Raw genomic sequence first — 142,352 nt, 5'->3', positions numbered from 1 at the left:
TATCTATCTATCTATCTCATCATTCTATCATCTGTCTGGCTACTTATATCTATCAAACTTATATGGCTTCTCATCTCACAGAAAGTCACTCTGGGTGATGTACAACAATCCAGTAAAACAGTAAATAAATAAGACAATCATTAGTGAAACCCATTATATATTATTATTTTCAAAAATTAGAAATGATAAAAGCAAAGTTACAATAGGGAGAGATTATAATCGATGGATGTTAATAATAAGGGAACCACTTCATGAGTTCTCCCATCCACTGGGGTTCCCAGGACTGCCGGCGTAGCAATATCAATAGCACTTAGACTTATATACCACTTTACAGTGCTTTACAGCCTCTCTAGGCGGTTTACAATGTCCGCATATTGCCCCCAACAACCTGGGTCCTCATTTTATCCACCTCAAAATAATGAAAGGCTGAGTCAACCTAGAGCCCGGTAAGATTTGAACTGCTAAATTGCAGACAGACAGCAGTCAGCAGAAGTAGCCTGCAGTACTGCACTCTAACCACTGCACCACCATAGCTCATAACCAGGTTTTGAGGGACCTTCACAAGTTAGGGAGTGATGAAGTCAACCTCAGAAGTTTCCACTATACCAGTCCCCACAGCGGAAAAAAACTGCAAGTTACCAAGTACTAGCAGCTAATATACCATTCTACTAGACTGGAAAGTTTTAAAAAGCATCTTAGAAGAAACTAATACATACAGTAGTATTAGTAATCAAGTAATCAGCAGAAGTTGGACCTGACTTTTCTTGTCATGTCTGAACTGGGGAACATGCTCCTATGTCGGTCCCATTAAGAGGATGTACCACAGTCAGGGTATGAAGGAGGGCATTGTCCCCACTACAGGGATCTCCAACCTTTCTGACTCCACAGACCAGTAGTAGAGTAAGCAGCAGCGGCAGCAGTGAAGAGGGTGGAGTGGATGGTTTCACAAGTGCAACCTAGTTCATGTGCATGTGCAAATGAAGCTTTGCACACTTACCTACTACTTGCACATCCCAGTTTCCAACACTCACAGACTGGTATTGGGCCATGGGGGTGGGGGACCCCTGCTTTTGTGAGTTAAATATTTATATTGGTTTGGGTACTGGTAAATACATCTATATATCATTTTTGTTGTTTTTGTTCAGCCGTGTCCTATTCTTAGAGACTTCCCAGGATACGTCCCTATAGTTTTCTTCACAGGGTTTTTCAAAAGTGGTTTGCTATGGCCTCTTTAGGGCTGAAAGAAAGTGAGTGGCTCAAAGTCACCCTGCTCCCAGTTTCTAGCCTGATGCCTTAACCACTGCACCACACTTTCCCATCCTACAAAACACAGTGTTGAATCTGAATCTGTGGAGAATTGGCACATTTGCAGTACGTGTGCCTCAAATTACCGTTGTTGATTCCTGTTAGTGAAGCCCTTCGAATGACGAAAGAATCTAACTTGTTTCTACCCCTCATCTGAAGGGTAAGCTCAGTGGATGAATATCACGTTGTCTCTAGCGCAGTTAAAGAAACACGTGGATTATAATGGAGTGATGCTTTTGAACGCAGAATCACGGTTGTTTCTCTGAAGTGTGTTTATATCCGTATCTCTGCAGCTGAATGCGCAAGAGAGAATGAGGGTGCCCATGAGGAAAACAGAAGGAGTGGGAAATGGGAAGAGGTCAGAGTTTCTGCATTTCATTAATGCTCAGCCCGGCCCCAGCTCACTCATTCAAGATGTCCACTTCCAAAAGCTATTGATTCATCAGAAATCTTCAACGGCCTTGGCATCGGGGAAAGAAACCCAGCTTTCTCTTACTCCCTCCTGGCCAAGAACCCAGGCATCCTGGCACTCTGCTGTGTTTCTCTTCCTGGCTTGGGTGGTGTTTATGAGCTAATCATGTGCAGTCAGGGCTTTAAGCTGTTCCTGGCAGGTCTGAAGTTGCCGGTAAAGGCACCGGTTTTCCTGAGCCATGATTGGGGGGCGGGGAGGCAGAGAGTGAGTGCGTGATGGAATGCTAAACAGCTAATAGCCACATGGAGAAGCAGCCACAATCCTTGGGGCTTTGGAAAAAGCCTGGCAGACTGTGTGTGTGTGTGTGTGTGTGTGCGCGCGCACACACACACAAGAGGAGGGGTAGTAAGCATAAAGCGGAGAACTCAAAACAGGCAGAATTTTCCGACCCATACCTATCTGGAGACTGAATCTGGATTAATTCAGACCCCAAAGTTCCTGAGATGTTGGAATGTATAATACCAGATCACAAAAGGATGTGCAACATACTTTGCTCTTGAGCAGATGTGTCATGTCACAGCTCCCCTCATCTTGAGTGGCCTCTAACCAAATTTCATGCATCTAAGAGGGTAGCCCTTTGGGGCACTCTTCCTCTCATGCTGATGTTACCTAATGTCAACAGATGGCTTTGTCTGGAGGCCTAGTGAAGGTGTGTGTGCATGTGTGTGTGTGTGTGTGAGTGAGTGAGTGAGAGCCTGAGGCATCCCATAGAGCAGAGGTCCCCAAGCCTTGAGAAACTGGTTACGACCGGGCTGGGACCCATTCGGAATTGGGCCGTGTGAGCGGCAGGCACCCATAAGCACAGCTCCATTTGCACAAACGGCAGGTGCATACATACCCGCTTCTGGCACATATGGAATTGTGCTCGCTCACACACCTGCCACTCGCATAGCACTATCCATTCACCCCTCCCCACCCCCGCCAGTCCACCAAGCCAGAAAAGTTGGGCACTGATGCCATAGAGCAAAGGTCAAAGAGTAGATCTCTCTCTCTCTCTCTCTTTCTCTCTCTCTCTCTCTCTCTCTCTCTTTCTCTCTCTCTCTCTCTCTCTCTCTCTCTCTCTCTCTCTCTCTCTCCCCCCCGCCCTCCTATCAATACAGCTGAAATGGTCCTGAAGAAAATCACCACAGCAGCCACGTGCCTCTCATTCCCAACCCTCTGAGGTAATTCAGAAGGACATCATCTTTGATGGCTTTAAAGCTGCCAAGAAATCCAAATAGGAATCGGGATGGATGCACCATCTTGGTCCTGCCATAGGTCACTCATAAGACTGATCTCTCTTACTTCAGCATTGTAGTTGGGCTTGAAATCCAGCAGGAAGGGATTTAAATAGTCAATTTTCTCCAGAGCCTTCTGAAGTTGCAGCCAAGGTATCAGAAATTGTCCAACTTTACTTCCTCTAGTGTAGCCAGAACCAACCCATGGGATGAATTCATCATTGCTTGAACCCAGCCACCTGGCAAGTCCTACCTGCCTGATTCAACCAAGAAGGATATGTCTCCGGTGAATACCTGGCCAAAGTCACAGATCTGAGAATCTTAATCATTTCCTCAAAACTAACAGCTTAAACTCTTCCCAGGGACAATACCAGATTTACCAATTCTAGCTGTACAGATTTACCGTACAGCTAGAATTCCGATTAAAACAAATCAAAGTGATGCTATCTGTGAACAATCCTCATTGTCTCCTTTCAGGTGAACTTCTGACTCACTTTTCCCTAAAAGACACTGATTTACCTTAAACGGGACCCCAGGATGGCAATATATGGACTTAATAATAGTTAAAAAGAACTATGTTATGTTACTCTTATTGCATCAATTTACAACCATTCATTTAGTGACCACATGAAGTTACAGTGGCACTGAAGAAAGTGAACTGCAATGGCTCCTCACACTTCTAACCATCACGTGGGGGAAGCCAGATTCATTTAACAACCATGTGATTCACTTAACAACCAAAATTATCCGCTTGACTGTGTCAAAAAGGCTTGTAAAATCAGCTGCCGTGCATTTAACAGAAGATCTGGCCCCAGTTGTAGTTGTAAGTAGAGCCTTAGTAAGTAGTTGAGATCTGTGTCCCCTCAGATTTTATTTCATCTTTCTCCACCACGCCTCTGTGCATCACTTCTGCTACTTCATCTCCAGGACTTCCTCCAGGGACCAGGGCACCCTGTGGAAACCCTGCGCTGAAAGAGGCAGCCCATTTGATCCAAAGCCTGTGCCTGCTTTTCACTCTAAGAGGAGATTAAGGCTTCTGTGGCATTGTGACCAAGTTCCCCGGGGTTTTCTCAGTGCCCTCCAAAACCCAAGAGCAACCCTAACATGTCATCCCAGATATGTAAATGAAATGGGTTCTGCTGTAAAGGAATACCACATTGGCTTGAAGAAGATACACCGCAACCATTTGGAAAAGTATGGACTCAGGAAGGTATGAGAAAGAAACTCAAGATTTCCTCTTCTTCATTCTCTCTTGTATAAGAGGGAAAGAAGGGGAAATGTCATATTTTTAATATTTTGTTATTTTTGTTGTTCAGTCACGAAGTCATGCTAGATTCTTCCCGAGCTCATGGACCATAGCACGCCATGCTCCCTTGTCCTCCCCTCTCTTGGAGTTTGCCCAAACTCATTTTCGTTGCATTGAGGACAATATTTAATCATCTCATTGTCTGATATCCCCTCCTCTTCTTCTTTTATCTCCAATCTTTCCCAATATCGGGGTCTTTTCTAATGAAACAGGCGTGGAGAGATTGAAAGCAATTAAAAACCGATCTGTCCGTGATAAGGGACAAATACGAGTAGTCCTCATTTAGTGATGTCTTGGTTAGCTACTATTCGCAGGTATAACAGTGATAAAAAAAAAAATAACATTACCACCAATTCTTCCATTTAAGACTTTCGCAGGGCTGTAAAACGAAGGAAAACTGATGCGTTCATAAGCACAGTCACGGTTTCACTTAGTGAGTGGTTTGCTTAACAACTGAGTTTCTGGCCCCAATAGGAGTTGCTGAATGAGGAACTACCTGTAGTAGCACCCCCTTATTCAGTGGTGGGATTCAAATTTTTTACTACTGTGGGTTCTTTGGACATGGCTTGGTGGGCATGGCAGGGGAAGGATACTATAAAATCTCCAGTCAGAAGTAATATTTGCTGGTTCTCAAAACTACACAAAATTTTTGCTACCGGTTCTCCAGAACTGGTCAGAACCTGCTGAATATAACCTTTGCCCTTATTCCAAATCACATTGCTGCTGTCCCAAGGCCAAAATCAGATTCAATTTATGACCTGTGCTTTGTCTGTGGTCCTTGATCTGGCCCACATCTACGGTATGTTTGCCGTGAAAAACCATTTTAGCTCCAGATAGAGATGGCACCTCGAAATTTCCCTGTACAGGTAATCCTCAATTTGACAACTGTTCGGAGTTACAGCGGCAATGAAAAAAGTAACACGACCGTTTTCCCCATTTATGACCTTTGTAGCGTTCCCATGGTCAAAATTGTGATCAAAATTTGTCTGCTTGGCAACAGACTCATATTTATGATGGTTTGCAGTGTTCCACAGTTATGTGACCACCTTTAGTGATCTTCTGACAAGCAAAATCAATGGGGAAGCCAAAATCACTTAACTATCATATTGCTGACTCAGCAACTGCAGTGATCGCTTAACAGCTGTGGCAAGAAAGGTCGCAAAATGGGGCAAGCTTCACTTAACAACTGTCTTGCTTAGCAACAGACATTTCGGGCTCCATTATAGTCATAAGTCAAGGACTACCTGTGTCACAGATTTGGGGAACTCCACTTTTGACCCCTAGAACAGGCCACAGGGAGGCCTAAGCCATAGCCATCATTCCTTGCAGCTCAGCTTCACAAGTGAAATCTCAAATCTAATTATCTGTGGAGCAGCATTTCTGAAAGCCACAAGAACTACAGGCCGTCTCTAAAACACAACTGGTGACAACAGCCGTTCCTCTGTCCCTGCCTGGGGGTCACTATTGGTGTCGTGTGAAAATCAGGTGGGCACATTTCTGAGAGGGAAATCTCCTATGCCATCCAGGTGTCAGTAATACATGCCAGGTCAGACCTCTAACTGATAATAAGTTATTGGATAAGCAATGCTTTGTTACAGGCTGACCTGGCATTAAGTAGCAGCAGCAGCATTAGCCCACGGGCCTTGAGCATCTGATGACCAGGTTGCAAGGTGGAATTGGTGCAAGATAGCACCTATATCTTCCTCAAGACCAATCTGCCTATTGTCTCCTACCATAACACCCCGTCATGCCCCTGGTGGAGGCTGACTCTGAGGGAGAGGAGGAACAGCCGACAGGGAGTAGAAGTGTGGCTCCGGAGGTTGTGGAGGAGGCTGGGGAAGGGCAGAGGCTGGCTGGGCAGTCAGAGGAGGACCCAAGCCCTATCCATCCTAGGGCACGCAGGGAGGAGAGGATAAGGGAGAGATACTCGGGAGGAGAGGGCCTTGATCCTCTTCATGGGCTGCAGGTGTGACAACTGAATAAGAGTTTGGACCTGTGTACTGGCAAACTCTGGAAACAAATCGTGTAAATATCTCTAGTTTATAGTTCCTCTCTGAGTTTGGCGTCCTTCCCAGTGTGTGTTATCTGTGGACATCCTCCAGCCCTTATCTTGCCTGGTTTGTGTTGCTTTTTTTCTTCTTCGTGTAACTGTGGGAATTTTTTTTGTCTTCCGTCAAAGATATTCTGAGCTTGGGAGCAAACTGAAGGAATAAAAGGGGCTTCACCTGTTTTTTTGTGACTGTTTGTTTTGTATCCCACCTTGGGTCATCACACACCCCCAGCCCAGTGAGATGTTATTGCCTGCCTTTTTTCACCCCATCGAACCAACTTCTCCAAAGCATCTGAGGGCACGACAAGAAGCAACGGATGGAAACTAATCATGGAGAGGAAGCAACCGAGAACTAAGGAGAAATTACCTGACAGTGAGAACAATTAATCAATGGAATAATTGCTTGCTTTCAGAAATTGTTGTCAGGGTTGTGACTGATGAAACCAACCAACCAAGCCAGCACTTTGCTATGCATGAAAACAAAACCAACCCTTAACTATTTCCCTGCGGTTTTCATATCATTAAAGAATAGGTATTCCCCTCCCTCCTTGTCACAGGTCACATTGTCCATTCTCCCAGCCAGGTTAACTCCTTCAAGTCTCTGGCCAGCACCTGTTGAGGGGTCACTTCTCTTAGATTTTACGTCATTCCAAAGCAGAAAAGAATGCTTTAGGCGCTGTAAGTCATCCAAATCTTTCTTCCATGAATAGTGGCTAGAGTAACTGTCCTCCAAAATTCCATTTCCAAATTTGAGAAAAGAATTAAAAGGGGCAAGGTTGGTTTAAGCACGCTGAAATCCGTTTTAGAGATAGGGTTACCCAAAACAGTATTTTATCAAAGTTGTTTGCCTCTTTAGAAAACAAAATTAAAGTAAATCAACACATAAGTAATAAAAAGAACTTATAGAAGAGGAGTGTAGAGGGAAAACAAGTCTTTAGTTGTATAGCCCAGGGATCTCCAACCTTGACAACTTTAAGACTTGTGGACTTCAACTCCCAGAATTCTTCAGCCAGCAAAGCTTCTGACAAGCAAATTGGCTGAGGAATTCTGGGTGTTGAAGTCCACAAGTCGTAAAGTTGCCAAGGTTGGAGACCCCGGGTATAGGCCGCTGGTCTCCAAAATCAAATCTTGATGTATGTGTGCATGAGAGAGTTCTCTATAGTGGTGTTTCTCAACCAGGACAACTTTAAGAATTGTATCTCATTGTTCCCTTTCCTTCTTGAATATGTCACGAACAATCTTTCCTAAAGTCATTTAATTAGGTCTAAAAACAATATCAGGCAAAAAGATGCACATTCCAATGTAGGAGTATCTATATTACAAGACTTATGAATGTTGATGCTGCTGCTATCAATCCTTATACAGGGAATAGACCTTGAAGCACAGGAAGAAAAGATGCTATCATAGCCACAGTGGCAGATAAGAGGAGCTTGAGCCCAGGCCAAGAAAACAACTCAAGGAAACGTCTGGGATAATTCCCTCCCAGTTCACTCCAAGGTAAAAGGGAGGGAGGGGGAGGCACATTCAGATTTGCAAAATTTTGTTACTGTAATGGTTACAAGAAAGGTAGTCCTGACCTATATGGCATTGGTTTCTTAGCCTGCCCTGGTGTGTTGGGCTGACAATCACAGCTGCATCTCCTTGGACAGCTAATGCTGCTTTGATGGAAAGCAAGATGTCCAACCGCCAAAACCATGAGAACCAATCAGACCAGTTAGGGAAATCACTGCACCTGAAGAAGGAAAAGGTGCTACCTTCTTCATGGGTTCCCTCTTGAGTCCCTGAGGCCTAGTCATGGGTGGCAGCAGACAGAGGTAGATAAGGTACAGGTAGTCCTGTACCTTAGGTATAGTATAGGTATAGTTCATTTATTGACCATTCCAAGTTACAAACAGCATTGAAAAAATGAGTTATGACCATTTATTTTTTTACATGACTGTTGCAGCACTCCCCCAGGGTCACATGATCAAAATTCAGGTGCTTGGCAACTGACTAATATTTATGACAATTGCAGTGTCCCAGAGTCATCTGATCCCCTTTTGTGACCTGACAAATCAAGTCAATGGGAAAGCCAGATTCACTTAACAACTGTGTTAGTATTTAGTATTTATTTGATTTGTCAATCGCTTACAAGATACAGGTATAAGGATAGTTTTGAATACATGAGATGGATACATATAAGAAGAATAAAAGAAACAATAGGACAGGGACAGTAGGCACGATTGGTGCGCTATGTATGCCCCCTACAGGCCTCTTAGGAAGGGGGTGAGGTCAATAGTAGACAGTCTAAGGTTAAAGTTTTTGGGGTTTGGGGAAGAAACCACAGAGTCAGGAAGAGTATTCCAGACATTGACCACTCTGTTGCTGAAGTCGTATTTCCTGCAATCAAGTTCGGTGCGGTTAACCTTGAGTTTGTATCTATTGTGTGCTCTTGTGCTGTTATGGTTGAAGCTGAAGTATTCATTGACAGGTAGGACATTGCAATGTATGATTTTATATACTATACTACCTTCTGAAGGTGGCGTAGTTCTAGGTTTTCTAGGTCTAGAGTTTCAAATCTGGTGGCATAAGGTATTCTGCAACAAGTAGAGGAGTGGAGAACTCTTCTTGTGAAATATTTCTGGATTTTATCAACTGTGCTAATATCAGATAGGTAATGTGGGTTCCAGACTGATGAGCTGTATTCAAGTATTGGTCTAGCAAATGTTTTGTATGCTCTAGTGCGATATTACCAGAGAAGAAGCTACGTAGGATTAGGTGATTCACTTAACAAATGTAGCGAGAAAAGTCATAAAATGGGGCAAAACTCACTTAACAAATTTCTCAGTAACAGATTTTGGGCTCAGTTGTGGTCATAAGTCAAGGACTACCGCTACTGAGTTGGTCCCTAAACTCAGATTTTGGTTTCTGATGGATCAGATCACACTGGAAATATTGTATCTTCATCATGTTTTCTTTATTTACCAAAAAATACAAATCAAGCAAGCCAGTGACAAATATGAGGAAGAAGCCTTTCATTTACTCAATTATCTCTCTTCATTTTTCCCCCTTTGCTTCATTTTCTTAAAACAAACAAATAACTATGGATATGCAATGTGTTACAAAACATGTGTGGATGCCTATCTGCCTGTTTTGTAACATCAGCAGCTGCCTCTGTATCTGACTTTTATTGCAGATTTGCATTTTTAGAAATAGTGGGGGAGTTGGCGGGGGAAAGGTTTATTACCAAATATATGGAGGTTATTTCCATGCTTGCTTGTCTGAATTATGCCTCAGCTGAGCACATTAATATACACAAAAGGGATCCCTAGAGAAAGATCCATTCTCCTTGCTGCCTGTATATCATCAGAAAGAAACTAGCAGTTCTGTTTGTTGTTAAAATCACTGCCTGGGTGTGTAGCTTTGTTTGAAGTGAATATTTTCCACTAGTCCATCTGGCCTTCAGAACGAACACAGCATGGCAGGGTGTCTAACAAATAGAGGGGGCATCTCGTCCTAATGCCAGTAGGACACTCAGCCACCAGATGGCGAAGGAAGACTGTCAACATAGCTTGGAAGCCAACTCTAAAATGCTCCAGCAACCATCTGCTCCTGGATGTTCTAAAGAAGAAATACGAATACGTGTGGCTCAAACTGCTACACTCTTTGGGGGATTCCTTTGATTTCTTAAGATCTCTGTCCCAGAGATTGCTGTGCTTCATAGGGAGTTCTGAGCTATGGTGGATCAGCGATCGTCCGGCTTTCTCTGATCCACTTGTTTTCTTTCCCATCTACTGTGTTTGAAGATCTGTCTTGCATGTCAGAAAGTTTCACTTCTCAGCATCCCCAGTTTCTTAGTTTAAAATGGATTTGTACAAGGTGATAGGAAAGAGCCTCAAAACCCAACGTTTTATCAGCACAAGCTGAACAGTCAGCTGGATGAAACAGCTGGCGGACTTAGCAGAGGAAAACTGACCCAGGACTTGATGTCTTTCAAATCTATTGGGACTACAATTCCCATTGACCATGCGGGCTGAAAATTTGGGAGGTTGTAATCCAGAGAGTGTTTAGGTCAGGAAGGCTTAAGGCATTTCATTTGTTCCTACTTTTTGAATGATCAATTACATAAAAAAAATAATTTTATAGCAGAGTAACACTTTTATTATCAGAAATGTTTTATGGCTCATGGTCCATCTCATCAGTTATATAGATCTGATGGATTGTGAGCCATGGCAGTTTATGGGATCATAAATTTTTCTTAGTTTTCAAGGTGTTGCAATATTTTTTTTAGGAAATTATGGTTAGCCAAAATGCCCGATTTTTCTCATATTTAGTCATAGACTGTGTAAGAGGGAAATACCTAATCTTTTCTCAATGTCCATTCTCCATTTTGTAAGTATGAGAGAATTATTAAAAGGTAATGTAATCAATAAATTATCCAGGTATATAATTCTATGGACCTGACAATGAGGAAAAATTAAAATGTGTAAATAGGTAAGTTTAAAAGAAATATAAAGATATTTTTGGATGTGTGCCTTTTTTTAGCAACGCATTTTATGTTTTTTCTATTTTTTTTTCTTCACCTTTTTTTCTTGGGACAATTACACACAGTAGAGCTTGGTGCAAAGTTTGCTATTGCATGAACTGAGTTCATACCAAAAGGTAACCAATTCATTTCTTGAATTAAACCAGCTGTCTAGATTTGCACTGTAAGCTGAACCAAAACTGAACCGTGATGTTACTACACCAGAGATAGTGCAAATCCATCCAATGCGTACCTTGTGCTCATTCTGTATCACTGCTTAGTAAGGAAACATCTTTGAAACAATGACCCAGCCTGTCAGTTTTAGTTCTTTACAATTCTATATTCTCTGGAGTCTGGAATAGCTTTCTCTATAAGTCATAGTAATTTCTGTACTGGAATTCTAATAGAAAGGAAGGCCATGGGAAACTTCTCTGTTTTCTTCTGTATAACAAAAATCTCTATTACACAGATTGTTGTCCGTCCGTGTCTATGTGTGCATGCATTCTTTCCCCAGGGAAAGGGGAAAGGGTGTATACCTATGTTATTTCCATATGTGTATGTGTTAATCATTGCATGTACATGTGTAGGCATATAAGTTTACTCTCCCCTGGTGTTGTAGTTATATGGGTTTCTGTGCGAGCACGGAGGAGCACTGGGTGGGCTGCATATGCTCCATTTGAGAGGGTCATGTGATTACAAAGAAGAGTGGGAGGACTTAGAATATAACAATTAACAGCATTACATACCCCAGAGGGATGTGGCGGGGCGGATGTTTTTCTGAAATATTTTTCCAGATCTCCCCAGATGAATGCAGATCATTTTAAGGCTCTACATGTATTTTCCCGTTACATGCAATTTGGTCCCTTTTGTTAGGATTTTGGAGAGTTTTATTTTGACAGAGTGACAAAAGGATAGACAAACAGCTAGATAAGTGGTGAGCAGAGTTATGAGCCATTTTACACCGTTTCTGTCCAAGTTCTGATCAGATGGGAAGCATAAAAAAGGATCTTTGAAAGGAAAAGAGCCTGGAGATGAGGAAAAATTGCATGCAAGAGAATGATTGCCCCAAAAAAGCTGAGGGAAAAGTACCTTGTTATAGCAGAATAGTTGAGTAGAATGATGGAGGCCTCAGCCTCCTCTCTCAGAAGCCTTTGGGGTGTTCACATTCTACCCCTACTTCCAATTTAGAATATAGATAGTCCTCATTTAGTGACCACAATTGGAACTAGTAACTCCATCACTAAACCTTGCATTCACTGATTACAACAGATTTATGATATCACTTCCTATTTGGTCATTAAGTGAGTCACCATATTGTTAAGCAAAACATCATGTCACAGCACTTTACAATTTTACTTCTTCCTTCTCTGTTAACTCCGCGTACTGCAAGCTGGTTGGAAAGTACAAAAATGGCAATTGACTGACCACAGGATGCTGAGACCATCATGATTGGTTACAAAGCTGTTTTTCTCCACCTTTGTAACTTAGAATGGTTGCTAAACAAGGCAGTTGCTAAGCAAGAATTACCTATTATGGGTAATTGGGGGGAAATATCAAATGAGGCATCCTCCTATTGGTGCTTCACCTGACATCCCCCCCCCAATTTCAGAATGTAAGAGAGATAAGGTTCTTATTACTCCTGTTGCCAGTGATTAAAGACTTTTTGTTTAAAAAAAAAAGAAAGAATAATTTTCATAATATGCTGGTTATATGGTTACAAGACTAGAATGTGCATCTCTATCTTGGACTATAACCAGTCTCACAAGAGATAAACAAAATAAAACTATTTTTTTTTTAAAAAGAAAAGATTTCTTTTTAAATAAATCCTTGTTTTAGCTTTAAATACCCAATCTGTAATTATTTCATGGTGAAGAAGATAACATTCAACTATGTAAAAAAGAAAAAGTGAAGAGATAGCATATAGTAATGGTTTGGGTGTGCCACCAGATGGTGCTACAGGTAGAATTTCTCCATTCCAAAGTCTCAGTAATGAAATACAACACTCACCCCTATCACTGTCACCACAAAATGTTTAAGACCAGCCAAATATTATTATGCCCTTGGAATATGCCTGAAGTATGATTCAAGTTTTCATTAAAAATCCACTTTCTAAATTATACAGAGAATGAAAGAATCTGAAATTTAGCATGAATTAACGGAACATAAATGGAACTCCTAACATATAATCCTTTTAGATCTATTACAGGTGTCCACCTTGGTGCTTTAGCTTGTGGACTTTCAACTTCCAGAATTCCTCAGCAAAGCTGGCTGAGGAATTCTGGGAGTTGAAGTCCACAAGTCTTAAAGTTGTCAAGGTTGGACATCCCTGATCTATTATCTACTGCTGTAGAAATAAAACTTCTTTAAACAATATTCCCTTTGTTTTTCAGTTTACTGTCTCTTTAAAAGTCCTGCAATTTTCATCCATGGATCGAGGTCTGTTTGGGAAAGGATGTACAGATAGATCTCAATTTACAACCATTCCTTTAGTGACTTTTCAAAGTTATAATGGCATTGAAAAAAGTGACTGATGATCATTTTTCACACAGTTGCAGCATCCCCATGGTCATGTGATCAAAATTTGAAACTAGTTCATATTCATGATGGTTGTAGTGTCCTAGGCTCATGTTAGCACTTTTTGTGACTTTCTGATAAGCAAAGTCAATGAGGAAGCCAGATTCACAACAACCATGTTACTAATTTAACAACTGCAGTGACTGTGGCAGGAAAAGGTCATAAATTCTCTTAACAAATGTCTCAGCAACACAAATTTTGGGCTTGATTGTCATCATAAGTCGAGAACTTCCAACCTCCATCCTCCTTTAAAAGAAACAAACTCTTGTAGCCCTATGAGAGTAAGGTTTCAAAATTGAAGGGATTGGTTTGGACAAAACTCAGCAGCACTTTTTCGTGTGGATGTTAATTAAAATGGGATTGCTAAAATAATTGCCAACGTCCGATGAAGGATATGGCACAAGAAGAAGAAACAAGAAAGAAATCAGGGGATTATATGACCAACAGTATCTCTTCCTCATGAAAGAGTTGATTCTTGGTTATCTGAGAGGTTTTTTGAGCATATTGGGAATTTGGCCAAGAAACCTCAATCATCTGTGCACAAATATAAAAATATAATTGCAAAGAAAGAGGTCATAAAGACTAAGGAACACTTAAGACTGCAAGAAGCAGAAAAAAGCAGTATAGATGCAGTTTCCCTCGAGGGAAATATTCAGAATCCATTACAGCAGTAACAAGCAGAACCGTTCCTTTAAACCCTAGGAAAAGTGATAGTATTAGCAAGCAGAATTTTAGACCAATCTGTCTAATATAATCTCATCTAAGTTGCTGGCTTTTACTGTCAATTCTTGAGTATCTGAATTCTTTGCCTGTTCATCTGATGAAAATTTCCCACCATTAATATTTGGAAAGAGTGACAGTTCTCTATGTGTTTTCTTCACACCATATACAGGTAGTCCTCGGCTTATGACTACAACTCAACCCACATTTTCCACTGCTAAATAAGACAGTTGGTGAGTTTTGCCTCATTTTAGGAGTTTTATGCTATAGTTGTTAAGCAAATCATTGCAGTTGTTAAATAAATCGTGTAGTCATTAAGAAAATCTGGCTTTGAGTTTGCTTTCCAGAAGCTGGCTAGATTAGAAATGTGATCACATAACCCCAGAATAGTGCAATTATTATAAATACCTGTTGGTTGCCAAGCACCCAAATTTTGATCATGTGACCATGAGGATGCTGCAATGGTCAGGTGAAAACTCATCGTAAGTCAGTTTTTCAGTGCCATTGTGACTTCAAACAGTCACTAAACGAATGGTTGTAAGTTGAGGACGATCTGTATCAGAGGTGGTATTCAGCAGGTTCTGACCGGTTCTGGAGAACCAGTAGCAGAAATTTTGAGTAGTTTGTAGAACCAGCAAATACCACCTCTGATAGGCCCTGCCCCCCATCTGTTCTCTGCCTCCTGAGTCCCTGCTGATTGTCTGGGTCTGCTTTTGTTGCCCTACACAGGAAAATGGAGCTGAAAAGCAGGTTAGTGGGGTGGGGAGAGGATGGGGATTTTACTACCCTTCCCCTGCCACACTCACCAAGCCACGCCCACTAAGCCACACCACACCCACCAAGCCACACCCACAGAACCGGTAGTAAAAAAATTTGAATCCCACCACTGAGCTTGTTTTTTTTTTCCTGCAGATATTTCATTGCCCAAGACAACACCAAGGAGCTGTCATTTCAGCTCTGAGCTACCAATATTGTCTTTTATTGATTCTAACTTTTTTTTATACGGGTTTTTTTTCTCCCTAAAGTATATGTTTTAGACTTTCCTGAGAAACGTTGGAAAGCACTGCTCCAAAGCCTGTTTATCTAGTGCAGGTATTATTTTAGGCAAAAATTGTGTTGGAAAATTTCAATTGTCCTGCCATCTGTTGTCCCTTATTCAGAATGAGCCTCATGACCATGTCAAGCTGTCCACAGCATGATGTTCAGGTGCAGGCGCATCCATGCATATTTGCAAAAAGGTGTGATAGAACCATTTGTCCTGAAGATACAGGAGCTTTGTTAAGGAGCAAAGAAATCTCTAAGCCAGTTGCTTGGACTAAAATTCTGTTTATCAAGGAGTTTGCTTTGAAGATACTCAAACTTACAGGTACAACAGCACTGAAAAAAGAGACTTATGACTCCTACGTCACTTGTTTCAGGGCCATTATAACTTCAAACAATTTGTTTTCCACACTTACAGTGGTTTGCTTTTCACATCTGTTGCATCATCCTCATGATCATGTGATCAAAGTTCAGTTGCTTGGCAACTGATTCTAATTTATGACCGTTGCAGTGTCCTGGAGTCACATGATTGCCTTTTGGTGACCTTCTGACAAGCAAATTCAATGGGGAATCTAGATTCACTTAACAACCAGGTTACTAACTTAACAACTGTGGCAATTCATTTAATAAATGTAGCAAGAAAGGTACCTTCATCATATTTTTGTTATTTACTGAAGAATACAGATCAAGCAAGCCAGAAACTGCAGTGATTCACTTAACAACTGTATCAAGAAAGGTTGTAATATGGGGCAAAGTTCACTTAACAACTGCCTCGCTTAGCAGAAATTTTGGGCTCAATTGTGATCATAAATCGACGACTTCCTAGATTAGAACACATCAAGACAGGGCAGTGATCTTTCAAGAATAGCAGTGGTGGGATTCAATTTTTTTTACTACCAGTTCTGTGGGCATGGCTTGGTGGGCATGGCAGGGGAAGGATACTGTAAAGTCTCCAGTCAGAGGTCTCCCTTTGCCGGTTCTTCGAAATACACAAAATCTCTGCTACCGGTTCTCTAGAAACTGGTCAGAACCTGCTGAATACCACCTCTGCAGAATAGACATTAGATCAATGGTCCCCAACCTTTGTGGCTTAGTGGCCCATCTGGGAGAGGAAGTGGAAAAGGGATGTGCCAGCCCGCCACTCACACAGGTTGAGCTGCACGTGTGCATCAACCCACCACTCCTGCAGCCCAGTTGCAAATAGGCCACGGCCCGATAATCGGCCAAAGCCCAGGGGCTGGGGATCCTTGCGCTAGACTAGATAGTAGAGACAGGAAGAGCTGATGGCAACATAAGATGCAGTTTACCATCAGATGTAATGGTGTGGTTATCTGAGAGGGGACGAGAAGACATTTTGCATATTCTCCTTATTATGAGACCCATCATGGTGTAGGGCTTAATGTACTGCTGGAGTAACACTAGGCTGTTGTCGTATTCCCTTTTGCATGGCAGCCAGCTGGGTAATTTTGGACCAGGCTCTTTGGGCCCTTATTAACCGCCAATATTTGTTGTTGCATCTTGCCTTACTGTAGCTCGTCCTTACCTTACAACCATTCATTTAATGACTGGTTAACAACAGCTCTGACAAAAGTGATTTACAACTGCACTTACAACCAACATAGCATCCCCACCGTCATGTGATCAAAATTTGGGTGCTTGGCAACTGTCATGTACTTACGATGGTTGTAACATCCCAGGTTCGTGTGATTGCCATATGTCACTTTCCCAGCCCACTTCCAGATAAGCAGAGTTAACGGTCACTTGGTGACCACATGATTTGTTTAACAACAGCAGTGATTCACTTAATGACTACAGCAAAAATTGTTATAAAATCCGATGCAACTCACTTAACAATCGCCTTCCTTAGCAATGGAAATTGCGGTTATAAGTCGAGGATTACCTATACTTCATTATGAGAACTTGAAGTGAGCACAGTGTGAAACAATTGGGGCAAACACTAGGAACAACAACGTTATTCTGGTTGTTTTAATCCTATGAAATGCTGATGGGTTTTTAAGCATCAAAATAAGTTGATCGCTTTTAGAAGCAATGGCGTTCTGCATCCATTTTGTGGTGTCCGCCATTTTGCCTTCGGGAGCTTAACTTCCTGGATTGGCCCTGGCATTTGGAGTTTGTCCACACTGAAGAGTAAGGATACCTTGGCATCCCCTGAACACTATTTGTGATGTTGTGGAATAACAATGCTGTGCACAATGAACAGAGGCAGCCAAGAGGAAAAGGGAAAAGTTTATTCTGCAGTCGTGGCTGGACCAGTTCCCTAGGAACATATAACTGCATTTCAATTATTACAGATCTTATAACCCTGCGTATCACAATGTGCCCATTTCTCATTGGTTTAATTATGCTTTTGGTTAGAGCTCACATTTTTTTGCACATACAAGGGTGCATTGTTTCCTTTGTGGTCTTTTAAAATGCTAACCTTCCCCCTTAGGAATATTTTGATATGTGTCCTGATTTATAATTATGATTCCTTGTACAGTACCTGACAATTGGTTTAGTGATAATAAAGACCTTTGGTTTGTCCCTGCACTGGCAAATGAGAAGTGTGGGAGAAACATTGACTATCCAAAATCTAGCATGGATTAGGGACATCTGATTAAGCTGTTAGTCCAACTTGAAGATGATGGAAAGCCAGAGTTGTTCTTTGCCTACAGTGTATCAGGACTGGGAGTTTTTCTTTGCAGAGCAGAAACCATAACAGCTCAGCCTCTGCCTGCCTCTCCCATTCCTTCTATCAGCACCAAATTGTCTGCTCAATAAATAATGTGTTTCCAACTGGAGCCTTTGAAGGAGACGTGAACAATGACACTGAGCAAAAGGAAGCAAGGCTGTTAGAGGAGAGGGAGAAAGAAAGCAATTCAGCAATTTGTCCTCAGATGCTGAGTTCAGTGTTATCTGATGCTGCCCTCAGCCTCTCCTCTGATCTTCTATCCAAACAGGGACACTCAAGAGTTTCTTTAAAATGGCAACTGGGCCTCCTCTTTTGAGGATGAAGAGAAACAAAATGGGACCAGGCACAAAGGATGATGATCTTCAACAAGGCCCAGCAGCAGATGAGATCTTGTATGATATAACAGAATGCCAGGCTTGGAAGGCACCTTAGAGGTCTTCTAGTCCAACTCCCTGATCAGGCAGGAGAGTCTATACCAGGAATGTCAGACTTGATTTCATTGAGGGCAACATCAGGGTTGTATTTGACCTTGGAGGGTTAGGTGTGTGCAGGGGTGGGATTCAATTTTTTTAACAACCGGTTCTGTGGGTGTGGCTAAGTTGGTGGACGTGGCTTGGTGGTCATGTGACTGGCTAGGCATGGCCAACTCAACATCACTCACATCGAGGCATGCATCTCCTCGCCTGGCCTCTCATGACTGTGGGGATGCTGTAACAGTCGTGTGAAAAATGGCCATAAGTCACTTTTTTCAGTGCCATTGTAATTTTGAATGGTCTCTCCACACAAGCAAAGTACCAGCAAAGGAGGGAAAAAAAACTCTAGAGACATTCCTGAGACAGGAAGTCTAGTCCTGCCAAGAATGTAATAAGGGTTAACAGAGAGGCAGTTTCTGTAAGCAACACCAGAATGTTTCCTTCCTGCCTTCCTTACAGGATTAGGCCAGTAATTTCTTCTGACAACTGGTTCTCTGAACTGCTTAGAATGTTAACAACCAGTCATAGAAAATAGGTGCGAATCTGTAGAATCCCACCCTTGGGTGTGTGTGTCCGTGTGTGTCCAGAGGTGGGTGTGGCCATGGTGGGCATTTGACACAGGCTCAAGATACATTTTTCCCCTTCTTTCTTTCCAGTTATTTACTATAACCATTTTCCTATCTCTTGTACCAGACTGACAAACATTTATTACTTATTCTCCATACTCCACTAATTTTTTTATTTCTAAATGTATACCCCATTGTTAAATAGCAAATTTCTTTTCCAGGCAGAAAAGCTATTTATAATATTGTATTTTTATTATTCAACTAATAATAAAAATACAATAGCATAAATAATATGATAATATAAGATCTAACAGCAGAGCTAAGTTTCCAGGATAGTAAATAGAAATGGCTGTCAATTATAGATCACTGATTATAGATTAAATGGACCTACTGTATATAAGATCAGGCATTAAACTGTAGTATAAACATAGGATGTTATTTGTTTTCTATCCAGACCAGGCCCTTACTTGAGGCCACATAATTGTAATCCAATCCAATCCAGTCCTCCTGCAGTACTCTGCCTGCCGAAAACGGGCTATGCAGAACAGTGGTGGGATTCAATTTTTTTTTACTACCGGTTCTGTGGGCGTGGCTTGGTGGGCATGGTCGGGGAAGGATACTGTAAAATCTCCAGTCAGAGATGGTATTTGCCAGCTCTCCAAACTACTCAAAATTTCACTACCGTTCTCCAGAACTGGTTAGAACCTGCTGAATACCACCTCTGGTACAGACTGTTTTTGGTCAGAAGAGTAACTGCAGGAGGCCACAAAGGCAAAAATGGGCCACGGGGGACCACTGGTGCCCCCCAGGGCAGATTTGGGTCGGCAGACACACTGTAGGCCGGTCCTTTGATATTTCCAGGACGGCCCCGTGGGCCAGATTTAAGCACCCCGCAGGCTGGATCTGGCCCCCGGCCCTTAAGTTTGACACCCCTCTTTTAAGTGATAAACATTGGGAGCTGGAATCCCATCACATCTGAAGGACACCAGGTTGGGAAAACTGTTGTCAGGGATTGGTTTAAGGAAAGAAAATATGGGTGTCTTCAGAACCTTGATAATAATTTCCTGGCACTGGAAGAATGTCAGACAAGGGTGTTTGTTTTAAACTGGATGTCTGAGTAAACAACTTTTACTATCCTGCAGGTTGCTCATTTGCTTCTTGTGGAGTTTGAAGATGCCCTGTCATCAGTAAAGTTTCTTATTTTCATCCAAGCCCTCTTCTGACATGCACAATACAAAGGGCGAATTACTCCCCATTAGACTCAATTAGTTTCTGAACTTGAAGTTGTCAGACTGACTCATCCTTTTTTCCTCCGCAACACATTTGTGGAATTAGTTATGCAGACGCTGATTAAAGACCAGGCCTCAGAATCACTGGGAAAGACAGAAAACAATTTCTTCAACTTTGTATCTGTTCATTTATCAAGTAGTTATTAGTTTGAGAGAAGTCAGTAGAAGAGTGAAGATAGTGGAGCTTCTAAAACGTAAAAGATAGTTTCTCTTCTAAAAAACAGGATAGTAGAGTCTTAAATTTAGAGTTTCCTCCATAAATATTGGACTATAAGTGCGATCGTTTTCAGCTGTCATGCCCTCAAAGGGTACTAGACAGAGGTGGTATTCAGCAGGTTCTGATCTATTCTGGAGAACTGGTAGCAGAATTTTTGAGTAGTTCGGAGTACCAGCAAATACCCCCTCTGACTGGAGATTTTACAGTATCCTTCCCCTGCCACGCCCACCAAGGCCACAGAACCAGTAGTTAAAAAAAAATTGAATCCCACCACTGATACTAGATATGGATAGGTTGGCCTAGTGGAGAGGTGAGGAATGATGGCCCGTTTATGACTTGTGGACTTCAACTCCCAGGCTTCTATGGCTGGCTCAGGAATTCTGGGAGTTGAAGTCCACAAGTCATAAACGGGCCATCATCCCCCTGTCTTAATGTGTCAGAAAATTAGTATTGCAACCTTTCCTGCCTCCTCAGATCAATAATGCCCAGAGTCAGAAGCTTGAATATTCACTTGAAGTTTGGACCTGTAGATAAAAATATAACTAAATTTGAGTGGAAAGAACTTTATGTCTGATGTCCAAGGATTGATCTGCCTGAGGTTTTAAAATTGCAGTGAAACAGGTATGACATTTGCTATTCATTTGTTTTCTGGAATCTCACTAGACGTTTTAGAGGTTACTGAGATCAATCTGCAGTCAATTCTGCAATCATCTCCCTTAATTCTTTCTGGGATGTCATCTATCTGGCCATGAAGGATTTATTTGAACTTGTTAAATTCTTTCTTGACATTTTCCTTGCCTACCTAAGTTGCAGTTCCTTCATCCTCACCATGCCTACCCAGTGGTAGAATGATGGCCAGCTCCAGCTCCATTTTCTGTTAGAAAAAATAGACATAAAATAGAAGTGGATAGTTTTAGTTCTCATTATCACCTTTTTGACAGAATTCCTACAGTTGCTAGAGACTACTTTATATACTTCTTTATGTTCTCTTCCTTGCATTTAACTATACAAGTTATTTTCTCTTCCACATTTTAGAGAGCTCTGCATGTATTTATCATGGCCTTGAAGGTTCCTTCCATTTTGTCTTCTGGGGATTATGTGTGATTTATGTCTTAACAAGATAGCTATTATCTTGTTTGTGTAATCAATAATGAAATCTTGTTTTGTACAATTTCCAATCTTCCCTGGAAACTTTTTTTTCAGAATTTCAGTCCAACCTACTGTGCTGTCAAGCCAGTGTATGGGAATTAGATAGTTAGGTAGCAATTGTGAGCTGTTACCTTAAGAAAATGCATCATGGTAAATGTAGTTAAGGTATCCTGGGAAATGTAGTCCATATCACATGACCACATATGTAATCCTAATTGGTCACTAAATTGACCCTCGATGGGTTGGGAGAGTTTTCCTTACTCTTGGCTGAACTCATGGACTCGTGCTAACTGTTCTACTTCTATCGTTACAATATGGGACAAAAAGGATAGGAGATAAACCATCTTTTTACCTACAAGATGAATATTCAAAGGATTGGTCATTAAAGAACTTCATCACAAATGTGAGTTATAAGGATACCTGATGAACCAATAAAAGTACTTCGTTATGGATGTTTTGTGGAGTTTATCTATCTGCATCTGTACAGGATACAGAATAGTAAAAAAATGGTTATTTGAAGTCCTGAAGCCCACCAGTATAAAGACAGTTAATTTGGATTTGTGATAAAGCAAAGTAATGTTGAAGCCAGGAGTAAATGTGGAATGCTAAGCTCTGTGCCTCAGTTTGAATTGCAGGGAGGGGCAAGAATCCCTCCTTCCCCTTTTACGCAAGAGACTTTTCAAATATCCTATGCTTTGGCTTTCAAAGGCAATGAAATTTGCCTCCTTCAATCCTTTTTTTTTCTTCCTTTACTGAGGCAGGATTCCTTTATTTTCATATCAAGCCAGGAAGGGGCAAATTCCCCCTCCTTTTCTCTTCAGCGAAAGATTACAACTCCTAACTCAGAAAGAACCAATTTGTAAAAGAAAGGGAGGGGCCAAGAATCTCATCCGTCCCTGTATTACAGAATACCATCCCTGTATTACCTACCTTTCCTTGTAGTTCATCAAATCTACCATTCTCAAATCCAGATTTGACTTGTCTCATTTTCTCTTCCTCTGAATATTGCAAATTCATATATAGCAAGATTACTTTTCAGCAACCAGTTTCTTCCTCAACCAGTTTCTCTGTGTTGATGAGAATTAGGTCCAGGATAGATGACCATCTTGTTCTTTCTTCCACCTTCTGACAAATGATGTCAGCAAGGAAGAACGAGAATTTGTGAGACTTAGCAACTCAGGAGAGCAAGATTTACAGCAAATGTTAGACAATTAAAACCCCACGTCGTCATTAAGTTGTGCCCGTTTGAAAAACTAGCCAACTGATGCAGAAATCATTTGTCTGCCTGGTGGTCTAAAATAACCCCCCATAATAATTATCTATAATTATATCTACCTGGACCACCAGGATGGAAAGACAGGAAATTGATTAGGGATTGTCGTCTAGTGGCAGAAAAAAAAGGCCTTCTTGGTGGTGGCCCCTTCTTAATGGAACAGCATTACCCCTCAGATATCGTTGGCCTTCACATTTCTCCTTTTCCAAAACACCATACGAACACAGGTTTGTCAGTGGGCCTGGGGAGCACGAATGCAGACTGAGCTGATCAAGTGGTTAATTCGACTGTGTTGTTGCTGTCATGGGGGTGGGTGAGATTTTTTTTTATTATATGATAGATGTTTAAAAGTTCACCTGTGTGAATTGGGTCAGTTGGGTGGGTGTATGAATTTGTTTAATAAATAAATAATACATAATATCATAATATGACTTTTATTTCTATTTCCTTTTAAATTTCTTTCTTTATTAAATTTATTTGACACTCATTTCACCAGGGGGGATGGGACTGGGTAGCTTACATTAGAAATGGTAAAGACACCTAGACACACCCAGACACACACACACACACACACACACACAAATAAAACAATAACAAAAAATGCCACATTATAATTAAAGTATGGGTGGGAAGGGAGTAGGATTCACAGGAAGGTTTGGGATCTACTGTTAGTCCATCAGCCACCTTCCTTAGCTCTAGGTTGTGTCTCTCTCCTTGATTAATTTCCATCCTTTGCTTCTTCTGCCTTCAGGCGCTTTGGAGAGTAGATTGACCCACTCTTTGTGGCAACCCCTCAGATATTAGAACACCGTTATCGCGTCATCCCTGGTCCTTCTTTTCATTAAACTATACATACCCAATTCCTGCAACTGTTCTTCATATGTTTAGCTTCTAGTTCCCTGTCCTATATATCCTTCTGTCTTTGTTGTTGTGTCTTGAGAAACATTTACGTTCTCATGCTGTTTTCCTGCTTCTCCCTTCTGTTTCTCCCTTTGCAGTTTCCTCTTCAGGCCTCAGTGCCCTCAGCTACCTATTAAGTTCTGGGCCTTTATCACTTTTCCCCACTTGTTTCTAATTTCATCCTGCCCTCCTGACGAGACTGGCAAGGCACCTGCCCCCAACACTTTCTTCCCTTCAGGATGGTAACTTAGATCATTGATGTAGAAGCTAAAGATGGTGTGTGCAGTTGATGACTTCCAGAATTTTGTCTCCTCTTCTCATGCTAGGAAGAATTGATGAAAAACTACCCGTGTTTTCAAGTTCTTTCACTTTTCTGCTCAAGGTTTTTTTAATATCCAGAGAATCTTCCAAAGTGTCTTTGAGTTAGTTGTTAATGAGACCGCATAATCTTGGTAATCTCTCTGTCACATCACTCTATGTATGGGCACCTGGCGGACAGTGCACCTCCTGTAATATCATATCAGGTCTGCCCAAGCTGCATTAGTTCTCCTTATAGTGGTAATTGTCTGCCATAATATACGTCTTCCTCAGGATGGCTCTTTAGTTCTTTGATCCATGGGGAAAAAGCAGGATTAGAGGTGATATGATAGCAGTATTCCAATATGTGAGAGACTGCTACAAAGAAGAGGGCGTCAACCTATTATCCAAAACACTTGAAGGCAAGACAAGAAACAATAAATGGAAACTAATCAAGGAGAAAAGCAACGTAGAACTTAAGGAGAAATTTCCTAACAGCAAGAACAATTAATCCGTGGAACGGTTTGCCTTCCAAAGTTGTGGGTGCTCCATCACTGGAGGCCTTTAAGAAGAGTGTGCTGATTAAACAGTATATAGTTAGTTTGGGAATGAGAGCTGTCCCTTAAGGGAATGCCTCATGGGAAATGTAGTTAATGCCTCAGGGGAGATGTAGTTCATGTCATGTGGTCACATCTGTAATCCTGATTGGTCACTGAATTGACCTCTGGTTGGGTTGGGGGAAACTTTGTTCATTCTTGCTTGAACCCCAGCATCGTACCAGAGTCTCCCTTTGCTGTATTGTTATGGGATGAAGATAACTATCTTTTCACACTATGAAGACAACAATGCAAAGATTGGACATTAGATGACTCTCAATGTAACTGTGAGTTATACCTTGAGGATGCCTAATATGATCCAATAAAGAAACTTTGTATGGGAGCCTTTGCAGTTTTTAACTACCTGTCTCTATACTCAGCCAGAAAATTAGAGACAGCATGGTGAAAAGATAGGGTTTTTTTTTATTCCTTTTAAAATCAGTAGCAAGAAATTTGAATTGTATCTTAGAAAAGAGGTTCCATTAAGCAAATAAATGAATGCATCTCTTCTACCTCTATCTCCCTCAGCATCCCCTCCAAGTTACCTTCAATCTCTTTGCAACTACCTGAGTGAATGTATTAGCAATTGAAAGGGACTCTATGATCCTTGCTGCTGTCTTGGAATAAAGAGAAGAGGAAATAGGCAATAAAAAGGGGGCCATCTTTACTTTGGGTTTATGATGGTGGTCTCCAAGCAACCGAGTCGTAAATACCTTAAGCCACTCTGCATGGAAACCAACCCCCACCCTAAAGAGGAAATCTGACTCTAAAAAGCTGAAAAAGGTGTTCCAGCTTGTAGCTAAAAGAAAGTTGCCCTTCGATGTCCTGTTATCTTTTTTCCAAAATGGACAGCCCTTTGTCTGAAAAGTTATAGGGGCTCTTTCTTGAGCAGGGAATTGGACTAAAAGGCCTCTAAATACCACCACCACCCCAAATCTGTTATTATGTTATTCTGTTAGACCAAGCCAAGTCCAAAATTGCTAGAGGATTCTTAGAAAGCCGGCATTCAGCCAAACCAGCCATCAGTAGGTACATAGAGATAAACAACATTCACATATCATTCAAAAGAGACAACCAAAAGTCAAAAATGAAACAAAGAGTTCAATCCCTTCTCATCTGCAATCAACACTGATGAGCAGAGATTAACACCAAGATTAGCATTAGGACCAACAATCTACAAACAAGAAGCAGTCAAGAAACTACCAACCCAAAGAAACTAACAGTAAATAACAGCCCAATCAAGGAAACACCAAGTCCACGCCCACTAGCACTGACAGGGCAAGCCACAATTATATAAAATGAGAGCAAACCCTATTCACTTACTAGTACTGATGATGTTATCTAGTTTGGTAATGAAATGTCTGCAAGAAAATTACATCTGAAAGCTCAGAGAGCACCAAGAAATCTACTGTTCAACCCTGAGCTACACATATTCTGTTCTATTGATTCTATAAACCATACTTCAGTATTGTAACTTAGTATGTGTTTATGAAATAGAAAAGGAGTATTTGAGCCATTAAATATGGACAGTATAGAAAACCAAATTAAAATATCCCAGGAAGATGGCTACCTAGCCTTGGGACCAAGACTTCCAGTGAAATGGAGCCCGCTGCTTCTGGGTAAATGATTCCAGCTTCCTGCCAAAGTATTGAATTGCTATGCAATCCAGTCCACAATTAAGTAGTTTGCGAATCAGCACATTTTCAAGTACTCAAAGTCTATATATACTGTATGAAAGCATTTCCATAATCTATTTTGGAAGATACCTGATCAACACAAATAATTTATTCTAAGCTACAAATCAGGTTTGAGAAACTATAGCCTCTTAGTTCACACTACACATAAAGTCAAAATTAAACTGTAATACACATAATTTATTTATTTATTTTTAAAACAAACTTTACTGATTATACAACTAAAATATCAAACAAACTCATACACAACACACAGAAAAAAAGGAAAAAGGAAAAAAGAAAATGATTAAAAAACTAGCAGTTCTATTATCGACAGCCTATGGTTCCTTGTTTGTTATCAATATTGGTGATACATTTACAAATACATCTTATTGCAAATATATAATTACTACCTATTTTACGTTGTTTACTAATATATTTTCTATTTTTGTTCTATCCAGTCATACCAGCATTCCCAGCTTCTATAATATTCTGATGTTTCTTTTTCCTTAAGTGCTAAGGTTAACTTATTGATTTCTGCCCAGGCTGTTATCTTCTGAATGACCATCTCCTCTGTTGGAATATCTGCTTGTTTCCAACACTGTGCAAAGGTTATTCTGGCTGCAATAAGAATGTGCAATATTATATATTTGACTCTTTTAGAAATTTGTCTATTAAATATCCCCAATAAGAAGAATTCTGGTTTTAATTCAATTTGCTCCACCGTTATTTCCTCTAACCATTTTTTTATTCTATGCCAGTATCTTTGGGCTTCAGTGCAGGACCACCACATGTGAAAGAATGTTCCGTGTTTCTTTTTACATTTCCAGCAATTCGGATTCATGTTAGGAGACATTTTCGCTATTTTCGAGGGTGAGAGATGCCATCTATGAAACATTTTGTAGGCATTTTCTTTATATGCTGCTGATTTTGTAATTTTATTGTTCCTTGTCTAGACCTTTTCCCATTCTAATAATATAATGCTACGTCCTATGTTTCTACTCCAAGCTATCATGTTGCCTTTGGCTACTTCCTCTTCTAATTCCATCTCTAATAAATAATTATAAAATTTGGTTATATTTTTTTTATCTGGACCTAATAGGATTTTATCTAATTGTTGTGCCTTAGCATAAATTCCAAAAATTTTCTTGTCCTGGCTATATCTATTTTGAATTTGCAGATAAACCCACCAGTCTACTTGTAGCCCTTGTTCTTGGAGATCTTGCTATGATTTTAAAGTTCCTTGCGCAACAAGAAGATCATTTTATTAAGATCTAGATGATTTGGATGTATCGTCGCTTTCATCGTTGAGATCCAGATTGGAATTTTTAAATTTTTTTTTATTTTGTTCCAATTAGCTAATAAGGAATCTCTAATTATGTCTGTGGAAATACTTCTGCTTAATTTTTCCAGTGTCCCATAAAAATGCATGCCATCCCCTCTGTAAATCATGGCCTTCTAGAAATAAGATTCTTTTATTCGACAGATTTACCCACTCTTTCAACCAAAGTAAGGAGGCTGCACTATAGTATAATTCCCAATTTGGGAATGCCATACCTCCTCTGCTCTTCATATCTTGCATTGCCTTTAGGTTTATCCTCATTTTTTCACCTTGCCAAATAAATTTGTGGAACTTAACAAGATAATCACCAAGTAATTTTTATGTATTTTTATTGGAATTGTTTGGAATAAGTAAGTAAATTTGGGCAGAATGTTCATTTTTATAGTGGCAATCCTCTCTAATAAGGAGATTTGCAATTTAACCCATATCTCTAAATCTTTTTTGACTTGCTGTAATAATTTATTATAATTATTTTCCATTAGAGTTTTGCATTGAGCTGTCAACAAAATTCCTAAGTATTTAACTTTTTTTTACTATTTGTTGTCCCATTATCCTTTCTAATTTTAGTTTTTGTTTTTCTGTTAAATTTTTAGTTATTGATTTCATTTTTTCCCTATTAATTTTAAGTCCTGCAACTTCCCCAAATTGATCTCTTTCAATAGTTCTTGACCTGTTTCAATTGGTTCCTCTATGAAAAATACCATATCATCCTCAAATGACTGGAGTTATATATTCTTCTTTTTTAGAATATATTCTTGTTTTTTAATTTTTAGTCCTTTTATTCCTGGGTTCTGTCTAATTTGTGTGAGCAATGTTTCCAAAGATAATATGAAGAGCAGGGGAGATAATGGACATCCCTGCCTGACTCCTTTCTCTATTTTTATTAGCACGTGTACTCTCCATTAATTATAATATTCACCTTTTGTGAATCATAAATTGTAGTCACGGTTTTCAAATTTAGTGCCTAAATTCATATTGTAAATTTGTTGGATTAGGAATTGCCAATTTAGATGGTCAAAGGCCTTCTGCGCATCCAAGAATACAAGGGCTATTTGTTTTTCCAGGTGGGCTTCGTAGTATTCCAAAACGTTTAATACTATTCTTAAATTGTTCCTAATTTGTCTGTTAGGAAGAAATCTGTTTTGATCTTTACGTATATATACATTCAATATTTTTCTCAATCTATTTGCTATAATTGTGGTAAATATTTTATAATCAGTCTTTAACAGGGAAATTGGTCTATAATTTTGTATAAGTCGTAAATCTGACTCTTCTTTCGGAATCAGCGATATCAGTGTCTCCTTCCATGAATCCGGCATTCTTGCTGCTAGTAGGACCTCATTTTATACTTCCACCATGAGAGGTCTTATTTGTTCTCCTATTTTCTTATAAAGTTCCCCTGGTATCCCATCGGGTCCTGGGGTTTTATTGTTCTTTTGGTTTTCTATTGCTGTTTTTAACTCGGGCCATGTAATAACTCTAATTAACATTTCCTTCATCTTCTCCTTGATTATTTTATCTTTAGTAATACCCAAATAGTTTCTTATCATGTCCTCATTTACCTCCTTCTTTTTATAAAGATCTCCAAAGAATTTACATGCAATTTCTTTTTTCTGTTCTATCCCTTGTTGGGCATCCCCGTTCTCATCTATTAATTGGTAGATCAGTCTTTTTCGTTTTTCTTTTTTAAGTTTATAGGCCAACCACCTCCTCCTTCAAAAAATATCTGTCTGGCTGTATTTAACTTTGAAACCATTCCTTCTTGTTCAATTAAATTTAATTTATCTTTAGTTATTATCATCTGTTTTTTCAATTTACAATCTTTTGGGGTGTTTTGCAGCTGAATTCCTAATTCTTTGATTCTTTGTTCTAATTTATTTTGTTGGGCATATTTTTCTTTATTTCTTTTAGCAGTATATGATACCGATTTGCCTCTTATTATTGCTTTCATTGTATCCCAAATATTCTGTTTTGTAGTTGCCTCATTTTTATTTTCTTTTAAAAAATAATCTAATTCCTCCTCAAGTCTATTCATAAATTCTTTCTCTTTAATTAGCTGTGTATTTAGGGTCCACCTTTTCCTTGGTTTCTTCCTACCTTTCCACACTATCTGAATCGGATTGTGATCTGCCCATTCGTTTGGTAAAATTTCAATTTCTTTTAATTCATTTACTAACTCACCTTTCATCCACACCATATTGATTTGTGTCCATGATTGGTGAGGATTGGAGTAAAATGTAAATTGCTTTTTCTCAGGGTTCAATTTCTTCCACATGTCTATCAAATTTAGTTCAATCATCATTTCTTCACATGTTTTTGGTAATTCTCTCCCCCCGCCACTCCTGTGATCTTTCTGGTGGTCCACAATAGCATTGAAATCCCCCAAGATACAAATATTCCTTTTATCTAATTCTACTATTTTCCCATGTAATTGTTTAAAAATTCCTTTTGGTTATCGTTAGGGGCATAAATTACCACTAGTAGAATTGTAGTGGTAGTTGTAGTTGTAACACCAGAATTCTTCCATTGGGGTCTATCCAAATTGGCTCTGCTTTCATATCGTCTTTCACATATACTGCTATCCCTTTCTTTTTCCTAAAATCTGCTGGCGACATATACAAATTCCCTAGCTTAGGGCATTCTAAATATTTTACTTCTTCCTTCCTTATATGAGTTTCCTGCAAACATATTATATCTGCATTTTGTTTAATTAATTTAATATTCTTTTCTTTTTTATCCTAGAGTTTAGGCCATTTATGTTAATTGATAGTATTTTATTTTCTTCATCCATCACCTAATTGACTCTTGTTCTTTGTCTTATAGTTACTCCTGTCTCTCTTTGTGGCTGATTGTGCGTCTTTGGTTCTTCTCTCTCTTGATGTTGTTTATTTTTCGAATTCCTATGATTCCCATCTCTATTTTTCTGGTAGTCTTGGTCATCTTGCGAATTCGTTTCTGATTTGTCTCTACTACTCGATTCTTCATGGCCGATCAATCGTTCATAGAATTCTTGGGCTTTTTCCACGGAGCCTACTTTAATTTTTCTTTCTTCCCAAGTGATTAGCATTCCCTCTGGGATTAGCCATCTGAATATGATACCTTTTTGGTTTAATTGGTTCACCAAGAATTTATAATCTCACCTCTGCTCTCTCACTCTTCTTGGGATTTGTTTAAGCACCAAGATTTCTTTTTCTTTATATGTAATTGTTTCTTCTCTAGAAATTTTGTATGTAATATCTTGAACTTTCCTTCTGGCAAATCTCACATGGACCTCTTTTGGATGTTTATGTCGTCTTGCGTAATTTGTGCTCACTTTATATATTTCATTTAACTCTTTCAGAATATCATCCTTATCTTTTTCCAATAGGTCTGCTAATATTCCTGCCTTCACTTGTTCTAAGTCCTCTTCTTTAGATTCCATTATATTTTGGAATCTCAGATATGCTGCAGCCTTGTCCATTTCCAGATATACCAAGGAGTCGTCTACTTCTTTACTCACATTTCTTAATTGCTCACCAACTGTTTCCAGCTTCTTTTCCGTTTGTTCCGTCCTTTTCTCAACCTCCTTTATTGTTAATTCATTCCTTTCTAGTACTTGCTGTATTGTTTCAATTTGTTGATCCAACTTTAAGATGTCTAATTTCATTTCTGCCTTTAAGTTTCCCATCTCTTCTTTTAGTTCATTTGTATCAGCTCTTGTTTCAGTATGATTTTTCACCATTATATCCTGAAGCTTCAGCATGGACTCTTGTAAGGTAAGAAGGGTCGATTGGATATGGGCATTCGTGATGGTCGGTTGTTTTTCTCCAGGTAGCGTTTCTTCAATTGTCTTTTGTGCCATCGCTGAGGGTGATGGCATTGGAGTTGTTTGTATTGAAGAAGTCTTCTTTCCAGTTTTAAGCGTTGTGTTAGTGACAGAGGTCATTTCTTGTAAAATTTGTTTTTGTTCTTGTATTATATTAAATATGTTGTCCCAAATTAACATTCACTATTGAGAAGTATCAGCTATAAATGGCCACTATGCTAATTAATATGATATGTTACAGGATTAACCTCTCTTGTCAATATATATATTCTCCAGAACAATTTTAAAGCTAATTTCTAAATCAGATACCTCGATTTGTAGATCTTAATAATATATCAAATTCCTCTATTTAAATTTAAATACTATTAACCTGTATATCTATAAATGCTATAAAATCCCTAATCTGAAAATAGTGTTATGAAATAATATTTCAAATACTTACAAAACTAAATGAAGATATATCAACCTTGCTATACAATAATTAATTAGTTAATCTGTAGTAATCACAATTAATTATTTAATTCAATCTAATCAATGCCTATAATCTAATATCTATACCTAAATAATTAATTATCACCTCCCTTTTTTGAGTGTGTTATAACCAAATATAAACTTCAATATTTACTAATGTATCAATTAAATCATATATAAATTAAGTTTACCACATTCAAAAATCAGTTGAGTTGGTGTCAAGAAATAATTATTGCAATCCGCAAAGTTTAAAAGCTTAAAGTGTCTTAATATAATTGTTCAGTTCTTTGAGATTCCTTCACCAAACGCACCGGAAGCACAGACTTGCTGAGTAATGTCTCTAATTTCACTGTCGCACTGCACTTTCCGCTGTAGCCGTTTCTCCTTTCGTTTAAAAGTCTTACAGGTCAATTTTTAGATTCAAATAGTCTCTTTCTTTAATAAAGCTTCTCCACTTACTACAGCTCCAGTCCAATAGTCCAAAAAGAGACCAGTAAATTATTCAGTTTGGAATATTTAAAGTTGTAATAAGACTATTTAATTCCTTACTTCAAGTCTCCCCCCATCTCAAGTTCGACCTTCCAATTTTCCCCAAAATCCACAATTCAAATCTTTCAAAGTTCCCTTAAATTAAACTTGTTGTTCTTTCTTCTTTCTTTTTCTCCCACAATTATTGTCAGTCTCTCAGACCCATCGGATTCTCTTATCTTCTTTGTCTGATCACTCACATCCTTACCCACTTCTGTCTCACGAGCCCTTTCGCTTTCACCACTGCTGCTCGTATCTGCTTTGGCCGCTGTTTTCAGGCTTTGCTCCGACTAAGGTTCTCCAATATTCAACGCTCAATCAGGATCGCAAATTCTTTCACTCTCACTCTTCATTCACCACAGTCTGTCACTCACTTGCTTCCTCTTGTATGTAACGATCAAGACTTTAGGACCGCCATTACTGACAGTCTCTTGATGTCGGTCTCCACAGGGTTTCTCTACATCACGATGAGAGTTGCCTTTTCCACACCATGACTAGAGTCTCCCCACACTGGCATGCTTCTCTACAAGATGCGTGCATCCCAAGGGTCACTCCAACAGCAAGAGGAGATAGCGTGAAACTCAGAATGAGCTTCAGCACCTCCATTCGCCCATATCTCATCACCAGAAGTCCCTATACATAATTTATTTTAAGGAACGATTTTGTTCTCCCTATTTATCCCTAGCTTAACTTAGAGGGCGAATCAAAGTTCTCCCTTGAGGCACAATTGACTTCAGGCTCAAAATATCATATTTTGGACACATAATGTAAAGGTCTAGCTTCCTTGAGAAGTCTAGAATAAATAGCCATTCATTCATTCCTTCTTTCCTTGGCTGCCTCCTATGATTCAATATATAATTCAATCTCATTCATTCATTCATTCATTCATTCATTCATTCATTCAAAGGGTGCCCAACTTGAACTATTGGGACTTTGGGCAGCACACAATCAATAAAACACAGGAAACAAAACTGTTTAAAATAACAGAAAAATTAAAAACGATCAGAGCTTGGATTCCTATTATAGCTCACCTTATGGAAATCAAACCAACCAATCCAATCAGCCCAATACCTAATAAAAGAAGCAACTTTTTAGTCTTTATAAAAGCCAGCAGGGTCTGGGCCAGCCACATGCTAAAAGAGGACCTTTCATTCCAGAAGGAAAAAGCAGGCTTCCTGGGTCTCACCAGATGACAGGGACCCAAAGTGTGCCCATCTTTACTAAAATGTGTAGGACAGGGAGACAGCAGTGGGAAAGGTGTGTAGAAAAGATATATCTATGTTTCTCAACTAGAGATGGTATTCAGCAGGTTCTGACCACTTCTGGAGAAATGGTAGCAGAAATTTTGAGTAGTTCGGAGAATAGGCAAATACCACCTCTGACTGGCCCTGCTCACATCTATTCTCTGCCTCCCATTGAGTCCCAGCTGATCGGCTGGATCTTCTTTTGTTGCCCTGCATAGGAGAACGAAGCTGGAAAGCAGGTTAGTGGGGTGGGGAGGGAATAGGAATTTTGCAGTAACCTTCCCCTGCCATGCCCACCAAGCCACAACACACAGAACCGGTAGTAAAAAAGTTTGAATCCCACCACTATTCTTCACCTTGGTGAGTTTAATTTGTGTGAACTTCAACTCCCTGTGCTGACTGAGGAATTCTGGAAGTTGAAGTCCACACACCTTAAAGCCACCAAGGTTGAGAAACAGTGAGATAAGGGGATGGCCTTGAGGGAGGGAGAGAGGGAAGATCCAATAGCAAGGGAACAAACCGATAAACAATAAGGAAGACGGGGGAAGGGGGACAGAAACATCTCAGATGGACACCCCTGAATTCACCTGCAGTTAAACACTTTCATGATTTGCAAGATTCTGATACTTCAGTTCATCTTAATCAAAGTAGATATTGGCACATGTTTCTTGATCTGTTTTACTTTGTAGGGCTGGCAAGGTAGAAGGTAAGAGGAGAAGAGGACAACCAGCATCTAGATCAGAGGTGTCAAACTCTGCTTAAATCCGGCCCACAGGGCCACCCTAGAAATATCAAGGGACCAGACTGCGGTGCCTCTGGCAGCTAAAACAGCCCGGGGGGGGGGGCACACCTCATTTTCACCTTCCTTGGCCTCTTGCACTCTGCCTGCCAAAACTAGGCTGAAAAACAAGCCCAAAACAGGCCAAAAAATGGCCCCAAAACAGACCATGTGACACGTTTTTGGCCAGCAGCGTGCTTCAGAAGGCCATGGTGGGCGAAAACAAGGTGCAGAGGGGCTTTCTGCAGACCCCCCCCCATGCCTCATTTTGGCCAGTAGGGTGCTGCAGGAGGCACCCGGTCCCTCCCCCACTGCCCTGCCACCATCCCCTCTACTGCCTGCCCACAGAGAAGAACTACAATGCTGATCCGGCCCTCAAAGAAATCCAGATTGACACCCCTGATCTAGATGGATGGACTCCGTTACAGCAATAAGGGGGCACCTTTGGAAGACCTGTGTGGCCCAACTAAAGACAGACAATCCTGGAAAAGTCATGTTTAGACCAGTGGTCTCCAAACTTGGCAAGTTTTAAGATGGTAGACTTCAACTCCCAGAATTTCTCACCCAGCCATCCCCCATGATTCCTGGGGAATTCTGGGGGTTGAAGTCCACCTGTCTTAAACTTACCAAATTTAGATAGTTGCTAGGATTCATCACCAACATAATGGCACATAATTATTCATCAGGCAATATCTTAGAAGAAAAATATCATTTGAAGCAACCTGCAGAATTCAGGAGAGAAGGATAAAAGGTGTGTTCTGTTCTATTAATGCTTGATGATAAATATATCTCTACCTTCACCCCCTCAAACTGGCAAGAAGCAAAACCCATTTGCTGTTTTTGTAGCACCTGGTGCAACAGAAGCTCAATTCTGCAACAGAAAAAGCTGGTAGATGTAGAAGGGAGGCTGGAAACAGGTAGCCCATGAGCCTGGTGTTTCAAGCCTCAGGAGTCAGGACTACCAAGCATGATAATGGAGGGCTTCCCTCTTGTTTATTTGTTTCCAACTCTTCTGGACCTTTAACAGTCAAAAGAGTGGGCAGAAACTTCCTGCTGTGGGTCAGTCCTAACTTCAAGGGGATGGGAGCAGCGAAACCTTTTAAAAACATTGGCCCTTGCTTTCCTCCTCTGTACAGACATCCCTGAACTATATAAATACATAGGGACTGTTAGTTTAAAAATAACTGGAAAAGAAATCGATTACTACAGTAGCGCATTACTTCTGCTGACAAGGAGTTTCATGTGCTTTCTCCCGTTCTTATTACTCTGTGGAGGCAGGGGGTCGTTTTGAATCCTCCAAAGTATACTTCCATTCTATATAATTCCATTTTGCAGTAATACAGGGAGTCCTCAACGTAAAACCACGCTTGGGCTGAGAATTTCCATTGATAAGCAAGGCGGTTGTTAAGCGAAACTGGCTTCCCTCATTAAAATGCTTGTTGGAAGCCAGCTGGGAAGGTTGCAAATGATGATCCCTTGACCCCACAATAGTGCAGTGGGGTCTCTTGCTTGAGCAGGGGGTTGGACTAGAAGACCTTGAAGGTCCCTTGGGAAAGCATCCCATGTCTTGCCTGTGGATTGCCAGTGCTCGAGAAATGGATGGGTTTGTTACCTTACCAAACTGATAGGCACCAGAGCACTTTAGCTTTTTTCCCTTTATAGCAATAGCATTTAGGCTTATATCTCACTTCGTAGTGTTGTGTAGCACTCTCTGAATGGTTTATAAATGTCAGAATGTTGCCCCAAACAATTGGAATCCTCATTTTACCGTCATCGGAAAGATGGAAGGCTGACTTCAGCCAATCGGGATCAAACTCCTGTCTATGGGCAGAGTCAGCCTGCAATACTGCATTCTAACCACTGCGCCACCATGGCTCTTTTATATTTAAACGAAGTCCGACCTGTCTCTGGAGCTTATGTAGTGAGACCTTTACTATGATGAATGCAGCAAAGTTCACGAAATGGTCCAGATATGCTCTGATTGTTAAAGAAAGAACTTGCTAGCTGTCCTCCTATAACTGAACAGATTGAAACAAGGAGGTGTATATTTTTCTCCACACACCAGTACTTTGGATGTTGGATGACTTTATGTATAAAATAAATTAAGCAAATAGCAGTTGTGATATTATTTGTTCACTCATATTTCTCTTTGCATATTTCTAGGACACTTTGAGGCTCTGATAACAATCAGAGGCTTGTGCAAACATTAAGCAAAATCCAGAGGAGGTTGAAGACATTTTCATAGGTATTTTTCATTTACTTATTTGTATCCCACCTTTATTATTTTTACAAACGACTCAAGGTGGCAAACATATCCAACACACCTTCCTCCCTCCACAATATTTTCCCTACAATAATAACCCTTTGTCGGTCTTGAATGCTGTTTCTCCATCACCCCATATTTCAGCTCTACACCCAAAGTTGAACTCACTCTTTTTCTTCCAAAAAAAAAAAAAAGTCTATTTTCTGAGTGCTGCAAGAGAAATAGAAAGGAAAGAGGAGAAAGACTGGATAAAAATCTGTCAGGTTATTGAAATGGTGCTGGATCTGTGGTACTTGGGACTAAGAATTGTTGGTTCTAATAGCGCTGCTGGAAACAATTCTCCCATTGCTTTGGCCCCTCCAATACTGCGTATCCCTTGGAAAAATAAAAGGCTTTAATTTATACAGGCTTTAATCCAAACTGGCATTTCTTTTCCCTCTGCTTCGTTTGGAGTATATTCTTCTGTTTGCTTTCTAATTCTCCTCTTGCTACCCAGAGAACACAAAATGTTTATTGTGTTCCACTTTTGCATATTTCTTTTCTGTGCCCAAGAGGTCCCAACAACTCAAGTCAAACAGTCTGAACTGTCTTTAGAAATTCAAAATCTGTAGCGTCTCCCAGTTTCTGCCCAATCCTAGCAATCCCTGGTCTAATTCTCTGTACAGACCATTCTCCACCCGCAGCAGTTCATTTCGTGACAATTCATAGTTACAACAGCATATGAACTATGACCGTTTTTCACACTTAAAACCACTGCAGCATCCCCATAATCAGATAACCAAAATTCAGACACTTGGCAACTTGACTCATGTTTACGACTGTTGTAATTTATTATCCATTTAGCCAGGGGTGGATTCTACCGGTTCAGACTGGTTCAGTAGAGCCGGTTGTTATGATTCTGTGCAGTTTGGAGAACCAGCAAATGGTGCCCCTGGCTGACCCCACCCCTCCCCACCCAGTCAGTCCTTACCACGCCTGTGTGACGTTGTGTGCATGTGTTACATCACTGACTGCATTCTCCCATGCCCATCCCACCCTGCCCAGTCACTCCTTATGGTATTGCTTTTTTTTCTCCCAATGGTCAGCTGTTTTGATCATCAGCTGTGCCAGGATCCTCCTAGCGGTCTTACTGTTTCATCCAGGAGGCTTCCCTGAGGCCCAGGAGGCAAAAAAGGGGTGGTGGTGGTGGGGCTGCGTGCCCCCACCCGCACTCTGTTTTTTTGCCTCCTGGGAGCAAAAATGGCTTCCCAGGAGGCTTCCCTGAGGCCCAGGAGGCCAGAAAATGGAGCACGGGGGGTGTTGCAAAAAAAAAAAAAGAACCATGCCCACCCAGTCACATGACCATGCCCACCTAGCCACTCCTACCTAGTAGCCACGCCTACAGAACTGGTAGTAAAAATATTTGCATCCCACCCCTGCATTTAGTCTATGGCATATCATACGTGTTCTAGCAATAAAAATTATAATGGAGTAACCGTATAACAGTTGCACTGTCCTGGGGTCAAGTGATCACCTTTTGCAACCTTCTGACAAGCAGAGACGATGGAGAATCCAGATTCACTTAACACAACTGTAAGTTGAGGACTACCTATATAAAACCTCTATTTCCCCTCCATGGGGAAGACAGAGGGCTCTTATTAAGTATGTTGCGCTTCTGGCTTTTCTTGATTAATCCCTATCCACTCTCCTTTTCCTGATCAGAATAATAGAGCTGGAAGGGACCTTTGAAGTCTTCTAATCTAATCCAATTCTCTGCTCAAACAGGAAACCTCATACCATTCCAAATATATATGGCTATCCGGTCTCATCTTAAATACTTCCAGTGATGGAGTAGTACCATAACTCCTGATGGCAAGATGTTCTACTTGCTAATTGTTCTCATAGTTAGAAAACTTCTCCTTAGTTCTCGGTTGGATCACGTGATAAGTTTTCATCCCTTACTTCTTGTCCAGCCCTCAGATGCTTTGGAGAATAGACTTACCCCCTTTTCTGTGTGATAACCCCTCAAACCTATCAGCTCACCCCTAGACTACACGTACCCAGTTCCTACAAACTGGGTATCATCCTATGTTTCAGTCTCCAGCTCTCCAATCATCTCTGTTGCTTTTTTCTGCACTTTCAGAGTTTCAACTGTAATAAATAGGACAATCTCCCCCCACTCTCTATGTGTGGGAGGGACAGGGGTGGGTGGGGTGAGGATGGTAGACAATATCTGGGGCTCCCCTAAAGTTCTGTAAATGAAACAACAAAGACACAATTAAAGCAAAATTTGAGGGCACTCCCCAAATGAAATAGGAAGAAGAAAGGGGGATCTTAAAAGCCACCCAGGTCTTTTAAATATCAGTACTTCCCCCCCCCGCCCCCCAAAAAGATCAGACTGACAGAGTTAGGGGACCCAAGAATTTCCTCTCAAAGGTTATTTAAACGTTCAGTCCAGCTTTTGATCTTTTCTAATTGTTTGGTGGTTAAGTCTGCCTTTTTCGGGCGTTTAAAAGATTCTGTGACCGAAATCGCTCTTTCACTTCAATTGTCTGCCCACCCCCACCCCCAGGGATGCACACGCGCACCCCTTCCCCCTGAGCTTGTGATGTGGGGTCTGGGAAGCCGTAGCCGACCTAACTCCGAAACTTCAGGATGGCTGGCAAGTTAAGACACAAACACACACAGGCACGAAATCTATATAATATACACAAATCAGAATCCCCGGACGTTTACATTTTCACAGCAGTAGTTCTTGAACGATCCAGCTGAGCAGTCGCATCCATTAAACGGGCGTGAGTCAATGGGCAAAATCCGGTGAGGTTCTCTCAGTTTGGGACCTCCTCTCTCATCTCTCTCCCTTCACCGCGACGCTCTGTCGTCCTGCGTACCCCTCTCGTTTTAGATCCCTTCCAAACGCCACTCGCATATCAACACGCGCGCCCCAATTCCGCGCGCTCACGCGCATATACACACGCACACCGAGTCAGACAGCGGCTGAGCGGGCAAAACTGCGAGCGCCAGCCGGTCTGTCGGTCCCTTTAAGAGTGGTACCTCTGACATCACGGCCAGCTGCAGTGAGCCGGGCTGGGTGCTGCTGAGCTGGGGGTGATTGTGAATTCTCCTCTCGCCCCTCGTCAGTTCCCAGCCAAGCGGATCCCGTGATCCAGCGGGATCCGGCAGCGGGGGCGCCCAGTGCTTTCCCTCCTGGGTGTGTGGGTCTCTGTGTGTATGTGTGTTGGTCTGTGAGCACGCGCGCGCCCGTGTGTGTGTGTGTGTGTGTGTGTGTGTGTGTGTGTGTGTGTGTGTGCGTACGTGTGCGCGAAAAAGCGGGGGAACCGACTCACAGACAGCCCAGCCGCCTCTCGGCAGCCGACTGCGGCACCAGTGCCCGATCGAAGCCCCCAGGACAAGCTCGGTAGCGGCGGCGGCGACTGCCTTCCTGTCCGTCCCCGCTGCGGCTCAGCTCCCTCTTGCTCACCGCTACGGCCACTGGCTGAGAAGAGCCGAGCCTTCTTTCTCCCTCCCCATCCGTCGGCGGGATGCTTTCAAGAAACGGGGAGCTCTGTGGCTCGTAGAGGCCTGGGCATTTCCATCCTCTGATCTTTTGTCTTTCTTTGCGTCTCTCTCTCTCTCTCTCTCTGTGCGCGCGCGCGTGGTTTCCCTAGACGGCTGTTCCCCCCCCGCCCTCTCTCCCCTGCTGCGATTTTTTGGAGGCTTGTTGGGTTTTCTCTCCGGTTTTCCGCCCAGCCTTCTCCTCTTCCTCTTACGTTTCGCTCTCCCTCTTCTTCCCCTAGCAATTGCGTCGCTTTGGCCTCCCTTTGGACCATCTGCGATCGTCCCCTTCCTCGCCCCCTCTGTGCTTCACGCCTGCCGACAACCTTGCTTGCTCGGCGCCGGCTTTTCTCGCTCCCCTCCGTCCGCTGAGGCGGCTTTCCCGGCTGCTCCCCTAGCCCCTCCTCCCGCTGCATTCATTCTCTTCCCTCCCTCTTTCTTTCCACTCTCCTGCCTCGCCCCCCCTTCTCGTCCTCCAGCGGTCCCTTCTTCGGCTTCCAGCCTTTCGTCTGCCGCCGCCGCCGTTGCTGCTGCAGCCGTCCCCCTTCTCTACCCACCGCCGCCTCTTCCTAGCCGCTGCCTGCCTTCTTTCGCTGCTTCCCCCCCCTTCTGTCATTGCCCCCCTCCCTGCCCGCTGCTGCATTCCTTCCTTCCTTCCTTCCTTCCACCCTCCTTCTCCCTCCCTCCTTCTCTCCAGCTCCCCAATCGAGATTTACCACCCTCTTGTCCACTGCTGCAGCGTTTCCTTTTTCTATTCCGTCGCCCCTTTCGAAACGCTGCACCCGTCCTCTCCTCCTCTTCCCCCCCCCCCCACCCCACAACACACACACACACACACACACACACGTTCATACACTCTTTCTTCTTCCTCACTTTGGAATGAAGCAAACTTCTGGATGGGGCGTCCAGCAATAGACCCCTGGCCTTTGGGCTTGCAGAGGGCCGGCCCTTGAAGCCGGGGGGTCCCCATTTCGCCTCCCCTCTCAGAAAAGGGGAAAAGGCGGTTTTCCCCAAACCTGCTCCCCTCCCCGGTCGCCGCCGACGTCGGAGTGCAAAACAAGGCGAAGTAACAAGCAGGGGAGCGATGCAGGTGTGGGGGAAGGCGAGCAAGGAATCCGGAGCCCCCGCGGCGTTCTAACCGCAAGGTGAGACGAGCGGCTGCCCTTCCGGCCGATCCCTGCCATGGTCGGCCAAGCCTATTACTTGAGAATCACTGCCTGCCTTCCCTGAGCTGGCTTCCCCCGGGCCCTGCTGGTTCTGGGGCGGGGGGAGGGGGAAGTGCGTGCGTGCCCCTCTGCATTCATGCCTTGGAACTATGCAGCCTGCCCGGTGTCATTCCATAAACCAGCATGCCAGGCAGAACTACAGAGACCAGAGTTCTGTATATACTGGAAAAACTGGGGCCATCGGCAACCCATTATCTCCACCCCACAGCCCTTGCTGATTTTAAGAAAGAATCCCCTTGTTTATTTCATCCTTTGGGGCTGATTCGTCCAGATGTGACTGCTACTTTGTACAACTTCGGCTCCTTTACCAGTTTGTGGCCTTTCTCACACTAAACAGTGCAATGGTGGTTGTGGACTACCTAGGTATGTGGCAGGTGTGTAATGGTTGGGGTCTTGAATCCTTGGGGTTGTTTTTTTTTAAGGAATGGGCTTCAACTTGAAAAATCTGCACCTTTTAATTCCTTCTTGATAGCCAGTGTGTGGCTGGATGCTATATGCTTATAGAGTTATCTTAAATCTGCTTTTGGGTAGTGGGTGCTGAAGTACAAGGATTACTGGGGATTATTATTGGAATAATAATCCCCAGTCTAAGATTGTGGGATACTGCAGGTGGCAACTTTCTTTGCCACTACACGCGTATTGCCTTCTTGGGACAAGTGCAAATTTTCATTGTTGTTTTTTTTTAACCATGTTTGGACCAATTGTCATCAACTTGATGCTGCTGCTGCTGCTGCTGCTGTAAATACCTTTATTGTTTTCCCCATTTTGGCAAGAAAGATAATCAATGTGTCAGGAGCATAAGATTTTTTTTGTCTGAGAGTCATACTTCTATTGTGGTGTTCTAGGGCCAGAATGATAGGATGTATCTGCTATGCTACAAGAGCACAGCAACGCTAGGTGTGTGTGCGTGTGTGTGTGTATTAGGACAGGGGAGAGAATTGGTGTCATACATAGATTTCTTTAGCTCCTCACTGATAGGCAGGCAGGTGATTTCAGACAGAACATGAGACTGGTTTCTTGTAGTGTTTTCTGCTTAGCCTGCTTCTGAGGTTGTGTTAGTGTGTTGTGCAGGTTTAGTAGGACAGGCTAAGGGAGGATGCAAGAACCTTTAACACCTTTCTCTGGATGATACATCAGGGCAGCCTTCTCCAGCCTCCAGATATATTGGTTGGGCTGCCATGATCATCATTCCAGTCATGGAGGCTGATCATCAGGAATATTGGAAGTTGTAGTCCAAACACATTTGAAGAATACAAGATTGAGGATGCTTGCACTATTATGCTGTGTGTATCTCTCTGTGTGTGTGTGTGTGTGTATGCATGTGACTAAGAAACTGATAGAGAAGGTTTTCCCCTCAATTTTTTCCAAGCATTAATCTGCCTATCAGAATAATTTCGCAGCGGGTATTGTACGTCTTTCTGCTTGATGCCCTGATATTTTTGCATGATTTTTCTTAACTCCTATTTTCCTTGTCTTCGCACATTACACATACCTTTTCAAACACTGGGGTTATGGTAACCCCACCCCCCACTGCCCCCTATTAATATTCTTTTACAGGCACGTATGATTTATCGAGGAGGATCCCCACATTATACAGTGAACAAGGGTGATCTTTGTGTGTGTGCGTGTGTGTGTGTGTGTGTGCGCGTGCCCCTTGTCCTGGATATGCTGATGAATTTAAGCTTAGCATATTTCTCACTCCTCCTTGGCTGACTGCCTTCTTCAGAAGAACGTCTTTTATAAGGAAGTTTCCTTCAAGACAGGCATCCATGTGAATTTTCTATCCTTCTGCCTTGGTGGGGTTATGGGGGAGGTTCTCCCCGCTAGCAGAGGAACATCAATTTTCTGAATGGTAACGTACTACCTGGTGCTTAGTTGGGGGTTAGAGACTGGGTGCTTTTACACAAAAGAAGACCAGGACTCCCTCAGGTAATCCTAGAGGTGATATGGCTATGAGCTTCTTGATAGGTGAAGCTGATGTAGCCATGGGTGGAAGGACAAGTCCCTGGTGGTGGGATGGGATGGAGATCGGTACCAGACTGGCATAGCACACAAGAGCCAAATAGGAGGCAGGCTGGCTGAGAGCTAATTTTACTACCTTTGTGAATCTGTGTCAGGCACAGCATCATTCCTACAATAATAGTAGTATGCTGCGAGTTGGAGCATCCGGCAGTGAAAAGGATGATGGAGGAAATGTTATTATGCCTCCCTTGGTGCTGAGTGGGTTGGGGGGGGGAGTAGTAGGGCATAGTGGCTAGACTGCTGGTCTTAAACAAAGAAGACTCTAATTCATTGAGCTTCTTGGATAGGCTGAAATGGTTTCTGTAGGAAGATTGAAATTTATTTGCTGTTCATTTATTGTAGAACGTTTACAGAGACACTCAACTTAAATATTATACCTTGCTCTGAGTGGCAAGCAGTATTTTTAAATATAAAAAGTCCACCTGTAGTCTGACATATTTGAAGATTATTAAGGTGAGGAAGGCTTTATCAGGCACAATACTTAGACACCCCCATACTCCCCCAAGGCTTATTTGCTAATTTGGGGCTTCTCTGATGTCAAGGCATAAATAAACCAAGCTGGTGAATAAACAGGTGTTCTTGGGTGAAAGGGGAGACTTAAACCAGTATTTCTCAAACCTGGTGACTTAGACAAATGGGCTTCAACTCCCAGAATTCCCCAGCCGATATGCTGGCTAGGGAATTCTGGGATTTGAAGTCCAAAATGGCATTTATGCTTTCTTGTACGTGGAGCTTACCATTTTGAGTTTGGAAATCAACGGGTAAAATGGAAATTGGATTTTCTACTTCCACATGCCATTTCTTTATAGAGAAGTAAAACAACAACAACCCTCCCACCTACCCAAAAAATAATTAGTCCTGTAAAAATTCATTTGGGGTCCCTTAACATCCCTGAGACGTATCCTGCACATCTAGTGTGTTACAGATACAACCCATCTTCTCAAAGCTTGGGGGAGAACAGATGGGTTAGGCTAGGTATGTTCCCTTTTATTCTAAAAACAGATCTGTGAAACAAGCTTACATTAATTGTACTCTGATTATATCACACAAACAAGGGGCTCAGCACAATATACCGGTATTCACCTCAGCAGGGTAAGGCTGAGTTATCCAGCGACATTAGTGACTGGATGCAGATTTGAAATTCTTTCTCCTTAAAAAAAAAAAAACCTGTTTCCCAACTTCAAAGTCTTTATTTTATTTAGCCCTATCCAGCATTGTTTGATGCTGAGGGAGGTTGTAGGTCAAAACTTCGGAAAAGCATCACTTGGCTTCACCTAGCTTAGTTTTTCCCTCTATTAAAAAAGGAGGGATTTCACTTGTTACATTTTTGTGGATTCTGCTGCTGTTGAAGACCAGGAGTGAGGCTGGCAAAGATGGCTGCCCTCACTAAAGACAAATGGCTTGGTCCATGCCAAACAGATCATTTGGCCTAACTGCCATATTATTTTCACTGATTGAAACAAATCCATAACATCTTGATATTTTTTTGCTCTGGAAAGGTAATAGTCAAAGGCACTAAAGTCTCACATTCTTTCAAAATATGTAACAGAATGACAGAGTTGGAAATCTTTTAGTCCAACTCAGGTAGGAAACCCTAAGCCATATCAGACAAATGGTTGCCCAGTCTCTTCTTAAAAATTTCCAGGAATGGAGAACCCATAACTTCTGAAGGTGAGCCATTGTGATTAATTGTTCCCACTAGAGGAAATTTCTCCTTAGTTCTAGGCTGCTTCTCTCCTTGGTTAGTTTCCCATCCATTGCTTCTTGTCCTGCTTTCAAGTATTTTGGAAAATAGGTTGCCCCTTCTTCTTTGTAGCAGTCCCTCCAATATGAAGTCCCCTTCCCCAATCTGACGTCCTGCAACCTTGCTGGTTGGACCAATGAGAGATGAACAAATCTGGGAAGAATCCAGTTGGAGAGGTCTAACAGAACTGTGGGCAAACGTAGTTCTAAAGCGGTTACTTGAACACAGGATCAATGTTTCTTGCATATGGATACCAGAATTTTGCAAGTATATGGCTTGCCATCCAGAATGTGTATTTAATTGTGCTAACATATCCCGCTGGGTGTAGTGTGTGAAAAAAACAACAACACGTTTTTGTAGGCCAACATTTACAGTAATGATGAATGTCCAATGGAAGATGGCATAGTTCCCAGTCCATTTCCATGTGCTAGGGTTTTTTTTTTTTGCCTTTTGTGTCAATAGATCTCGTGCATGTGTTTTGCTTAGTCTGCTGGGTGAATTCTGTCAAGGACAGTACGTGACAAATCATGGAGAAATAGATCATGGGTAATTAACATCATGCACAAACCATATGTATGTAATATTTAATCATAGGGACTGGTATATGGGTGAAAGACAAGTGCATTTTGGGGCATGTTTTGTGTCTTAAATGTTTAATCTGTCCTATCTTGCACATAGAAAATAGTAAACTGCACACAACAAATTGTAAGAGAAGACAGGTTAACAGACAGGTAGGTAATTATTAAAAACCCTAGCAGTAAGTAACACTGTCAACTCTGTCAACTGTCAACTCTGAAGTGAACCTGGCTGAAGCCATCTTTTTCGGCCTCATAGTTGCCACAATACAGGTATCGCAACACAGGTAGTCCTCAACTTATGACAACAATTGAGCCCAAAATTTCTGTTGCTAATCAAGACAGGTGTTAAATGAATTTTGCCCCATTTTACAACATTTCTTGCCACAGTTAGGTGAACCGCCAAAGTTGTTAAGCTAGTAACACAAATGTTAATTGAATCTGGCTTCCGTAATGACTTTGCTTAAAGGAGGTCGCAAAAAGTGATCATCCTGGGACATCGCAATTGTCATAAATATGAATCAGTTGCCAAGTATCTGAATTTTGATCACGTGGCCATGGGGGATACTGCACCTGTCATAAGTGTGATAAATGGTCATAAGTCCCTTTTTCAGTGCTGTTGTAATTTTGAATATTCATTAAATGAACTGTTGTAAGTTAGGACTATCTGTATGACTAATTCATTGTGTTTCCTGATATTTTCTAAAGTGCCCAATATTCTCTTAAATATTTACCTTTTAGTCTTCCACTACAATCATCTAGTTAGCCAGGAATCGTAATGGGCAAAGCAAGAAATCAAGAATAGGCATCTCTTAAGATTATTGTCTCTTTACTTGTAACCTACTTGTAAAATAGTGAAAAAGCTATCTTCCCAAGTATCATCCATCTCTTTAAACATCCCTCTGCATTGAAGTATGTGTGTATATATGTGTGTGTGTATGAACTTAATTGTCTGTTAATCCATACCTTGGTCTCTGGCTATAAACATAGACATCCCTTTTCTCAGTAGCTGATATAATCCCCCTCTTTCTTCACACATATACTGCTCCACGCACGCATGCACGCACACATAGAGTTATGTGCCTGATTGTGTTATATGCGTGTGCGTGTATGTGCTGATTTGGAACAGGGTTTGTGTAGGATGGTTTGGGTATTGTGTCACCTTCTGTAACCAAAATAAACCCATTGCAGATGGGAGACATCAGATGAAGTTTCTCAGCTAGCAGCTGGGATAATGCTACACTGCCAGGAATTATCAACAATGTATAAGAAGGCAGTAGGGCCAATATACAGACAAGGCTCATCCTCAAGTCCCTTCAAGGGGGCTGCAACTCAGTTTGTGCCTGGATTCTTTGCCATTCTCCCCTGGTCCTCTATCTTCTATCCAGCCCAAATGCTACTTTTCTATCTTACGTACACGTATGATAAGAGATAATTATATCCTGGGGAGGTGGGGGGGGCGTTATCTCCATGGCACAAATATGGCCAAAGAAAAACATACTTAGAAACCCCAGTAAGATACAAGCTAGGAAAAAGTTCTTGAAAACTGCATTGCAAGTGGGGATGATATTAGATGTGAAAGTGCAAAATTACATCCTGAGGAGAATTATAAGTTTGTGCTAGAAAAAAAAATTAAAGCTTGGTAATATTTGTGGATAACCATTAAGCAGGTACTGAGGAAAATGGGGCACGGAACCTGGTCCACATCGCTGAAGGAGATTGGTGCAGTTATGTTGGCGGGGGAATTCTGGGAGTTGAAGTCCACCCATCTTCATATTGCCAAGGTTGGGAAACCCTGCACTCTCAGGGGCCTGAGAATATGTGGCACTTATATGTTGACTGTTTTCATATGGCACATTGAACCACAAAAATAGTCGGCAAGATCTTAAATTTCCATCTTCTGTAAACAAAATCCAGAATACCATCCAAATCCCAGATAATTGGCCCAATCCAGAAAATCACGATTCAATTAATCATGGGTAGGAATGTTCCATGAAAATAACCTTTCTGTGTCTCCACCTTCTACAAAGAGAAATAAACCAAAGAGATTAAACTTCTTAAAAGCATTTTTATATAGCTAAAACTATAAAATATTTATAAGAGAAATAGAAATCCTGTTTTCTGAAATTCTTGTCGGATGCTATGAGAGGAGAAAGAAGCATGTTAAAAATGTGGCAGATGAAAACCGGGATAGTTGAAGGAAGTCTAGAATCAATATTTTATGTCTGGAACACAAGTTGTTCCTGTCAGGTTGCAGACACATAATATCTCAAGGGAAACTAAGCATGTGTGGTGTTTCTACTCTCTGAGTATGAAGTATGAAATGCAGTAATGCAGATCCAAAGAAGTGCATCTTATGACATGATCTTGAGTAGAAAGAAAAAACGTGGTATTCACCTATCTTCAAATCATCAGATAGATCTTTGGCAGAAATTCTGTATCAAACTGTTAACAAACACTCTTCCCTAATAATTCCAGAGTGCAGGAGAAGAGCAAGCAGAGCTGGGGGGCAGAGCTAAGCACGTCATCAGTTTAGAATCAATAAGTTGTCATAAATGGTCCAAGTTCAACTCCTCTTGAATTCCATTGACCCTTATTTGGTACCAATATAGAATTAAACTTCAGTTAATTAGATTCTCGTGTATAGGCTTGAGCAGGAAACTCTTTGAATTGCAACTTATTTTATGGTCCTAATCTTTGCCTGACAAGCATCAGCTGAAAGCTTGGGAAGAGGAAATTGGGCAGGTTCTCCTTGGTGTTTTCTTTCCACCTTTAGAAGGAGGCTAAGTGGAAAATGTTCCTTTTACTCACTCTTGTCATGGCTCACATTTCTGGAGAAAGCAAGTAAGCCAAGGAAGAAGAGCAGAGGTCAAGGAACAAGAGCAGAAACAGTGGAAGGTTGAGCTTGGCAGATTATCCTCTTCTTGGACTACATTTCAGCAGATTGTGCCAAGTTACATCAAACTCTGTTGCTTGTCCTGGTCCACCAACCCTCTGCAAAAATATTTTTATAATAGAGTGTGAAACCTGTCTTCCCACACACTAATCAAATACTGCTCTCAAATTCTGGTCTTTAATATCCTCCTTAAGGGGTGAAAACCTTGATAAAAAAAACCAAAACTATACTGTGTTCTCTTCACCTTTACCATCTGTGTTCTTTGAAGGTTTTCAGGAGGTTTTGTTGTTCAAGCTTGCCAAGGAGCTAAACTGCAAGGACAACATATGGTAGTTCACAGTTCAGGCTACATAGGATCTTTTCTGCTGTATTGCACACTGTTGGATTCAGGAACATGGCTTATCTTTGGATTGGTCAATATCAGCTATACAGGAATTGATTATTTTATTGGCTGGAACAAAAATGAACTAAAATGATCCTGCAGTGCTTATGTTAATAAAAGACTAAAATGATATATCCTGTACTTGAACATACTGTATATTCAGAAAAACTATAAGAAATCTAGGGTCTTCTCCATATATATCATTTTACCACTATTTACAATCCTTTGAAGAATGTGTTTTCTATGTAGGGTCCAAGACTTCTGTCTTTTGGGAGAGGGATTTGTTTAAGAGAATCTCCTCTGACAAGATGGGTGATATACAAGATAGATAGATAGATAGATAGATAGATAGATAGATAGATAGATAGATAGATAGATAGATAACATTTTTCAAAGACAGTGCGACAAAATTCTTATCACAATGTTGCATACTGGTAAAATGCTATTTTTTATATCTGTAAGAGATATTCTAGTCAACATCCAGCTACTGAATCCAGCAATCACATTTAGTTTTCCCACAATGGCTCTAACCTAAACAGCAGTTAAAAACATTTTAAGAAATCAGAAAATAGTGTTCTCAGATCTAGTTGCCTGATGTTATTCAGTGCAGCATGGTTGTCAGTACCACTGCAACTATCATGACCAGCCAAAGTTGTGAAGCCTCATCCATAAACACTTTGCCAAATTTAGAGCCAGCCATGGGCTAAATAGCAAAGCTTGGTAGATATCAGATTACTCTTTCAAAAAGAAGAAATCTTCTGTTGGAAAATGACTCCTGTGTGACTCTTGCATAATGTCAGAAAATTGGTTAGGCTAAATACAAGCAATCATAATTCCTCTGTTTTATTGGTATGGGAGGAAATTGTCACTTTAATGTGCAAGACTAGAATCTAAAATTCCCGGCACATGAGAACAATAAGAAACCAGAGGCAGAAATCCGGGTTCCTAAGAAGAGATTTCAAACCACATGGAGCCATTCCAAGTATTTTCTTGCCAAATGCTGGCATACGATTTTTACACCCTGTATTGATAAATACAAATCCTGATGGGCTAGAAGTTATGGGACTTGTAATCCTGGTTCATCAAGGCTTCCCTTCTTTGGGGAAACCTGCTCTAGTACATATTACAAAAGGAAGCTTTATCACTCCCCTGGATTTCATGGTCAAAAATATTCAACCTTTCCAAGTCAGAAAAATGTGAAGATCCTTTCAGAATTTCAGTATCAGGCTCCTTGGGGCCTGGGGAAATTTTTTTTAATGAATTTGGTCGCCCTGCATGCTCAAATGATCCAAGGCAACATAAAAGCATTTGAGAGCCAGCAGTTCTGGAGGTCTCTAGGAACCAACACATTTGATTCAAAAACAGGCAACAAATGTTCTGGTAAAAATCACAAGGGTTTTTGTCTGAATTTGTCTGAAATGCCATAGGGTCTCCTGCTTGAGTAGGAGGTTGGACAAGAGTCCTCCAAGGTCCTTCCAACTCTTGTTATTCTGTTTGTTGCCTGTTTCCTTCGGTTTTAGTACCCACCCCCCGGAGTTTTGGATTGATTGGAGTTTATTTCTCTTTCCAGGTCCTTGCGCTCATTTGGCCAGTCGCTCTCTCGGTCACCTAGGATGAGTAACTGCAGCAGTCGCGCCCTGACCCTGCTGTCTAGTGTTTTTGGAGCGTGCGGGCTGCTCCTGGTGGGCATTGCTGTCAGTACTGACTATTGGCTGTTCATGGAGGAAGGGATTGTATTTCCACAAAACCAGACCACGGAAATAGTCATGGCACTCCATGCTGGCCTCTGGAGGGTTTGCTTCTTTGCAGGTAAGGGTCTGAGGACTCTCCTCCCATGCTGCTTTCATTTATGCCTCTTAGGACCAGTCTCAGTATCTTCATCTTAGGACCTCAGGACTAAACCGGAGTCAAGCTTCCTCATTTCCTAAATTCCTCTATAATCTTCTGCCACCTATGTTGTAAGAATCTCACTAATCAGCTTGTCTTGAGAACAACCAGATTAGGCTTCATGGATCTCGAGGGAGGACTAGCTTATGCTGCTTGAGGCTGTAGAAAGACTCCAAGCTAGGCTCTTGCTTGACCCTTCTTCCTAGCCTAGCTGGTAATTTCACAATAGATCAACATTTGATAGCTAGAGTAGCAAAACAATGCCTTGAGTGAAGGGCAAAATTCACATTTGTGTAAATTCTAAGTCAACTTAATTCTGGTTGACTACATGCAAAGTTGAAATCACTGGGCAAGGTGGAAACCCAAGAAATGGGGTTCTTCCCAGAAGGTCTGGAGTGGTCTGCAGCTCAGCTCTTGACAAGCTTCTTCAGAGAGCTGTCATTCACCTAGATTTGGCTTTAAAAGTTGGCTCTGAATTCCAAGCTAAGCTAATCAGGTGGGGGAGGCAGGGAAGAGTTGACTTAGGGGTATATTATTTCCAAGAAAGGAGAATTTGTTAAGGGTCTTGGAATAAAAGGTCTGCTTGTCTTCTTTTCATTGAATAGTGCTAGAAATATTGCAAATACAGCATTTACAAATACTGCATTTGTTTAAATTATGCAACTGAACTATTCACCCATGCACATTTAACTATCTTGTTCTTCCTATGCAAGGATATCACCCTGTATTCCTGCCTCTAAGCCAAGGATTTTTATCCTTTTTGTGTCATGGATCCCTTTGACAGTCTGGTGAAAGCTGCAGACTGTCCAAAAAATACATTTAAATTAGCGTCTCTCAATCTCAGCAACTTTAAGACATGTGATATCCCAGAATTCCCCAGCCAACTGGCTAAAAAATTCTGACAGTTGAAGTCCGCACATATAACACAGCTGAGACCGAGAAACATTGACTTAGATACATAAAATAACATGCATAGAGATAGTCCTTGACTTACAACCACTGAAGTGCTGAAAAAAAGGGGACTTATGACCAGTTTTCACACTTTGCAACCATTGCAGCCCATCATCAAAATTTGACTGCTTGGCAACTGGCATGTATTGTGATAGTTGCAAGGCCCCGTGGTCACATCATCACCATTTCTAACCTTCCCAGACAGCTTTCAACAAACAGTCAGTGGGGGGAAGCCAAATTCACTTAATGGCTGCCTGATTCTCTTAACAACTGCAGAGATTTGCTTAACAATTGTGGCAAAAAAGGTCATAAAATGGGACAAAACTCACTTAACAACTGCCTTGCTCAGCAATGGAAATTTTGGGCTTAGTTGTGGTCGTAAATTGAGGACTACCTATACTAGGAACTCTGTGACCCATTGGGCCATCCTTTCAGAAGCATTTCTTCACCAGATTCTTCAGAGTTTTTAATAGTGAGAGAATTCCTAAGGCACTGCCTTCATTAAGGGAATGCATTCAGAGGTGTGTCTGTCTTGAAAACAGACTAGGTTGAACTGTATATAGTACAATCAAAAACATCACCACAGGAAATGTTTTGTGACATTTTGTATTACACCATAAACTGTTTTATGAGTATTTATGTGTCATAAAATGTTTTATAAAATCTGCCAAATTTCATTTGCATGGGAGTCCTGAGCCCCAGATTTTGGACACGTTCTGTAAGCTATTCCATCTGAAGTACTTCAGTTCAAAAATTGTTGCCCTATGAGGCACTGTTTTGCTCAGTTAAAGGTTATAGGAATGAGAGCTTTAGTGTGTGTGTGTGTGTGTATGTGTGTGTGTGTGTAGACATGCACACATGCACACACCCACACCCAGTAATTTAAAACAATTTGATGGCATATAATCAATCAATGTTATTGGTAGTTACAATATATCTTTATTACATCTAAGGTAGTGCAATAAACAGGTACACATAAGAGACATGTCTTAATTTCCTTGTTAGATTGTTATCCTGGAGCTCAAAGTCTGTGCCCTTTAGTTCCTCCTCATCTTTTTCTCCACAACAATATCCCTATGAGATGGTGATGGAAGAATGAGTCGCCCAAGATCACCCATTGAACTTTCTCACGGTTGGAAGTAGAACTTGAATCTCCAGTGCTGGTTCAACATCTGAACTATAAGATTCCACGAATAGAGCAGTGCACAGTCATAGCTGATGCTCCTTTGGAATGTGGGATTTTGACTACTTGTTCCTTGACTCAGGGCCCTTCCTAGTGGCCTTTCCTGTTGCATGCTGGTAGAAGGGGAGGGTTAACTGGCTGAATCAGCTGCCAGGAAGGACAAGGAGTGGCAGAACCTGGGGGAGGAGTTAAAAGAGAGACCAGTCTAGAACCCCTACGTAACCACTGTGGTGGCACAGTGGTTCGAGTGCAGTACTGCAGGCTACTTCTGCTGCCTGCCGGCTGCCTGCAATTTGGCAGTTCATATATTCCCAGGCTCAAGGTTGACTCAGCCTTCCATCCTTCTGAGGTGGGTAAAATGATTGTTGTGGGCAAGATGCTGATTCTGTAAACCAGCTAGAGGGGGCTGTAAAAGCAACTGTGAAGCAGTACATAAGTCTAAGTGCTATTGCTCTAAGCGAACAAAGCCCAACCTTCCTTGAATTATTGACCCTAACCCAAACAGATATTAACTGTTAGTTGAGAAGATTCTTGTGTGTAGACATAATTTGCAATAAATCAGTTCAACTGGACTTTCACAAGAGGATCTGAGGATCTGGTCTTTCATGGCACTCACTAAAAAGGATCCCCGCTTGTCTCTGACTACCTCCTTTACTGCTCTCCTATCCATAGAGGTGCACATATTGGGGCCATTGGTTAATTTTCATCCCAAGATGTAATAGTAAAAGAAAAGAATTACATCTCCTCCAGGATGGTTCTTGGGGCTGTAGGACCATATCCGTTTTATGTTCTGGACAGCAGAACAAAAGCTGACTGCCTTCTTTCTAGTCTAGCTTGGGGCTTTGGAAATGGTCAGAGGCATCCTGCTTGGTACTAGCTTTGAACTGCCTTATCTTACAGAAGTGGCTTGTTTGAATGGAAATGTGTTTCCCCAAAAATAAGACCTAGCTTGATTTTTACACATGGACCCAATACAAGCCCAACCCCCCAAAATAATTCCCAGTTAAATCCCTGCCCACTCCATTGCACCTGGTTACACAAGGTGGGGAGAAGCACAGGTAAAAATCAAGCTAGAGTGGAGATGGAGAGTTGGAGTTGCCTCATGTGCCTGCATCTGCTTTCCTTAGGACAGTTGCAACCATGCCTCTCACATCCCAACACCTGTCTCACCTTGCTGGCCCACTTCTGTGGCTTCTTGCTGCCACTCACATGTGGTGCTCCCCCAGCCTCCGTTTCACCAATCAGAGGTCTTCAGGAAAGCCCTCTGACAGTGAAATGGAGGTCGGGGGTGCCACACACATCAATCCAGAGCCAGTGGGGTGTTTCCCGGCAAGTGGCTGCAGAAGAAGGGGCTGGCAGAGACCAAATGGGCTCCTGGTGAGCAGGGCTGTCAGTGCCACCATGAGGTGAGACAGTGGAAAAGACATCCCCTGAAAATAAGACCTAATGCCCTTTTTGGAAGGAAAACAATAACACCGGGGGTCTTATTTTAGGAGAAATATGGTAGATTTGGGACTTCCTTCTACAAAGGCACCATATCTTCCCTGAGGGTCCTATATCAGTGTTTCTGAACCTCAGCAACTAAGACTTCAATACCCAGAATTCTCCTGGGAATCCCCAGCTGTGCTGGCTGGGGAATTATGGGAGTAGAAGTCCACACTTCTTAAACTTGCTGAGGTTCAGAAACACTGTCCAATATGGGCCACTTTTGCGGTCTGAATTTTTATGCATTGCCTCTCTTTCTAGGTCAGAAAAAAGGCAGCTGTGTGGCTTCCGAGTACTTCCTTGAGCCAAGGCCTGACCCTGATCCTGAAGGGCCCCTTGTTACGGAGAACACAGAAAATATCCTCAGTAAGTGGACAAGACATCTAGACTTGATATGATTCCCAGAATTAACAATGGATAAATTAATATTAGGTTAATATTGGAGAAGTGAGCCAAATCAGCACAGCAGCCAAAGGAAAAAGTTAATGCTCTACCTACAGTATGTCCCTGTGCACCCATATATACCCCGCAGGTTTCTAACTTATATCTCAGCCCTCCCCCCTTTCATTTTTAAAGCCATTCTCACAATTGCAAGTCCATTGCCTGAAAAGTCTCGCACATAAAATGCAGGTTCTTTCCATTTAAAGAACAGAAATCTCACTCCTTATCATTATTTATTATAATGCGTTAATGCATTCCTTGCCATTATTTATTTTATCCACATCAGATACCCATCTCTATCATTTCCAAGATTTTAACAACCACAAACACCAAAGGTATTATGTTAACCCTTTGCTGCCACCTGCTCAGCAAAGTTAAGAGAGAGACAGAGAGACCACCAACTTCCTTGCCCTGCCTGGCCTTTCCCTGACTGTCCAATAACAATAGAAACAGGTCAGGGCAACTGGCAAGTCATGGGCAACTGACAGAGAGTGGCAGAAGAGCACCTCTTCCCCTCCAAACCTGCTGGATTTTCAGACACAGCTTCTAGGTTGAATCCTGCTTTGTCAATGGTTTGTCCATAGCATTTGAAAGAAACCTGCCATGTGCACAAGGGGCATCACAGACCTGGGCACTAAGCTCCCTATGGCTGGGGTGCACATCAGAAACTATAGGATTTACCTAAGTAGGTTTTTATTGGGCTACAAACCAGCTGAGTTCTTGTTCCACCTTAGGCATGAAAGCCAGTTGGGTGACTTTGGGCCAATCACCAGCAACCTATGAGTTCTAGTCCCACGTTAGGCATGAAAGCCAGTGGGGTGACTTTGGGCCAATCACCAGCAACCTATGAGTTCTAGTCCCACGTTAGGCATGAAAGCCAGTGGGGTGACTTTGGGCCAATCACTAGCAACCTATGAGTTCTAGTCCCACATTAGGCATGAAAGCCAGTGGGGTGGGCCAATCACCAGCAACCTATGAGTTCTAGTCCCACCTTAGGCATGAAAGCCAGTTTGGTGACTTTGGACCAGTCCCCCTCCTCTCAGCCCAACCCACTACTCAGGAAGCACAGAGTATGCATGCCACTGTGAGTTCGATAAGAATAAAGGCTGGACAGAAGTCAACCAATTCATAAAAAAATGGAGCCAGGTTTCAATGCTGAGCATCATATTGGTAATTAAACCAAACATTGCCTCTGGCCTCCTTTCAATTGGTGGGCTAGGACATCTACCCAACCCAGATTCAGTTGATGTCTGGATCTGAGCAGGGCAGACCTCCCCCACTTGACTGTGAGCAAGCGTGCCACACCCATCTGTCCTAGTGGATCTGGTCCCTCTGCTCTCTTGTGGTTCCCCCCTCTCTTACTGTGGCTGTCTCAACCCTCTGGGATGGTTTGAGAGTTGTGGGTCAGTGCAAAGGGTGTGTGTGTGATGTAAGTCGGAGCTTGCATGAGTGATGGTGTGAGCACAACAAGCATTGCAGCATCAGGATAAGGCTAGCTGAGCAGCAGCGAACCAAACAAACCCAGTTTGCCATGAAATCACTGTCAAATTTGGATTTCTACAGGGGAGGGCAGCATTTTTCCTTGACACTTCCTCTTCTATCAGCACCCCCTCTGCATGTGCCCCCATTTTCGAGCCACCCCTGTTTATAGTATATTTAGAATGCTGGCAGATTATGGGAATGACTTGGAGGGTCAGGCAAAGCTGCTAGTGTCATATTCCCATTTTATACTTTAACAAACAATACAGCTAAGGGGACAAAATGGCTCAGTGGTTAAAGATGCTGAGCTTGTCATCTTGAGAGCTGACAGCCGGGGTTTGAGACCCGACGCTTCACGCAATAGAGTGAGTTCCCGTTACTTGGCCCAGCTCCTTCCCAGTTTGAAAGCATGCAAATGGGAGTAGATTAATAGGAACCACTTTAGAGGGAAGGTAACAGTGTTTTGTGCACCTTTGGCCTGCAGCAATGACCATGGAAATTGTCTTCAGACAACAATGGCTCCCTCAGCTAAGAAACAGAGAGTTGGGCATGACTGATAGAGAAACATTTACCTTTAAATACAGTTAGTCCTCAATTTACAACTGAAATTACAACAGTACATTACACTGGAAATTACAACAGCACTGAAAAAACTAACTTAGAACCGGTCCTCGCATTTACGCCCATTGTAGCATCCCTCTGGTCACATGACCAAAATCCAGGTGTTTGGCAACCCCCTACCCTGGTTGCAGCTTCCTGGGGTCATGTGATTGCCATCTGCAGTCTTCCCAGTTGCCTTCCGACAAGCAAAGCCAATGATCATGAAGCTGGATCATGATCACACAATCTACTTAACAGCTGCAGTCATTCGCTTAACAACCAATGGCAAAAAGGATCATAAGATTGGGTGCAACTTACTTACTAACCACCTAGCTTAACAACAAAAATTATGACCTCAGTTGTCATAAATTAAGGACTGCCTCTATGTTTGCAGACCATCAAAAATGACCTGGTTGGGTTGGCTGGAAGGAGTTTACAGGCCACAAATCTGAAGACTTCTGCTTGAAGTTGCAGACCTGTGTAAATGTGCAGAGCATTTCAGCCTAAGGGCTTGAGGTCTGGCATCTTTAAATCTCGCCTCAGCTGTCAATGCAACTAAGGTGATCTCGGTCAAGCCAATCGTTTTCCAATGGAGAGATTGGGGTCTCAGAAAAACCAAGATGGCAGTCATAATCATGTCATCAAAGCACCACCCCTTTTACATATGTGTAAGAGGAGTGATTGGGTTGGTTTTTTTATCCCTAACATTACTCACTGCAGGAAGACATCCACTCACTGGCTTTGGTAGTCATAAGGAGAGAAGGTCTAAAAATTGTGCCTCCCCTTGTTGCTGATCCCTGCTTAGTCCCTTCGGAACAAAACCATCAATGGTTGCTATCCATAGGGATTTAAAGGGGGGGGGGTGTTTTAAAGAAAAGCAATTGACTGATTTCCCCAACTTGTAAGGTGCTTCAAGAAGAGAATCCTGTAAATTAAATAAAAATAAATAAAGTTCATTTCTCCTCCCACCAAAAGTAAACTGCTGGCAGGAAAATAATAATCACTCTCCCTAAAAAGAGGCAGGCTTGAACACATAAGAACGTGCCTGAAATGACATCTTTGGCACACTGGCAGAGGTGCCCAGGCTTATGACGTGTCCCTCGGCCTATTTCTGAACATGGGTCTACCACTTCTCTGAGAGGGTGCGAAACCCCTGTCTGAAAATAGTCTGAATGAAAGACAGAAGGCCTGCTTATGAGTTGGGGAGGCGGGTGAAATGGAAGGAAGTGATGGATAAACTTTATTCTCTACTAGGGCTGCAAGGCGAATTGATTAAGAATGATTGATAAATCCAGTTTTGACTTCGTCGCTGGCCTTAGCCAGAACTGGCCAGAGCAGGAGTAGGCAACTATAGCCCCTTTATGCCTTATGGTCTTCAACTCCCAGAATTCCTGAGCTAGCCATGTTGGCTCAGGAATTCTGGGAATTGAAGTCCACAGGGCATAAAGGAACCACAATTGCCCATCCCTGGGCTAGTGAATAATGGCGGAGAACATGCAATTATGATTGCCCTGCACATAATAACAACAGTCATCACCACTGGTCAGATTATAGCAAAATGGACCCAACCTACCCATCAACTAAAGTAAAAAGAAAGAAAAAGAAAGTCAAATAAAATACAAGGTATAGCCCTGAAAAACAAAGCCAAAGCTGTGCAAAATCTGTAACGTACGTAACCACAAAAATATGACTGGGAGGAGCCAGTTTTATTTCCTGATTTAAATTAACCTTTTATGCATTACAGAATTATCTCTCTCCCTCGTAAGAGGACGCTAAACCTGTTTTCAAGCAAAGATCTAGTGGTCTTTCTGGTGTGTTTATAAGGGGCCAGCATAAGATATGACAATGTTTTGGAAAAATGTCTCTGCGGAAGCCAGATTTCTAGATTGAAAGTCTAACACTGGTTATGAAAGGCAGGTTCCCACAACCAACAAGATCCTCATTAGTCTAAAATGGTCAATAGGAGCTGAGCGGGTCTCATCCCCTGACCAAGTTAGCAACCATCTTCTCAATGAAGCATTCCAGATTGTCCCCATAGCAAAAATTATGCTGGGAGAAGAGTGAAAACACCAAATGGAACAACTAAGGTTGACTTGAAACTGTCTCAGATATTGGTTGGGATTGAGATGTGGACAGTGTCATGAAGTCATGGCAGAGCAAAATGGTACCCAATGCATTAATGGCTACCTTGTTCTAAGTGCTAACAGATTTAAAATATTTTCTACTTTGGAGGCTTTAACTGTCTTCTTCCCAAATGCCCCTGTATTTCCTTCAGGTAAAGTCCAGCAAACACCTACTTCAAATAGTTATATCAATCCTGTTTTCCACATTTTGCTAAGTTACTGCATCCAAATTATGGGAATTGGTTTGTGGTGTATTTTTTCACGTCCCTGTGTACACGATCAACTAATCAGGATAAACTTTTCCAGAATGCAGCAGTGTTTCAACATCTGTTAATTTCACAGACATGCAGTTTATTTCCCATTCTGCCTAAAAAGTGTGATAATACTGTCAAAATGATGCCATGCAAGGAGCAATAAATAGTGCCACACAATCTCCATCCCTCTCATGTACAAACAGAATGTTATGATGCATGATGCTCAATTCGACATTAGCCCTCGTCCCGGGATACCTCTGTTGATAATTTTCTGATTCTGGTTTATTAACTAAAACAGTATTCTCCCACCCACCCAGCAATCACGAATCCTAAGCATAGAGATGGGTTTAATTGCTGCTTCAAAGTTTGTTTTTAATCCCCCGTTTTCTTATTAAGGGATTAGTAAAATCTAACCCAGATTGCTAATTCAAAATATATCAAGTATTCTTAATATGGGCCATTTTCTTGGCAAAAAAAAGGAGATGATTAATGGAGCCTTGCAGAAGGCTCCATTATAAATTCTTAAACTCTTCTTACAGAAGAGTTAACAAGCTGGCAATTATTTTTGTGGGGAAAATGGGATGGGCATGGCAAAACAAAAGAAAACCTGTACATGGTTCTGTTGGAGCTTGAAAACAATAAAGGGGGTCTTGGAAGAGGTGGGGACTACAGTGCATTAATTCGAGCTTTAGAGTACCAGCCAGGTTCTCAACAGTGGACTCACCAGGCTCCCAAGATCTAATGGGTGTGGCATGAATTACTGGTAATGTTAACCACTAATAGGAATCACGTGGATCTGGAATTGAGTGGGGAAGGGGCAGCGACTTAGCTTTGGGTTCAAACTTAAGAAAGTGCTAAAACAGGAACGTACCAAGGTGCAGACAATCTTCCATATAGACCAAGAACTTTGAGGATATTTTCGAGCAAAATCTAGAAGCTGCCCACAACAGGTTCAAATATCCTACTTAAACTGCAAAAAATCCAAATGTACTCCTCACTTAATGACATTAATTGGGATCAGAAACTCTGTCACCAAGTAATTACCAAGGTAATTAAACAAAACATCAGGTGATTGCCCCCCCCTTAGTGACAGCAGTCCCAGTCTCAGTTATTAAGCAATTCACCCACAGTTGTTATGTAAGGTGTCATCTGATTGTGACTCGTGACTCCTGCTGGCTTCCCCAGTGACTTTGCTTGTCAGAAGCCAACTGGGAAAGTCACAAGTGGTGATCACATGAGGGGGAACGCTGCAACTTTCATAAATTCATGACAGTTGCCAAGTGCCCGGATACTGCAATGGTGATAAGTGTGAGGATCACTTGTAAGTCATTTTTTTCAGTGCTCTCATAACTTTGAATAGTTGCTAAGTGAACGGTCGCTCTGCAAGGACTACTGGTAAAGATGGCAGCTAAAGCTTAAGGATACCTGTCTCTTGGCTGCCATCCAGCAATCATTCAGAGCTCTGCAGACCAGATAGGATACACCTAGGTATAATGGAGAACAGCTGTTTGGAAGGTCTGCTTTGCTAATGAATTTAGCCTCTTCTGAAGAATGGTCAGCTCAATGTCCTAATAAGCAGAAGAAAAAGCCATGGTGGCGCAGTGGTTAGAATGCAGTATTGCAGGCTAATCCTGCCGATAGCAGTTCGAGCCTCACCAGCTCAAAGTTGACTCAGCCTTCCATCCTTCTGAGGTCAGTAAAACGAGGACCCAGATTGTTTGGGGGCAATATGCTGACTCTGAAAACTGCTTAGAGAGGGCTGGAAAGACAGATGATTGGTGAGGGGAGAATCTGCAGGGCAAAATTCATAGTTCCAGTTTTTGGAGGGTTGTAGGCCATGGCGCCCTGCGGCTCTTTTTATCCCAAGGAGAAAAGGCAGAATACTACCTGAGAATATCTGTGGATAACTTACCTGTGGCTTATCTAATTGTGCCAAAGAAATGCACAAGATTTTGAAAGTGCCATGGATTGCAATTGGCATAAGAGTGAAAAAAACACACTCCTTCAGAGCAGTCACTGAGATTGAGATTAAAGTAATTTTGTGGGAATTTGGTAGGAAAGAAAAGATCTCCATGGCAGCAGTTAGGAGCAAGTGGGGCTACCATATCTCTTTTGCACAAATCCAGATAGCCGTTAGATGGCAATAATGAGTTTAGAGTCTGTTGTGTCTCACAGCGTCCATTGCTATCATCGCTGCCATCAAATAACTTTCTCACTTTTTGCTACAGATGCTGTAGCCCTACACTCTTAAGAGAGTATGTGTGTTTCTGTGAGAGAGAAATATGAATATATTTATTCCTACCCCCTCTGCTGGATAAAATAAGGAACTACTTCACTCTTATACTTAAACCTGGAAAAAAAAATATTTTGTGCTCCCAGCAGTCAGCGCCGGTCAGAAAATGGTGCAATCCTGGCATGCAGAGAGTAGAAAGAATTATGCAGCTCATTATTAGTGCTGTCCCAAGCAGAAATTCCAGCAAGGACAAACAGGACAGTTAACAGAAATGTCATTTTATTAGCAGCAAACTCTTGTGTAGTTCCACACACAAAGGGAAAACCCGGCTAGGGAGGAAAAAGCACACTGAGGATGGATTTTAAGCAGGAAGTGAAGGCACGCAGGATGTTTGTATCAGAATGAGGGAGAAGAAATCTTAAACGAGTGAAAAAGAATGAGTGGAATTTATTGGAAAGGAGATGTTACCGGCAGCTATCAAACCTGCTTTCCCGGTTTTGTATCTTCTTTTTTTATACTCGGCCATACCCAGAATCCTCTATCTATCAGCACAAGAAATGATTAATGGAATGGAGAAGAGATAGGAAAGGTTGACTGATGGCCTCATGTGATGTGATTCCTGTAGCCCAGATCAATTTTCCCCAGCTCAGTGCCTGTTTGATCAGCAGGCCTTCTGCTATGATGCCTCTGGGGAGGTGGGAACAGACACGCATATCGCTTGATTTCAGATTTCTTGGCAGCGATACTAAAACGATTGGCCACTGTCTTCTTCTGGGATATGAGTTCATTTCTCAGTTTACTCTAGACCTGTAATGTTCCCTATTGGTCTTCCCACCCAAGTACTACCCTAGTCCGCATCCCACTTGTTGTCACCGGCCGGTCAGAAGATATAATGCTACTAATAGAAGATAATATTTGTAGCCCATGATTGAACTGTGGGGTACTTGGTGCTCTCTGAGCTTGGTGGTTTTCTTGCAGACATTTCATTACCCAAATAGGTAAAATCATCAGTGCTAGCAGAGAGACTATTATTGTCCTAGTGAGGGATATAGGGCTGGGGCAAGAAAATAAGGACAATAGGGAAAGAACTAGAAACGTGCTTCCATATTTATATATAGGGCTACTATGCACAATGAATTCTTACAAGGAGATACATTCAGAATAATGTATTTCACTTTCTGAGAGGGTGCACTTTGCCCCAAATATTAATGCATGTAGTTTGACCTTGTTTGAATACTGCAGAACTCAGAACAGGGAATGTGATTTTATAAGATGACTCTAACTAGTTTGTATTACAGGCAACCAATACCAAACTAGCAGTGCACGGAGCAGAGCTATACAGGTAGTCCTTGACTTACGAGCACAATATGTTGCTAAGGGATTAATTTGTTAAATGAGTTTCGCCCCTTTTTATGGCTTTTCTTGCCACATTTCTTAAGTGAATCACTGCAGTTCTTAAATTAGGTACACGGTTGTTAAGTGAATCTGGCTTTTCCATTGACTTTGTTTGTCATAAGGTCACAAAAGGGGATCACATGATCCTGGGACATTGTAACTGTCATAAATATGAACCAGTTGTCAAGCATATGAATGTAAATTACATGATCATGAAGATGCTGCAATGATCATAAGCGTGAAAAATAATCATAATTCACTTCTTTCAGTGTCGTAACTTTGAATGATCACTAAATGAGCTGTTGTAAGTCAAGGACTACTTGTACTGGCAAACCACCTCCTTCTCCTCCTCCTCCCCTTACTCAAAACTGTACAGCATTAAATAAACTAATATTTTTCCTCTTCCACACCATAATACCAGGGGTGGGAGCTGCTGGGGGTTCACAGGGGTTCAGGAGAGCCCCTAGATAAGATTCTGTGCAGTTTGGAGACCCCCCCAAATCCCACTTCTGCCTGGCCCCGCCTACCCCTCCCCTCCCCTCCCAGGAGTCCCCACGTGGCCCGTTTTGGATGCAGGTAAGTGCAGGGTGCGTGTGAAGGCTTGGGGAGGGCAAAATACGGGCCTCCCGGAAGTTCGGGAAGGCCGGAAATGGACCTGTTCCAGCTTCCAGAGAGCCTCTGGAGCCCAGGGAAGCAATTTTAGCCCTCCCAGAGGGTCGAAGAAAGCCTCCAGAACCCAGAGAGGGCAAAAACGCCCTCCTTCGCCGTGGTGCAGGAGGCCGACTAGGCCACGCCCATCATGGCCACGCCCACCCAGCAAGCGGGCTGAGAACCCTTTGCTAAAATTTTTGAAGCCCACCCCTGCATAATATATAAAATAAGGTGATGGGCTGCTGAGACAGGAACAAAATCTAATATATGTCTTGCCCCTATTTCATCAGTCTCATTTTGCTGTGTATGTTAGAGTTGTCTTCGACCAGGGTGGCTTAGGAAAGTTGTCCAATATTTTGATCGGGGCATAGATGGAGAAAGGTGCTATAACCAGCTCCCTAAAATTAATAGCAAAGTCACATTCAGCTCTTGCTGACTATACAGCAGGACACATCCATGTCATTCTCTTGGCAGTCGTATAGAAGTTAGTGATTCACTGTGTTCCTCTGGCTTCTCAGGCAACTCGGAAGACTTGGGAATTTGGGGTCTGCTTGGCTTCACTCGGCCTCCCCTCAAACCTTCTCCAAACTGACAGTCCAGGTTATCTTGATGAGGAAAGTCGTTGAATACAGAGCTTGAGGGAGCTCTTGCATTATTAATTCAAGCACGAACACGGGTAGATAGAATTTGCCCTGCAGAGGTCAGAAAAGCTGCACTCTCCCAAATAGCTTCTATGCAATTGCTCAGAGGTGCAGGATCCAAATCAGCCTATTTGATTACAAAGGAACTAATAAAACGTCCAGCCGCCAGCAGGGAACACCGAGAAACAACTGAAAATTGTGAATTATGTCACTTTATTAGAAGTAGGAATCCGCAAATACAAAGCTTGAATGGAATGATAGAAATGTAATATTTATCCCAATTTTGTGTCCTAGGAAACTTTGTGGAGTATTTTGGTGGTGGTGGTGGGGAATTTCAGACAGAGTAATGAAATCAAGTTGAATATGGCAGTGAATTGTTAGACTAGAATCCACGTATGATTATATTTAAACAAGAGAGTGAATATAAATATAGTTCTAGAATTAGAACAAAGGCAGATAATCAGAGGTATTTATGCTGTTTTACAATATGACACATTTACATGTCCCCTTTGGGGAGGGTGGGAAGTGCCTGTGAGTGAGCGCTGACTCCTGGCAACTGCCTGAACCAGTTTCTGCAGTTTTCTTGGCAAGTTATTTCAGAAGTGGTTTGTCATTGCCTCCTACTTAGGGCTGAGTGAGAGTGACTTGTCCAAGGGTACCCAGGTGGCTTCAGGCTTAAGATGGGGACTAGAACACATGGCCTCTTGGTTGTGTGTTTGGTGCCTTCACAACTAGCCCAGCTGTCAATCTTCTATGTCACTGCAAAGTTATAATAGTCCTGGCTTCCCCTGGTTTATGCTTTGCTAATGAAAGTGACCAAGACCTCAATAAGGCTTAAGACACGTACACATGCACAAATACACACACACTTATATGTATGTATATACATTATGCATGCATCCATTTATGCATGTATTCTTGTATGTATGTATTTCTGCACCACCTTTCTTAGTTTTGCAACAATCCAAGACAGCAAACATATCCAATCCCTCCTATTTTTCCAACAACAATCCTATGAGGTGGGTTCAGTTGAGAGTGACTAGCCCAAGATCACCCGGCTGGCTTTCATGGCTAAGGAAAAACTTGAACTCAATGTCTCCTGCTTTTTAGTCTGGTGTCTTAACTACTGGACCACACTACCTCTCAGTGTTTGTGTGGACGTGTATACATGCATATCTGTCTGTCTGTCTGTCTGTCTCTATCTACCTATCATCAACTAACTAACCAACGATCTTTAATTATCAATCATTCTGCTATCCATCCATCTATATTGAGGGTTACATTTCTTTTTAGGGTGCAAAATCTGTATTTTTACTTGCACAAGCTATTTTGGTCATAGATTTTAAAGATTAAATGAAATAATAAACACATTACTGCATGCTGTCTCCAAACTTAACAAATGGACGGGAATCTATCAGTCGTTGCGATGTTTCTGTGGTGTAGATGATATGCAAAAGATTGATGTTTTCTATTGTAGCATATACGCATGGAAGATGTACACTATGCATGTTGTGCTCAAAATTTCAGTAAGGACAATGCTTCAAGTTACAACAGGCTTTGACTCACTTGACTGTGATGAGATATATTTAATACTGTGACCTTGTTCCATAAGAAGATGCTATGTACACCGTCATTTATTATTTAAGCTCTAGGATTGGACTTCCAATGTTTACAATATCCTTCTGAGTTCTGCTATCATGTTTCTAGCCTTTTTCATCATCACATCCTTCTTTTTGTAGTCATCAGTGTCACTTCAGAAACAGCTGAGATATGTTGCACAGTTTTTTCCAGAATAAGCATTTTACTAACCCTGAGGTGAGAGCGAGTTGATTCGGGTTAAGTTTAAAAACATTTTGGCTCAGTTACTTCGCTGTGACAGAATCTGGGAGTTCTTATGATTCATTTGGGATTTTCCTTTCCTTACAGAAAGAACAGATTCAAACTGCAAGGGAATAAAAAGCATTGTGGTTGACCCTAACAAAATTCTGAGGCCATTCCCTACCTTTTAAATATGGGCAGGTTGGTTTTAGAAAGAGGTGTCAGATTTAAATAGGGAGCCTGCTAAACTTATTCACAGGGATGGATCAGTAAAGTACAGATTCAGTCAGAATATAGAATAATAGAGTTGGAAGGTACCTTGAAGTTCTTTTAATCCAACCACTTGCTCAAGCAGGAGACCCCAGTATAAACCATTTCAGACAGTCCAGTCTCTTCTTAAAAGCCTCCAGTGATGAATCCCCCACAATTTCTGAATGCAAGCTGTTCCATTGGTTTATTGTTCTCACTGTTAAGGAAATTTCTTCTTAGTTCTAGGTTGCTTCTCTCCTTGATTAGTTTCCATCCATTGCTGCTAGTTATTTACCGATGAAGGAAAAGATTACTGTGTATGCTCTTAAGCCACCTCATGGGTGGGACCCCTCTGGTCTAAGCCTTAATGTGAAATAACTCTGAGCGCAAGTCTAGGGATGGACTCAAATTTAACGTTTCCCCCCTCTTTCTTTTTTCTCTTACCCCCTTTCTCCTGGCAGAGACCATTCGCACAGCCACCCCCTTTCCCATGGTCAGCCTCTTTCTGGTCTTCACAGCCTTTGTCATTAGCAATATTGGACACATCCGCCCACAGAGAACCATCCTGGCTTTCGTTTCAGGCATCTTCTTCATCCTTTCTGGTAAGGATTCAGAAGCTGGGGCTGTTCTACTAAGGGAGATTGATTTGCTAGCTCTGAGCTGATTGTAATAGCATAAACAATTCTGAGTTGAAGACCAAGAGTGGGAATTTACAATGTGAAGATCTAGCGTAGTGTTTCCAATTTAGAAGAAGTGTGGACTTCAACTCCCAGTTGAGTTCAACTTTGGGTTGAACTCCAAACATCTTAAGGTATCATAGGATTGGAAAGGACCTTGCAGTTCTTCTAGTCTAAGTCCTTGCCAAGGTAGGAGACCTCATACCATCCTCGACAAAGGGTTGTCTAATATTTTCTTGAAAACTTCCAGTGATGGAGCACCCACAGTGTCCAATAACAAGCTGTTCTATTGACCTATTGTTCTCACTTTCAGAAAATTTTTCTTCAGTTCCAGGTAGACTTTCCTTCTGAAGGATCCACAACCAACTTAAAGTTCCCAAGATTGAGAAACACTGGTCTATTGCAGGAATCTCCAGACTTGGCAACCAAAACTTGTGGACCAGTTCCCAGAATTCTTTAGCCACCATGTCACAAGTCTTAAAGTTGCCAAGTTTAGAGACCCCCAATCTAATGGGCATTTGGTTTAAAATGGGTGACCTCAAATAGGTTTCAAACACCGCAAAGCAAAACAGATGGTGATCAGTAAGTGGTGTCAGATCCAAGACAGATACAAATACGGAAATCAATAACTTACATTTTAAATTTGAAAAATGAGTAAGAGAGAGGACAAAAACTTTAGATTCTACTCTGGGGTCACATAAACTACCCTAAATGTTTGGTTTTGAACAAAACGTTAGCATGCTAATTTGGTAAAAAAATGAGTAAACCTCTATGGATAGGATCCAGATTTGCCTTGCCATTAATAAAATGAAAACTAATTAATATATATGTGTATGTAAATTTATTACATATGCATATGTGTGGGCACATATGGGAATGTGTCAGTGGTGCATTTCAAAAAAAAATTACCACTGGTTCGGTGGGTGTGGCTTGGTGGGTGCGTTTTGTGCATGTGCACGCGCACCAGACAAGCACTTTGAGCAGGCGCAGAGGCTTTCCGACTCACCTCCTGCAATCCTGCACTACCCCTGTCCCCAATCTGCTGTGCCGCGCAAAGCAGCTGCGCTTCAAAAGCAGGACGTAACGGTTAGCCTGAGAGCACAGGTGGGCCCAACGGCAGAGCGTTGGAGAGAACTGGTTTGGTCTCTGCTGCTTATCGGTGCTACCGGCTCGATAGAACCAGCCCAAACCAGTAGAATACCACCACTGGTATGCTTATACACTATATATATTTTCTTCTGAGAACAGGCATCAGAATTTCATTTCTAATATGTGCCAGTATGCCTTACAGAAAAAAGTGATAATAAAGGTTATCTTATCTTATCTTCTTAATGGAAGAGGATTAGGAAATCCTTTCTACTTGTTTATTGCTTCCCATGCTCCCTTAAAATCAGCCCCAAGGTCCCAGAGGGAGTATAGGGTCTGCAGACAGGGTAGAAAATCTGTGAAAATCATGCCCTGTGTCATATTAACTGAGGATTCTAGGAGTTCAAAAGATTCTGGAGGTATTACTCATTTAATAATTGGCCCTGTTTAGTGGCTGTTCAAAGTTATGATAGTGCTGGAAAAGTAACATGATTGCGATGATCACAGCATCCCTGGGACCACATGATTGAGATTTGGGTGCTTGTAATCAATGTCCTGCAGTCACATGATTGCCATTTTGGCATTCACAGCTGGTTTCTAACAGGGAAGATCAATGTCGAAACCTGGCAGTAAAATAATAAGTTATGGTCATGTGATGCCTCACTTAACGACCCTGATGGAAGTGATGATGCAATCTCATTGTGATCACAAGACGTCTTGTTGAACATTCGTGTTGTTTAGCGGTGGAACCGCAGATTCCACTGGGGATCATTCAGCAAGATCTACCAATATTTGTGGAAATGCAAGACTTTAGGACAGAGCTCTTAGCCGCTGGTGCATGTTGGGTGTTTGGTAGGAGGAAATTTGCTATTTTTCCTCCCACTGTTATCACGCAACAGTTCATTGTTCATCTTATTTCAAGCTCTGCTGCTTTTGTCGATATAAATCTGAGTTGCAGCATTGCTGTGGGTTGGGAAGATGCTGGTTCATGGGCTTAAACATCTGTCCCACTGGGCTGGTGGAGATGGTAGATGAAGAGGTTGTCTAATCATCAAGTATCCTGTCTTGGAAGATCTGGATAAGCTTGGATGTTTGTACTTATGACAGCTGATCAGTGCACAACAGAGAAGAGTGCACAAGCCATCTCTTGCTTCCTTACTGTCTGGTACTTCACAACTCAGCCAATACCTTCTAGCGGTCAGCTCTTGGTTCAAGCTAATGTTGAATATGAATTTAGTGCTTAGCTAGAAGAGCATTAAACCTGTATTCAAAAGCAACCTAAACAATTTGCAGGCACAGGGGTGGTGTGGGGATTTTCCACTCTTCTCTACTACCTAGAGACCAATAGTTGTTCATGCTGAACTTAGTCTCTGGATGGCACCCTATAGAGGGAAGAGATCCCTTTGGGGGAAAAAACAGGATTTCCCCACCACTCCAAGCAGAATTTCCTGGATGACAATGCCCAGAGCCCAAAATATTGAAATTAACTCAGCATCAATTGGCAATTCTGGTGGCCAGTTCAGTCCTTCTTATTTCCTCCAGTTCCAGGTCATATTGATTCCTCACACAAACTATTTGGCAGGAATTGCAATCATCAGGAGAGAGGGAGGCAGAGAGAGAGAGACAGAGAGAGAGAGACAGAGAGAGACAGAGAGAGAGAGACAGAGACAGAGACAGAGAGAGAGAGAAGAAAATGGCTACCGTTTTCTTTTAGGATAGCTAGAATTGTTCTTTTAGGTTAGTTGGTTAGTTCTTTTAGGATAGCTAAAACTGCAGGAAAAAGAACTGCAATCAGCCTGCCTTCTATAGAAGACCTATATATTGTGCAGGTCAGAAGGAAGGTCGAGAAGATATCTACAGACGCTTCACATCCTGGACATAAACTGTTTCAACTTCTCTCCTCAGGACAGTGCTATATAGGACATTGTATGCCAAAACAACTAGAGCCAGGGACGGTTTTTCCCATCGTGCCCTCACTCCACTGAACACCTAAACCTCACAGTATTATTTTATGTCTAAGTATATTTACCCATTTTGAATGGCTGTATTATTATTATTATTATCCTTCTCATCTTCTCTACTATTCCTTCTTGTTGGTATCATATTATGATTATTATTATTCCGTTGCTTTGCACGTACATTGAGAGCTTCTGTACTGGAGGCAAATTCCTTATATGTCTAATCACACGGCCAAATAAAGTACTATATTCGATTCTTTTCATACGTCTAGGTAACATCTATGCCAGATGCAAGAGGAAAGGGCAAGCAGAATAAGCAGCATTGCCTCTAGATACCCATGGAGATTCTCATACAGTCATCCTTGTTAAGTCTGGAAGGATGGGTCCAAGAACGGAGACGAGACTCAGATAGCAACAACAGCTCTTTATTAGTGACTTCAGATCTGAGCGAAATATCCTAGCCGCAGCAGCCCCTTATATAGAGCTGGCTGCAGCTAGGCAGCCAATGACAGTGATTTGAGCTTGCCGCGCTTGGTTTGCCCAATCGTGGCAGCCCGCTAAGTAGCCAATCAGATCAGTCTGAGGCGACCAATCACGACCCGCTGTTAGCGGACCAATCCGATTTGCAGGCTTTCAAGCCTGCTAGTCCGGAACAATCCTGGTCATGGTTGTCCCACAGGTGCCTTTTTGGTTGAAAACATTCCCTTCTCATCCAAGTAGCTTCTCCAATTCTAACTCAGTTCAGTTAGTACTGAAGAAGCTTCTTGGATGAGAAGCAAAACGTTTTCAAACAAACAAAAAACAACAACAAATACGTTCAGTTGCCTTTTGGGAAAAAAAAAATCTGTGGGATATTGCCTCTAGAACTAGCTGGCTGGCACCCCTGAGTATGGACCCTAAGACAACAGGACCTAAAGTGAAGGTCCCTGTGAAGAATGTCAGGAAAGAAGCAGCAAGTTCAAATTGTGCTTCTCTGGCGCAGGAGTACCAAGGGATGCTCAAGACCAATAGTTTCAAGACATTGCCAGGAGTAATTTTAACACTAACTCTACAGGGCAATGTTGATATTGAAGAGAAAGTGGTAGAAATCCATAAAACTGCTTCACAAATTTGTACTGCTGCCCTGCCCTGTCATTGTGCCATCTGTTTATGTGTTTCAGTGGTGGGATTCAATTTTTTTTACTACCAGTTCTGTGGGTGTGGCTTGGTGGGTGTGGTAGGGGAAGGATACTGCAAAAACCCCATTCCCTCCCCACCCCACTAACCTGCTTTCCAGCTCCGTTCTCTTGTGCAGGGCAACAAAAGAAGATCCAGCCGATCAGCTGGGATTCGGGAGGCAGAGAATAGATGGGGGTGGGGGCAGTCAGAGGTGGCATTTGCCGGTTCTCTGAATCACTCAAAATTTCCGCTACCGGTTCTCCAGAACTGGTCAGGACCTGCTGAAGACCCCCTCTGCTGTGTTTCTATACTACATGCCATCTTGGCCAAGAAATACAACTGAGTTTGAGGCTGTGCAAGAAACAGGAAGTGCCCTTGATTTTCAGTGGTCCTTTGGCCATTTTTTGAGGACAGCATCCAGCCTACAGTTTGGGAGCACCATTGTGATCCAGGGCAAAAGTCATTGAGAGGAATATAAATAATGGGGATGGGATCCGGGAGCATTATCTGCCAAGGATATTAACATAGAATAACAGAGTTGGGAGGGATCTTGGAGGCCCCCTGCTTGAGCAGGAGAGTCTACTCCAAATATTAGCCTCTACCTAGGTTCAAACTCACAGCCTCCTGATTGTGAGGTGAGAGCTCCACCTCTAGGCCACCACACTTGACTCAATCTTCCCACAAAGCTAAACATGAAAGACCTGTGGTTGGTTAAGGAACAGTTGCAGAGATTGGATCACAATTCAACCCCAAGTGAGGCTTCTACACAAACCACCACCCTTAGACTTAACCTGGAAGTTGGTAGAAGTGAGATAACAGCCCCTTTTAACGTGTTTCTTCTCCAAATCCCAACTTTTCTCTTCTCTGCTCTTCTTCAGGGCTGTCCCTGGTGGTGGGCTTGGTCCTGTACATCTCCAGCATCAATGACGAAGTGATGAACCGTCCCAGTGGCTCGGAGCAGTATTTCCAATATCGCTATGGATGGTCCTTCGCATTTGCTGCCTCTTCTTTCTTGCTCAAAGAGGTACAGAAGAGAACACAAAAACTTTCGATTCCAGTAGGCTCCACTTGTTGTTAAGACTTCTCTTCATATTTTATTCCTGAGTCAAAATGTAATTAGTTTGGTTTGGGTTTAGTGGGTTATATGAACACAATGAACTATGTGCCAGGCCATTTGCCATTGTGGCTTATAATATTTTCTAAAGTCCCTCACTTTAGCTTGTCCGCACTGTTGTTATATCAGCATGCTACTTGGATGATTCTATGCACTATAAGAGAGGGAAAAGGTTCCGTTGTCAAAGTGTGATTTTAAAAAATCATGGCTCACTGCAATGGGTGTATCCCAGGGGTGGGATTCAAAAATCCCAGAAACCAGTCCGCTGACCGGTTGCTGGGTGGGCTTGGCCATGATGGGTGGGGCCTACCAGAACTTCCTGTTTCCGGCTTCCGGCGGTCCTCCAGAGCCCAAGGGAGGCCATTTTTGCCCTCCCAAGGGGCCAAAGGCCTTCCCCGGGCCTCTGGGAAGACGAAAACAGCCTCCCTCAGCCTCTGGAGGTCCACCAGAAATAGGCCCGTTTTGCGATGTCCAGTTTTTCAGGGAAGGCCATTTTTCACCCTGCTGAGAGTCCAGATGCTTCCCACAGGCCTCTGGGAGGGTGAAATCAGCCTCCCTAGGCCTCTGGATTGTTTCTGGACTTCCAGAAGGTCCATTTTCCACCCTCCCAGAGCCTCTGCATGGACCCTGCATTGAAAATGGGCCACGTAGAGACTCCTGGGAGGCGAGGGGTGAAAGGGGTGGGGCCAGCCGATCGTTTGAAATACCGGTTCGGCAAACCAGCGGTAACTTTAACATCCAGTTCGCCTGAACCGGTCCAAACTGGTAGGATCCCACCCCTGATGTATCCAGAGTGCCTTAAATAGCACTTTCCAGGCTTAGGGTCAGAGCAGAAGGAATTGCTTGCTTCCTGTACCTACCAGATGGCTGGAAAGCCTCGTGTGAGGTAGCTGCCAGCTATCTCTACATTTGAACTGCAACAAGAAGGATTTCCAATCAGTGCTAGACAGCCTTTTAGAATCTGACCTCTGGACTCTGAAATGAACCCCATGTCTTAAGTCACTCTCTCCTGCCACAGTCACTTTGAGGCCAATGATAGGTCCACAAGCAAGTCTTCACTTGCATCACACCATTGCATCGTTGTTCCTCTTCTGGCTTGTGGAGCACAACATAGAGAGAAAAATGCCTGGTTCATTTCAGGCAAGTTTGTAGCATCCTGGACATTACAGTGGGTAGCTTGTGATGAGATGAAATGAGTTCCTGTTATCCTCAGCTTGTTGTTGTTGTTGTTGTTGCTGCTGTGGCTGTGGCTGTGGCTGTTGCCATTCCTTCCAAGAGAAATGGTAGCTATAGAGATACAGGTATTCCTAACTTATGGCTAATTGCTTTGTGACTGTTTGAAGTTACAATGCACCACCCCTCGTTCTGAAGTTCTGGCAGCCACTTCTGCATTTTAGGCACTTGACAATTGGACTGTATTTACAGAATCCCATGGTTACTGGCCACATTTTACAAAGTTTTTGCCCAAACCCTGGCATTTGCTTCTGGTTTCCAATAAAACTAGCCCATAGGGGGAACCATTGGTTTACTTAATGATTATGATATTCACTTAACAATCACCATAAAAAAGGTTGGAAAATTGGATTGGTCATATGAGCCACTTTAAGATTGCCAGGATTTATGACTAGGATGGGCAGACTGCTTTTAACTTTTAATTTGTATTTCTTTAATCTTGTAAGTTGATTGCTCAATTTTCCTCAGAGAAGGAATAATACCTTTAAATGCTGAGCCTGATAAGTGCACAGAGAAATGGATGCAGAGTAATTTTTAAAAGTGCAGCCAAAAGCGTTTAAATTGATTTACAGAACTTATGAGGCTGCCTATCTCACATAGCAATCCGAAGTGTCTTATAACAAACAATAGAGGTAGTCCTTGTCTTATGACCACAATTGAGCCCCAGATTTCTGTGGCTAAGTGAGACATTTGCCCCATGTTATGATTTTTCTTGCCACAGTTGGTAAGTGAATCACTGCAGTTGTTGTTAAGTGAATCCGGCTTCTGTATTGATTTCGCTTGTCAGAAGGTTGCAGAAGATGATCATGTGATCCTGGGACATTGCAACCATCATAAATATGAACCAGTTGCCAAGCATCTGAATTTTGGTCACATGATCACGGGGATGCTGCAATGGTCATGTCATTTTTTTTCAGTGCCATTGTAACTTTGAACAGTCACTAAATAAATGGTTGGAAGTTGAAGACTACCTATAAAAGTAACAAAGTAAAATAGAGCAAATACTAGCCCAATGTTTGGAAGAACAAAATAACAGAGTTAGAGGAGACCTTGAAAAGTAAAGTTAAAGGTTCCCCTCGCACATACGTGCTAGTCATTTCCGGCTCTAGGAAGCAGTGCTGATCTCCGTTACAAAGCCGGAGAGCCAGTGCTGTCCAAAGACGCCTCCGTGGTCATGTGGCCAGCATGACTAAATGCCGAAGGCACACGGAACGCCATTACCTTCCCACCAAAGCGGTCCCTATTTTTCTACTTGCATTTTTACATGCTTTCGAACTGCTAGGTTGGCAGAAGCTGGGACAAGTAACGGGAACTCACTCCGTTATGCGGTGCAAGGGATTCGAACCGCCAAACTGCCAACCTTTCTGATCGACAAACTCAGCGTCTTAGCCACTGAGCCACCGTGTCCCTTGTAGAAGGGACCCTGGAGGTCTTTTAATCTAACCTTTGCTTGAGCAGGAAACCTTATATGTCATTTCAGAGAAATGGTTGCCCAATCTCTTCTTAAAAACCTCCAGTGTTGCAGCAACTACAACTTCTGAAGGCAAGCTCTTCCACTGATCAATTTTTCTAACTGTCTGATTTGGTCCAAGGGCTAATCAATAAATAAACAGTAAAATAATATTCTGACAGTAAATTTCTCCTTAGTTCCAGGTTGTTTTTCTCCTTGATTAGATTCCATCCATTGCTTCTTGTCCTGCCCTCAGATGCTTTGGAGAATAGGTTGACTCCTGTCTTATCTGTGGCAGCCCCTTAAATGTTAGGAAAGACCCAGGTCTTCTTACAGGGACTCCTGGAATGAATTTCAAGTAGGAGACTGTTCCAAAAGTCTGGAGCAGATCTAGGGAAGGTGCACTTTTGAGGTTCCGTCAGGTGACAGCATCTAAAGGAAGGGAACTAGAGCATATCCACCCTGATTAACCTAGTGCTGTGATGGCGAACCTATGGCACACGTGCTCAAAGTGGCACGCGAAGCCATGTTGCCTGGCACACACGGCCTTGCCTGTTTGTCTTCTGGGTTTCTGGCTAGCTGATTGTCAGGTGCCCATGCGCGCTAGAACCTGCAACTTCAGCTTTTCCGGAGCGTGGTCCTGACAAGTGTATGTGTGCGTGACATTTCCGTATGGTCTTTTTGGCACTCGGTGCCGAAAAGGTTCGCCATCACTGACCTAGTGGGACAGGCAGATACGCGCAGGGATAAGTGGTTCTGCAGATGACCTGGCCCCGTGCTACATAGAGCTTTAAGGTTGATCACCAGCACCTTGAATTGCACCTGAAAAACAACTTGTAGCCAGGGCAGCTCACACAGCAATACTGTATGACTAATCCTCAACCTACGGCCATTCATGAAGTTACAGTGGCATTGAAAACAGTTACTTATGACCAATCCTTATAATTAAGACCATTTCAACATCCCCATCGTTACATGATCCACAGGACTACCTGTAGCCTGTAACATGGGTGAACTTCAGGGCATCCAGAAGTATACACACCACTGCATTATGGACCAGGTGCAGCTTCCAGATGGTCTTCAAGGGTAGCCCCATATAGAGCGCATTGCAGTCATTGAATGATGTAACTTAAGGCATGAGTGACAGAGGAAGGAAATGAAGAAATGTATTTCAAAAAGGCATATATGTCTGACAATGGGAATCTGCGGTGGTCGCAATAATTTCGATGTTTTAAGAAAAGAAACTGGGGGGGTGGGGGTCACTGCTGATTGATTTGATTCTTGAGTGACTTGATTTGATACCTTCAAGTTCTCTTATTGGTGAGAAAAGCTATCAAACATTCATACCACAAAATATGCCAGTTTTTGCCTATCCCAGTTATTCCTGTTCAAACCAAAGCAAATAAAAAGAAGAAAAACTATGTTTTGAGCACCAAAAGATATTGATATCATCTGGATATTCCTTCAAACTGTATGAACTTTGAGCATTAAAATGTTCATCTGGAAACAGCCTTTAGCTTAAAAATTATTAGCAAGATTTTTTTTTTTAAAAAAAGGTTTAGCACAAAATGAGGACAATGTTAGAACTTTATTTCTAAGGATGGTTTCAGAGAGTGAATCCTTTTGCCCCCTACTGGTTAAATACAGATAATCCTCGTCTTACGACCCCAATGAAGCCTAAAATTTCTGTTGCTAAGTGAGATGGTTGTTAAATGAATTTTGCTCCATTTATGACCTTTATTGCCCTATTTATTAAGTGAATCATTGCAGTTGTTAAGTTAGTAACCCAGTTGTTAAGTGAATCTGGCTTTCCCATTGACTTTGCTTTTAAGAAGGTCACAAAAGAGGATCATATGACCCCCAGGACACAGTAACTGTCATAAATATGAATCAATTGTCAAATATATGAATCTTAATCACTTGACCATGTGGGGGCTGTCGTAACAGTTGTAAGTGTGAAAACTTGTCATAAATCACTTTTTTCTGTCCTATTGTAATTACCGTAAGCTGTAAGCCGAGGACTACCTATACCAGGGCTGTCAAACTCCAAGCCTGTGGGCTGATGCGTCATGTGGTGGCCATGCCTGCACCCGGTTTAGCAAAGGGGGGAATAAATCCTAATACCTCATGGAACACCACCATGACAACATGAGTTTGACATCCCCTGACCTAAACAAATCTTGGGTTTTTGCATTGATGTTTATGGGCATCAGGGTGTTTAAAATGTGAACAAGGAGATCACCTTTGCAGAAAATAACATGGTCCTCTATGTCCCGATTTCTGTGTCCCTCATTCTTCTTTTTCAGAGGAAGGGTAGTACAGCTCCTCCTCCTCTTATGACCAGTCATGACTGATTGTTCACGGTTTCAATGGGCCTTCTGGGTTGGGGGGTGAGATCTGGTTTTGGAGTTCTGACAGCTGCCCATCCCGCTGTTATCACGTGACTGCATGTTGGGTACTCAATCATTGGCCAATATTCATGGCCACTCATAGCATCCCGTGGTCACATGACCATATTTTGCAATGTCTTTGCCAAAAACTGGCATGTTACATCTGACTTTCAGCAAAACTAGCCCATGGAAAACTACGGGTTCAGTTAATGACTGCAGTGTTTACTTAACGACTGCCACAGAAAAGATCATAAAATCTGGCCAGTCATGTGGGTAACCCATTTTACAGCCAGCATGATTTAAGACCGTGATGGGTAGACTCCTGTTACAGTCCTAAATTGAGGACCTCTTATAATCCTCTACAAAGGCAGGCAATCCAAGAACGAGTGTCCCAAAGGTGCTTTTTTCAGGAGGAAACTGTACTTTCTTGTTTTTTCTTTGAAGACATTTCGCTTCTCATCCAAGAAGCTTCTTCAGCTCTGGCTGGATGGTGTAGAAGGGAAGGATTTATTTTCCTTGCAGACAACTGGTTATTTGATAAACCATCAGAACCACTCAGGTGACCTGGTCCCTGAGGATACAGATAAACCTCCAAGTGGGCTCAACGACCCTCTAAAAGGATGCAAATGACCCGCTGTCTCCAAGGAGTATAAATCCTTCCATTCCACACCATCCAGTCAGAGCTGAAGAAGCTTCTTGGATGAGAAGCGAAATACCCTCAAAGAAAAATCAAGAAAGTCCAGTTGCCTCCTGAAAAAGCACCTTTGGGACCCATCGTGATGACTGAGAATCTTTATAAACCCAAGAACAAGGGCCATGCTGACGTCTGTTTGTTTTATCGCACTAATTTTGCAAGACTCCATTCCGTTTCTCCCATAGAACAAGTTAAGCTGATTGCTTGGAATACCTTTTTTTTTTTTTGCATTTCAAGGGGGTTGGGAAAGTCAGGGTTGTCTTCACAAGGATGGCTGAGGCTTAAAGGAGTCTTCTGCCTGACACCGTCTGCTGTAATCTCTCTTCTTAATGCTACTTTATGTCTCCCAAAGGCTGCCTGTGTAGGACAAATTATGTTCATTACAGGAAAATCATATTCTGACAATTTTCCTCTCTGGGCAAACGATGTCCTTATCTTGTCCCCACCCATTAAGTCATTGTTAGCTGTACCCATCGGACAGTAGCTTCCCTCTTGTTCCAAAAGCATCCAGCAATAGTACCTTCAAGGCATACAAGACAAGCCATGACCCACTGGGTCATCCTTTCAAAGATATTTCCTTACCTAAAGAGAGAAACAGAATGACCACAGGCAGGCAAAACAACAGAGGGAGCAGAACGACCTCTGGCTTCTTGCTGACTTGCCCATTAGTCTTCCTTGTGGGAAGCTGGCAGGGAGCATTGGAAGTAATGACCGCACAATTCCTTTCTCTAATGTATTCTCTTTCCCTTCCCCCTTTTTTCTCTGCACTTTTTAAATCTTAATTTTTAATGCATTTTCTTTATTTTGCAGTTGCATCATATGGTCTTTAATAAAACTATTGGTGGGGGGGGGGAGAAAACCACGATCACATGATCACAACTAACCGCAGCATTGCCATGGTGGCTTTAACTTTGTAAATACATCTAGACTAAGACAATAAAAGAATAACACAGTTGGAAGGGACCTTAGAGGTCTTCTAGTCTAACCACCTGCTCACACAGGAAACCCTATATACCATTTCAGACAATCTCTTCTTAAAACCTTCCAGTGTTGGAGCATTTACAACTTCTGGAGGCAGGTTGTTCCACTGATTAATTGTTCTCACTGTCAGGAAATTTCTCCTTAGCTCTAAGTTGCTTCTCTCCTTGATTAGTTTCCACCCATTGCTTCTTGTCCTGCCCTCAGGGGCTTTGGAGAATAGCTTGACTCCCTCTTCTTTTGTGGCAGACCCTGTCATATTGGAAGACTGCTACCATGTCACACCCTGTCCTTCTTTTCATTAAACAACACATAACCAATCCCAGCAACTATTCTTTATAACTTTTAGACTCCAGTCCCCTAACTAGCGTGAATATCTTTGAAATTTTAATTATGTGGGAGTAATGAGTCTTGGATTTTGTACTTAAGTGAGCAGATTTGGGGCACCTGGATTCAAAAATGTTTGCACTGTGAAGCGTCGTTCAGGCTAATTAAAGGTTACACACAAAGAGGAGAATTTTAACAGTATATAGGAAGTCCTCAACTTACAACCATAATTAAGCTCAAAATTTATGTTGCTAAGTGAGACAGGTATTAAGTGAGTTTCCCCACCCCCCATTTAATGACCTCTCTTGCCACAAGTAAACTAGAAACACGGTTGTTAAGTGAATCTGGTTTCCCCCATTGACTTTGTTTGTCAGAAGGTCGCAAAAGGTGATCACATGACTCTGGGACACTGCAACCGTCATAAATGTGAGTCAGTTGCCAAGCGTCTGAATTTTGATTGACATGATCATGGGAATGCCGCAAGGGTCGTATATGTGAAAAATGGCCATAAGTCATTTTTTCCAGTGCTGTGGTAACTTTGAATGATTTACTAAACGAATGGTTGTAAGTCAAGGACTACCTGTGTAGATAACATCTATTCATTACCCATTACCTTGAAGGCAGAACCTGCAGACCTGTTATGGGAGATGATCATAAGTATGTTTTGCTAAGGTTGGGGAGCCCACTTGTTCACTTTAGTCACAACGGTGGCCATATCTGCCCCTCTTTTCATACATTTTACTTCCAACCCTCCTTCCCCCTGTACACACACACACACACACACACACACACACACACACACACACACACTTATTTTTTTCTGATACCAGAGTGTCTCCAGGCTTCAAACAAGATAGAAGAGAGGTCAGCATAACCCTACCGTTTCATTTCAGGGAGAAGAAAAATTATTTTCACTACTTTTAACAGTATTCTGAAAGATATATTTACTATAAGATGCAGCACTTCTTGTTCTGACCCAAACCTTGTTCCAAGGAAACAAACACGAAACAGAGGTAACAGCAAAATCTTTTAATAATTCTTTACCAATTCCGTTCCTTCACAGTTAAAAGGCTGTTTTAAACTAATTGTCTCTAATAAGAACGAGCCTTGCCAAATTGTGCAAGGCTGCCAAGAACACTAGATAAAATTGCTAAGAAATATTTCAAACACAAAGAGTCTCCAAACATCAACATCATATTCCGAATGTCCACCAGGCTTAAATGCAAAAACTTCTTTGCTTCCTGCAAAGAACCCCGGTTTCTCAGCTGGCTTTTATCTCCTAAGGGAGGGGCCATTACCTTGCAGCCTTACTCCCGAGTCGCCCGTGCTGCTGCAGCTGCTCTCTCCTTCGAGCAGCCCTGCGCACATGTGCACTAAGCACAGGCTCCTCAGGGACCTCATCATCTCTCTTGCCAGCCTCCACAATCTCTGAAGGCAGCACCCCACTCTCCGATAGTCCTGGCCCCATCCCTGCATCACACACAGACCCCTCATCTGAGTCCTTGCCCTCCGAGACCTCAGCCGTCCACACCTGCTGCTAGCAAACCACAACATTTCTGCTTCTTCTCCATATAATGTCCAATAATGAAGGATGCTGAACTGCCCTTTGTTGCTTCTTTGCCAGTTTCCTTCAACCAGTCTGTTTCAATCACTTCTCAGTGCCCACCTCCCACATGCACACACACCAACCTGCTCAAAGAATGATTGCTTTAGGAACTAACCACCATCAGTTCTGTTCCTCAGGATCTAGCGATTTGCACAATCATGGCAGAATCTGCCGTGTTCCTCTCTGGGGCTCTTTATGCTTGTTGTCTTCCCACGTAGTTCTTCATTTCATACTATTTTAACTTGAGAGATCCCCAACGGAGTGGGAGGAGGAGATACAACCTAGAGCTGCCAACGAGAGTCCAGTAAGGCAGACCAGACTAAGGAACAAATACAAAATAAACCTAAAAGTAATTTTATTAGAACAACTATAAAAACAGGACCTTGCAAGTCTCAGTGTGCTTCTCTGAGAAATATTATTATTATTAGTGGTTGGTCACACTGTCAATCAGGTGTTTTAACAGGAATTGCATTTTTATCCACCTACCAAGTCCTTCCCAAGGAGAGGCAGACAACCATCATTTAGTGGCTGTTTGAAAAAAAGATGACTTATGACTAGTCCTCACACTTACAACCATTATAGCACCCTCACACAGTCACAGGATCAAAATTGAGGTACTTGGCAACCAGCATGCATTTATGATGGTTTCAGCATCCTAAGGCTGCATGATCCTTCTCCCATCATAGCTCTCCCAACTGAAGGTGTCCTATTCAGAGTTACTAATATTGGTGGTGCCTATCTGGTATTGTGCCTTGCACGATGGCTGACTGTTGCATCTTTTTATAGAATAGAATAGAATAGAATAGAATAGAATAGAATAGAATAGAATAGAATAGAATAGAATAGAATTCTTTATTGGCCAAGTGTGATTGGACACACAAGGAATTTATCTTCGGGGCATATGCTCTCAGTGTACGCAACATTTATAAGTGATAAATCATGATCATAGTCATCATAAAAATATATTCATCATAAATCATAAGATACAATGCTTAGTGATAGTCATAGGATACTAAATGAGCAATCAACATAAATCAAGCAATAAAGTAGAAGTCATAAGTAGAAAAGGAGGAAGGTAATAGGAAAGATGAGAAGAATAACAGTAATACATCCTTACTAAATAATTTGACAGTGTTGATTGACATTTGTGTCCTAATTTCGACCCTTCCTTCTGTCACCACTCTGCAGGGTGCAGGTGTGATGTCCGTCTACCTCTTCACCAAACGTTACGCTGAAGAGGAAATGTATCGCCCGCACCCAGCCTTCTACCGTCCACGCCTGAGCGACTGTTCTGATTACTCAGGCCAGTTCTTGCACCCTGAAGTGTGGCACCGTGGGCGCAGCCCCTCTGACATCTCCAGTGATGTTTCCATCCAGATGACTCAGAACTACCCACCAGCCATCAAGTACCCTGAACATATGCACATATCAACATCACCTTGCTAGACCTGCCACAGAACATGGTGGACAAGGAGCCTGGCCTTTGCTTGTAGACTACATTGTCCAACCCACCCACCCCAACTTCCCCTGAGGCTACCCTACTAATGGGGACCTCTTTCCTTTTTTGAAGACCTTCTACCACCTGCTTTGCTATAAATGCCATCTCTCTCTCTCTCTTTCTCTCTTCCCTTCCCTCTCCCCCTCCCTCCCTCCCTCCCTCTCTCTCTCTCTTTCCCTTTCTTCCACTTTCTTCTTCTCCAGCTAGTGGGAGTCTTCCAAGCCACCTATGGAACTGCTGATGCTCATCTTGGAAAACTGTTCTCATTTTTGGGCTCTTCCAGGAAACTCCGCCATCCAACGGAAAATCCTTCCTCAACCGTCCCTCCCTTCTTGATCCTCCACATAACCAGCGGGAGAAGCGGCACGAAGGGACACCTTTTCTACTTCTGCGATGCTGCCTCAGATGTTTTCTCCTGTCACTCAGAGAGTTGGAATCACTACCAAGAGACAACTCACCGAGCATGCTTCCCTCAACCTTCTCCCCAAAGATTAGACAAAAATGGGGTTGTGAAACCACCTCTGCTTTTCAGATCTCGAGCGGAAGAAGTACCAAATGCTGTTTTGTTTTGTTTTTTAAAAAAATCAATTCCTGATCGGAAAGGTCCAGTGCCCCCAACTTATCAAACAGCACATAATTGCTTTACTCTTACTGGCACTGTATTTAGTTTCCTGACAGCAAATGGCACCTTATTTTATTTTCCTCCATGCCGAAAAGCCCCATTTCTCCAGCTTTATCCACCTGCAAACAATAAATCTTTCCATGTGTTAGTAAGAAATGACAGATAATATATAGGGAGATGCCATCTTTGTTTGACTGAGAATGGCCTGGTCCAATGAAGTATCTTGCTATTTTTCTTTCCTTTACAGGTAGTCCTCGACTTATGACCACAACTGAAACCAGAATTTCCTTGCTAAGCAAGAGGTTGTTAAGTGACTTGGCCCGATTTTATGACTTTTTTTTGCCGTGGTTGTTAAAGGAATCCTTCTAGTGAACTATATAGTCCTTAAGTGGCTTTGTCTTTCCCTATGAACTTTGCTTGTTGGAATCTGGCAGGGAAAGCTGCAAATGGTGATCACACATGACCCTGAGATTCTGCCACGGTCATAAATACATGCCAATTGCCAAATGCTCGCAGGGTTGCTGCAAAAGTTGTAAGAGTAAGGACTGGCCGTAAGTCACTTTTTCCAATGCTTGTTGTAACTTCAAGCAGTGGCTAAATGAAGGGTTACAAGTCGAGGACTAACTTTATTCTGGAATGAACTATAGCACTGAGATTGTTGCTAGACTGATCTAGCTCTGGGGGAAAAAAACCAGTTTCTCTAAGTTTTTCCCCCCGATTTTTTTTTTTTAACTACAAATGCATTGTAGCTGGAAGCAACCCAAGTCATTTTCCGAATCCTAACTTCAGTTCTTGCTACTTCATTCTCAGCTTCTAGATGGGAGTGTTCAACTTGGCGACTTTAAGACCTGTGGACTTCAACTCCCAGAATTCTGTAGATACGGTATTAAAGTTGTGAAGGTTGGACATCCCCATTCTAGATTCTGTCAACCAATGACTAGCCCCTTTTTTTATAGAGTCACAACTGATCCATTTTGGCAAGCTTTTGATACTGCTTCCAAGCCTGTTCTTGAAACCTTTGAGATAACAGGGCATAATCATGGCAGGCTAATAGATGAATCCTGTCAAGGATATTTTTTTTTCCTGCAATCTCTGTTCTGTCATTGAAGGAAGTAATCTAACATCTAAAATTGCTCCAAAGCTTTTCATACCATTTGCCTTCTTGCTGTCTCAACTTCCTGGCTGTTTCTCCGTTTTTATTTTCTTCAGTATTGTGAAGAACCGATTCTACAGGTTGTTCTTCAAGAGATCTTTTAGAAGAGACATTTTCATTTGGATCCGCCCCCCGCCCCCTCCATCAATAAGAACAACTAATACATCATTATAAAGGGGTGAGGAACTAACAGTGTCTTCCAGCCATCAATGCCTGAAATGCCACCTCCATCTTAAGCGTCCTGGTCATAGTTGGCCACAAATCGATACTCCTTACAACACAAGACTTTCTTCAGTCATGGTTCCTTCCATCTTGATGCCACGTATGGCCAGCGAGGTGAAAACTACATTAAAAAAAATAATCACAAAGAGAGAAAAACCCACACGCATGAAGAAAGAATTTAGTATTCAACTTCCCGTTCCTTTTTATTTCAGACATTATTCATTTTTGGTTTGCTCAATTTGCCTACTGCCTTCTCCATTTTAGTTTGTTCTTAAAATTATTTATATTTTTGGGGAGTCTGCTCCTTCGCACTTAATTTTAATTAACTGCATTTTCATTTTCCTTTCTTTTAATTAACTTCAATTTTCAATTTCTTTAAGTTTTTATTGCTGGTGCAGACATTTATGAAGGATTTCAATGCTAAGTGTTAAAAAAAAAACATGTTTTCCTTTCCCTGATCTAATTTAATTCTTTATAATATTCCATTGTTTTAATATATATCCATTATCATTTTAAAAACACACACCTTTCCCTGTTCCTCCTTTCTCTCTCTTATTCAACTACTCCTTTCTAGCTCCTCTGTATGGAGTGTTTAGCCAAGAAGAACCAGGTATTGAAAAGCGCAATGAAATTTGGAAGAAAATGCCATGATAAGCAAGTATGTCAATAGAATTGCAGGATAAAAAAGGAAGGGAAAGAAAAATAGAGTGCATTTGTTGGAAAAGTGAAGGTGAAAACAGTAAAAGATGTGAGGAATCTTGCTAAATCAAAAGGGATTATTTTTGTGGAAATATAAAATGCTTTTGATGGAAATGAAACACAGGTAGTCCTCAAATTATAACCACACGGAGCTCAAAATTTCCGATGCAAATCAAGACAGTTGTTAAGTTTTCCACATTTTACAACCTCCCTTTCTTGTTAAGTGAATCACTGCAGTTGTTAAATTAGCCACCCAGTTGTTAAGTGAATCTGGCTTCCCCGTTGACTTTGCTTGTCAGAAGGTCTAAAAGGGAATCCCATGACCCCGGGACTGTGGGGATGTATTTATGACTGTCATCATCATCATCATCTTCTTTTAACAACCTCATAATCCCTTGTGGGGTGAAGTCTGGGCAACTGAATGGAGCTAGCGGAGTGTTTGAATGGCCGGATGCCCTTCCTGTCGCCAATGCGGAAAGAAATATCTGCCTCTACCTAGACTGTCATAAATACATGCCAATTGCTAAGCATTCAAACTCTGATCACATGACCATGGGGATGCTACAATGGCCGTAAGTGTGAAAAATGGTCATAAGTCATTTTTTTTCAGGGCCATTGTAAGTTTGAATGGTCACTAAACAAATGGTTGTTAAGTCGAGGTCTACCTTTACTTTAATCTCTGCCTTATGCCTACATCTTGTGTAAGCCAAAGGCCAGCATTTTTCCTTAGTGATTTTTTTCCCCACCAGCCTATTTTTCTGGCCCATCGTACAAGCAAAGGAGGGGAGGAATGCTCCAATTTTTAAATAAGGAATGAGAAAGCAATCCTTATTGGAGTAAATGGCTCATCCATACCTATTTTACAAGAGATAAATCAATGTTTTTCAACCTTGGCAACTTTAAGATGTGTGAATTTCAACACCCAGAATTCCCTGGCTGGCTGGGGAATTCTGGGAAGTCCATATATTTTCTGAGGGTTGAGGGTTGGGTCAGATGGTTTAATGGAAACAGAGGTCATTCCCAAATACAGAAGTTTCCCTACATTTGCAAGGAAGCAAAGACCATCCCGCTCCTTTTTTTTTTAACCAGTTTGAAGCGATGGCGATCAACTGCATTAGAAGGCAGTTGAACAAACGAATGGGCCATTGTGCACAGACGCCGCAGAAGTATGAAGAGCAAGGATTTGTGAAAGATAAAGAGCATCGGATCCCTCTGAATGGCTTTGAAAGGGAGAGGAAGAAAAATGCTGCTGACTCAGATCTGGCACAAAAAGAGCTTTCTGAATCTCCCCATCACCACCACTCCCTTACCCGCTCCTCCTGGGCACGTCTCCTCTTCCTGCTGTGTCAGCATCAAATGCAGCTGAGTTCACCTTCAGGTACTGCGTTGGAGATCACAATCCAGCACAAGATCTACTTCGTGCACGTGCTTTTTCCTTGTCCTCGCTCAAGGGCATCTCTCCAGGTGTTTTATTTGCCATTTCCTTCTTCATCCCAGCTTTTGCAAAGTAAAGAAGGAGTTGTTAAACTTGCTCTATTGCAAGAGGTATTGCACCTGGTTCAAATAAGTCTTCCTCTTCCCTGCATTTGTTTATAAAAACAAACACAAACAATCTCCCCTCATGCTTCCCGCAACAATCCTGTGAAGTAGGCTGGGCAGAGAGACAGCGATCAACCCAAAGTGAACCACTGAATTTTCATGGCTGTATATAATGATACTATAAGACATTCTAATCTTTGGGTGGGGGAATGGGACTGCGGTAGGAATTATGGAAACATCTGCCCTCTAGGAGGCGCTGTGAATGAACGGGATTGTACCAATTACTCTTTGCCCTGAATTTAGTTTCTAGTCCTTTTCATCTCATAGCTCTAAGAAAACATTACTGTGACAGATGCATAGTAATATTGACTTCTGCTTCCTATTTAAAGGCTGCCTTTTTCAGAAGAAGGACCACGGCATAGATAAGAGGAGCGAGCCACTGTAAACTCTGCATGGCAAAGTCTGAAGGCCTAGCTTTGTTCTTTGGTGTGTGCTCCAGATTTTGTGTGGCTTCGGTCAGGATCACTTCTCCTAGGTAGACCCATTCTGTTCCTATTTATCTTGGACATTGTCCATAAGCCAGTCCATACAACCTCCATGAGCACAAAATGTTCTTTCACAACTGAGAAGAAATAATAAGGTTCTAGACGTCCACAAGGGCATTTGGGCGGGCTCTAAGCCTAACCAAGTCTAACCAAAGGAAAGGAAATTGGTAAGCAATCAGACGAGAGGGAAGACAAGACCTCAAATTTTCCAAATCGATTTCCATCTCCTGGAAAAATCTCTTTATACGGGGTCAGTGGTTTTCCTTTTGGAACGTATCTGGCCTTGGGGAAGCTCTGACAACTAGGAAAATCCTGACGATTGGCAAAAATTCATAGAAACCATAAAGCAGGAGCCCTCAATCTCTGGGCTACAGCCCACTTCTGGGCCACGGCCCATTTGGAACTGGGCCACTCAAGTGGTGGGTGAGCCTGTGCATGCGTGCAGCTCTATTTGCATGAGTGGTGGTCACGCTTGTGTGCAAAGCTCCATTGGCACAAGTGGCATGAGTGACACCTGCCACTCAGGCGGATGGAGTTGGTTCGCTCATGAGGATTTTGCTGCTTTCGAGGAAGTTTTCCCTCCTACCCCCAGCACTGATCTGCCAAGGGAATCTTAGATGTAAGAATTTTTCAGCAGACATGTTAGCAAGTAATCAAATACCGAGTAACATTGCTGTGGGATTAAAGTGGTTTTACCACTCAGTCCTATGCATATTTACTCAGACATTACTCAGTTGCAGAAAGCTAAAAAAGAATTTCTTGTTCTTAAGTAGGTCTTATGTGAATTTAGTCACTATCTAAACCCTCAGCACGGTGAACCTGCTGGGATCTTATGACAGCATATTCAGTCATGCATTTTCAGAAAACAAACTCGTCTAAACAAATAAGCATATATACTTTATTTTATATGTTTTTAACAGATGCACGTGAAAAGATTAGTTCATGTCATCCTGTTTATTCAGGATTGCAGCCTCATTTATGATAAGGAAACCTGGGGGAAAAGGTTTATTCCTTGTATCTCCTTAAAAATAATTAAAGACTCAGAATATTCAGGTTAAAAAATACCAATGTTTATACCGCCAGAACAATTTCAAAATATATGTAACTGCCATAAATGGCTGAATGACAGATAAAAAGATTTGAATGCAGGATTATGTTTTTATAAGGAAGAAAAAAAATATCATATTCTGATTGTTCATATAGAAATAAATCCCACTAAAGTGTGTGGCTATTTGCTTTAGTAATCAGGTGTGTAAAATCTTGCAGCTTTGTATAGGCTTGCTGACACATGGAAGATTAAGATATACAGGCTGTGAATGAAAATTCACACCCACAAGCAACTGCAAAGATAGTGTGAAAAATAAAAGTACCCACTGCTTTCTTCCCATGTTTTTCTAACTGATAGTCTGTGGGAAGGTCATCCTTTTGTATCCTATGGATGAGGTGCAAGGAGCAAGCTTCCAGCTGATTCCTGGCTCCGAGATACAGCAACAAAATCGAAAAAAAATCAACATTGCAATCTTGGCTGCCATGAATCTCTTTGAGAGATGGGTCCAAGCGCATTCAATTAGGGCAATTATTTTCATTCAATTATTTTCTCCCGCTTCTGTCGCATTCCACCTTTCTAAACCACCCCTAAACCAGGAGCCCTCCGTAGCACCGTTTCCAATTAATGTGTTGAATTAAAAGGCGTAAGTTTTCAGGAGCTTCTGATCATTTTGCTACCAGCAACTAAGCACAGCTCTCCTCCTACAAGGTCTGCATAAAATTCAGGGATTGCTGGAACAGCTTAAAGGAGGGATGCATTGGAAGAGAAAGCTTTTTGCAGTTCAGGATATAAAGCATGGAAGAATAAGGAAGGTGGGAAGTCACAAGAAACAGTAGGGAGGAGACTGGGGTCATTAAGCAAAGTGACTGTGCAATGTAACTCTTCAAGTTTTTTAATATCATGCCTTCTGACTCGGGAATAAACCTTTGGATTGTTCAGAGTTCAAATGGCATGACTGGACACCTGCATCTGTTGTGTTTGGACAGTTTGCTGATTCACCTCTGAATGAGGGGTGGAGAGCTATTGGTGATGTGTGGCCTCGGATCATTGCTTCACATGGGCTCAACACCCTAGCAGCCACCAAGGGGCACTTAAGGCTGGGTTTACAGGAGGCAGGTACAAAACTAGCCATCCAGATTTCAGCTGAGTGTATTGTTAAGCGACTGTACCCGAACTGAACACTAGATGGCATCCAAGAGGTAGTATTTTATATTTTTGCTGCTGCATCTAGAGGCCATCTAGGGTTTTGCAATCTAGATAAGGCAACGTATGATTGAGTGATCCCACTTTTATGGCTAGTTTAAGTTTCAGCCTGTTATGTGAATCCAGAAATTAGAATATTTCTATGTACCGTGGCAGCACAATCCAAGTATATGTGAATCAAGAAAGGACAATTTCTCCTCTTTATCTATCCATGTTCCTATCCATGAGCTTTCTGAGGAAGGAGACAGAGCATACAGAGAAAAAGGAAAGCTCCAAATAAATATGACAGCCTGGTTTCTGGGACGCTTCCAACAACTTTAAGAAGGGCAACTCTACAGCGTTGGGGAAATATCTGGTGAGAATTCCTCCTGAATGTAACTTTGAAAGTTGCGAGTGTCTTTTCAAAACCTCAGTTTGCTAACTCTACATTCGTGATTTCCTGCAGAAAAGAGCTTAAAGCAGCAAGAGGAGAGCTTTTATTTTTATTGTGCTCGGAAAGAGCAGGGCTCATGTGCCTTTACAGATGAATGAAGATCAAATAATGGAGTTTTTCACCAATCCTACATCTCATGGCTGAGAAAGTTGCACCTGTTCAGCTTCCATCCAATCTAGAACTGCTAAGATACGGACATTCTGCAAGACCAATAAAGATGGTGCCTCTGGCTCATGGATTTTGACACGGAGAGAAATAACACATTTGTCAAGACTTGGGTTCCACATGCATGGAGCTAAATATTTTACATAATAAAAAGACTTTCAAGGGCTAAACGCCATCTTGTACATTTACACAAATAAAGAGAGGAGGAATTGGGGATGTCAGCACCGAGGTTAGAAGGATGGCTTGGGAAAAAAAATTTATATGATCAAGCCATATACTTCCCTAAAGTAAAATATTGCTATTCATAGCAGTTTGACCACATGATGGAAGAAACAGAAATGTTCTGCTTTGTGCAATACAGATACACACACACACACACACACACATCTTGGTATCAGCCCAGCATTTTATTCTCTATTAATAGTAAAGTTAAACAGAATGAAACTTCAAATATAAAGCAAGTAGGGAGCTGCTATTGTGAGAAAAATGGGATCTGCGACAAATGAGGCAGAGCCACAGTGCTGGTTTCAAGAGACAGTAATGTTATTTTCTTAGTCTGCATCCTAGATTTTTGGGTTGAATGGGGTAGGGGCAAGGGGATTCTAAGGGGAGGGATTTAATGAACAAAACCTGTTTTTTTAAAATAATTGCAAGGAAATTGTTATTAATTACTATGCTTATTAATATAGTGTCCCAACCCCATCTCCCTCCTTGCAATGAGGAGGGACTGGGACAACAAAATATTATTTACTCTGTATTATACTGTAAATACAACTTCAATAAACTTTATTTCAAACAAAACAAGTTGGCATCTTCCTGACTATGGATTTCCTTGTCTGGTACAAATTCCAGAGTGCTTGAGGCTACGAAAATCTATCCAATGATTAGGAATCTCTTTCTTTTAGCCCCAAGAAGTTAAAAGGATGGGTCAGTTTGATCCAGTGATTAAGGTACAGCAGGTCTATAGAAACCAGGAACGTGGTTTCCCACGTCAAGCATGAAAGCTGGCTGGAAGCCTTTGGGCCAGTCCCTCTCTCTCAGCCCAACCTTCAAGGCTGCTGTTGTAGAGTAAATATGAAGAAGGAGTTATGTTAGCTAATTTAAGTTTTTTATATAATAAATGAATGAATGAATGGAAGGAAGAGAGGAAGAAAAGAAAGAAAAAGAGAAAGGAAAGAAAGAAAGATGGGATATAAATAATAATAATAAAAATAACAGGTACCTTCTTTCATTGGTTCACTTATTCCAGAGCAGAACCAGCAGAATTTTGATTCTTGTGGGGGGAGGGATTTACAGAAGGCAGGAAAAGGAGGGAAATGCATTTCCAAAATTGGAATGAGAAAGGGTTACTGTTATCAGAAAAGGGGGGATGGGATCTGGTAGGGTCAGTTGTGAGGGTTAGGGGACAGGGAGTTTTGGACCCTTTCTCCACAGAGCTCAGGAGAGCAGAAATCCAGAGAGACTGGAGGTCCCTCAACTTTCTCACTCAACATAAGGAAGCATCAAGAGCCGCTCAGCCTCTTGGCAAATATAGAAGGGGTTAATGGTCACCATGGCAATGAGCTGGGAATGTGGTACCTTGGATGCACACGTGGCAACAGAGGAACTGGCAGAAACTGTGCCGCATAGAAGAACTGGGTGGGGATCGAGAGGGACTGAAATCAGGAAGGATGCAATTAATGTGGCATGTCGAACAGGGAAGGCTTTTTTTTTTTTTGAGGGGTGGGGGAGACTGATATCTTTGTTTGATGGGGGAAGAGGGGAGAGGTCTAAGCTAAGCCAGGAAGATTACAATAGGAGATGATGCCTGCAATTGGATGCAGCAAAATGTGAGATTTGGGCTGGAAAAAAGAAAGGAACAGATTTCCAGAGAAAAAGACGGTAGGATAGGTAAAGTTCGAGAACAACCATTGCAGCAAAAACAGAGAAGCGGGTGGGGAACAAAAAAAAGAGAGAGAAAGAAGAAAGAACAGGAGGAATTGTGGGAAAGGAAAGTGCAATTGGGAAATTTTTAGAAAGTGGGGGATTAGAGTTGTGGTTCAAAACCAAACCTAAGATTCTGCATTAGGGGAAGAAGTGGAAAGAAAACTTTTTAAATGGGTGGGTAGGAAGAGGAAGTTGTGCTAGAATAAAAACCAGAATACAGCCTTTCTCTCCCTCCCCCTCCCTCTTTTTCTCTCCCTCCTTCCCCCTCCCTCTTCCTCTCAACCAAGACTAGAGAATGTAGACAAGGACATTATTTAAATAGGAAAGAAAAGGAAGGTTTAAATTTCCTAACCAGAGAGGGGGAAATAGGTAGAAGTGAGATTAATTGGAAAGTGGGATGCACAGAGGTTGTAGGGAACATTCTGTCAAAGATCACTGCAGATAATAACCAGTCATTCCTACTTAACCAGGAAGATTTGGAAAGAATGACAACTCCAGGTTGTGAAGCTTTGTCATTTTATGGGATGTTGCACTATGCCTTTTCTGTAGCTTCCCCTGTAGAGGCACATTCCCCACCTCAGCCCTAGGTCTATATACCAGTAATTTTGATACTCCATTGCAGGGGTGTCCAACCTTGGCAACTTTAAGACTTATGGACTTCAAATCTTAGAATTCCTAGAATTCCTCAGTCCTGATGGCTGGCTAGGGAATCTGGGAGTTTGAGTCCACAGATCTTAAAGTTCTGTGGACTCAAACCAAAGGTTACCAAGGTTGGACACCCCTGCTCTATGATTTTTCATAAAACTGTAAAAAAGTATTTCAGCTCTTGGATAGGACGCATTCCCAGATAATTTATTCTGACCAATATCAATGTGTTTGGTTATCCTTCTCCAACGCAAGTATGTATGAGAGTTTTGGCTTTTATTTTTCTTGCTGCTGTTTTTAATTTCAATATGAAAACAGCCTAAATGGCCTAAGACTGGTGACTGAGACCCCATAGAAGTTGATTTAAAATAGCAATAAATATAAACCCCTTACATGCATGTCAAAAATTGCATGCCCATGGTGGGCATGGCTTGGTGGTCATGTGACTGGGTGGGTGTGGTCAACCCAACATCACTCACATCGAGGCACGCATCTCCTCACCTGGCCTCTCATGACTGTGGGGATGCTACAACAGTCGTAAGTGTGAAAAACGCTCATGAGCCACTTTTTTCAGTGCCATTGTAACTTTGAATGGTCACTCCACATAAGCAAAGTTCCAGCAAAGGAGGGAAAAAAACATCCAGAGAAGTTCCTGAGGCAGGAAGTCTAGTCCTGCCAAGAATGTAATAAGGGTTAACGGAGAGGCAGTTTCTGTAAGCAACACCAGAATGTTTCCTTCCTGCCTTCCTTACAGGATTAGCCCAGTAATTTCTTCTAACAACCGTTCTCTGAACTGCTTAGAATGTTAACAACAGGCTCTAGCAAATAGGTGCGAACTGGTAGAATCCCACCCCTGACTATAATGTATTTAAGTGCAGAAAGTTTCTCACATGCTGCTTGAATTCAACGGGACCAAAAGTGTTTGCTACTGATTTTCATTTGTACTGAGCGTCTGATGTATTTCACTGCAATGTCTAATAATACACCAGTCAACAAGCTTTGATGGATCCTAGTTGCCCTGATATTGTTTTTCCATTGTAGCAATGTCCTGGTAAAAACATACACCATGTTTGTCATTGACTGCATGAAGATTTTCAGAAAAGAACTCAAGTGTGAATGCAGAAAATCTTCAATGACATGTTGCACTTCATAGTCTTCTATACTGTAGGAACTTTGCCAACCATCTGGATGTTGTTCAGTGCTTTCCAGTTGCCAAGAAAATTCTCAATAACATCCTTGTATGCTTTCCAGGTGATGTTCTCTGGCCCCACTAGCAGATCTCTGAACCACTTGTCACTGCTTACATATCTGATTTGCAGACCAACAAAACTGCCTTTCTTAATCTTGGTATTAGTTATTCTTGGAAACATCTGTCTGAAATAATGAAAACTTTCACCTTCCTTGTTTATCACTTTCACAAAATTTGTTATCAGTTTGAGTTTTATATGAAGCAGAGGCAAAAATACAAAATTCTTTTGGAGTGGTCATTTCTTTTTAATGTAACATGACACTCTTGATGTCCCATTCACATTTATAACAGCAGTTGCTATATCCAAGCTGCATTCTAAATAGCAGAGCTATTCTCTACAGATATCCCAGTTGTACTTGGTGTATTGCATGTGCTTCAATAATAGTTCCATGTTTTTATCTGTTTCTTTCGTGTGTTCAACAGAGCCAACAAGTATTGAAAGGTGCACATTTGCCATAGTATAAAAACAAAAGAGTCCATAAAATGGTACAATAGGTTGAATTATAGGTTGTTTTCATGATTAGCAGCCAACAATCTATCAGCTACCTCCAAAATGGTCCAGGAAGCAAAATCTTTGTTGTCCACCAATATTTATAAAATGAACCATTTGCCTGCTAGCCATTTGCTGAGTTAATACATTTTTCCAGTCACTTATTATCTAATCTAGAGAAGGAGTTGGAGTTGATGTAAGGGGGGCCTCCAGAATGTTTCAGAGAATTTCAAAATATTCCATATTTCCTCAGGCACAGGGAACTCTAGTGGTAAAAGCACCAGGAAACCAGGAGATGGTGAATTGTAGTTTTGTTTTAGGCATGAAAACTGGCTGGATGATTTGGGATTGTTCACTGTTTCTCAGCCCAACTTACCTCACAAGGTTGATTTGGGGGAAATAGGAGGAGGAAGGGGTATTGGGTATGTTCGCTGCCTTGAGTTATTTATAAAAATAATAAAGGCACAATTAAAAACAACTTTATTTCTGCAAAGCTGTCCCAAAGCTGCTTTTTCAAAAAGCAACTGGAGTTTGTTTTTTCCTTGAAGACATTTCATTTCTCATCCAATAAGCTTCTTGGGCTAATCATCTTCAAGGAAAAACAAAGTCCAGTTGCCTTTTGAAACAGGATCTTTGGAACAACCATGACCAGGATGACTGAGAATCTCCACAGACATTTTGCAAAGCTGCTTCAGAAAATTACATAGCAGCAGGATGCACAAGGTCTGGAGGAACAATGAAAGAATTCAGAGTTCCCTCAAACATTTTATCTTTAGAGAGAAAACATTTTGCAGATATATAGATATTGCACATAATTAAACAGACACAAAGGAGTAGCTGTTATGGTTACCCCATTCAATGATCAGAATCTAACTGATCCTACTAGTAAATGAAATACAAACTCCGTTAAACAAGAAACAACCTGCAAGGCACCACCTATGCTTTCTACTCCTTAGCCGCCAACAAGTTCACAAGTTAATCAATGCTCAACTGTCCCTGACTGACCCATCAGAGAACTGAAAAGAGGCATTCAAATCCTGCATTGCCGACCCATTCAAGATTTAATTCTGTGTGCTGGAGAGTTTACCAACATATCAAATGCTTGATGGTGTGAGTGGTAGAGGAATGGACACCCACAGGCATATTTTTCCTGGTTTTGAATTTGAAATAAAAATATCTCAGAATTATGTTTTCTGAAAGAGGCACCTACGCAAAGTGGGACAACAAGACAGAACTGAGCTCAGGAGCTGCGGAGCAGGATGGTGTGAGACAGTGTTTCTCAAACTTCACACTTTTTAACTCCCATAATTTCCCAGCTAGAATGGGGAAATTGAAATCCACTTGTCTTAAAGTTGCTAAGTTTTAAGAGTTATTATCATCGTCATCATCATCATCATCATCATCATCATCATCATCATAGTTGGAAGAGATCTTGGAGGACTTCTAGTCCAGGGGTTGACAACCTTTTGGACCTCAGGGACCACCAAACTCATAATTTTAGATCCCAGGGACTACTAACTGGTTCTGTGGGTATGACTTGGTGGTCATGTGACTGGCTGGGCATGGCTTGTATGTAAATATTATAAATATTTATATAAATATTGATTTTTTTATTTAAAAAAAGAGCAACTTTTACCCCAAATCAGGCAAAGCAGGCAGGCAGATTGAGTTGCTCACAGAATCACAGATTCATACAGAGATCTATCTATCTGCCATCAGCTAGCTCAGTCTGTCACATAAAATTTGCTTGCAAGCAAACTCACAAAATTAACTCACAATACATACCATGCATGTAAATACTGAATTTTTTATTTTAAAAAACAGCAACTTTTACCCAAAATCAGGCAAAGCAGGCAGATTGAGTTGCTCACAGAATCATTCAGTGATCTATCTATCTGCCATCGGCTAGCTCAATCTCTCAAATTTGCTTGCCATGAGTCTGCACTGAATTTGCTTGCAAGTAAAACTTCAGTCCTAAGGGAGGTTTGGCTGTACTTAAAGCAGAGCCGAAGATCTAAAGACTAGCTAGAAAGCAAGAAATCCAACCATTTTCTGCTTCCTAGCTAATCTAAATCTCCCAGCACAGCAGAACAGATGATGGTCGGAAAAAGGAAAAATAGAAATTTAGCAGGCAAGTTTGCCAGGTATGGAGTGAGTGGGCGGGGAGGGTTCCCACAGGCCATGTGGGCAGCACAGCCTTGTGTTTCTGCACGGCCTGGATTAATTGCTTGAGGAGGTGCTCTGGGGGTGAGATTTCTCTGTGGCCCACCAAAATTTTCTCACGGCCCACCAGTGCACCGTGGCCCACCAGTTGGCAACCGCTGTTCTAGTCCAACTCTCTACTCAAGCAGGAAATCCTATACTATTTCAGACAAAAGGTTGTCCAGTCTCTTAAAAGGTTCCAGTGATGGAGTATCTACAACCCCTGGAAGGCAAACTGTTCTACTGGACAGATTGTTCTCGCTGCCTGGGTTGCTTATTTCCTTGGTTAGTTTCTATCCATTGTTTCTTGTTTTTCTTTCAGGTGCTCTGGAGAATAGATTGACCCCGCTCTTCTTTGTGGTAGCCCTTGAGACATTGGAACACTGCTATCATGTCACTCCCTAGACCTTCTTTTCACTAAACTAGATACACCCAATTCCGGCAACTGTTCTTCATATGTTTTAGCCTCCAGACCCCTAATCATCTTTATTGCTCTTCTTTGCACCTTTCCCGAATCTCAACATCTCTTTTATATTTAAATTATATATAAAAATTGAAACCCATCCATCTTAAAGTTGCCAAGCTTGAGAAACACTGGTATGAGAGCCTCCTCACTGATAGAAACCCAGTTTGCTGAGCTTCAACAACTGAAGAGAAAATTCATGTTAAGATGGGAGGCAGTCGTGCTAAACAAGAAGAAAAAAAAGACAAGCTGGTATAGGAGCAACTCAAAGATCCCACACAGAAATGCCTGTAGATAGAAAATGATCTCATTCTACAGGTAGTCCTTCAGTTACAACAATTTGTTTAGCGACCATTCTACATCACACCAACACTGAAAAAAATGACTTACAAATCAGTCCTTGCACTGAAAAAAATGACTTACAAATCAGTCCTTGCACTTACGATTATCAGTGTTACCACACAGTCACATGATCAAAAGTTGAGCACCTGAAAATTGGAAAGTATTTGCAATGGTTGCAATAGTTGAGAGTCATGTAATCACCATTTGCGACCTTCCCAGATGGCTTCTGACAAGCAGTCAGTGGGGGGAGCTGACTTAACAACCATATGACTCATTTAACGACAGCAGTGATTCACTGTAGGAGATGACCAGGCTGTGCCTGAGGGAGGGGTCAAACGTGTCATAAGTCATGAATCTCTGCATAAGAGATCTAAGTCCAGTTCACCCTGAATGGCTCTTTTATCTCCCGCTGATTTCCTTTAACTGCCAGTTGGTCAGATTCTTGTAGAGACCTTAAGCTTGCAATAAATCTTTATACTCATTTGAACTGCTTGAATCTCCTGATTTCTTCAGCATTTGACAATTGCTGAACACTATGGCAAAAGGGGTTGTAAAATTCTCACTTAACAATCACCTAATCCAACAGGTATATAACTGAGGCTGTTTCACGTCTGGAGAAAGATGTCAGGATGAGACAACATGGGCTGAAATTGAAAGAGGAGCCAGAGCTGCTCAGAATCTCCATGTTAGTGGGAGGGGCAGCATAGACATTAAATTAATACAGGTAATCTTCAGTTTACAAATATTCATTTAATGACCGCTCAAAATTAAAACCTCTATAACTGTCTGGTTTGGTTCTGCAACCCAGCAAGACAGACACAGACTTCAGAGAGTAACTGCTACCAACCTGCCTCCCATTGAGGACCTGTATACTACATGAGTCAAAAAGAGGGCTGTGAAAATATTTATAGAACTCTCACATCCTGGACATAAACTGTTTCAACTCCTACCTTCAAAACGACGCTATAGAGCAATGCACACCAGAACAACTAGACACAAGAACAGTTTTTTCCCGAACGCCATCACTCTACTAAACAAATAATTCCTTCAACACAGTCAAACTATTTACTAAATCTGTACTACCATTACTATTAATCCTCCCATCCTTCCTTTCACCCATCTCCTCCCATTTATGACTGTATGACTGTAAACTTGTTGCTTGCATTCTAATGATTTTTATTGACTGTTTCCTAGTATGATTTGATTGCTTGTTGTACCCTATGACTATTATTAAGTGTTGTACCTGATGATTTTTGACTCTTGATGAATGTATCTTTTCTTTTATGTACACTGAGAGCATTTGCACCAAGACAAATTCCTTGTGTGTCCAATCACACTTGGCCAATGAAGAATTCTATTCTATTCTATTCTATTCTATTCTATTCTATTCTATTCTATTCTATTCTATTCTATTCTATTCTATTCTATCCTATCCTATTCTATTCTATTCTACTCTATTCTATTACAATGTCACTGAAAAAGGTAACCTATGACTGCTTTTCATACTTACAACCATTTCAGCATCCTCATGGTCAAGTGACCAAAATTTGGACACTTGGCAACTGGCATGTATTTATGATGGTCAGAGTAACAGAGTAACATATATTCCTACATATACATACAAATATTCCTACATATATTGGAAGATGTCTACATATATTCCCACAGAATTACAATTCCCATGGATCCTATGAAAGGAATAAACATAAAGGTGTGATTATGGGCATATTTATCTAGTGGAATTTATATCAGTGAAGATTCTCAGCCATCTATGTAGGGTTGACTGGAAGCTTAGCCATGGCAACCGGACGTCTTCTCGTTTTGGTTTGAAACGCTTTTCACTGCTTATCCAAGTCGCTTCTTTCAGGCTGAGGAAGTTGGTTATAGGGACCTCCATATATGTCCTCCAGGATGGTTTATTTCTCGCCTAATCTGAATAAATTCCTTAGATTAGTAGGCAAAGAGTCCTTGTTCCTAAATCCTTTCTCCTAGGTGGGCCATTAAGTGTGACCTCCATGGGAACCTACTTCCCCAGAAGCTGAAGAAGCTCCTGGGATAAACAGTGAAAACTTTTTTAAAAAAAAACCCTCCCCACCCAAAAAGAACTCCAGATGCCATGATTCAACTGAGATTTACTTTCAGTGGGTTGATTGCAAGCTAGCACATAATGTTTTAAATCAATTTTAGTATTAATATTTATTGTTTTAATGTTTTTTATCTTATTTTTATGATTAAGTGGCCTAGAGTGGACTCTAAGTGAGATGGGTAGGATCTAGGTTTAATACATAAGTAAAATAAAGTAATGTTTATGATTATACAGTTCAGTGGTGGGATTCAAATTTTTTTTACTACCGGTTCTGTGGGCGTGGCTTGGTGGGTGTGGCAGGGAAAGGTTACTGCAAAATCCCCATTCCCTCCCCACCCCACTAACCTGCTTTCCAGGTCCGTTCTCCTGTGCAGGGCAACAAAAGAAGACCCAGCAGATCAGCTGGGACTCAGGAGGCAGGAAATAGATGGGGATGGGGCAAATCAGAGGTGGTATTTGCCGATTCTCTGAACTACTCAAAATTTCCGGTTCTCCAGAACTGGTCAGAACCTGCTGAAGACCACCTCTGATACAGATAGTTCTTGACTTCCAACCATTCCTTTAGCAACTGTTCAAAGTTACAACGGCACAAATAAAAGTGACTTTTGACTGGTCTTTGCACTTATGACCATTTGCAGCATCCATACGGTCACATAATCAAATTTTGGGTGCTTGGCAACTGGTATGTATTTACAATGTTTGCAATGTCCTAGGGTCATGTGACCATCATTTGTGACTTTTCTGGCCAACTTCCAGAAAGAAAAAACAATGAGGGAAGCCAGATTCGCTTAATTAAAGTTCGCTTAACTAAAAAAAAAGGTTGCAAAATTGGACATGACTCACTTAACCATTCCTTGCTTAGAAACTAAAATTCTGGTCCTGATTGTGGTACAAATAATCCAAGTTAATGGCAAAAGGCAAAAATTAGGGGGAATAAAACTTCAGAAAAAAATAAGCTAGGAGAAGAAGATTGTTCAGTTTCTAAATGATGCACATAGGATATCGTAATAGTTCAGGAGCAATACAGTTGAACAGATAGTCATCGATTTACAATAATTCATTTAATGTTCTGACTCAAGCTTTGTTCAAATTAAACAAGCACAAACTGTATAAAAGCAAACCTGTTTTAATGCGGCTCTGGGAATTCAGTGCATTCCCAGCCAAGAAACCTTTAAACCTAATTGTCCAATATCAAAAGCAAGCCCTTTCAAGGTTGCAGAAGGCTGTCAAGAACAGAAGACTAATTACTGATTAAATATCCACATACAGAAATGTCAAAAACAAACCAGAATAAACACAGCTTCAACGAGGACTATAAGTCTAAAGAACTTATTTGCTTCCTGCAAAGAACAGATCCCCGAGGGCTGGTTTTTATCCCTTATGGGAGGGGCCATCACCTTCCAACCTTACTCCCAAGTCACCCTTGCTGCTTCAGCTGCTCTTTCCTTTGAACAGCCCTGAGTGCAAGCGCACTGGGCACAGGCTCCTCAGGGGCCTCTGCATTACTCCTACCTGACTCCCCAAGCTCCGAAGGCAGCACCCCACTCTCCGATAGTCCTGGCCCCAGCTCTGCATCACATGCAGGCCCCTCATCCAAGTCCTTGCTATCAGAGACCTCTGCCATCCGCACCTGCTGCCGGCGAACCACAACATTTAGAGACCGTTCAAAGTTACAACGGCACTGGAAAAAGTGGCTTATGACAGTGTTTCACACTTACAACCATTGTAGCATCTCTCTGGTCACATGATCAAAATTCAGACGCTTGGCAACTGGCTCATATTTATAACGGTTGCAGTGTCCAGGGCTGCAAAGTCAATGGAGGAACCAGGTTCACTTTACAGCCATGTTACTGACTTAACAGCTGCAGTGATTTGAAAACTTTGGATAGAAAGGTGGGAAGATGGGGCCAAACTCACTGAAGAAATGTCTCACTTAGCAACAAAGATGTTGGTCTCAATTTTGGTTGTAAGTCGAGGACTACCTAGATTGTGTGCATGGCATACAATTATCTATTTATCTACAGGAACTGGGCCTGGTTAGTCTAGTGAAGAGAAGGACCAGGGGAGACATGATACCAGTCTTCCAATATTTGAGGGGCTGCCACAGGGAGGAAGGGATCAAGCTATTTTCTAAAGCATCTGTAGGCCACACAAGGAATAATGGATGGAAACTGAACAAGGAGAGATTCAACCTGGAAATAAGGAGAAACTTTCTGACAGTGAGAACAATCAACCAATGGAACAGCTTGCCCTTGGAAGTTGTGGGAGTGCCATAATTTGAGACTTTCAAGAAGAGATTGGACTGCCATTTGTCAGAAATGGTGTAGGGTCTCCTGCTTGGGCAGGGGGTTGGACTAGATGACCTACAAGATCCCTTCCAACTCTGATTATCTGTTATCTCTTATTTAGATTTGATTTCTAATTTCCAACTGAGATTACAGGAACAGGGATAGGTATGGCCTGGGAGGGGCATAAAATGCCCAGGTCAGGTCCAGATTATTCTCCACTTATCGCCTCCACTGGTGGGCATGAATTCACATGTTAAATTTCAGGCAAATGGCAAGTGGCAGATTATGTGTTCAAGTCTCCGTTCAAATAAGCCGATGTGTTCTCTATTGACGTGTGCTGCGATTTAGATTGCTATTACTGTATTGTTGCTTGGATGCCGTTGTGTTAGTGGGATATGTGCTGTTCCTGGGCTGATGAGTCCTGACATTCAAAAACACCCCCCCCCCCCCAAAAAAATGCTGGGCTTTGCTGAAACCCAGCAAAAGGGGGTTCACATCCCAGCCTTCGAATCAGCCCGCCCCCATCCCTCCAGCTTAGACTCCTGGGTGGGGAGAGGTGGAGTTGTCAGCATTGACATCTGCTGAACAGAGATACAGCATTCTGTGTTGGCATGGCAACGGGAGCAGCGGGGGAAGGGAGGTAGCAGAAGCCTCGGCTGGCTTTCTGGCTGTGTCTTGAGCCTACATGCATTTGCATATGCCCAAAGAACCAACACAAGGCACGGTCTGAGCAGTGCATCGCGCACAACAGTTTCAGCAAAGTGGGTGGACAGAAACTCCAGAACTTGCAAATGAAGTGATACGCTCCTACTCCTATTCCGCTCCAGGGCCCAATGACATCGATGGACCAGGCAGTCCTGCATAGGCCGAGAGCAGTTTGCATTGGTCTTCCTATAGGGTGCCTTTCAATCAGCTTCATGGACAGAGTTGAAAATGGGAAGAGCCAAGAGGGGAAAGTCAACTCCATGCAATGCCCTCTCAAGCATCCCGACACACAATCGTAAGAAAATATCCAAAGGCGTGTAGTATTTTCAAGTTGTTTGTTATTTGCAGTGTTGCTCTGAGAAATCTTAGAGAATAACAGAATAACAGGATTGGAAGGGACTTTGGAGGTCTTCTAGTCCAACCCGCTGCAAGCAGGAAATCCTATACCCATTTCAACAAATGCTTGTCCACTCTCTTCTTAAAAACCTCCAGTGTTAAAACAGCCACAACTTCTGAAGGCAAGTCATTCCACTGATTAGTTGTTCTAATTGCCAGGAAATTTCTCCCTATTTCTAGGTTGCTTCTCTCCTGGATTAATTCCCACCTATTGTTTCTTGTCCTGCCTTCAGGTATTTTGGAGAATAGGTTGACAAACACCCCGCCTCTTCTTTGTGGCAGCCCCTTAGAGTTGTCCTCATTGGGAGAAGATACAGGGTTGTGTAGTACTCCTCAGTGAGAGATGATGCAATGATATGGGGTTACGTAGTAACACCTAGTACACTACAAAAGAGAGACAGCGAGATAGAGTAGTATGTATCGTATGACATCTCACATAGTAATATAGGTGGTCCTTGTTTATCAACCCTGGTTCAGTGACCATTCAAACTTACAACAGCCCTGAATGAGTGGTAGTTGCAGTGAAGCCATTGCAACATCTCTGTCTCTGTGGGCAGGTGATTGTGATTTCCAATGTTTCCTGTTAACTTCCCACATGTAAAATCAATGGGGAAGCTGGCAGGAAGTTAGAAGTTATGATCACTTGAGGTCCTCGCTTCATCACCTGCACTGTACTGGCTTAATAATGGAACTGCCTTCGCTAACTAGTGTGGTTTTATGACTGAGATGGCAATTCTGGTTCCAATTATCATCATCAGCTGAGGATTAACGATACCCTAACCATCACATTGCTTAACTGACCACAGTCCAATACAAAATACATACTGCAAAATGCATTACTCCTCACATCACTTAACACAATTTTATTCTGCAAATTAACACACTTAGCTAACTTTGCTGGACATCACGGGGTGACCGATGATAACCCAGATCTTGACTTCTTTCTCATTGCCAATCTGTCTTGATGGTTACTATAAAGGGATATGCCAAGTAATGGTTCTTAGTGGCCTCCTTGTAGTCCTGTGTGCTGCATTAAATGGTCAGACTCTGCACACAACTAAAATGTGGGGATGAGAGATCCCTTCTCAGCTGAGAATGGCAGAGAAGCTCACTTGGGTGTGGTCCATCCACTCCCCTGTACGGTGCAATCCAGATGAATGCAAGAGGAAACATAAGAACTGAAATAATGCAAAAGACAGGGACATAACTAGGATGAATGTAATGTACAACCTACCTTTGGTTCTTGCATATAATCATCCCATTTCAGAGTCTTTTATCATTCATTCGCTTTCAAAAAAAATAATAAATTCAATCTGGACTGTGTAGGCTGAAGTGCAAAAAATGAGTTTCTTCCACTGAAGAAACACTGAATTGATGTGGGCAGGAAAGGACCATGTGGGTGCTGAAACTACATTGCAGACATGGAGAATTTGCTGTCTCCCTGTTCTCCAGCATCTTGGAAATCTTGGAAATTTCTTGGACTTTCTGGGTTGGGTTGGATATTGTAATCCAGCAATACGTGAAGGGAATAAATTCTCCATTCACTCTGTACTGCTTGTATCTTCATTTCTGGGCATAATTCAAGCACTGTTGTTTTCTAGCATGCAAAACACTGATCAGTCTATGTCTCGTTGAATTCGAAGTCCTTCTTTCCCCATCTGTCTTCCTAGCCACCCACATCTTTAAAGGAGACCCTGCAAGAAACTGTGGGTCCTTGATCACAGTGTCTCCTGTGATTATGCAACACTTTTTGAAATGATGCAGATCTACACTACTCGACTTGACGAAACAAAGGAAGAACAACATACTGTAGTATGGAATATTATTTCCGTAAAATTAGAATAACATGGCTTGAGTTCCGTAAGCTTTGAAGTCTCTTGGAACATTTTGGGCATGGAGTAGAAATCTTGGTATTGTTTTTAAAAAAAGAGGGGCACGTTTTGCAGTGGGGAAAATCCAGATACCTACCTCCCAGACACATCTGCTATTTAAATAGTCAACAGAGGTAGTCCTTGACTTGCAACCATTCAAATTACAATGCCACTGAAAAAAGTGACATGACCATTTTTCACAGTTACAACCTTTCTAGCATCTCCATGGTCGCGTGATCTATATTTGGATGCTTGACCACTGACTCGCATTCATGACGGTTGCAGTGTCCTGGGGTCATGTGATCACCTTTTGCAATCTTCTGACAAGCAAAGTCAATGAGGAAGCCAGATTCACTTCACAACTGTGTTACTAACTTAACAACTGCAGTGACTCACTTAACAACTGTGGCAAGAAACATTATAAAATGGGGCAGAATTCACTTAATAAATGCCTCCCTTAACAACAGAAATTTTGAGCTCAGTTGTGATTGTAAGTTGAGGAGTGCCTGCACCAAAGAGAGAGAAGGCTGAATTGGTATGAAGATGAAAGAGCATATTTAAATGAGGGGGTCCTTGATGGCTCTAACAGCTTAGTTGTTTTATTTGCAGATGTTTCATTACTCAACAGGGTAACACTATCAGTGCTAGAAGCACTGTCTATCACTGATGTCTAGCACTATGTAGCCCTGATGATGTTACCTATTTGGGTAATGAAATATCTGCAAGAAAACAACCAAGCTCAGAGAGCATCAAGGATCCCACAACCCTGAACTACAAATATTTTCTTCTACTCACAGTTGCCTAAAAATGCCAGTGCACATCCCTGCTCACTTACTTAACCACTTACTCAACAAAAGATAAATATGGGGAAATTTGGTCAAGAGGTTCCCTCTTGGTCTGAGATCATTCACAGGGCTCATAAAGACGCTGGTGATGCTACAGAAGTCACAGAAAAAGTGTAACGCAGGACCCCGGTGGGACTCAGGTGGTTATCATGCAAAAGCAACCGAGGCACAGTCATCCCACCTCAAGGCCAAGATGGTTGTGGCTTAGTAAAGTACCTTACAAACATCCATATAAACATTGGAAATAACGTCTACTGAGATTCTCAGTCATCCAGGTCAGGGGTCGCCAACCTTTTGGACTTCAGGAACCACCAAACTCATAATTTTAAATCCTGCAGACCAGAGACCCTGGGAAAATCCCCCCCAAAGGCTGCAGGAAAATTCCTCACCCTGTTTTCCTATCAATCGATCATTCTTTACTTGGGATTGCAGGATACTGTCTCCAGCTCCATTCTTAGTGGGAGAGAGAGAGACAGAGAGACTTTTGGCTTCATGCAAGGAAAGCAGCAGAAGCAGCAGTTCTTTCCCTCTCCCAAACTCCACCAGAAATGAGTTCTTGTGAGACTTGTCATGCCAACACAGCCTCTTGGAGCAGGATGCCTTGCAGGGTCCCAAAGAATCATTTCTGGTGGAGTTTGGGAAAAGGAAAGAAAGACTTTTGCTGCTTTCCTAGAAGAAGAAGAAGAAGAAGAAGAAGAAGAAGAAGAAGAAGAAGAAGAAGAAGAAGAAGAAGAAGAAGAAGAAGAAGAAGAAGAAGAAGAAGAAGAAGAAGAAGAAGAAGAAGAAGAAGAAGAAGAAGAAGAAGAAGAAGAAGAAGAAGAAGAAGAAGAAGAAGAAGAAGAAGAAGAAGAAGAAGAAGAAGAAGAAGAAGAAAGAAGTGGAAAGAAGCAGCCAGGCAAGGTGCGTGAGGTGAGTGGAGCAAGTTCCCCCCTCCGCCCTTTCCCCCCTCCAATCACTACGTTGTGTTGTTCGCAATGCAAGCAACACAAGCCTTGTGTTCCCACGGGCCATTTGGGCAGCGCAGCCTTGTGTTCCTGGATTAATTGCTTTGGAGGTGCTTTGGAGGTAATATTTCTCGGTGGACCACCAAAATTTTCTCGTGGACCACCAGGTTAGTGACCACTGATCCAGGTCATAGTTGTCTCAAAGGTTTTTTTTTCTCAGGAGCCAGTTGGACTTTCTGCTTTTTCCTTTGAAGATGTTTCGCTTCTCATCCAAGAAGCTTCTTCATCCAGTCAGAGCTGAAGAAGCTTCTTGGATAAGAAGCTAACTATCTTCAAAGAAAAAAACAAGAAAGTTCAGTTGCCTCATGAAAAGGCACCTTTGGGATTAGAAACAAAGTGATGTGCCCACTGCAATCTTATCTGCAGGTAAGTAACCTATTGTAGACCCATTAACTTAGCATGCATTCATACGATAAAAGTGACATGCCGCATACAAAGCGTGTATCTCAATATGTTGCTCCCCAACCCAACATACAGCAAGAAGGCACAATGATAAGCAATAGAGTTGTGCAAAAGTCACAAAGTTAAGTCACTGAGAGTAACACTTGACATACAGGGCAATGGTATAAAAGCCATATTCAGGTTGTCCTTGGCTTACAGCCACTTGTTTAGCTACCATTCACAGTTACAACGATGCTGAAAAAAATTAGTTCTGATGAGTCCTTGCACTTATGACCATTGCAGCACCCCCCACAGTCATGCAATCAAAATTTGAGCAGTTGGCCTGTATTTATGACGGTGATCACCATTGGTGACCTTCCCCGCCTCTTCTGACAAGCAAAGTCAATGCAAGAAACTGGATTCACTTAACGACAGCATGATTCACTTAACTGCAGTGATTTGCTTAGCAACCGTGGCAAAAAAAAGCACTTATAATTCAAGTGTCTCGCTTAACAACCACTTTGCTTAGCAATGGAAATTTTGGTCCAAATTCTGGTTGTAAATCAAAGACTATCTGTATACTTAGCAGCACAGAAGTAGCAATTTGTAAACCTTCCTTATCCTGCTTAATGTTGTCACGGCAGGTTTACAGTGTCGGGAAAGGGGAAGTAGAAGGAAATGAAGGAAAAATTCAGAGGTGTCCAACAAGACTCTGCTTGTGTTCAGAAGAACACTTGAATGTTAGTTCCCCAAACTCGTACTTGCTCATCTAATGCACCCAGATACCTACTCCCGACAGCTCTGACTACGCTGCAGAGATGCCTCCAACCACACATCACCTCAGTTGAGGCTGATGACCTATTGCAGACTACACACAATGCCTCACAATGTGCCGGCATCACCCAGACTCTTCCCATTGCTACGTATCTCCGTCTCAGCCTGATGTGCCTCTCCGTTGCTTTAACCAGCCTCTTTTGTTTGCTGTTTTCTTTTTTTTCTGCTTTTCCTCCAATGGTTTCTCCCTATGACATAATAACAGCATGCTAGCATCTCTCTCCTATACAGCAAAATACCCCTCGACATAAAACGCCATTTCGCAGGATCTTCTCCGGCTGGTGCCACTACCAACCCACTGCTGGGTGGGGGGGACAAAAGGAGAAGCTGTCTCTCACCTCCCCCAGTGGGTGACACCTTTGGAAAACAGACACTTTCGGTGGTGTGCTTGTAAGGTAAGCTGCTATCTATCTCTCTCTCTCTCACTCTCTCTCAGTCTCAATATTCTTCATTCTGTGCTGCAAAAGAGGTAGAGGGAAAGCACTTGGGAGAACGGGAGGGGGAAATGATTTATAGGAATAATTTTATAACCTTGTCAGGATTTCCCCCCCACCCTCCTGCACCAAGGAACGGATCCAAAACTATCCAATTTCTAGAATGAATTTCTAGTTGCAGGCACTGCTTTCACCACCCCTTTGCTTCAAGTAACGATCACCTCCAGCCTGCTTTTGCTAAAGCATATATGCAACAGCTCTGTCCGAATCAATTTCTACTGATGGGCATCCTTTTGCTGTTCTCTCTGGATGGTTTTAGCTACATTTCTGTGTCTTTATGGATCTTTCGAATGGATTGAGTTTGTCCGGATATTTGAATGTAAACAGGATAAAAAAAGGTAGCCAAGGAAGATATAAACTACATGCATTGCTTTTTTATTGATTGTTGCATCCTCTTATTCTTTCTTTCTTTCTTTCTTTCTTTCTTTCTTTCTTTCTTTCTTTCTTTCTTTCTTTCTTTCTTTCTTTCCTTCCTTCCTTCTTTCTTTCTTTCCTTCCTTCCTTCCTTTCCTCCCCCCCTTCTCTCTGAGGTCCCTTTAAGAAGCAAGAAAAATGTCTCTCATGTTAGGCACAGCAGCATGGTTTCAAGAGATAGATGGAAATTTAAACAATGCTGCGGGGGTTTTGGCCTTACCAAGAACAGCTGCTGGTTGGAAGCAGCTGTTGAATGAATGGGGAATTCAGCTGGAAACGTGAAGGAGGAAATACCCTAGGATTAGATTGGACAGTGTTTGTGATGTTGCTAGTTGGTTACCCATTCTTTCTAGCATTTTGCACTGAGACTAGAAGAACCACGTTTCCGTAAGGTAGGGGAACACAGGCCTCTATTCCAAAATATTTGCAGGCAGAATCAAGGCTGTATTTTGCAAAGGGTTTGCCAATAATGGTTGTGATTTCCAAGATTCTGAACATCTAAATCTTTTTTAATTATCCCAGAGATTTTTGTTGGAATAGCGGATCAGATAATAGGAAGAGAAAAAAACCTTCCTCAAATACACACTGCTAAATTACAGAGGGAGGGGAGAAGCTTTTTCCTAGATTTCCTTTATCTGGGGAGAGCCAACTGAGCTATGGATCAGGATCCCTCAATTCTATAAAAGGAAATCAAAGACCGGTGACTTAACAACACGAAGTTATATATGGAAGGATTTCTGGATTCTCAAGACAGAAAATTCTTCTTGGATTTATGTCAATTAAAGATGAGCACCAAATTTCCAAGCTGATGGAAACGAGAATTTCAACTAGAAAATATGTGTAGTCCTTGGTGCTTTCTGAGGTTGCTTGCTTACATTTCATTACCTGACTGAGCAACATCATCAGTGTGAGGGAGAGTGTGGTTTGCACCCTGTTTATATAAAATACCTTGCCCTACTAATCTTGATGGGGTGTGGGTGGGGGGGGGTTTCTTCTTGATACACATAGAGCTAAGCCATTTTCTCATTGGAAGTACTTGGTTGGGCAATTGTTAACCTGCTTGATTGTTTGCTGAGTATTAATGCCTGCTGAGAGATCATTAAAAAATCTAAGAAGAAAGCAAAAAGGTCAGAAAACATCCTCTCCAGTAACCAAAACTCATGCTATATAAAAACGGAACAAACCCCATTCTCACTAGCACTGATAATGTTACCTAGTTGGGTAGCGAAATGTCTGCAGGCAAATAACCATGCTCAGAGAGCACCAAGCTCTCTCTCACAATTGTATCCTGAGCTATAGATATTTTCTTTGGTTGGAACTAGCAAATAAGAAGTATTGGATTAGTTGATGGATGCTGTCTGTCCAGTTTTGAGGGCCCTGGGTTTCCAGGCAGTGGCTTCAGAGTTTCTGCATTCTAATACTAGCAATTGATTATGAAGTTGCAGATAATAATTGATGCCAGACAATGTGTGTGAGGGAGAGAGAGAGAAAGAGAAAGTATATGAGAAACTGGGGAGAGGGATATTTAGCAGAGGAAGATGCAAAGTTCTGCCTGGAATGGAGAATTGCACCTCAGAAATCCCCAAGAATGGTGTTCGGGAAGCATATTTCTTTTAATCCTGGTTCAATGACTTGATTTCTGTGGTGACACCAGTAGTATTTTTATTCAGAAATTATTATTTCATTATGATCCAGTTGTCTGAAAATACATGAAAACAGTTACAAGTTGCTTGGAATGCTCCAAAGGAAGGCAATCATAAATTATGATAAAGCAGAATATGAATTCAATATAAGGTCCATAATAATAGTGGTAATTGTGGTTATTGGACTGATGCTAAAAAAATGATCATCAGTAAAAGAAATGTGGAAAACTGAAACAGATTTTCTGAGCACCCCTCAGAGAAGGATGATAAGGTCAAATATGGCTTACTGTCTCAAGGTCTGTCACCCGAGTCTGTCAGTCTATCTGTTTAAGTGATCATGTTATTTTTCACACACAACTTTCTATTGAATAAAATATCCAGTACCATTTTAGCATCCATAGTATTTCTTTCCTGATGCTCCCCTTTCATCTGGTATTCAGCCATTTCAAGACCTACATTCCACCCATTCATAATCCTCCCCTATTTAGCCTTCCTTCCTTCCTTCCTTCCTTCCTTCCTTCCTTCCTTCCTTCCTTCCTTCCTTCTTCCAGTTCACCCAGTGACTTCCCTCCAAACCAAGATTCTCTCATTCATCCATCCTCAAGTACTCCATCTGTCCTTCAAATTACTCTGCTTTTCAGGACACGGAACCAAATGTTCTTTATTTTGTTTGGTTTTCTCAAGCAAAGTTCTAATTAAGCGAAGAAAATGACTCAATTAGCTGCACGGAATACCTGGAAGAAGTGAATAAAAGCAACCAATGTAGACATTCCAGTTATGTTGGATATAGGATATTTATAGATATTTATAGCACCTAGAAGTGAATCAAAAGATGATAGAAAGGAAAATATTGCCCCTGTGATACATTGAACTCCATTAAATTATAGAGACATTGTATCAAATATTCGGGAAAAATTGGAAATAAACTGTTTATCGATCCATCATTCCTAATATAAAATGTATAACTAGAGCATTTGAGGAAAACTACCTATTTCAGTTGCCTACAATAGAAAAGGGCATGCCTGATTTTACAGCTCCAGTAACAAGGTCACTAGAGATGTTATAGTACCTGTACCTCTGTCCTTTTCTTAATCATCCATGATTATTCCTTAGGCCTCAAAGCTCTTTGTGAGGTAGAAAAATTAGAAGCAGTAACCAACATTTTATAAATGGTATCCATGGATACTGTTAGGATAGATTGCTTCCCACCCACCCAGGGCACTCAAGCAAAAGAACAGAGACCGTAGGTTGGGGGCTCTGAGCTACCACTTCATTACAATGTAGAAGCAAAAACTGTGGAATAAAAGAAGATTCCTTTGGATCTTGGATTTGGTCGAGGCTGGTGTACGGGTGCTGGAGCACAGGTTAAGCCTAGTAAGCCCACGAAGCAAAAGAGATGGAATCACAAATAGAGCTTTGGTCTTCCTCAGCCTAGTGCCCTGCAAATGGATGTCCCACTGGAACATCAGATGGGATCGCTAGGTGGTATCACTCTAGATATCCAGAACATCTGGAATAATGAGTGGGCTGCACAAAACAGGAATAAGAGAAGACACGTTTAGGATAATGCAGCCAAGTTTACTGTTTCTTCCATCTTCATTTCCTCATAGTAATGTTTCCATAAAGACCCCTAACAAAATGCTTTTTTGCTTGGCACAATCATTGGCACATTCCTTTACATGGATTTAGAGCTTATGATCTTCTGAATGCTCCCCAAAATGGGATCTGAAGAGGTAGAAACAGGTGCCGTGTAGACTATATATTTAAACATAGGAAAAGAATGACACTGAGGTTACATTTAATAATCATGTTTTACATGATTGCTCAACTAACCACTATATTCATATAACACTTTGAAATATAATCTAACCTGTTTGGGGTCCCATAAGGCATTTATCCACATAAATGCTAATCGTGGTTAATACAAATCAAAAGTAGCATGTTTGAGAATGCATCTGCTAGAGTTTTACATGATCCAGTTGTATATAAGCATAGAGTTCAGTTTTGGAATTCTGATGGGGAAGTGTCCCGAAAAGTCAAGATTTCAAAGACATGTGTAAATCCCCAAGATTTATAGTCGTTTTTCCCCCAGTTAGTCAAGACTAACTGGGTTAGTTCATAGATAGCAAAACCAACCAAGCTGTATTTATACATGCTGCATTTATTCAGTAATCTAGGTTGCATTTTGCATATCCTAATAAGAAACAAAAAAGGCAGAGGCTAATCTATACATTCAGTTCAAAATTGTCTCCTTTCTTGTTTCACCTCCACTACGAATATTCAGAAACGATGTGTGCATCTAAAGTTTAACAATCTTCTTGCTGCTGTTTTTAGTTTCAGAGAAAAGGAGTAGCCAAGTCTCTGGCTATCCCTGAAGGACCACAAGGATGGATGGAGACCTAGAGAGGGTTCAGTTAGAGAATAAGAGAATAACAGAGTTGAAAGAGATCTTGGAGTTCTGCTAGTCCAACCCCCTTGCTCAGGCAGGTAACCCAACACCATTTCAGACAAATGGTTGTACAATCTCTTCTTAAAATCCCAGTGTTGGAGCATCCATCACTTCCAGAGGCAAGGCGTTCCACTGATCAATTGTTCTGTCAGAAAATTTCTCTTTAGTTCTAGAAGCTAAACACAAAGTGATAACAATGGTTACTGGTTTGAACTAAGCTTTTGGGGCACACCAGCAGGAGGAGGATGTATTGTACTGATGTATTGGTACAGAATCTAAGACCTTGATAAAGAGGGTGAAGAAATGCTACCTAGGGAAAGGTCAATAAGAGAGGACTTAGCCCACCACTAAATAATGGGTAAAGAAAGAGCTCAGAATCTGAGACCCTCCCTAACTTCTCAAGTTGTAAAGGAGGTTGCTAAAGACTTGTACTTTCAGACTTGCAAGATTGATGTCAGCCTTCCTGGGTAGCTCAGACAGGAAACATGACCAGAGGAGCTAATTCTACTTTACAATAAACTATATTAACAGAATATTGCAGGTGCAAATCGCCCATCATCTCCTTTACACTTAGGAGGCATGGGGAGGGGGTGCCTTGTTTCTCTGCCCATTATGCAGCTGTGGGCTATGCTCTCTCTTATCTGACCATTCCCTAGACAGCATCCCCCCCATTTTTAAGTCTTTTCTCACCTACCATTACAATGTGTAAGCTTCTGCTTGGAGGCTGAATTGGACCCTCGAGTATGATATGGCAAGGAGAGGCAATGGAAGTTCTTTCACCTGATAGCCCTCAAAGTGCCAATTCAAGCTTCTCTCTCTATTTCTAATTCCTAGGGAGGGAAGGAGCGGGAGCTAGAAAACTACCATATAGATTTTAATGTTTTCATACATTTACATCCTGGCAGGTTTGCAATGCATTCTAGTACCTGGGTGATATTAGAGAGTGGAATCAACTGATCACAAAGTACACTACAGCCAGAGGAAAACACCCAGTTTATAGGATTTCAAAATATTTTGCAGATTCATGTCTCATCATTTAGGGAACTGCTGAGGTGGAATCCAGAGTAAAAAAGATTTGCATAGCTGGGATTTCTTTTATTTTTAGGCTGTGAGCTTAAGTGATAGCTTTATGCTAAAACATAGCATTTAAGATGTCTCAAAAGCTCATATAAAACACCCTGGACTGCTTTATGTTCAATTTCTTCTTCTACTACTACTGTAATTGTAAGTAAGGCATCTTTTGTCTGTTTGCTATGCCTTAGATCTGATTTTCTTAGCAGCTCTGCTTCAAAATATATAGTTTAACAGAACTGACAGTTTTTATTTTTACATGAAGTATATAAGCAAACAGATGCGTATTTCTCATCATAGCTGTTCTTTAGTTAATTCCAGAGCTTGTCAAAATACTATTATAACCTAATCTAACTTACTATGAAAACTAGCAAGGTAATTAAAAGTTGAATTTCTGCAGAAGTGACATACCTCTCTCCACTCCCAATAATGTAATTATCGTAGCTTCAGGTCCATTGGAGCTTGATATAGGAACAGAAAGATTAGAAGCAAATATTTTACCGTATACTTCCCTAAAAGACACTTGAGAAAGTCAAAGTCTTGAGAAAGACTTTTGAGAAAGTAAAAGTCTTTAGGTGCATAATCTCAGTTTACTATAATTGCAAAAATGGATTGATATGGAAATTTTCACTTTTTCAAGTGTATTTTGTTATCGCTTGTAACAAAATAATGAAAAAGAAGAAAATAATGAAATGCAAAGATAAATATAATGCAGATACATACAAAAACTAGGGACAGTGTTTTTATTAAAAAAAATAAAAACAGGAAAAAGGGTAATAAATAAAATATAGTTATATAATAAAGACCCCAGTTTAAGAATAGGTTCCAGTCCCAAGCAGTGTCTTAAGTCCAATTTGTATGTAAGCCAGAACAGAATTATTATATAATGCTGTATAAATAGTATTGTTTAATGAACCTGAACCATCGTGTATTTAATTTGAATTATTGTGCATTTAACTCACATTTTGCTACAATACGTTCCATTCTTAACCATGGGCGGTCTTTAAACAAGGGTGTTCTTAACCTGGAAACTTGGTGTACATCATTATAGCAATTAACAGTTATAATGCTGTATTATAAAATTGTAACTGGAAATTTCCACTCTTGTAAATATAATTGGAAAATATTATTACGCTCCCTAACATTAGGTTAATCTTTTTTAGATTAGTAGACATATGTAGTAATTCTGCATAATCTGTGATGAAGAAAAATATTATGTGCATGTCAGTCAGAGACATATCCTTTCTATATTATTTTAGGTTTTTTTTAACTAAGGGCCATTTTTTACTTAAGCCTGAATGATATTAGCTGGGTGATACTATGAAAAATTGTAAGATACTGGATTGGCAATATCTTTTTCTGCTAAGTGCAAGGTGTTTCCTTTAGCCAGTCCCTCCTAGTGCCCTATAGTATCTTCATTGTATCAACTAGCCATTTTAAAATGATATAAATTCTACACTAATTGGTGTTAGTTGCTAGTGATGGTTAGATGACTAGAGTATAGAAGATGTTATACATTGCAAATAAGATAACCTTTATCTCTCAGCTCTTGCCAACACAAATTTAAGTCATCCTTGGCTGTTCCAGGGCTAAACTAGCATTTCACCCTTAATCTAACATTGCCCAAGGGAATATACGGATGTATAAAATCTGGTAGGCTTTGTTACCCTTTACGTAGGAGAGAAGGCAGGGAAGGGAGGTAATAGTGCAGGATAGAAACTTTCAATGTGGACAGCAACTTTCAAAGTAATATAATTTTGAGATACAACTTTATTTTAAAAACAGATCTGTAGAAAACCTTCAGCCAACCAGCAGGGTAAAGCGCTAAGCCTTGGTGGTGATAGCTCTCTTAAGTCATTGCTCAAACTAACCCTCGCAAACCCAGTTAATGTTAATGTGGCTGAAATTTTATTCCCACACCAAGAAAATCAGAAGATGATTTTGTGCAGGGACCCAATTCTTGGTTATATTAATGATTTGAATTGTTGTTTCTCGGATGGTTGTATTTTAATTTTTATAGTGTTTGTTATTGTTTTTATTTTAATTCTGTTCACTGAGATGGGTGGCTATATACATAGGATGGATAAAGAAATAGTAAAGCCAATTCTGGATAAAATTTTATTTTTATAAATTTATTTTACTTTTGGATAGTGATGTCTTCAACCTATGAGCTGAAATAATCTAGTCTAATTAATTCAGCCAAACTGGACTGAATTATATGAATTGTGTGAAGTTTTCCTTCAATGCGGGCTATTAAATGAAATATAGCAAATTACAAGGCTGATTTAATCCTGAGTTCAGGACATATGTGAAAAGAAGATAAACCTGATACAGAGTCACCAGGCCATCAGTGCTGACCAATTGTAAAGTATTGGCAATTTGAAAAGGAAAACCTAGGATAGATGCTTTTGTTGATTCGTTTTAATCGTCAGCTTATCTGCTTATTTGAACGTAGCAATAGCAATAGCACTTATATGCCACTTCACAGTGCTTTACAGCCTTCTCTAAGCAGTTTACAGAGTCAACATATTGCCTTCAAAAATCTGGGTCCTCATTTTACTGACCTCAGAAGGATGGAAGGCTAAGTCAACCTTGATCCAGTCCGGATCAAACTCCTCTGTGAGCAGAGTTAACCTGCAGTCTGCTTTCTAACCATTGCACCACTACAACTCTATAGAAAGGAAAATACATTGTATTTTTCTTTCTACAGCCACATAAATATGATGGAGAATATTTGGGGTGGGTGGGATCCAAATAGGAAAATATAAAATCAAATTCTCATCAACAAATATAAGTTAGATATCACAACTTTCTCTCTATTATTGTTCCAAATGGTTACAAGTGTTGGTCAGAACAGTAAATAGGAGCCACCCAGACCAAAATGCCTACTAATGAGATGTGATTTAGAAACATTGATTTGAGAGCATCCATCTTTATGTATACCCAGGGATTTTTCTGTAGTGGCGCCCAAAACTTCCAATTCCCTCCTAGCATATTTTTATTATCCTTTTACATGCCATGCAAAATCCATCTCAACATTTTATTATTTGGTGCTTCTTAATAATATTTGAAATGTTTTTAATTAGCTTTCGTGTTCCATTTATTTTTACTGCCCAAGGTAAAGGAAATTTCCAAGGTAAAAGAAATAAACTAAGTAGACTTCACAAGTTCTACTGCCTTCCTCTACAACTTTTATGACTTTTTGTTCTAATGTTTTTATACAAATCAAATTTGAAGCTACAGGTAGTCCTTGACTTACAACCATTCATTTAGTGACCATTTGAAGTTACAACGGCACTGAAAAAAGTGACTTATGACCAGTTTTCACACTTACATCCATTACAACGTCCCTATGTTCAATGAGATCTAAATTTGGCTACTTGGCAGTTAGCATGGACTTAAGGCAACTGCATAAGTCCCAGGGTAATGTGATCACCATTTGCAACTTTCTCATCCAGCTTCCAACAAGCAAAGTCAATGGGGAAAACCAGATTCGCTTAACGACCACACGATTCACTTAACCACTGCAGTGATTCATTTAACAATTCTGGGCAAAAAAGGTCGTAAAATGGGACACAACTCAACAATTGCCTTGCTTAACAATGGAAATTCTCGGCACAATTGTGGCTGCAAGTCGAGGACTACATGTGCTAGCGATGAATTTAGACAATAATCTTATTTATATAAAAATGAATAATGTTTCAGAGGATCAGGGTGCCTGTAGTTAACACTGCAGCAATGAATGGAGTAAGAACTCTTCCTGTATGAAAATCTCTTTTCTTCTCAACTCTTTATTTTTCTTCATTTTGCCCCATTTGCTCGGAAATAATATTGGCTGACTCCTTATTGAGTGGCAAGCAATAGATGTATCATCTCCTTAAATCAAGGCGAGCTTCAACTTGAAAAGCCACATCTGGGGTTTAAGGTGTTTCATACATGGAAACCCAGGAAGTAGAGAACAGGCAAACAAAAGAAAGGAAATAAACCAAATAGACGTGGCATAAGGATACTGGGTGTATCCTCAATCATTTCTGAAAACTTCCTGAAGCCGTAGATTAAGGGTGAATGAAAGATTTTAGCAGACGCCATGAAGTATTTTTGAATATTTATTTTTTTCCATAGGGGTTGTAAAGGTTCTTCAGTAGACATAAAAAGAAATCTAGAAGTTCTCCGTTTCCTCTCTCCCTACTTCCTACTACCAAATCTTAGTGGCAGACTAGATCAGTGTTTCTCAGTCTCGGCAAATTGAAGATGTGTGAACTTCAACTCCCAGAATTCTGGGAGTTAGAATATTCACATATCTTCAATTTGCCAAGGTTGAGAAACACTGGACTAGATAATTCATTAGCTTTCCAAGAAAGTAGGCTTTGAAAAACCTGGAGTTCATAACTAAATATTTCATGATAACCATCTGGTATTCAAACAGTAGATATCCTGTGGTTACTTTCCAGCTGTTTTTTCACTAGTTCTTCAGTATTTTGACAGCCGTGATCTGGAAGCTCCATCTCTACGAAGATTTCCCAACATATCATAGTCTGCTGAATATCCGATCTTCATCTTCCAATTGTTTCCTCCCACAAATCTCATCGGCAGAATTTTTGAAAATTTATTCATATATTATCCATAGGCTTTCTTAAAGTTCCTGGAAATTGTTCAATAAATTCCTTTGGATGTTCCTATATCTTCTCTGAGACCTCTCTTGAAGTCCATCTGTTCTCCTTTTCTGAAGAGGGGGCATCCAAGATACAACATTTCAGAAGAAACCCAACTTCCGCCAGCTTAATTCGCAGGAATCTCAAGAGCTTTGCAGACGTTGCTAAGACAATCTTCCTTAATCTTCTCTATATCATCACATTCATCCAGGCTAAAGAAAATTCTCCCTTCCTCTCATTTTTCAAAAGAAGTGTTCCAGATCCTGCCTACTGGAAGAGGAAACTAGATACGGTAGGCAAGGCCTCCATAATCACCACTGCCTCTGCTGCTTGCATTCGTAACAACTGGCGTCGTTTCTTACCGCCAAGCTGGAGTCTCTTAAGCGCTGGAATGAAGAGAGGATGGTCTGGTGTGAGAAAGGTGTCCAGATTCTACTTACAACTGTGGGGGCTTTTGCTGCCTTTGGTCTCATGATAATTGCCATTGGCACAGATTACTGGCTATATGCTCGTGCCTTCATTTGCAATACCACTAATATCTCTACTGAAGAAACGCCCCAGAAAGACAAGAAAGATCCTGGAGGACTCACCCATTCAGGTCTTTGGCGGATATGCTGTTTAGAAGGTAAGTCACCCACTCATTGAAACAGGTTCAAGAGACACAGAGTTCTACAATTGTGGAAAAGCAAGTTTAGGTAGGAAAGAGGTTTACCGTAAGATATTATAGTACTGACAAAAATATTTGTAGCTGAGTTGAGCTCAGGGGCCCTTGGTGTTCTCTGAGCTCGTTGTTTTCTTGCAGATGTTTCATTACCCAAACTAGGTAATATCATCATCATCATCATCACTATGACTTCTAGCACTGATGATGTTACTTAATTTGAGTAATGAAACATCTGAAAGAAAACACCTAGGCTCAGAGAGTACCACGGATCCCTCATATTAGAGTACATCAAACTTGGAGCAATTAATGGCCAAGTTCTCCAAGGAGACACTTTCTTTACTAGAGAATTTATCCAATAAAAGAGAAGGACTAGAGGCAGAAGACAAGAAACTACAAAAGCGTTAAACACTGCAATTATGCACTGATTAGCTGGTATAAAAACCAATATTGCTTCCACACTGGGAGGCATTGTTTTCCCCTAAATTAACTGAAAGCAGAATTAAAACAGTAGTTCTACTTTACATTTACCCTGGTGCCATATTACGCAGCAGAGCTTGTGTTCACGAGTTTCTATAATATTAAATAAGTTTGAGTCAGCAAAAGTCTCCAGCATACCTTTAATTAAGCTCCCACCTCACAGCTCCCACTTTTAATTGCATTCTATACTGTACAACATCAGCATAATTGATGAATCCTCATAAATAAATTGGGTCTTGTTCCTCTTGGGATAAGAGAATTTAAATAATTACTTTTTTCTTCTCTAAGACTTTTTTTTTTACTATAAAGAACATAAAGAAAAAGAGGAAATCAGTAATCAAAACTCCTAGAGTTCAGGGGAAAGAGAGACTGATTAATAGACATCTAAATTGCTGTTCCATTTGGAACAGGAAGCAATCAGGCAGAAGCCACAAAGAGGAAGTTTATAATTAAAGGCACAATAGTTTTGAAAAGCATCAATAATGCTTCTTCTAATCCACATCAAGGAAACTGCCCTAAATTGTATTTGATTCCTGGGAAAAGATGGAAGCTCTGAATAAAGATGGATAAATTAACAGTAAACATCTGATAACAACAGGTTGCCAATTACCACCATCTGGAATGTCGGTAAAATGCAACTGAACAAATTCCAGATTCTAGCATAGAACATGGCCTAATTACAACTGATGGAGACAAGTCTTTGGTGAGAGGTAGGCTTAATAGAATGACAGTTCAAATATCTGTCTCTTGCATTGGAAAACCACTTGCCATTCTTCTGCTCCAATCTGCCACCATTTAACACAATTTAATATTAGTCAAGCAACCCCACCTCCTCACCCCTCCAAAAAAGCCAAGATGAGATGTGGAGGTTCAACTAGACTGCCAAAATCATCAGGGAGGCTACCTCCCCGTGCCTGTATGCAGGCATTTATTCATTGGGGAAACTGTATGTCACTGAGATGATATGACAAAAGTGATCTGACAGGGAATTCTTGTAGATATCTTCGAATCTACAAGCCAACACATTTTGGCTGTTATGACAGGTATTATACTAAGTATAAATATGTATATGTTATTCATATAAAGCACTGTCTTGCTCTTGAATTCCTCACCTCACCTACATAACAGTAAACAGGCTGCCACGTTGCCTACACACATCTACTTAGAAGAGAACCTGCGTTTTCACCCTAACTTTGTCTTTCAGTGTTGTGAGCCTTCATAAGGGTAGACCCACCAGTTTTTCTGTTTTCCTTTTAGCCATCCCTGTACTGTGCGGAAAATCCATTTTCTCCATAATGGACATAATTCCCCGATTAAGGTGTTTAATTAACATACTGGTATCTGGTACAGGTAGTTCCCAACTTACAACCATCACTCACCCTGGAATTATGATCTTAAGATATTGGGGTCATAAGTTGAGGCATCATGTGACTGGACCTGATTTTTTTGGGGGGGACACATTTTTTGCAGTGGTAGTTAAGCAAATGACACAATCCTTAAATGAAATCATTTTCTCCAATGGGCTTTTTTTTTTTTGCCAGAAACTGGAAATAAACTCTTAAACTGGCAAACAACATCACAAATCATGGCCACATGACCCTGGGAACTGCAAACAGCAGTAAAGGGGAACCTATTGTGTCCAAGATACAATCACATGATCATGGTGTGTCTATGCATGTGTGCAGCTGTCTAACTTTGAAAATGGGGTATAAATAGCTCTGCAGATGTAGCTTGGGAAATGGTCGTTAAGCAGTCAGTCTACAAGTCAAGGACTATCTATACCCTCCAAGTGTCACTCCTATAATCTTCTAGTTGACATGGCTTATGACAACAGAATGATAGGAACTGAAGTCCAGCACGTTTGGATGCCCTCAAGTAGGAGAGGATTTATGCACATCACAAAGGGATATAATTCTTATCGTCCAGATGTTTTGGACTCCCATGTTCGTAATCCTTTGCCTCTGGTCACCCTAGCTCAGGGGCCTTCAAACTTGACCACTTTAAATTTCTACTCCAGTCATGTTAGCTCAGGAATTCTCGGAGTTGAAGTCCACAAGTTTTAAACTTGCCAAGCTTGAAGGCCTTTGCTCTAGCTGGACTAATAGGTATTGATATTCTATACATCTGATAGGCACAAGATAGCTTCTTCCTGCTTTCTCTTTTCCTATAGATGATGAAATCTTTAAAGATGGCATTTCAATGTTTTCCCAATTAAATTAAGAAGCACTTTATTTAACCTGGCTTGTTAAATTATTTTCAGTATTCTACAGTTCTTTACTAGGGTTTTACAATTTCAGTTTTACATTTGTTGTAGAAGAAATTTTGCTGGCTTTTAGCTTAAAAGGGGTACATAAACCATTAACAAGCAAGGCCTTTAAAAGAAGCAAATTAGATACAGTACGATAAGTTATGCTAGTTGCAGCTTTGAATTTAACATGCTGGTTGGGCTTCCGTTGAGGAGGAAGACAATACACAGAAAGTGATCAATTCAGTTTCAGGGATTGATTAGATAAAACACTCAAGTATGGGGTTGTAGTTATTTCTTCTTCTTTTTTTCTCGAAAACACTAAATGGAACTGCAGTTCCATCCTTTCTTGTGAAAAGAGCAGGAAGGCATTTGAGGCATCGAGTGCTCAGTGACACTGCTGTCATAGCCATCTAACCTATAGAAACTCTATCTCATTGTCTCTCCGAAATTCAGCTAAGCATCTGTTACTAGCTCCAATCCTACATGCACTTTTCTAACCCCACCTTAAAGTCACCAGAGCTAATCATCTGGAACCTTTAAGTCTTCCTTGTGAGTCGGCTCAGTAACACTTAAAGGTTATGGATGCAAAATTGATAGCATGTGCGCACTCGCTATATAAATCTTATTCTATCCACTGATGATGTAGCATGTGTTTCTCAACCCAGCAATTTTAAGACGCCTGGACTTCAAATCCCCAGAATTCCCTAGCCAGCTGGCTGGTGGGATTCTTGGAACTGAAATCCATGCATCTTAAAATCGCTGAGGCTGAGAAACATTGATATAGCTGACTGAAAAGCTCATCAAAAAGGAAACAATCGTTCCCGGTGTCACAGTCAGACATTGAAAGGTAGAATTGAGCGGGTGGGATAGCATTTAATAATGGAGGCCTGGCATAAGATACAGATCCAACATCAGCTTGGTAAACTAATTATCTTCTGTAACTCGGTGCCTCCAAATATGGGGCACGTTGTTCCCGTCACACTGATAAATGCCCTTGTAAGATTGGGGATGAGAAGGAAAGGAGCCTCATTGGCAATCCAGCATGGGGTTAATTCCAGCATGATGCCAACTAACGCTGTGCTCTAATCCCCAAACAGCTGGTAATTTGTCTCTTCCTGTTTGCAGGATTGAAGCGAGGAGTGTGTGTAAAAATCAACCATTTTCCAGAGGACACAGACTATGATCACGACAGTGCAGAATACCTCCTACGTATGTATAAATTGGTGGCTTATTCATTCTTGTATCTTGGCCTCGGCAATGCTCCGCCAACCTTGTTCTTTGGGATGTCTGGAATGCTACGGCATCCTACCATAGGGAAGAGACAGTGGGATGGGCTCAGCAGTTTAGATGCTGGAGTTTTCAGCTGGAAAGCCAGCAGCCCAGGTTCGAGACCCTAGTGCCACAGGATGGGGTGAGTTCCCATCCTTGCTCCAGCTCCCGTCAGCATAGTAATTTGAAAGCAGGTAAATGCGAAAAATAGATACCAGTTCTGTGGGAAGCTAACAGAGCTCCATTGCGTCATGCTGGTCACATGTCTGTGGAAATGTCTTGGTAAAATGCTGGCTCAGTGGCCTTGAATTGGAGATGAATACCACCCCCTGTAGCAACGTAACGACTAGCGGAGTAAAGTCCGCAGGGACCACCATAGGGCTACTGAGCCTCATAGATGTATTGGTTTCCTTTCCTGTAAAAGAATATAATCTTTGTTTTAGTGGTGATGGAGCGTAGATGTCTTTGCAGACTGTCATATTGCAGAGAAGGCTCCTCTTTTGAGGCTAAAAATGCCTGGCAAAGCATAAAGAAACCATAGCAACATAGATACAGCTCTTTCAAACTTCTGAGTAGTCTAGTACGACTTCTCATGAGTCTCCTTCTGCTATCACCACCCACCTTCCACCCGCATGGCCATCCCACCCCCCAATAGCAAAAGCAGGGCTGGCATCTTCATTATGTGACTTATGCTTCAGAGTAAGGCTCCAGCCAAATTACAGGTATGGCCACTTAGTTGCTTTCTGTATGCCAAAGGAAAAGGGGAAGATCCATATTGCTCCCTTCTTGGTTTCTCTCCCTTTCCTGCAGTCTTCCAATATTAAACTTTTACCTCCTAAGTCAAAAAGCAAAGGACGCCAATATTTGCAGAGGAAGTTAACCCATGGTGAGGTCAGCGAGAGATAATATGCTTATATAGTCAATTGCAAAAGAATAATTATTTTAAGCCACTGATCTAAGAGCTAAATTCCAGATGCAAAAAAAAACCCAAGACCTTGGATATTGCCAGATGTGGGACAAAAGTTATCGTTTTCCATCTATATCTATAAAGAAGCCATATAACAATAAAAGGCAATTTTTACACATTCTAAAATTACACCTCCATATCCAAAACCTCAGCATACATCTGCCGAACACAATCAAAACAAGCATCAGTTATAAGAAACATCTGGTTGGGTATATCAGAGACCTGCTTATGTATAGTTCTTCTTTAAAACTCACTTTCTGTTTTAGTGGGTTTTTTTCTCCAAAATGCAGAAGGAGCTTGTTAGATCCTCTTTGGAAAAGAATTCAACATCTTCAATCATACAGTAGAAAAAAATTCTGATATATATGTATTTCGGCGGGGGGAGGGATAAATTTGCTCATCAGAACTTCACTAATGATGGATCTTAGGGCCTGATTTCTAATCCTAAATTTAATGTCTAGGCAGGCTTGGGTAAATAAATGGGGTAAATAAATTTATGCTAATTTGTAAATTAGTAATCAGTATTCTGCTGGCTTTATCTTGATTCAGAAGCTAAGCAAGATCAAAGCTAGTTAATACTTCAGTGTGTGTTCATTGGGGAATTGCAGAGCTACAGGCTAGACAAGGAAGTTAAAAACCTTTGCAGAAAGTGCCTGAATCACATCTTTTCTGAAAAGTTGCCAAGAAAAGTGTGTGCCTTTATTCAACAAATCACAGAAGTTGAGCTTCTCTTAGCAGAAATGTCACTTTTATTCACTATTTATGCAGGGTGAAGAATACACTATTCATGTAATATAATCAATATTATCCTACTTGCTAGTGAATCTTGTTTATACACATTGTTGTTACAAAGCTGCATTTAAAATGCTGTTTAAAGAGCATTTCAGGTTTTCATGTAACTACAGGTAATCCTCGGCTTATGACCACAATTGGGACCAGAATTTCCATTGCTAAGCAAGGAAGCTTTAAGTGGGTTGTCCCCATTTTTACAACCTTTTCTGTCATGGTTGTTAAGTGAATCACTGCACATCTTAAGGGGTCACTAAACGAAACTGATTTTGTCAGAAGCCTACTGGGAAGACCACAAACGGAGATCACAGGACCCTGGACAGCTCCAGGGTTGGTTGTCAATCACCCAAATTTTGATCATGTGACCATGGGGATGCTGCAACAGTCATTAAGTTTGACGGCGAACTGTTAAGTCACTTCAATGTTTTTGTAATTTCAAATGGTCGCTAGAGTTAGAGTTCCTCTTTCCCAGACATTAAGAGACAAATCAAAGCACAGCCATTTTTCAGCTTTTGCAGTACATACATACACATAAAATCAGTGTGAATGTTCCTTTTTTATTTTTAAGATTCATCAGGAAACAAAATTATCTAGATTTAGGAATGAATGCATAAACTGACCTACAACTGAAATAAGAGTGGTGGTTGCCCTTTCGTTGGCTGAGGAAGGGCCTCCAACGGCGCCTCCTTTCTTCCATTTCATTCAACCAAATTTTGATTTGCTTCTTGGTCAAGCACAGGGTGTGAGCAATCTCTGTCCTCTGCCTGTGGGTCAGATAGCAACTGAAGTAGGCGTAAACCTAATGGAATGTTTGATGTTGTGGTTAAGGCACAATGCTAGAAATCAGGAGACTGGGAGTTCTGGTTGCACCTTAGGCCCAAAGCTATCTGTTTGGTCTTGGGCCAGCCATTTCCTCCCAAACCTAGGAAGGAGACAATGGCAAATCACTTCCAAAACCTTGACATGAAAAAACTGCAGGAACTAACCCAAGCAGTTGCCAGAATCAGCACCAATCCAAAAGAACCCCTCCAAAAAAGAAATCCATCTAATGCCTTAGGCTATGAAGAAGTCACAAGGCTTCTTGAACCCAAAAGCTTTGGGTTCAGCCTGTGATTTTAGAGCATCACTCTAAGACAGGGATCTGCAACCTTGGCAACTTTAAGCCTGGCAGACTTCAACTCGCCAAATTCCCCAGCTTTGCTGGCCCAGAATTCCCCAGCTTTGTTGGCTGGAGAATTCTGGGAGTTGAAGTCTGCCAGGCTTAAAGTTTCCAAAGTGGGAGACCCCTGCTCTAAGAAGCAAAGGATAGGTCATATGAGGAAGTCCTTGACTTACAAGTCCTCGAGCCTCAAAATTTATGTTGCTCAGTAAAACATTTGTTAAATGAGTTTTGCTCCATTTTACAACCTTTCTTGCCGTAATTGTTCAGGGAATCACTGCAGTTATTAAGTTAGTAACTCAGTTGTTAATGGCTTCCCCATTGACTTTGCTTGTCAGAAGATCACAAAAGGGGATCACATGTTCTAGGGACACAGGAATGATCATAAATATAAATAAACATCATATAACCATCAGGATGTTGCAATGGTCATAAGCGTGAAAAAAATGTCATGTCATTTTTTTCAGTGCCATTGTAACTTTGAGCAGTCACCAAATGAACTCTTATAAGTTAAGGATTATTTGTATTTTCCTAATACTTGCTGCATACCATTTTTCAAAGCCATCTCCATACCCTTCTACAGCTATAAAGAATAATTTCCCCCATCCTGCTATTTTCCAAATATGCCAGGCTTCATCTATCTGAATTACCAAACCAATCTGACTGTCTACAGTAAAATCTGTTGATTTAATACTGCGTGTGCTTCCCCTCTCTGTTAAACACTTCAAGCATTTTTTCTAAAGTGTTTAGAATCTATCATGTGTGTCATTATTATAATCCTAGGATCCTTTGAAAACTCCCATAAAAATTGTGTTATCTATATTCTATTAACATTTTCTGCCTCTTTGTCTGCTTGAAACCTTCAATTGGTCCAAATGCTACGTCATAGTGCAAAAATATTTGAATCAGATACCTCAAGTCCATCAACGTAAAGAATGCGTACAAAATCTGGTTCTCTACTCCTATGTAAAATTTCAAGGATCTTCACACTTTTCATAAAAATTGTGACTACTGCAGTGTGGACAGAGTCAGCCACAGTTGTGTGATCATCATCTCCAAATACTCCTTGCCAGTTTCCCACAAAAGGAAGATCAATGGGGAAACCAGCAGGAAGTCAGAAATCATTCCAGCTCTCATTTTTTTGCCTACCTGTGGTCATCCTGTTTCTCAGTTTAAGTAAGGAAATATCTCTGAAAGGATAACTCAATGGGTTATCCAATTAATTCTAAAATGCAGTCAGTGAGATTGAAGCAGAGAAGTAAGAGTATTTACGGATTTGGCTCAGCTTTTTCTGAACCTAAGGAATTAGGATCTTTGATTCCATTAAGACTATCTACTGGTTTAAGTTTTGCTCCCTCACGTTTTGAGAAATTCATTTAGTAACAGTCTCAACAATTCAGTTCACGGGATTCTTTTGGATATAAAAGACTGGGGATGTAACCCTGAGGGTTCTCCACTTGGCCAAATTTAAACACTCTCCATCACCCCTGTTGCTGCAAGAACATTTGCTAGCATAAGCTGGATGGCCTCTGTTGCCAACTCCTATTCTGCCACGGTAGTGGAGCTGGCAATTGGAGCTGTTTTGCATATTTATTGTGGGCCAAACTTAGGAAAGAGAGAGTAGGTGTAGCGGTTAAAGGCACCTGCTTGAGGACAAGGAACCCTGGAGTTCTAGTCCCACCTGAGGCACAAATCCAGCTCAGTCACCTTGAGCCAGTCAGTCCCTCTCAGCTCTAGGAAGGAAGCAATGGCTAACCACTCCTGAAGAACCTTGCCAAGAAAACTGTAGGACCAGCCAACGCCCTTCCTCTTATCAGGGATAAATTTATCCAATTAAAATGGACTAAATTCTTACCATCTCCAGCTACGTGTAAAGAACAGGTTGGGAAAGGGTCCCTAGTTGGTCTGAATGACTGGAAATTCATGAACAGCAAGCCCGCTCGCTTACTTGCATGTTAACTATTTTGAAGTAAATGTTTCATGTGACGTTGCAATTGTATAAAATTAGATTAGTTCTACAAAAGACAAAGTGTATTAACCTGTATGGAGACCGCTCTGCCCAGTGATAAGACTCAAAACTGCATCCCAGCAGTCACAACTACAATTCCTATCCAGATTTAGAGTAATCCTAACAGAGTTATGAATCCTGAGTGAAATAACTTTTTCATATCAAAAACAAGTGAGCAATTTCCATCATCCGACTATCAGAATGCCTTTACCAACCCATGAAATACAGTCCAAAAAAGAGAGTTTCAAGCCAACTTTGAGGGCTTGGCTTCGCATCAATGTTCAGTTGCAAATTCCTTACTACTCATTTCTGTCTGTTTTTCTGGCACAAGAAGGAATAAACATCGTTTGCAACATCCAGTGATTCCTGTACAATATTAAGAACAACCAAACTTTTAAAAAAGGCATTCGGAGATTTAGAATATAAAACTGGATGTCTCTAGTTCATTGTCATCTTTTCACAGAGACTCTGTAATTTTGCCATTTGTGCTTGGGGCCTGCCATGTAAATGAAACAAACTTTATGGAGGCCATAGTTAGCTAACATAATCCATGAGATGAATTTTATAGCGTTGCTCATGAGGACTGCTCCAAAGGGTTTGTGCAGATTCCATGCTTCAGAGTAAGGGTGGGACCCTTCTATGACTTGTGGACTTCAACTCCCTGAATTCCTGAGCCAGCCATGTTAGCTCAGGAATTCTGGGAGTTGAAGTCCATAAGTCATAAGGGGCCACCTCTGTTTTAGTATTTGTAGATATTGATAGCCTGACAAAACTAAAACTTAGAGCATGTGCACAGATTATCACCCAATATCATGAATAAGACTAGCTCAAAATTGTCTCTAGTTTGCCAATTTCCCGTGCATAAAATTTTTGCTCTGATACATATTTTGTGTTGTTTTATATTCTTCTTTTCCTTCCTTCCTTCCTTCTCACCCCTGCTCCCTCAGGAGTGGTACGAGCCTCAAGCATCTTTCCTATCCTAAGTGCTCTTTTGCTGTTGCTGGGTGGGTTCTGCGTAGCTGCCAGCCGTGTCTACAAGTCGAAGCGCAACATTATTCTAGGTGCTGGCATCCTGTTTGTTGCTGCAGGTAAGTTGTATAGTGAGGATAATACAGGTCGTCCTCGACTTACGATCACAATCGGGACCGCAACATTAGTCACTAAGTGATGTGGCCATTAAGTGAGTCCTCAAGTGATTGTGTCTAATTTTACTACCTTTTTCACTTTGTTGAGTGAATCTAGCTTCCCCCATTGTCTTTGCTTGTTGGAAGCCAGCTGGGGAAGGTTGCAAATGGTGATTAAATGGGATAATGCAACCATCATAAATACATGTTGGTTGCCAAGCAACCAAATAGCGATCATGTCACCATGGGGACAATGCAACCGTCTTTAAGTGCAAGGACTGCTTCCAAGTCATTTTTTTCAACACCATCATCACTTTGAATGAATGGTCGTAAGTCAAGAACTGCCTGTACAGTAAGTAGATGCAAACGGTCCCTCTCTGGATCTCTAGAGAGATTAATGCCATAGTCTGTTCAGCAGAACTCTGTCTGTCAACCAAACACTTTATCCTGTAATCCACTTCTCCTGATCCATTACTTGCTTTGTTTATACCACTTCATGCATCCTTCTTCAGCTTCACAATTATCACCACTTTTCCCTTCTGGTTGTGTTGTGACAACAGCAATCAGAAATGTAATTGGCAATTTTAGGAAATTCAGGCTTGGTTTATCTGAATGGGTCTAGAATGGGAGGAAGCCATTTTGATTTCATATGCTTTTCCATGTGTCTCTGGAAACTTTCAGCCATCCAAGTCATGGTGCTTTTTTCAAAAGGCAACTGGACTTTGTTTTTCCTTGAAGACATTTTGCTTCTTATCTAAGAAGCTTCTTCACTTCTGAAGAAGACATTATAGCCATCAATCATCACACTGCTGACTCATCTAGAACAGCGGGGGGCGGGGCTATGTGAGGGTGCTTTTTGTGGATTTTAGTTCTGCATTTAAGCAATTCTTCTGCATAGATTAGTGTCTAAATTTCTGGACCTTGGACTTTCTTATTCAATCTGCCTTTGGATTATGGATTTCCTGTCTGGCTGCTCATAGAGGGTCAGATTAGGTAATCATACCCCTTCAGCCCTTATTCTTAACACTGGTACAGCACAGGGTTGCATGTTGAATCCCTTACTCTATACTCTTTATGTGCATGGCTGCATTCCCACTCACGCTAGTAATACTATTGTTAAATTTGCAGATGATACAACAGTGGTGGGACTCATCTCTGGGAGGGGGATGAATCTGTCTACCAAGATGAGGTGGACCGGTTGCTTTCATGGTGTGGAGACAATAATTTGGTCCTCAATACCAATAAAACCAAGGAGCTCGTAGTGTATTCATGTACATACTTCTAATACCACATTTCTATTGGTTAGTCCACATAGCTTAACGATTGGTTAATAATGACAGTTTTGGATTGGCTGCCTAAGCGGCAGGAAGTTTAAATAAATGCCATTGGTTGCGAGCCGCAAGCAGCTGCTATAAAAAGGGCTGCCACGGCTCGACTTCAGTTGAAGTTACTGGTTGCTAATAAAGAGCTGAATTCAACTCCGGTCTTCGAGTCTGCTTTGTCCTGGCGATAGAACAGAGCTTATAGTGGATTATAGAAGGAACAGATCAGACATCAAGCCCTTGCTTATCAATGGAGACCGAGTGGAGCAAGTGGCCAGTTTTAAGTTTCTGGGTGTTACCCTAAAAGAGGACCTGACCTGGGGTGCCCACATTGCAGCCCTGGTCAAAGGGGCCCAGCAGAGATTATATTACCTGAGACTTCTCAGAAAACAACAACTGAATGGAAAACTGCTGGTGACCTTCTACCGCTGCACCACTGAGAGCATTTTAACATACTGCACCTCTGCATGGTTTGCCAATTGCACCATGGCAGATAGGAAAGCACTCCAGGGGGTTAATGTCATTGCCCAGAAGATCATTGGTTGCCCTCTCCCCTCTTTGGAAGAGCTTTATAATTCCCGCTGTCTTAAGAAAGTTCAAAACATTCTCAAAGATCCATTTCATCCTGGGAACCCTTTTTTTGAACTATTACTATCTGGCAGACGGTACAGAATAATAAAAACAAGGACAAATAGGCTGAAAAACAGCTTCTATCCCAGGGCAGTAGCTCTTTGGAATTCTGCTGTATAGTGCAGTATTGGTGCATTGTCGGGGGGTTTCAGTTCAGTGTATGGAGGGTGAAGGATGTGTGTTTGTCTTTATTTTCATGGTCATGGTCATGATGTGCACTGAAGACGGTGTTTGATTTCATTGTACTATGTGCAATGTCAATAAAGTAAAGTAAACTAAACTAAAAAAGCTTCTTGGATGAGAAGCAAAACGTCTTTGAAGAAAATCAAAGTCCAGTTGCCTTTTGAAAAAGCACAATTGGAACATTTCTATTTGTCCTTTCCTGCTCGATATGAAAGGCCTAACTTTAGCCAGAGCTACAAGTTAAGGGTTACAATATAAATGCACTATAGAGCCCAGTGGTTTTACTGTATGAAGGGGCTGGGCCCATAAGTCACATTATTTCATGCTCATAGACACGTCATGTTTTTTTCCATCTTCCTGCTCTGTATTTATTCATCGTTCATCCTTCTTATACTTGTCTATTTATCTACCTCTTCCTTTTCCAGCCCTGTAAATAAGGTAAGGACTTTAAACGACCTCCGGGGCCCTTTTATTTTCCTAATCCTTCCATTGTATACATCCAAACGGTAATTAATCCTCTATCTTTCCATTCAACCAGGCATATAATCAAAATCTGCATCCTGGCACTTATCAGCAGGACCCAAAGGGAAGCCAGGAACTAAAGTCAAGGACTACCAAGTACCTATAGAAACCGCTGATGCAGAAAAATGTTTGCCATATTTCCTATAGGGATCTTAGTGCACTATGAGCTTGGTGCTTTTTTTTTTTTTTTGCAGGCGTTTCATTACCCAATTAGGTCACATCGTCAATGACGCAAACCCCACACCCTTCTAACACTGATGATGTTACCAAGTTGAGTAATGAAACGTCTCCAAGAAAATCACAAAGCTCAGAGAGTAGCAAGGACCCCACAGTCCAACCCTGAGCTACTAATGTTCTTCTATCAGCATTTTTTTCTGAATAGGAGAATTAAAGGCCAATTTCACTCTGTGTGCGTGAGAGAGAGAGAGAGAAAGAGGAGGGTGGGGGGAGAATGAGTGTGTCTTTCTCTATCATCTAGGGTAGGGTATGCAATCCATGGATCGTATTTTTTGCAGCTTTCAAAGCTTCTCAGATTGCACTACCCAAATAAGTAGGCAATTACTAAATTATACCAGCATGCTTTTCAGCTTTTAAAAAACAAAAGTAAAATTATTGTATTACTATCCAATAGGCTTAGTAAGCCTATTTTTACTTTAAAAAAAAAAAACCTATACCCCTCCCACCAAAGAGGGAGAGAAAAGAGTTCAGAAGTTTTTGTCCTGTATCTCAGTGGTCCCCAACCACCGGGCCCCAGACCGGTACCGGTCCGTGGATCATTTTGTACCAGGCCGCCTATTTTGCTTGGGCGCCGCCATCTTGTTTTGACGGCGCTTGAGAAAGTGCTTCCGGGTGAGCTTGTTGGTCGTCGGTTGGAAAGCAGCGTTTGGGTGCTGAAGGAATCCTTGCGCCTTAGTTTTGTCGAAGGGGGGAGGCGGCTTCGAACAAAGAGCTGTCCTGATGGCAGTGGAGTCTCGCGTTACACAGGAGATTAAGGAGGAGTTGAAGGTGGCCGGGAGAAGCGAGGGACGGTTGGCTGGCCGGTCGCTCAGCTCGCCTTGCCTTGGTCGTGCGTGCTGATGCCGGTACTGGTCCGTGGATCATTTTGTACATTTTGTACCAGGCTGTGGTACAAAAAGGGTTGGGGGCCACTGCTGTCTCTTAAAGGGATAGTTATCAGCCACCAATACAAATGAAATAAAATCAACAATTGCCAGAGATGCTTTAATCTGAAGCTATGCAGCTACAGTCCTGCTATTGAATTATCATATGTTTGACTTATCACCACAATTAGGACCAGAATTTCCATTGCTAACCAAGGCAGTTCTTAAATGAGTGGCATCCAATTTTATGACCTGTTTTTGCCGCAGTTGTTAAGCAGATCCCTTGAATCTTGGGGTTGTTAAGCAAATCTGCCTTTCCCCTTCGACTTTGCTTATTGGCCACCAACTGGGAAAGTCACAAATGGGAATCCCATGACTCTGGGACACAGCAACTGTCATAATTACATCCCAAATGCCAAGTCCCTGAATTTCAATTATGTGACTATGGAGATGCTGCATTACAGGGAACCCTGAATTTACAACCACAGTTGAGCCCAAAATTTCTTTTGACAAATGAAACATTTCTTAGTGGGATTTGCCCCATTTTATGACCTTTCTTGCCACAGTTGTTAAGTGAAGTACTGCATTTGTGAAGTTAGTAATCTGGTTAAGTGAATCTGGCTTCTGCATTGACTGCAATTGTCATAAATACATTCCTTTTGCAAGGTGGCTCAATTCTGATCACGTGACCATGGGGTCACGTGCAACAGTCATGTGTGAAAGTCATAAATAATAAGAGTAGAGTAGAGTAGAACAGAATATAGAATAGAGTAGAATAGAACAGAACAGAATATAGAACAGAACAGAATATAGAATAGAATAGAATAGAATAGAATAGAATAGAATAGAATAGAACAGAGAGTAGAGTAGAGTAGAGTAGAGTAGAGTAGAGTAGAGTAGAACAGAATATAGAATAGAATAGAAATAGAAATTAGAAATTAAATTCTTTATTGGCCAAGTATGTTTGGACACTCAAGGAATTTGTCTCCAGTGCATAAGCTCTCAGTGTACATACAAGCAACAAGTGATAAATCATGATCATAATCATAAAATATAATCATCATAAATCATAAGATACAACACTGAGAGTCATAGGATACTAAATAAGCAATCAATACAAATCATATTAGGATACTAAATTAAACGACTAAAGTCATAAAATATTAGCAACAAAGTTATAGTCATAAGAACATAAGGAGATAGATAATAGGAAAAATGAGAATAATAATTGTAATACAGCCTTAGTAGGTAGTTTGACTGTTGCGGGAATTGGTTGTTTAGCAGAGTAATAGCATAGGGGGGACGGATACTGTCCTTGTGTCTATACTTATTTTGGCATTCAATGACCTATAACGTCATCTTGAGAGAAGTTGAAACAGTTTATGTGCAGTATGTGAAGGGACCGTAGATTTTTTCACAGCCTTTTTATAGCTCGTGCAGAATCCTCAATGGAAGGCAGGCTGGTAGCAATTGCTTTTTCTGCAGTCCTAATTGTCCATTGAAGTCTGTGTCTGTCTTGTTTGGTTTCAGTGTCAAACCAGACAGTTATAAAGCTGCAAATGACAGACTCAAAATAATTCCTCTATAGAACTGTATCAGCAGCTCCTTGGGCAGTCTAAGTTGGCACAGGAAGAACACTCTTTGTTGTGCTTTTTTGATGACATATTTGATATTAGGTGTCCATTATGTCTTGAGATATTATAGAGCCTGGAAAGTTGGAGGTCTCCACTGTAGATACTGCACTCCCTAGTATTGTAAGAGGTGGTAAAATGGGAGGGATCCTTCTAAAACCTACTATCATAAGTCAGTTTTTTCAATGCCGTCGTAACTTTAAAAGTCATTAAATGAATTAGTGTGAGTCAAGGACTACCTGTAGTTGTAAATGCAAAGATTGTTTGCAAGTCATTTTTTTTTAGTGCCGTTGTAACCTCAAATGGTTGCTAAACTAATGGTTGCAAGTTGAGGACTACTGGTTTAGGGTTCTTCCTCTTTCTCTCTCTTTTTTTTAAATCAGTCCATCCCCAACCTCTCTCCTTGTTCTTCTGTGCCACAGGCCTCAGTAACATCATTGGCGTAATCGTCTACATCTCGGCCAATGCTGGTGATCCCGGCACAAAACGTGACGATGAGAAGAAGAGCCACTATTCTTACGGCTGGTCCTTTTATTTCGGTGGCCTTTCCTTCATCCTGGCTGAGATGATTGGTGTGCTGGCGGTTAATATATACATTGAGAAGAACCGCGAGGCCCATTGCAAAAGCCGCACAGAACTCTTGAAGAATCCTTCTTCCTCCTCCTCAGCCATCTTGCGCCTACCCAGTTACCGTTTCCGATACCGCCGCCGGTCACGTTCCAGCTCCCGCTCCACCGAGCCCTCCCAGTCTCGAGAAACCTCCCCCGTTGGCCTGAAGGGCTTCCCTTCCACCGACATCTCTATGTACACACTGTCTAGGGACCCGTCCAAGGCCAACGTCAGTTCCCTTTACGGCGGTGCCAGTGAGACCGCCTCCACAGGGGCAACGACCTCCGGGGTGACCGGAACTGGTGGCGGATTCTTACAGTTGCACAACACCTTCCCCAAAGATCCTGGAGTGACAGTCACCGTGACTGGGCCTGGGGTAGCAGGAGCCACTGGTACCCTGGGTAAAGATGCCTCCTCCAACACCAACACACTCAACAGGAAGACCACGCCAGTGTAGGGATGGACTTAAGAGAGGAGAGGGCCTGGGAAGGGGAAAAGGGGAAGAAAAAATACTGCTCAGAGGACATCAGGCGAGTCAGAATGTTGAGAAGCAAGAAACCAATCCATCCAGTAAGCATTTTTCTTGCTTGCTTTGCTTTGCTTTGCTCCTTCATCCCTTCTCTTCCCCTCCTTCCTCCCCTTTCCACTCCTCTCCCTCTTCCCTCCTCTCTTTCCCCTCAGCTCCTCTCCTTCTCCCTCCTTCCTCTCCTTTCCACTCCTCTCTCTTACCTCCTTCATCTCCTCTTCTCCCTCTCCTCTCCTTCTGCTTCTTTCCACTCTTCTCCTTCTTCCCTCCCCGTCTTCCATTCCTCTCCTTCTTCCCTCTCCTCTCTCCCCTCCCTTCCTCTCCTCTCTTCCCCCCTCCCCTGTCCTCTCTCCTCTCCTTCTTCCCTCCCCTTCTTCCTGTCCTCTCCCTCTCCTCCCTGCATCTCCCTCGCCTCCCCCCCTCTCTTTTCCACTCCTCTCCTTCTTCCCTTCCCACTTTCCTCTCTGCTCCTCTCTTTCTTTCCTTCCTTTCCTTTCCTCTCTCTCTCTCCACTCCCTTCCTTTATCTCCTCCGATCTTTCCTCTCCTTTCCCCTCCTCTCCATTCAACTACCTAACCAGGAATTCACTTCCTCTGGTAATGGAAAGGTAATTCCCCCAACCACAGGATCCACAATCACAATTTTAGTGGAACAGAGATGAAGGGGTCAGGCTAGGCTCACCCAGGGGCTTTCAAGAAAGGGGTGCAGGGATCGCCTGTTCTTATTACCCAGATCAAAAGAAATTATTCAAACATCCCAGTCCTTTCGAGCGGGCATGTGGAGGAGAACCAGAACTGATCCTGGACGACCCAAAAGCAATGCTGTGATTATTTACTCCGTAGTCGTGGAGAAGAAAGGTAAAATTCTTCACCCACAGCCTGCCAGGGGACAAGTGTAGACGAAGGCCCAGCCCCCACTCCTAAGCCTCCTACAAACAGCTTCCACAGCATACTGTGCCAAATTTGGGGCTGCAGTGTAGATCAAGAGATTATTTGTTTCCTCCAGCGGGAAAAGGAAACCCTCTCTTCCACTGCAGCTTAATTAAGGGCTGACAAAAGTTTGTGCCAAAACAGTGCTGGAGAAAAGTACAAAAAACAAAAACAAAAAAAAAGGGTGGGTGGGTTTGAAAATCTAAATGGGCCTACTGCCCCCTAGTGGTTGACAGAAGTATTTCGAACCCACTAGCTTTGCCATATATAACCTTCCTTTTTATCCTTGACTTTGGCCCAACTCTTAAGACCGAGCCATAGCTTTTCCTGAGATGAAGCTGCCTCTGGAGAAGAGGGAATCCTTGCTGTATTATAAAATTGTCCCTTGTCCATATTGAAGTGACATTCTGCCAATTATTAGTCCTGTGGTTTGTCTTGTCCACCCCACAGAGCAGCCTTCCCCAGACACGGTCAACCATAGTTCCCTAGTTGTCAGACGACATAATGGGAGATCTGATTCATCACATCTAGAAGAAAGCTGGTTGGAGAAGGCTGCTGCAGTAGAACGGCTGACAGATTTTTCCCAATGTTGTTATCTTCTTTTCTACATCTGGAAGAACTTTAAACAAAGAAACAGAGATGGTTTATATCTCTGCTCAGTCCTACTGACCCCAGAATCAGCTTCCTAGGAAGACTTTTTACATATATGATAAATTTATAAGTGCACAGACACAAATATACGCAGAGAGATATTTATGAAGAGACTATTGAAATTATTGTGATGTTTCATAGGACTTGGTTAATTAAACTTTTGGTCAGTAGTGAAACACAGGATCTTCCTTACCCTCATATTTCCTTCACTGGTGGATATTTTCCCTGAATCTGGAAATCCTCACTGCCAACCTCGTATCTCCTTGTTACACCATTGCATTGGATCCCATAAAAGTCAGTGCAGTGTTTTTCAACTTTGGCAATTTTAAGATGCATAGACTTCAACTCCCAGAATTCCCCAGCCAAACCTACTGGTTGGGGAATTCTGGGAGTTGAAGTCTGTGCATCTTAAAGTTGCCAAGATTGAAAAACACTGCTCTAGTGTATAATTTATATACCACTAACCCATCGTCCACTTAGCGACATTCTCACCCAAAGTTTATTTTGGCTACAAAGCAAAAAGCTGAAAGTATTATACCAAGACTATTAAAGCCTATGTGAGTTGACTGACAATCAGGTCAACCCGCATAGGCTTTAATTGTTTTTTTTTTTTACTTTTTTATACTGACCCTAAAACACGGACTCAGGGAAGGTTTGGTAAATAGATATTAATAAAATGGAGAATGGAAATGGATTGGAAGAGAAGCTGGTAACATTCCAAAATTAAATGTAAATTAAAAGATGGATCACCAGGATCTTATTTCTCCTTCCATGAATGAGAAGTACTATAGACCAAATGATCCACATTCTGCAATATGTTAAACAAATATTCAAATCAGCTGAAACTACATAGGCAGCCCACGAAGGCTGTTGCTATCTTGCTTAGTTAATAAGTATAATTAGAAGCAGTAGAATTCTGACTAAGCAAGTTTACTGTCTGATTGTTCAGTGAATTAGTATCATTCTGGCCACCGAATTTTGCTTTGGAATTCACAGGTTACAGAATTAATAGCAAAGTCCTATTTGTCTTTACTATATTAGCCCTACTTCTAATGGGGCTTATCCCCTTGTAAGCAAGTTTAAGATTGCAACTCTGGGGGTGGGGTTGTCACTCATGCAGAATTCCAGGCCAGAAGAGAAGGTGATTTAACTCAGTTACTCATCATGACACCATTGGAATCACCTGAAGAACCAGGTTAGAGATAAATTATACAGTTAGAACAATTAATCAGTGGAACAACTTGCCTCCAGAAGTTATGGCTGCTCCAACACTGGAGGTTTCTAAGAAGAGATCGGACAACCATTTGCCTGAAATGGTGTAGGGTTTCCTGCTTGAGCAAGGGGTTGGACTAGAAGACCTCCAAGGTCCCTTCCAACTCTGTTATTCTGTTATGCTGTTAAATTATCATGGAGAAAATCTATCTGTGTGGTTGCTTGGAATAAAAAATGACTTGATGGCATAATATCAATCAATCACTTGTCATGAAGAGTAACTAAACCTTTGAACCATTTATTGTTTGGGTTATAGAAACACAGTTTGCCAAGATGTTCATTAGGGACATGCTTTGTTCTTTCAGTAGCTAATATTATGGGAATCTGAAAAACAGTGAGAAACTGTTTACTGTTTCTTCTAGCCTTTTGAGAACTAGTATTTTTTTCTCATATGTTTTAATGAAAATGTATTATTCTTTGTTTGGAGGCAGGTCTTAGAAAATGTAGAGAAGGATGAGATTTTTTTTCATTCTTTTAGTGACAATGATATCATTTTTTAAAAACTCTTCAGAAAGAAGGACATTTAAAATGTGGAAAGAGAAAGGGAACACTGTTCAGTGGAAAAGCATCATCTGTTCCAAGTTTTTCTGTATAAAGCGGGTTTCGTATTTTTTAAAAAAGTGTTCAAAATACAAGAACAAAACACTGGCAAAAATCCAGTGAGTGTGCTACACAGAGAAACTCATAGCTGAAGGGAAAAACAGTAGAAACATTAACAACGAAAACACTTGTCTGTCTGTCATAATAGCAACAAACAAATGCATGGATTTTTACTGGAATCTACCTTTCAAATAAAGTCCTATGAAAACACTTTGTGGATAGATGTTATTGAAGGGAGAGAGAAGCATATCCAAACTGTGGGTGGTAGAAGGGCTAACACACGTTTTGTGCCTTGAGAATAGATTACTTATTCAGGGGGGTCTGTGAAAGAAAGCCTTGGATTTAACTAGTGTTTACAAAGTAGGGTGAAAAAATGTCAAGATGGAAGCTGCAGTGATACGATTGAAAATCTGTTTTTTTTTTAAATGTGCACATACAAAACAGATATAGCTTTAATTACAGCTGTTGAGGATACCTAGTTGGGTTTTTTTGACCCACAGACACCTCGGCAATGTTCTGACATAAAAAACAAATGTTAGTCTGTCTAGAATGGATCTGGCTGGTTGATAGAGCAAGATTAGTGCATTTGTCACTGTGCATTAGTGCATATGTCTCATACACATATTATCCAGCTTATTTTTCCTTCACACCTTCAGGTGTCTCAAAGTTGACTCTCTCATTGCCTCCAAATAAGTCATTATCAGTAAATGTTTCTGGTAATAGCCATCATACCAGCAGATGAGCTGGGCTCTGTGTCTCTCCACACTGACATGTGTCTCTTAGTGTTGAACTTCCTACATTATTTAGAGAGGGTGGTGAACAGCGGTGGGATTCAAAAATTTTTACTATCGGTTCTGTGGACATAGCGTGGTGGGCATGGCAGGAGAAGGATATTGCAAAATCTCCATTCCCACCCCACTCCTGGGGGAAGGTTACTTCAAAATCCCATTCCCTTCCCACCCCACTAACCTGCTTTCCAGCAGGGCAACAAAAGAAGAGCCATCCAATCAGCTGGAACTCAGGAAGCAGAGAATAATAGAAGGGGTCAGTCCAGTCAGACGTGGTATTTGCTGATTCTCCAAACTACTCAAAATTTCCACTACCGGTTCTCCAGAACTGGTCAGAAGTGATGAACCACTTTTTTGATTATTCAAGTCATACTACAAGCCAGTCTCTTAGTTTTTACGTCCCTACTTCCCATTTATTTATGTCTGGACTTTAAAGCACTATGTGACTTCCATGGACTGCCAAAAACAATGCATTTTAAAAATATAACAGTTTCACTGCTGAAGTGCTGACAGGCAAAGATGAACATTATTTTAAAAAGCAGCAGGAAAAAGAAATTTTAAAAAATTAAGTTTTCTATAGGTCCTGCCAAATGAAGGAATCATAAAAGTGACTTCATCTGCCTTTTTTTTTTTTAGAGGATCAGATTGTGCGTGTGATTACCATAGCACCCCAATGATATTTGAAAGAAGAAGAAGAAAATGTTCTCTTTTCTTATTTTTCATAAGATGATTGAGGGGAAGAACTAATATATTTTCTTCCTTTGCTTTTTTATAAATGTTATTGCTTTTAAAGTAATGACAGAAAAAGAAAAACTCAAAGGGAACAAAACGCAAAGATACATACCTTATCCTTTACATCACTGAAATTCTCTTTCAATATTCAGCAAAAATCAAGAAAAGAAGGGCATAGCCTCATACTGACAGGAAAGACATTAAAAGTAATGTTCAAAAGTATTCACAGAGTAGAGGAAGCTTGGAACCAATTTCCAGTGAAGATAGTGGGTCAGTAACTGAGTATAAACATGCTTTGGATAAACAGATGTCTGCCATCTAACAAAAATTTAAAAATAAAATAACAATTAAAAATATTAAATACATAAATTAAAAAGTAAACAAAAAACAAAAACCTGAAAGGGACCTCTAGATGTTTTTTTGCTGCCCATTTTCTGTTTCTATCCAAAAATACTTAACTAGCAAAGCAGGCTTCAAGAACAACAACAACAAAAGAGTACAATATGTCATAACAGTAAACACAATTCTATATATAATTACTAGCTCAAGTTTCCCAACCAAAACCGACATTGATTGGCCGAATGAAATCCCTTTTTACAAATAGGGCACTTCTTAGAAGGACGATTCTGAGGCATAGCAGGTGTAGAACGACAGTCCTTCTGAAAGTGGCCAGGCTTCTTACACTTAAAACAGTTACCAATTGGTCGCTGTCCTTTCTGAATAGCAGCTGCTAACATATGCATTTTATACGTTTGTGATCCAATATTCTGGCAGACTCGCAGCATATCTGCCAGAGTGTAATGAGCAGTAGCCTTTAACAGCTGTAAAGCTCTTTTACAATCTGCATTAGCATTTTCAATAGCTAACTGGCGAAGAGGTTCACCGGCAGCTTCCTGATGATCAAACTGCTGTCTAATTGCTTTGGACAGACGCTCAACAAAATCAGCATAGGGGTCATTGGCATTCTGTCGAATGTTTGAAAAATTTGCTCTAGGTTCTCCAGCTTGGGGTACCTTAAGAAAAGCATGAAAGGCACATTCAGAAACAATAGTTAACGGAGCTGGAGGAAGAACAACTTGAGTAGGAATTGTACCAAATGGTTCAGAACCAAATAGCTGCTCAATTGTATATGCTCCTCCCCCTCCTAAAGCAGCAGCTTGAGCATGTCTCATATATTCACTCTCCCAAACCACATATTGCATGGATGTTAAAATCATGCGAAATATTTGCTTCCAATCTTCAAGGATCATTGTATAACCATTTTTTATTCCTTCTACAAGTCCTCTTGTAAAATTACCACTAATCCCATAGTCTGTAACTGCCTTTTTAAACTCTCTTAAGATCTGATAAGGCAGACCCTCCCATTCTGCTACTTGCAGTCCAAGCTGTG

General features: G+C 41.5%; 2 protein-coding genes across 4 annotated transcripts; both read left to right on the top strand.

Annotated features, from left to right (window-relative positions):
* The first annotated feature begins 39,452 nt into the window (after positions 1-39,452).
* Positions 39,453-85,333, top strand: CACNG7 (calcium voltage-gated channel auxiliary subunit gamma 7). 2 transcript variants are annotated; one of them, XM_026712017.2, is made up of 6 exons: positions 39,453-41,424; positions 50,695-50,933; positions 54,892-54,996; positions 66,976-67,116; positions 72,272-72,417; positions 82,374-85,333. In XM_026712017.2, the coding sequence occupies exons 2-6, from the start codon at positions 50,738-50,740 to the stop codon at positions 82,629-82,631; spliced, it is 846 nt and encodes a 281-aa protein (XP_026567802.1). In that variant the 5' UTR covers positions 39,453-41,424; positions 50,695-50,737; the 3' UTR covers positions 82,632-85,333. The 2 variants fall into 2 exon arrangements, with proteins under 2 accessions (XP_026567802.1, XP_087773553.1); XM_087917427.1 differs by lacking the exon at positions 66,976-67,116.
* A 22,753-nt stretch (positions 85,334-108,086) lies between these two features.
* On the top strand, positions 108,087-135,921 carry CACNG8 (calcium voltage-gated channel auxiliary subunit gamma 8). Of its 2 annotated transcripts, XM_087918546.1 has the most exons (5): positions 108,087-108,434; positions 118,562-119,387; positions 123,277-123,360; positions 129,291-129,431; positions 135,278-135,921. In XM_087918546.1, the coding sequence occupies exons 2-5, from the start codon at positions 119,165-119,167 to the stop codon at positions 135,919-135,921; spliced, it is 1,092 nt and encodes a 363-aa protein (XP_087774672.1). In that variant the 5' UTR covers positions 108,087-108,434; positions 118,562-119,164. The 2 variants fall into 2 exon arrangements, with proteins under 2 accessions (XP_087774672.1, XP_026567770.1); XM_026711985.2 differs by lacking the exon at positions 108,087-108,434 and having other exon boundaries at positions 118,394-119,387.
* Positions 135,922-142,352: the final 6,431 nt, after the last annotated feature.

The sequence above is a fragment of the Pseudonaja textilis genome, chromosome Z, assembly GCF_049901715.1.
Source record: "Pseudonaja textilis isolate UNSWEBS1 chromosome Z, rPseTex1.2, whole genome shotgun sequence".
Taxonomy (NCBI): domain Eukaryota; kingdom Metazoa; phylum Chordata; class Lepidosauria; order Squamata; family Elapidae; genus Pseudonaja; species Pseudonaja textilis.
The sequence above is the reverse complement of the archived record's forward strand: the minus strand, read 5'-3'. Positions and strand labels throughout refer to the sequence as shown.

Coding starts and splice junctions, on each gene's coding strand:
- CACNG7 (XM_026712017.2), top strand. CDS start 50,738: ATGAGTAACTGCAGCAGTCGCGCCCTGACCCTGCTGTCTAGTGTTTTT. Junction 54,997..66,975: donor GAACACAGAAAATATCCTCA/GTAAGTGGACAA, acceptor TTCTCCTGGCAG/AGACCATTCGCACAGCCACC. Junction 67,117..72,271: donor CATCTTCTTCATCCTTTCTG/GTAAGGATTCAG, acceptor GCTCTTCTTCAG/GGCTGTCCCTGGTGGTGGGC.
- CACNG8 (XM_087918546.1), top strand. CDS start 119,165: ATGGTCTGGTGTGAGAAAGGTGTCCAGATTCTACTTACAACTGTGGGG. Junction 119,388..123,276: donor GCGGATATGCTGTTTAGAAG/GTAAGTCACCCA, acceptor TCCTGTTTGCAG/GATTGAAGCGAGGAGTGTGT. Junction 129,432..135,277: donor CATCCTGTTTGTTGCTGCAG/GTAAGTTGTATA, acceptor TCTGTGCCACAG/GCCTCAGTAACATCATTGGC.